Source organism: Cajanus cajan, chromosome 3 (assembly GCF_000230855.2).
Source record: "Cajanus cajan strain Asha chromosome 3, NIPB_CcT2T_4, whole genome shotgun sequence".
In the NCBI taxonomy this organism is placed as follows: domain Eukaryota; kingdom Viridiplantae; phylum Streptophyta; class Magnoliopsida; order Fabales; family Fabaceae; genus Cajanus; species Cajanus cajan.
In genome coordinates, this window is record NC_138519.1 from 27218021 (window position 1) to 27343166 (window position 125146).

Here is a 125146-nt window from a genome sequence, read left to right on the forward strand (position 1 = left end):
ACAAGCCTTGGTATATCATGTGAATATAGTAGATTGTTTTGTATCCCTTGATTATTGAGAATTATAAATGTTATTAATGATATTTGTTGTTATTTTATATTCATAATTACTGTTATGTATGTATATGGTTATCCGACCATTTCTTACACTAGTAGCTGGAGTAAGATGTTTCTCACTTTTCTTTTTTTTAGAGTTTTATTTTGTTGTATATGTGCATATGAATTTGATTATGATAATAGAGAGGTTTAAGCCTTTTGTTGGGAATGCTCCGATAAGATGTGACATCAAGACCTTAGACAAGAAACTGATTTTCATTGTTATTGCGTTAGGGATTTATATTATTTTCTTATAGATATTTCTACATTTGTTGACATTCTTTGTAATTAGTTTTAGATTTAGTTTTGTCATTCTGAACATTTGAATTTAATGCGATACCTTTATTCTAAGTTTTCTGTTTGATAAATGAAGTATTTCAAAAAAATTTCAAAATTATTTTTTTATATTTGATTTGATATCAACTATATTATAAGATAGTGATTGAATGAATATAAAGTGATATGTTGTAATGACTTGATTATTATATTTAATTAACATTTTTACAAGTCAAAAGTTAGAAAAATAAAATATAAATTGATAAGCTATATTAAAATAGGACGAAGACTTAAAATTTTCCCATGACTTCATAATTTTTTGATACTCGGATCAAGTGTGGACATATCTCTCAACGGGAGATGTATGTAGGTCTTTCGAATGAACAAAAATGGTGGTTGAGGTGTCATCAAATATGGTACTTGCTAAATTATGTCAAATAGCTTAATTTGTTCGGCTTTTATTGGTCATGAGTAATGGATTTTACTTTTTGCTCATGTCAAATGGCTTAATTTGTTAGGTATTCATTAGTTGTGTCCGGTAGATTTGGACCAAATATTTTGAGGTGTTAAAAATAGTCAAATGATATACTAAAATCCAGTAAGTGTCATGCATAAAACATTATCTATACTCATTAATTTGGTGATCCAACATAACTCTATCACCATCGTTGTTGATCATTAACTCTATAGCTAAAAGGCTTGCCATTATTGATGAGATTGAGATACAGGGAACAAATTAAGGTGTTTATTTTTTTTTTGCTTGTGTTATTGAGAATGCAAGAAGATGAAGAATTGAATGATTTATATTAATAACTAAATGTGTGTTTATTTTAACTAAAAATTTATTTTGAACAAAAATATGCCAATTTGGCACAATCTCGTCTAATTGTTTGAAAAAGTGTTGAAACATTAAAACAAACACATTATAAGTCATTTTACTTGAATCCCCTTTATAAACACTTAAAGATGAAGAAAATAAGGGGAAAAATTGAAATAAACTTTTTCAAAATTAAAATTTATCTATAAAATAATTTATAAAAATTCTCTCGTTAGTCTCTAAAAAACATAATAGAGAAGAAAATGTGGTCAACATTTGATACAACTTATAGAATGCGAACATTTCTAGAACCCATCATAACCAAAATTAGAAAAAATGACCAGTAAATAGTAATTAAGATATTACTTATTAGGTATGAAAAATATTACACAAAATTATATATGAAGCATTGACTTTGACTTCTATCACATACATAAGTTTGTTACTAAATTAAATCAAATAATTGAAACATAGAAACACTTTAAATATAGTATATACACATAAAATACTACAACAAACAGATCATAAGAGATATGCAATTTGTTACAATAGATGTAACTAACATAACAACCTCATAAGGCATTATATAAAGAACAAACTAAAAGGTATAAATTAAGAGAAGAACTTTGTCATTCTTAAGAAAAAAATTTCCATCCCTAAACAAAGAAATATATATTGAATCAAAAACCTTCATCACTTTGATTTCACCTAAATTATTTACATTGTTTACTTTGTATTTAATATCAAAGATGTTTACATGTGCTCCAAAGGCAAAAGAAGAAGATAAGCAGCTGCAGAGGTCTATAAGTATTGGAATTTTAATCAGGAGTGGATGGACATTTGTAGGATATTGTAAGAGAGGATGGTACAAGATTCGAATGAATATCTATTGTGAAAAATCTAATTATCAAGTTATTAAATAGATAGTATTTTATACGAGCTTATAAACACTTCTTACCTTATAAGTTAATAAGAATGTGTTTATAAGTCAGTAATGATGAGTTAAACCCATAATCTTCATGGTTATATTAGTAATAGTAAATTAATCAAATTCATCATACAAAATTGTAAATACCCAATGATTGTTCATTGTTGAATTTATTATTCATGTAATGTATATATTGTTACAATTAAACAAGAAATAAAAACTCATCTAATTAGTATGAAAGTTTATTATCAGGTTATATAATGATAACGAAATTCTTATCTTAGCAAGATATTATCATGTTATAGTGGTGTAAAATTGAAGTAAACAAATATTAGTTTGCAGTACAAACATTTATTTCAATGTGATAAATGTCAATCTTTTAATTCAAATTAAGGTTTGATAGTTTTTAAGTTAGAAAATCAATTTTTGCATTTCTTTTATTTTGATGCAAAATTATGATTGCAATTTTTTTTACATACATTTTAAATATACCTAGCATTTTAAAATATATTAATGATATTTAAACCAAATACTTCTATAAGTGTTTTTCCAATCAAGATTTTGGTTGAACTAATTCTTTTGGTTACAAAAGAGAGTTTGGCTAATGGATAATTTTTTTTTATAAAAATTTCCTTCAAATGTATTTTTCATTGAAAATCCTGGAAATAATTTTTAAAACTATAAAAAGTAGAGATTATGTATATTGAATGAAAGTGATTTTCATATATGTTCAAGGTAATCAAATTTGGAACATACTAATTGATTATATTCTTTTGATAAGAAAAGCTTCCTCTTTTTCATTGATAGTTTGAATATATACATATGTGATTAGTTATTGTTGCTTATAAATTTCTATTAATAAACTATTATATGGTGACAATATTCTTAATATAATATATAGTAGGTTAACTAATGAAAGGAAACATCATGATAATAATATTTCTAATATAGTTGTTTGATTAGTGAGACGAAATATTACGATAATTATATTTTTAATATAGTTGGTCAATTAATAAAATGTTTGTTTATCATAATAACGAGTAGAGTTGGCTAATTGAGTTTGACTTATTGAGCTAGTCTAAGCAACCCATAATTAGGGGCCTAATGACAATGTAAATATTTAGAATGAATTGGTGTAATTATTAAGCTTTAGAGGCTTAAAGGCGATGAAAAATCTAGAGTAGATTGGCAATGATGGTTAAGCTCTAAGGCCACTGTTGAATACTTATGGATGTAAAAAAAACTTTTGCTTAAAGTGGAGAAAACAATGTGAAAAGTACTTACACTTGAATGTGAGATTATTGGTGTACAACGTGAATGATAAGTTTCACACTAGATGAAAATGAGCATGTTGAGTGTGTATGTGTGTGTGTGTATATATATATGTATATATGTATATATATATATATATATATGTATATATACGTATATATATATATATATATGTATATATAAGTAAAAATGACCCATAAATCTAACACCTTAAAGTTTGTGTTAAGATGTGGTATCAAGTTCACCTGTGTAATTTACTTATGGCCCATAATGGGGTTCTCTCCTATGTTTAACCTCCCTCTTATTCCCAACATTGTGTATTTTTTTATGTGCTTAGAAATATTTCTAAGTCATGTATCTTGAGTTAAAAATTCATATTTCTTCCCATATGGACTTGATAAATAAATGGATATTGAAAAATTTGTATGTCAGGTCTGAATGTATATTTAAATGTATGCTTAGTAACAAGTGTCGTAATCATTTTAATCTTATGGTATAAGTTGAAACATTCAATTTAATTTCCTTTGACATAATTCCTTGATTTGAACTAATTTTATCTTAATTTGTAGAAAGTAAGCTTTAGTTTATAACTTAACTCTTTTAGGAAATGTACTAGCTCTTTTATGTTTAATTATAGATGAGAAGAAAGAGAGGATGAGAAATGTGAAGAAAAGAAAGACATTAAAAGGGGAAGGGTTAAATAGTATCACTCAAAAACTCAACACTTTTTGAAATAACAACAGTAATGTGATTGTAAGAGTGCAAACGAAGAAATAAGTAAAAAGAACATATAATATTTTTATACTAGTTCATCTCAACGATTAGGACACCATCTAATTCTTGATCAATCTGATCAAGTTTCACTATCTTTTATAAAGATACGAGTATTCCTTTAGGTTCTCTTCTGTAAGTGCTTGTAGGATTTTAAAAGGATACGTAATGAAGACCTAACCCTTATTTGTTTTTAAAAGCCTTCTAGTTAGGCCCATAATCCAACCCAAATTCTTCTTCCTTCTCTCACCCCCTTCTTATTTTATTAATTAGTAAAAAAATATTTTATATTATTATAAACTTAAAAAGAGTAGTTTTCTCTTAATCAGTTTTATGTTTCTTTCATTTTACGAACACACATTTTTTTTCACTTTAGAGCTTAGAGAACCATAAGGAAAAGGGAACCACTTTGGAGTCGCTCGTCCATTGTCTAGTACTTTTCAAGGTAGGAGGAGTGAGAAACCTCACTTTGAATGTGGAGATGTATGCTAGGTAGCGAGATTAACCCCTAATCTTGTCTTTGTTATATGTCTATGTATGAGGGATTTTCTCCAAATGCGTCTTTATCTTCTCTGTTTCTCTTTGTATGTTCTGATTGATATAATTAGTAGGCATGTATTAGTAATTTTTGAGTTTGGCTTATAATTGTATAAATTGGTGTTCCCATGGGTTCTTGTGAGAAATCATAAGGGAATGCATTAGTGGTTGTATGAGGAGATGACTTGAGTATGTAATTGTATGCATAAATTGTACTGTTTAGAATGTTTATTACATGATTTGAAACATTTGTATGGATTAGAATGTGAAATCGAGATTTATTGGTGGGTTTCTGTGAAAACTCTAAGAGAGGTAATGGTTATTGTATGAGTAGTTAATAGAAATAGAAGAGTATGTGCAATTGTTGCTTTCTGAAGTGTAATATGATAATTTTGAAGTGTCTCACCAACTGTGTAAATAGATTGGTGAGCTAAAGATTAAAATAAAAAAATCGCAGGTTGTAGAGTCTTTGATCACAAAAACGACATTGAGCATCACTATGACTAAGAGCTAGAATTATTTCTATGACCCTTAGGTTGAGTGTGAGTTTCATGTTAAGCGTGACTCAGGTTGAGAGTCAAGGTTACTCTTTAGAAGCCCTTATGTTGAATGCCTAGTCTGGCACTAAGCGTTAATTGTCCAGTTGTGTTTCTTTCCTTCTTTGCTAGTGAATATGATTCCTTGAGCTATTGATTGCTAACCTTTAATGGATATAACTGTATTATTAATTGTTATATTGAGAACAATTGATGATTATACAATATGACATAAGTTGGAATGGCTGAATTGACATGATGATATACTAAGGTGATATGATAATGCATAGAGTCTTGATTGACATGCATCATATACATAAATAATTTTAAAGGGGTACGATATGGAATACACCGTCAACGAAGATTCCATTGTGTAAAAGTTTAGGGATCAATCCTTGGGAATAAATTGGTTTGGAAGTCCTAGTTTGGCATATTGTGTGCATGAGATGTATCTTATGTGACTTAGATATCTCAACTAGACCTTGATAGTATGTGCTTCTAGTGAGAGTGCATTGAATGTGTGACTTGTCATGTAATCCAAGACTACTTTGTGAGTTGCTAGTGACAATATATCATGTGATGTTTTTATTAGTGTTACATGCATGATAATATGTAGTTTGTATCCATTGTATATGTATCTTAATGTTATATGTTATTTAATTATTATGACATGAATGAGTGAAGTGTGTTATTGATACCAATCTGCCTATACTATGTATATATGTATGCTTTGTTTGTATTTTGCTATCCAGTTGCATTCTTACACCATGAGGTAGAATGAAATGTTTCTCACTCCTTTTGCTTTTTGTTGTTTTCCTTTGTTTGTAATGCAGGTGATCATCAACATGAGGTTAAAAATATTGGTGATGAAACTTAGTACTCAATGATGAGTTGTGTTCTGATGGGATGTGACATCGAAACATAATTAAACTTAATTATGATATTTCTTCTGTTGATTTATTTTGAAGACATAAGTTTTATTTCCTTGTAATTTTAGTTTGATTATGTTAATTTGTTTAATTTAAGAATGTAATATTTTCCACCTAAACACGTTTTAGTTTTATTTATTAAGATTATGTTATTCAATTTATTATTATTATTATTATTATTATTATTATTATTATTATTATGTATACGGAGTTTCATTTAAATTTATGCATTTTTCCTTTGATGTTCATTTGCATTTAGAAATTATAGTCTCTATTTGTATTTCCTAATTTAAATTATTTTAAAATGAATTCTTATTGAGTCATAGTTTTTTATTTGTACAATTGATTTCTCATAACTTTGCAATTATGGACAAATTATCGATTATCTTTTGTCAATTTAATCAATTGACATTCAAATTTTATCTACATTAAGATTAAATTAAATCAATGATTTTTGCACAAGTATTTATACAAATTTGTTCAAAATAATAAAGTCAAATTTATAATTTACAATAATATGCATTACTCAATAATAAAATAAAATAAATTTAATTTATATTCTTGTTTGCAAATCAAGATTTTAATCAAAATATTAAATTAAGATTTTTGATTCAAATATGTATGTCATTGATCTAAAATTAAACATTGTCGACTTACCAAAACTCTAAATTTTGATTTCAAGTTTCTAATATCATTTAGAATCTAGTAGTAAAAAAGCTTTAAAACTTTACACCATGAAACATATTTCAAAATCACATTAATCCTCAAACAAATTTAATTGTATCTGTAACCTTAACAACATATGTAACCTTAACAACATACAACCACTTATTTGTGCGGTAGTATTTACCCATATTAGTACAATGGTCAAAACCAAATAGTTTCAAGCGCAACATGACCTAAAGTTACACATAAGACAGAATGACGTTAATTAATTGTTAATTAGGGGACTTTGAATTTTAATTTACTAATTAGGTAATGACACTTTAACATTACAATGATAATGGTGGAATGAGAGGCGTTTAGGTTAACACTATTTAAGGCTAACCTTCTATATATGGCATACGAAAACAAGGTCAAGAAAGAGTCATTCTAGGTTGGGACAAGATATATGCATTGTGTCACATATATAAATACACTAAAAAAAATTATATTGACACTACTAAGGCCAAAATTTGCTTGTCTTTACAAGCTGCAATTGAATTCTATTTGAGAATTCAATATGGCAGATTTTGAAGACAAAGTAAAGGTGGCAACAAAGAAAGCCAAGATTGTAGCAAAGAAAGCCCAGAAGGCCATAATCAAACATGGGAAGAAGGCTGTTGGTGCATGCAAGAAAAGTTGGGCGAGGCTAAAGAAAAACATCAAGGATCGTAAGGAGAGGAAAAAGAGAGTAGAATATTTAGGTGATCGTCATTAATCTAAACATTAACTATTCTTCAAGCTTGGCCAATGGAAATGGCATTTGCATTGTGCTTTCCTTACATAATTTATTGATTTAATGGAAAAGAAATTAATACATAATTTGAATGGTGTAGCTTTGTTAATGTCTTTTTCTTTGCCAGATTGCAGCTTTTATATTTTTCCTTACTAATTCATATTTGAACATTTCATTACAAGTTTTTTTTTGGGACCTTCGTATGTAAATATGTCGGATGGGTTTAATCTCTTTAACATCACTTTTCTTGTTTGGTAGGAAACTCTTCTTAGGAAAATCCCTTAACACTCAGGAATTAATTGAGTAATTGTAATTAGGTGAAATTGTTTGTAATTCGTATAATAATTCTCTAGATGAGTCTTTATTGATAGTCCCAAGAAGTTATTAACGTCCTATTTGGAGTGTCATCTCATTCTATAAAAAATTCTTTAAAAAAAATCATGAATATACAAACTAATTATTTGGAATGACTTCTTTCACGTAAAATTAAAATAATAAACGAATAAAAGAAATGGAAAGATGCAAATATCTATCTTATGTTTCATCTTTTTAAAATTGAGTTGGATTCGCAAAATCGTTTTGTTGGAATAAAGTATATCTTATGGTTGAATAATTATCATAATTGAATAGGGATTTAATTCGTACAATTAAATGTTTATTTATTATGTTACATAATACATTAAATAACAAATTAAAATATTACCAAAACTATTGACAAATTAAAAATCATAAGAAAAATAAGTTAATTATAATTTCAAGTTAACATAGTGTTCTACTAAACAATACTATATGAGCCTTTATTTTGAAAAAAATGTTAACAGTTATCTTTAAAAAAGAGAAAATATTTTTTAAAAAATGGTTCCGTAGTGTCCACATGCTTATTAAATTATATGTGGCCAAAAAGAATGTCCTACAAATAAGAAGAGCTGCATAATAACAACATGCATGAAGATCCATGAGCTCCAAATTTTGGTTTGCTAGAACATTGCGACTTCTCAAATTCACAACCTACAATTGATTGACATAAAATAGAAAATTAGTTAAGGCCTTTGGTTAGTTTAGCAAATAGCTACAACTAAAAATGTATTTACCTATATATCCAAGCAAATTAATTAAATTCTCACCCAATTGGTTTCAAAACCTTCATGTCAACATGGATTGGCTAGACTTGTCTAAATAAGAAGGCAAACACTGACTAATGAAATTAGTTTTGCATTAGCCAATTATATAATTTGAATTGTTCTTGCTTGATCCAGAAAGTCAATGTATTTAATCTCTACTTGGGATTTCTTTAACCAAAGTTGCCCATGACTTCCTTTCCTTTGGCTTCTCATCGATCTCCATTCGCATTTTCTGGTAAACATCAACAACCTCTTGGAACCTCATGCATTAATTTGGCATAACCCGAAATTATGATGTTCCAAGAAACATTATACCTCTTAGGGATTTCCTCAAACACCTGTTCGAACCCCTTAATTACACCCAACTAGCATACATATCCATCAAACTCAAGGCCAGTCTTAGCCATAAAAGTATGAACAATTTCCCTTTCCCTAACAAATTGATCCATGAACCTAATATCAGGAAAAGTAGGACGAGAGATTTTTGTAGAAGAGAATGCAATGTCCTTTGAAAAGGATTTGGGTGCGAGGAGATTATTTTTCCTTAAAATCGATATAAATATGTTAACGTTTCATATTTAATTATAAAAATATCATTATATTTTATTTCTATTATTGTTTTTATTCCAATCAATGTAGAAATGTCATGGTAGAACAATACATTCCTATTAATGCACTCTTATCAATGGAAAATACTTGGTACAAAATATCATAAAAATATATATTTTTAAATGAAAAACATGAATATGATATCAAACTATTCCCATAACTACGAAATTTAAATTAAATAACTACCTTTTAGCTGTATTATCTCCCTCTCCTCACCTTTTGTTCAAAGTTTGACTAATTAATATCACAATTACTTGATAAATGTGGTGTTTGTTGAGTGACTCAGATTTTATCCAAGTTGAAATTTTAATAACAAAGAGTCGAGAAGAGAAGTAATTTTTTAGTGTTATAAATTTTACTAATAATTTTCCCTGAAAACATAATTAAATAACGAGAGAAGTCATTATCCAATATATACATCACAAAGAGCATCAATCAAGTTCAAAAAATATATTTCCAATGTAATATCCCTAATTATAAGAATTCTGAAATAGTAATAAATTTTAATAGGTATTGATTAAAACTTGATACACATCAATAATGATATAAAATAATTATCTATAATGTGATCATTCATTTATGAAGATATAAATAATAATCTAATGTGATCATTCATGAATGAAGATATAAAGAATATTATGTAAAAATTTACATATTATAGAGGAACTTCTAACTCTGATGAATAATTTAAAAAATATATAAAATTATTTTACAATAGTATAGTTGCAGTGTACAAACATCCCATATCTGCAATCAGTTCATTGAAACAAAGATCTTTTGACCTAAAATTAAATGTAATTAACAAAGTCGTGCTATTATAAATCGACAATATTAATAATAATGTATTATCGGTATACAATAATTTTAGATTATTAACTAATTAAACCAAAAATTATTATTAATATATTTTTTAAGATAATTAATATAAAAGTCAATAAATTTATCTTCATTTAGATAAGATTATAAAGCTAAAATATAAAAGATTTTAGTATTATTTTTCGATTAAAATTAAATTTTATCCCATCAACTCACACAATAAATATTCACGTCAGATTAGATTACTTATCAAACTAGTCGGAAAATAAAAATAAAAATACATGAAATACCAGTCCCTAAGTTTTCTTTTATTCGATTTATGTCATTGTCAAGTTCTAAACATTTGGAGGCATTAAGATAAAGGGTTTCATAGCGTTATCTACACCATAAACTTGGCATCAAAAGTCCACACACTTCAATATGATGTCCCACTGACAAGAGAAAGAAATTGAAAAATTATGGCAGTTGATATTGACAAGAGAAAGCAAGAGGAGAAAGAAACCAAAACCCTCGTCTATAAATTTTGAATACTAGCTACAGTGTTGGTGTATTATTGATATTGAAGAAGTGAAATGGTAGGACCAGTGAGACCTCAATTTGTGTTGTTTGGTTCGTCCATAGTTGAATTCAGTTATAGTAATGAAGGTTGGGGAGCTATTCTTGCCAATTTCTATGCTCGCAAGGTACTTATATAGTTATGCTATTCATGTTTTTCATTCCATTAATTTATGGTTTCTCATATATCTTCTTTGACTTCAAGTTAATATTGTGTTTTCTTTCATTGCATGCACTTTGATTTGCACAATTTCATTTGTAGCTTCAGTTAATGAATGATTGAAAGAGGGTAAAAGCTGTTATCCTTTGATTTTACATGTTGGATAACCATGAAGAATTGTTTTGTTTTGTTTATGCATTCATGTTTCATAGATAGACGAGGGTTTTGTGGTCTATGGATGACCCTTATTCAGTTTTATATTTTTACAATTTGTTTTAGTTTTTAATCAAGAACAGGACTTCAGGCAATGGAACAGTTCCTTTTGGAAAGAAAAATTATCCCATTTACCGTTATTAATAGAAGAGTAATGATATATATTCATGTATTGCAAAATAGATTGAATTGGGTGGACAGAAGAGAGGACATTAGAAAGAAAAAGGATGAAAAAGAAAAGAAATAAAGGAGTAAAACACGTAATAGGTGATGTGATATATGAAAGGAATAAATAAATAGTCGGAAATGAGATGGAAGAGAAAATTAATAAGTTGATGATAAGCATTTTCTTAATTTTGGATCTCATTAACATTTTTTTATATATACAAAATGTAATACAATGTTAAGATACTTTCTATACTATTAACCATGGTGTTAACGATATGTTAGAACTGTGAATAAAAGTCTACAAAGTCTACTTAAAGGATTATTACAGAAATCCGAACTAAAAATGTGAACATATGCAATTCAAACTAAAAATGTGAACATAAGCAAAGTATGGCGGGTCATTTTCTTGTGGAGAAATAAAAATAAGTAAGATGTCAATTATCGAGGAAAAATGTTATTTAGAATATTTCAACATCAGTCACCATATTTTTCTATAAAAAAAAATTAAAATATCTTTTTAATTTTTATAATTTTATTTATTTTATCTTTTAGTTTCTATAATTTAAAAAGTAAATTAATTTTTATATTTATCTTTTTCAATCCTTTTTAGTTTCTATAATTTAAGAAATTTTTTTTTAGTTTAATTATATACTTATAATTTTGTAAGCCTCTTAGAATCTTAGTCTCTATCATTTTTTTATAATGTTGTCTATTTTGTGTTAACATGATAAATATCTCCAATTTTATGAGAATAAAAACAAGGTGTCTCAACAATAGGTGTCGTAAGTATAGATATAAAAGAGATACAAAATGTCGAGAAATCTAGTAATTTTAACAAAATAAATTCAATATTAGACAAATAAAGTTAAATTAATATTTTTGTCAATCAATACAAAAGAGACAAAGTTACAAAAAAAATTAATGACAGAACTAAAAAGATTAAAAAAATTTGCAAGTATATAGACTAAAAGTTCTATCTTAAACTATAAAAATGATTGAAAAAGATAAATATAGAAACTAAATAATCAATTTTAAATTATAGAGAATAAAAAGTAAAATAACTGAAATTATTAAAAAAAAATATTTAAAAAAAACCATAAGTCACCATATTGAGAACTTTTTGAGGAAGTGGTGGTCCTGTAGGACAAGTGGACCAGCAATTTTGGTAAAAAGTGGAATCATAGATAAGATTCCTCCATATCCAAATAGTTCAATATGATACAAGCTCAGAAATGAATGTCCAAAGAAATACTAAACAGAAAAAGATAAATGCTATAACAAATTGCACAAGAATTTTGTACACGCGGCATTCTCACATGTAGGCAAAAGTAATGCCAAAAAGATCTAGCCAATTTCATACCACGAAGTTTTCTTAAAAGTAATAAAAGATTATTTCGAAGGAATTTTTTTTTTTTTTTTTTTTTATATTTAGATATTGTTACAAGCTATCTTCCAATACAATGGAAGCCCTCTATTAACTTTTCAGTATCCCATTCCATACGAAGACTTTTTAGTTCCCTCATAAAATTACATCAATAAATTGTATTTTTGGTTTCTATATATAATGTTATACAATAAGCCATGTTAAAGAAAAGATATGAATTAGATGTTATATAGAATATCAAAAGTGTAATTTTGATTTTAGTCAATTGTAAATTTAAAAAAATGGACAAGGTTTTCCATATTATTGAGGTTGCCCAAATGTTTAAGAGAGACTGAATGTGAAATAAAGGAAAAATAAAAAGTTTGAAAATGCTGTTTGTAACTATATTGCATAAATTGAGCATTATTTTGAGTGATTAATAGATGTTATCAAGAACGTAACAACTCAAACTCACTATAGTTTGAGAAATCCAAGCAAGTTACATGTTGTTGGAAAGAATTCCCCTTCTCCATATGCATCTAAAGTGTGTAAGTATTTTGAAATATAAGCCTAAACAAACACATTAAATTTACAAATGTATTTGCTTTTTATGAGTGAAGCATTATGAGTGGTGTTTTTATATATGAGTGAAGCATTATGAGTGGTAAATGAGTTTAACTTTTATCACACATTGACTTTGACATAGGCAGATATAATTTTGCGAGGATATGCTGGTTGGAATTCAAGGTGTGCTCTGCAGGTTCTGGATATAATATTTCCCAAGGTATTGAGCATGTGTTAATTCAAAATCTCACATATTCTTGACAAATCATAAAATCATTAAAATGTGGTTATTTCGATGGATTTAACTTCTATGCACCTTCTTTGTAAAAAAAAATTTATATTGTCAATCAATTAAAAAGCATTATTAGTATAACTTTTAAAATAATTATTGTAAAAATTAATAAACTTATCTTATATGACAATTTGTGATTAGATAAGTATGTTAAAAGTCTTTTTAAGTGAATTAATGTATTTACAATTTAATATTTACTCATTTTATTTGTAGTACGAACTAATGGAACCTCAGTTAGCTAATTGACTGCTAAAGACTAGCTTGAACAATCTTGCATATGATGGCCTCAATTTGCCTTAGTACTGAGAATGGATATAATACGAACATTTGTTGAAATTTAAATCATCAAATGTACTATAATAAACTGCATGTCGCAATTTCAGCATGCACACAGACATATACATTAATCTTTAGGTTCATTTTTGCACATGTGATTACTCTGATTCAGGCTTAGACTGACTTAAAACCAATCACCTTTTCACTGTCATGTTCAACTCAGGATGCCACTATTCAACCATCACTGGTGATTGTGTACTTTGGTGGTAATGATTCTACTCATCCACATCCATCAAGCCATGGTCTTCATGTACCCCTCCAAGAATACATTGAAAATATGAGGAAAATTGCTACCCATCTTATGGTAAACTTTTATGCCACATTAATTCCTTACTTTTTCCACACATCACATGAAAAAAGAAAGAAAAAAAAAGGATTATCATATCTCTAAGACTCCAAGTATTATTTGGTGGTATTGATTCAACTATTCTTAACCTCTATATTTATCACAATGAAATTTGACCCAAATCTTAATGGTTGTCAGAGCCTTTCAAAGAAGACTCGCATAATATTTCTTACTTGCCCTCCCATCAATGAGACACAAATGCATGAAACGCTCAGGTTCTGACTACAACTTATTTTGGTTATTGTACATAATTTCACATTATCATTAGGCTATGATGTTGATGCATGATGCACTTCTACTTTTTGATGACACCTATACTTTATGTGTGCTATATGATTAAATAATTACACTTACCTGTAGTCTTATACTATATCCTCCCCCCTCAAACTGGCTCAAATATTTCATAAACTCTAGGGTTAGTATTTACTTATTTATAAATCAAACCAGTACCCTAGCTCATAGGTTATGTGCTATATCTATATCGGTATTCAAACTTGAGACTAAGTTTGAATACTGGCATGTCTGATATGTAAAAACTGGCATCTTTGGCTTCATACCAACAAGACCTGTATCCATTAGGCTGGCACATGATAAATTTAGAGGATCACAGGCACCTTCCTAAAACTTTGACATTCTTGTTATCTGATCCTATTAAAACCTGCATTTCAATCTTATACTCTAGTGAAATAATGTTTTAACTGAAATCAGTCATCTGGGGCAAATAAGAAGGACTAATGAATCGTGTCGAGTATACTCGGAAGCGTGTTTGGAGTTGTGCCGCGAGATGAATGTGAAGGCCATTGATATGTGGTCTGCACTGCAGCAAAGACATGACTGGTTGGATGTTTGCTTCACGTAAGTATATATAGATGCCAATTGCTCTCTATTAATATTACATGCATATACGGATCTAACACTCCTAAGACCAAAAATATGAAGAAATTTAAATAATCTTCATAAGTTAACACTAATGTATAAATTAAAAGTAAGATTTTAGAAAATTTAATTGGAAAGAGCTTCTACAAACTAGTTTATGCATAAATTAATTTTATTATTTCATTTCTCCTTTCTATTATTTTCTTCTAGAAATATTTATTGGGAAATTTACTAAAACGTGCCTACATATCTAAAGGAAAAGTGCTTTTGGTTCATTTGATGGGGTGGTGTTTGATAGGGATGGAATTCATTTATCATCTGAGGGGAGCAAGATAGTGGCTAAAGAGATATTGAAGGTCCTCAGAGAAGCAGACTGGGAACCTAGTCTGCACTGGAACTCAATGCCAAATGAGTTTGCTTAAGATTCATCATATGATCCAATTGGTGCGGATAACAAAACTCCAATAAATGTCTCCAACTTGAACTTCCAGGGAAATTCTCAACTGGAGTAGACTTTTTTGCGTTTTCAAGCTACGGAAATGCCCATATTTTGTAGAATGAATCACAAAGTAGCAGGAATTTGAAAAATTTTGTTGTGCTTAAAGAAATTTGGTGTTGTTAGTGCATATTGAGCAACTGATCGAGTTATATCTAATTTTGAGCGAGTGAATGTTGGGAAATTGTGATTGCCTCGGGTCAGACTTTTAATATATATTATGCAAAATTAAAGCCTTGACTTATTATTTATTATAATTTTTTTTTATAAGTTTGGCTGAACCTTTACCTTTTTAAAGTTTGATTTAGTTTATTAACTTATTTAAAAAATTTATTTAAATTATTAATATTAATTTAGTTAATAAACTTAATTTTTAAAAATCAACAAAATTATTTTTAAAATATAGTTTACTCAATATCATTAAAATTTAAAATTAAAAGAAATATAAGAGAAAAAATAAATATTTTCTGTTGAAGTGTAACCATGTATATTGATATAAATTCATACACAGATCATAAACTTATAAACCTATAATGAAAAAAAATAATTGTATGAAAAAATATTTTAATATTAATAATGTATTTTTATTTTATAAAATTATTTGTTTATTTATATTTTAATAATATATATATATATATTATTTTATTATTATATTATATAAATAAATAGGTGACCTATTAGATCTAATAGACTTTTCTATAAGTTTAAGTTTGATCTTTTTATATAAATATACTTTTTTTAGAAGTCTAAACTTGACTTTTTTATTAAACAGACCAGGTCATATCAGTTTTTAATGAGGTCAGGCTATAAGTCTATGTTTAAAGTTTAACATATTCTCATTCCTAATTATGTGTTACCGTTTTATGATTTTGGTTCGTCTTTTTGATAGTTATATATGTGTGGCTATTTGAAAAGATAAATCGATAACTAAGGATGTTCACCAGATTGGGTTAATATGATAAACTCAAACCAAATCAATTAAATTGATTTAGATTTTTTGTTCATTCGGGTCCGATCTGAACCAAACTAATTAAATTCGATATTGATTGATTTAGATATCTTATTTATGCATCAAAAATCCAAATTAACCTTAACCAAATCAATTGATTTATATATTATATATTATATATTTATTATTTAATTAATAATTAATATGTATGTGTCATTTTGATTATTTTAAAGATAATTTTATGTTATAATACATATATTTTTCATTCCTTTTTTCAAATACTTAAAGAAAAAAAGAACTATATTCCAAAATATTGAATATCATTTTCAGGTTGTATTGCATTTGAAATCATTAAGTAGATTAAGAAGAAAAAAAACTCAAGAGAAATTATATTACAAATTTATTAATTTAGTTAATTTTTTGACAATATATCAATTAAATTAATATTTAATTTAAGAAAAAAGAATATTGAGTGTCATTTTTACATTATAATACATTTGAAATCTTTAAGTAGATTAAAAAATTAATTTAGTTAATTTTTGACAATATTATTAATTAAGTTAATCTTAAAAAATCTATTTACTTTAAAAAAAAAATTAAAAATTTACTAAATACCTAATAATCCAAATCAAATTAATCCAATCAACATCAGATTGATTCAACTTGAATTAAGAAAAAAAATTATGAAATCCATACCAATTAAATTTAGTTGATTCGGATTAAATTTTCATTCAAATCTGAATCAACCTAATCCATTGAACACCATTAATTTTAACCTACAAGATGTGTTTGAACATCATTTTTATAGTTAAAAAATTACTTATAGATCAAACCATAATTTACACAATGCTATGATATCCTATAATCATCAACTGAAGCCATGAAAACGTCAGTTTGTAAATCTCCAGGGCTTGGAGATGTCAAAAAAGAAAACCCTCCGACATGTCTCACTCCAGAGATTTGGTACTCTCTTAGGCATCATTCTAAGCCTTGGAGATTTCAAATGTGAAAACTCTAGTAGCCACACAACTACTACGAGATGGGTAGATTGCTGTCTGTCAGATTATTACGTTTTTCGGAAGAGCCACGAGTTCCTTTTCATAAAAGCCCTGTTAATATTAGAAATATGCCGCACAAAGAAATGTAGATGTAAAAACGTCGACTGGTACAACTTGATGTTTGGGAAAGGTTACATTATACATCAAAGGGTTAGTAGAAACCGAGTAGCCTCTTGTGCACATGATATATTCAATTACATAATCGGAAGAATGTGTTGCACAGATCAAACCAAGGAATAATACATACAAGGGTGATGAAAGAATAATCAGAGACCTAAGTGGAAGCACAAGCACCCACTAATGATTACACCGCAGGGAAATGATTCTATTCGGATGCTGATCAAGCAACTCTATAGCTTTCATGTAATACAAAACTAGGCTGATACACATCCGAATAAAAGCCACTTCAAATGAGATTTTGCGAAAAGAATACCCGATGGCTCCCTTAAGAAGACACTCTTCCATGCTATAAACCATATTATACTCATGTAGACAATTCGAACCTGCCACTAGGCTTCTTTCTTCTCCATCCCTGATATTTTCAATTCAAAACCCTTCAGGATCAGCAAGAACATTAACACGTACAACAGAAAATAAAATTTTTCAGAGGTCAACTTACAAAGGCAGCATAATATACAAAAGTCAATCCAGCCAATGCCACAAATGCAATCTGAAAGACGTTGTACCTGTGATGTGACAAATGCATGGGTTAATTACATTAGTAAGGCATAAAAGATGTCAGTACCAAATAATACATGCAATACTTCCCTAATGTAGGCATGCAGATGTTAATGATACTACACAAACACACAACACAGGAAAACACACACACACACCTCTACTGGGTTTTAGATCCGAACAATGTTATGGCCTATAGATTTTATTTTATTTTTTTGCACAATTTGGGTGAGTGAAATGTAAATAGAATCATTCTGCAGAGAATCTCAACTGAAAAAGTGATTTATAAGGGTTGGAGGGGCAAGTTGGGACCATCCCATCACATAGTCAACATTTGCAATTTAACAAAAGGGATAGATTATGTTCTTCACCCCAATCAGAGGATTGGAGAAGAGTGAGGGAAAAACATCTAGAATAACTTACTTGTACAAATATTTAATTCCACGAAGAGACTCCAAGGTGTGGCCAAATATTTCCTGTGCTGCAGTTGCTTGAGCATAGTACGCAAATGCTGTGGAGCAGAACTGGATCACACTGAAAAGGTAACACAACTGAATTTTCAGCAATGTTGTCACAGTATGACATTGTCAAGGCAGCACAATTTTTCGCTCAAGTATAGAACATCACTTGGTACATGTCCATAAATAACTTCCTCAAACACTCATAACACCACTTGCACAACTAAGAAAAATTCCCTGCTCCTTTTAAAATTTTAAACAGGAAAATCAAAGCCTTGAAAGTAAGACCACTTTCAACTATGCATTATTTTTTAACTATCTCTTCCTAGTTCCTACTATATGTAATCAAAGATGACAAAAATCATTGTTATAAAATTTATCATTGTCTGAAATAAAAACATAAATGTTGAATCAATAGGGCAGCCATATTTAAAGTAAACTTTTACACATAATACCATTTGGAAATGTATCAATACAGGCTGTACTAACCTAATGGAACATAGAAGGATAAGCCCCACATTGAACAGAAAAGAGTTCATGAGAGTTGCTCCCCATCTGCCATAGAGAATTTTACATAGTGAGTGATCAATAGCAGCAGTATGTGACCAATACAAATTAAAAGCAAAGTGAAATGATGCATAGACTGCAAAGTTTAATTACTTCATGGGATGTATAGTAATGAAAATTAGTCTCAGCCCAAGCATCATGGCTCCAGCAATCACAGCAAGGAGAAGGTAGAAGCAGAAAAATGCAAATGCAGCTGTACCCAGAAGACCTGATGAAAGCAGAATACATATATCATGAAGAATAACTGAATGAAAATAAAAACATGATGTCTATACTCTATAGCTTATGATAACGGAATGATAACAAAAGGGAAGAGTATTCCAACATACCCCAGATATCATCAAGCTTGATGAAAACTTCATTCAAGAAAGGAGAAAGAGGAGGATCAATTAATAGATAAATAATGATATGAGCCACCCATGCCACAGAAACTATAAACCTGGAACAATTTTCAAAAGTAGGTTAGAAAATACATGGGACATATAATACCTGTTACAGAATAAGCAATGCTCGTAACAGTGAGATAGCGAGTGATGTCCCAGCAATAGTTACATGGCTGTATTCACTCCCTATTACAGGGATGTCTATTGCCACTCTTAAATGTCTATTACAACTCCAATTTAACTAATTTTTTTCTAATTTCTCTACAACACCATTATTTTCTCCTAGTTAAATTAATTTTTTTATTACCACACCTAAAATTTTATTTAAACTCCTTATCAGTAATTTCGAATTTGAGGGTGAGCCTCAGTGCAACGACAAAGTTGGCCTTTGTGACCAGTTGGTAACGGGTTCAAATCTGGAAAGACTCTTTGCATATGCAAGGTGAGGGCTGTGGGGCTGCGTACAATGACCCTCGCCCATACCTTCGCAATGCAAGGAGGGTTCTGGCACTGGGGTATGTTAGTTATCAGTAATTTCATCCATTAATTTTTAATTTATTTTATCAATTTAAAATAATGGAAAGAAACCATTAAATCTATCTATCTATGAGATGCATCGAGTGAGAGAACCTTTGGAAAATTATCACATGTACAGTTCAGTGTGAGAAATCAGTCCATCGGTATGACAAAATAAATTTGTTCCATGATGCAAGGAAGGGGGAATAAACAACCCATTCGATAAAAGAAAATTTGTAAAACTATGTATAAGGGGTTATACAGCACCTAGCATTCCAAGCAACTCAGATTGTTATATGTCATTGCTTACCCTAAAATTCCCAAAACAAGTTTTGCCAGATACCCTAGAACTGTTAGTGCCCATGTTGTCTCAGCCTGCATTCATAGAGGATCAGTAAATGGGAGAAACATTGCAGCATATTGTTTATGACTAGATGTCAAGTAACTACCTTTTCCCCTTGTGGATACATCTCCTCAAGAAGGTTGACATCTTCTTCTAATTGAAGCAACTCCTGGCAAATTAAGCAAGATAGATAAGATACAACCAGAACCACTCAAACTAGAAAAAGAACATTTCATTAATCATCAACTGTTGACAACTTTCAGCCACAACTAGAACAGCACATCAAATTATGATATGCAAAGTTCATGCCAACAAAGGTCAACATAAAATACTTAAAAGAAAGTTTGCATTATAAAGTCCTTATAAATCTCTGATATCTGGTTACCTTCTCTACCGATTTCACATTTTTACGAAATTTCCTACCCTTCGACCCACTTCTTTCTTCCTGCTGAAGTGACTCAGCTGCTTTCTTCAGATCTTTTGCTTTTTTACCAAGTTCAGTTGCTTCCTAAAATCATAACCAACCAACCAAACCATAAATATAATACAGTATTTACAATCAACATTTAGTATGTCTCTTTCTATAAAAGCATACACCACCTTGATATACTGTGAGCGAGTGATAACAGCCTTTGGACGCCTAATGAATGAAAATATAAGTCCCAATGGAAGACAAGCAACACCAACACCACCAAATATCTGGATTGAATGGTGAGAAAGTAATTGTTAATATATCATCACTAATATGAATAGAAATGTAACTGTGACCTGGGATGGAAAGCTTTAGTAAAGTCATTATAAAGCAACTGCTTCTGATTATGTGCAGTTTATGGGATCAGTTCATATTTTTAGGAAGTCAAAAAGATCTAACACAATATCCTAATTCGTACACACTGTAAGATATCATTTCTCTGTTTAGTTTTCATATATTTGTCTATAAATTTTACTCAACTGTAATTTCATTTGCCACTTCATTTCAGTTGTATTTCTTTCTGTTAGATTGTTGTAACTGACTGGTAGTCAGTTACAACTAAGTTCCTAGAGGTAGCTTCCTCTGTACTGAATCTAACTTTATAGTTTACAAATATACCTTTGTATAATACCTCAGTCAGCAAAATTCAATGTATCCATTCTTGAATCAATAATATCAGATTCATGTTCCTCTCTCCCTCTCTTTTCTCACAAGAAAAAATAATAATAATTAAAAGTAAGTACTTCCATTTGAATACAAACAAAAGATATCCAAGTTTGCATAAAATCATAAACTACCTAGGCAGCATATGAGATAGAATTAACTTACAGCAAAAAGCACAGATCCAACAATAGTGGCAAGAGCAACAACATATTCTGGAAAAGTAGTACGCATGGTCCATGTTTTCTCTGATGAGGGACTAGCAGTGTATGCAGAACACTGTTTTTAGGACAAAGGTAAAAAAACAGAATGAGAAACTATGAAAGAAGAAAAAAAAAACTACTGCTAAGTGAGCAAAACCAGCAAAAAAATATGGACTGTTGGTGAGAGAGAGAGAGAGAGAGAGAGAGAGAGACAGACAGACAGACCTGATGACTGGTTCCAATACATTCTTGACCACTATTGAAGTCCCATGTGCTAGGAAATGAGCTTGTAGAAGAAGAGAGATGCCTAACAGTAAAGTCCACCTTCCCAATAAGTCCTAATACATCAGTCAGACACAGGTCAATGTTCACATCCAGCAAAAGCAGATTTGAAATGTTCACTCAATCATGGGTGGTTAACATTGAACAATCAGACTTTACACTTAGTAACAAATTTTACATTTAATAACTATAGTAATGAAAAACTCTTTTACGAAAGATTAGAATCGAGTAATATTAATGATATAAAATTTCAGAGGGTGGTATTTGGAGCATTGGTGAAGTTAATACCTTGCAAGTTGCAACAGATAAATCACAAACCTTGTTACCTTGTTGAAATTTTATTTAATTATGATTTATGAATGGTGGCAGCCAGAAACGAATTCCTGCCCACATAGTACATGTTTGGTTCAACATCCATGATTCACATTTATACAGGAATCACATCAAAATTGATGTAAAAGCAACTAATTGTTGCTTCCACTGATCCACATCCAATCAAAATTGATGTGAATCCAAACATGTTCTTAATCATAGTTACTCTAAACCATGTAAAGGATCAATTCTAAAAGCTTAACCTGTTAGGGTAAGGCTTAAATTTTACATCTCTCACACAACCTGTATGACAAAGACAAAAAAAATGTTTCTGAATTTCTAATAAATAAATAAAAAAGTTTCTTCGTCTTCACTCACTTCTAACAAAATTTGGCAGCATAATGCTTCAATAAAAAAAACTGGACCAGACTATGTGAAATGGTTGCAAAACAAGCAATGCAGAAAAGAACCATGGTAACATATCATTCTGGAGTCAATCTCAAACAACTGACAAGGAATTGATAGGGTTTTTACATCTTGTATTACAAGCCATCAACTGTCTCTAAAAACTAAAATTTAGTAAATTCTGCATCTCATCTTATCTTGCTATTTACAAATTTAAGGGTGTTGACTCACGGAATTTCATTTGTCTCTAATGAGTTTATTTGACATTTAAACACATGAGTAGCTCAAGTATTGTTTTGGGGCTTATATATATATACACAACATATAAAATAATATTGTCCTAGGCTAGCATAGTAAATTTTATAAACTAGTGAAAGGTGTAACCCCATTTTTTTTGGCACTACTGCAGCCTTGAAAGTATCCAAAATAATCCAACCAACAGCCATCCAACAGGGCAGGGGTATCATGCCTCTAAGGTAACAGAACAACTATATAATCTTCAGAAGAAAGGATTTCTTTTTTTAACTTTAAATACTTCTAGAATCTTAAACCAAATTGTAATATATGCTACATCTTGAAATTCTAAAATATATTATAGTCAAAAGTACAACCATATATCGGGTCAGACCATAAAAAGCTCCTTTTTTTAATATATATATATATATGAACCTGAAAAATATATAACACATTTTAACTTGCATAAACTGAGAAATATAATGCTACAAAAGTGAAATCCAGACTATTCTTGTTAAAACCCAACCTTTATATCATTAATCCCCATCAAACCACTTCTTTTCCTAATCCAAAAATGCTTAAACAGGGGTTTACAAATCAAAGAAGCTTCAACAAGTGACCAGCAGCAAGAACCGATCCAAATCCTTTAACATCAACACAGTCCAATCCCACCAATTCCACTCACTTAACAAAACCAAGTCTAATACCACACGGACAACGACTTGTCGGTTACACCAGTCACTATAACATTACCCTCACCAAACCAAACAAATTCACCCACCCAAGTCCCAACACCAACAACCAAATCCACACGGCAAATTTACCACTTACATTCTCACCCCTACCTCACACAAAAAAAAAAAAAAAAAAAAAAAATGCATGATAGCGTCGTGCACTATCAATGCACAACCGTAAGCAGAAAATAAAACAAGAGCACGAGAACGTACCATACAAAATCCCCAGAACAAGAGCGCACACAATCGCGGTAGTCACCATCCACAACAACGCGCTCTTAACCCGCTTCCCAACACTCCTGCAAAAAAAAAAAAACGCATTGCGTTTCCCAAAACCGCAGCACATTTCTCAATTATCCCTCCAACAAAGCACATGAAAAAGCCTCATAACGAAATCAAAACACAAACACACACACACTTACTTGTCGAGGTCGCCCTCGTAGTAGAACATGGCGAAGGGGATGACGAAGAAGACGAGGAGCGCGTCGAGGATGTAGACGGCGAGCCAGAGGTCCTTCATGGGGAGCGTGAGGCTGCAGGCGCCGTTGTAGATGGCGTGGCGGCAGGCCTGGCGGTTGGCGACGTCGGCGGGGAGCATGAGGATGGAGATGGCGGCGACGGAGAGGCCCAAAACGACGACGAATTTGGGGAAGTAGGCCTGGTTCTTGTCGTCGGGGTGCTGGTAGTTAACGAGGAGGTAGACGTTGACGAGGAACACGATCACGCACACCACGATCGCCACGATCACCAGCGCCAGGTTGAAGTCCCCCATTCTCGATCGATCGGAGCGTTCGGGAATTAGGGTTAGGGCTTTGTCGGATCTGGGGTGGGGAAGGGAATAATGGGAAATGGGAACGAACGAAGAAGAGAGGGTGGATTGGGGTTGGAGGAATTTACCCTTGTGCCCCTCGGGGAGGGGAAGGGATTTGGGGGTGGAGGGGTAAAATGGGGATGTTGTTTTTGTGTGTTGGCTGTGAGAACTGAGAAGAGAAGAGAAGCAGTTTCCGAAGTTCAGACCAGGCTGTAGTGCTGTACTACTACTGGCGAGTCCAGGTTGGTCGGTTGCATACGATGCGCCGTTTGTTTTGGACTCGTTTTTTTTTTTTTTTTTTTTTGTTGGTTTGTTGAACGATGACACGATGTGATGGATAAAGGGTGGGACCCACTTTCGAAACCGCATCTAAGTTGTAAATTCCGCGGCAAAACGAAGCGTATTGGTGACTATATTTTTTTTTTTCTCTTTCTAAAATTTAGTTGTTAAAGTTTTTTTTTTTTAGACTTTTATTTTTATTAAAAAATAAAATCTGTATCGATATTTTCTATAGTTAATAACCACCATATATATTTTTCATGTATAACTTTTTTTTAAAAATCATTTTGTCCCTTTGACTTCTAAATCAATTTTATTTTTTTATTATTTAGCTTTTAAATTTTTTTTAAATTCATTTTTCAAACTTTTCACACTATAACATATTCCATAATTTTTTTATAATTTAGAGAAAAACATAATACTTATTTTCCTCTTGTTTGTGTAAAGCAGTGTTTTTAGTATGAAGTACTTTATCAAATGTCTCATTCATATACTATTAAATTGACCTGTTATTATCGGTTAAGATTGGAAGAAAAAAAATCATAAATATTTTTAATTTATAGTAAATTAAACTCTAATGTATGAATTATGACTCAAGAGGATGATTGTTCTTATAGTTCAACCCAGAAAATATCTATTAACCCAAATTCAACACTACACATTCAGCTCAATTGAAAAATCACAATAAATACAAAACCTATAAGACTCCAAACTCATAAATAATGCCTCAATCATACATAACTATGCAAACAGATAAAAATTGAGGGGGGGAAAAATAGTCGTTGAACATTCATGAAATACTACAACAACTATTTATGACCATCGTATGTTGCGCCAATGCTTCTCATCCACATTCTTTACATCCCTCACACTCAACCCTAGTAGTGGCAGAGTCGCTTGCACCACCATCTCCTCTTTTCATACATTTATCTCTTTCCCTTTCTTTTGGAAAGGTGGTGTTCCACTGTATACAATTGTTTGAGACCATTTTCTCCTTTTTTTTCTCTTTTATTCTCTTACTTTCCCTGTTCCTCATACTTTACCAACACCACTATCGCGCATTTGCTTCCATACACCCATTTTTCTCATCTCCCTTTTATTGCTCTCTATCTTTGGCTCGCTCACTATCCCCCTCTCCTTAGGCAATGAAAGCTTTACATCTCACTCATCTCATTGGAGTCAGAAGTCCCCCGCCACAAATTAGAGGGTTTCAGAGTTAGGGTTTGGAAGTAAACCAAATCCTTTCGATTAATTCTTGAAATATCAATTAATTTCATTTAATGATACATTAATTATAAATTAATTATATTACTTTAAATAAAAATATCAAATTATTTAATTAAAATCTTAGGTTGTCAGTCACAAATCTTAGTCATTCAATTTCTAAATAATATATCCAATGGTGAAAATTATTGCTTCATCCATGAGGCACCTAATTAGGTACTTCATGTTAGAATTTTCCTATGTAAAGACGGATACAAGTGGGTGAATATAACATATTTTGTTGTGTGGTTCATAAATTTCATCCTTTGTCCTTGAATTCTATACAACCTTTTTTTTGCTTAAATAATATTTTTGACCAAGAAATTTTTGTTTTAACCATTTAAAAAAAATCAACTTCATCTTTTTAGCCAAAAGGCATCGACGAGGCAACAACACCTAATGCATTCCCAACATCTATCAAGATTGTGAAAAAAACTCTAAGTAAGCCACGTTCACACGAGTGAAACTTTTGTCAATAGATATTATGCAACTTGAAATAACCAAACATAGCATAAAGGCTTTAGTCGCATAGACAATGTCTCCAACATGGACATGTGCATCATGTACCTCTTACATTTAAGAAAATGACCCTCACACTCCTCATTCAAGGTACTTTCTTCGAAGGACCACTAAAAAATAGTGTATCAGTGGACAAGTTTTTAAAGTGCTACAGTAAATAATTTGAAATACGTGACCAACTGTTTGACACTATTGGATATATTTTTTAAAAAAATAAACATTGTAGATTGAGATAGGTTGAAAAAAATAATTCTATAATAAACTTTTTTATATTATAGAAATGTCCATTTACCCATAATATTGAAGTCATGGATAGGGATGGCAAATAAACCCGTACCCGTGGGTAATACCCAAACCCGTCCCGACTTTGACGGGGAATACCCGCTTTGACCGGGTACGGGTACGGGTACGGGTAAAACCCGATAAAAGAAATCGGGTACGGGTACGGGGACGGGTATATACTTACCCGCCCCGTCCCCGTCCCCATCCCCATCCCCATCCCCGTCCCCGGTTAAATACCCGTCCCCGTATAATTATTTTAAAAAAAATAACATTTCAAATATTGTTCTAGGCCACGCTGAGCAAGCAAAAACTTAGGGTTTCAATTTCAAATCTCATTCACACTCCAAGCACTCTTCTTTCTCCCTCCGAGCTACCGCATCAGCCACGGAGCCACCGCACCGACCACTCTAGCCTCTACTTTCTCCCTCCGAGCGGCTCCCTCACCACGACTGGTACGTCTCTCTCTCGCTCAATCTTCTTTCTTCCTTCCCTCGTAGCGGAAAATCAAGAAATTCAGCCTTCTTGTGAGCTTTCTACTTACTCCTCTAACGGCTTTGCATCAGATTGGGAACAAGTGGAGAAAAGCTCGTAGGGCTGCTTTTGAAGAAACCTTTAAAAGTTTGGTTATATGGTTCAATAAATGTTTGTTTGATTATATGACTGAATAAATGTTTATGGATTAGGAAGGTTTAGGTTTAAGTGAAGAAGATGGGTCTGAATCGGGATGGGTGGCTGCTAGAACTTCCTGCGACCACCTGGGCGCATTATCCGACGATCTGAGTCACATTTCGACCCCTGAAACTCACTGCAACACGTGCCAACACCCCACCGAAAACTGGTTGTGCCTTTCCTGTAAGCAGGTTCTGTGCAGCCGTTTTGTGAACAAGCACATGCCCCACCACTTTCACCACACCAACGCGAATCATAGCGTTGCCCTCAATTTTAGGTATTCACTCTCATCACATCACACCGTTTTTAAAAAATTATTTTTTACGGGTACGGGTACGGGTATACCTGATACCCGACGGGGACGGGGATGAGACAAAATTTACATACCCAACGGGTATGGGGACGGGGACGGGTATGGATTTGAGTTGCGGGGACGGGGATGGGTATCATGAAACCCGTACCCGCCCCGCCCCGTTGCCATCCCTAGTCATGGATTGTCCCAGTGTTGCTTGCCCTCCTAAACCTCTCGATGCCACCAATGCGTTTTAGGACACATATGTGACGAAGGAGACACCATTTGTGTTGGGAGAGCGTGACATTGTCAGTTACGTTGTTTATGAAATGTGTCATTGTTAGAAGATATATGTTGGTTTAGTTTATGAAAATATAACTACTGATGTAATACACCATGACTAGGACTTGGTGTGTGGTGATCTAAAACTGTTTATTACAAATCTGCAAAACAAAGTAATGCTAATTGGTTGTTTATGGAGAAAAATGGGTGGTGGTTGGCATTGATTTGAAGGCCAGTTTTAAAGGAAGAGATATCTGTTGACGACTATTTTGGTATGGTGGAATTTAGCGCCCTGGTTACTAGCGACGAGTGGCATCTTCTCGGAGGAGATGAAGATGAAGAAGAAGACATGAAGCGAGAAGTAACTTCCAATTTCAATTTTCGAGTTTCGAATCAATTATTGTTGATTACTATGGAAGAATAATATTGAAATTGGAACTTTGGAATAATAATATTAATAATGGTGGCTAAAATTTCAACGACGATAAACCCCAAGTGAACTCAAACCCCTACCCAAGGATAATTGCAATCGAGCCAACGGCTCAAGGAAGGGATGAACCGCTGCCCTTCTTTCCTCACATATAGGAAGATAAAAAGGGGAAGGGTATAAAAGTCACCATCATTTTTTATTTTTTAAAAAACTTTAAAAAAATTTAAAAAAATATTTTTTGATGGTTCACGCATGAAACACTTGAAATAGTTCTCCATGGTAGAAAGCACCCTAATTCAATCCCAACATGTGCTTAGTGAGATTTCATCCCAAGTAACTCCATCACATAGTCAATAAGATCTTGGTTGACCACCTTAAACCCCTCGAGTTTAGTCCTGCCCGTATCCATGGCTCATGAGCTAGTACTTGGGATTAAGAGCAACAAGTAGCTCTTGTGGCATGTCGCAACCATTGTCTTTGTTGCCTCTTGTTACATGACTAAAACTATTTTTACGAGTTGGAGTAGTGGGTTGTTGATGCTTAACTTTGAATGTATCACCTCTACTTTTTTTTTATCAGCAAAACAACATTATATTAATTTGGTACAAGGGGTACCAAGGACCGTTTTACAGATAAAGAAATAAGATCCCCTGTAATATGTTCTCTAGTTAGATGTAATTTGCCTATGAGTACAAATTAAGAGTTAACCATGGATCTTCCTTACCAGTGTTAATACTCAATACACCAACAATTATTTGAAAAATTACAACACTTATAATTGACTAGAATGGGTCCCTACATGTTATGTGTTGCTAAACCATTAGACCAAGAATCCATGTGAGAGTCCAAAAATGAGCCAAATAGGATGTGAAGAGTAGGATGCGTAAAAATTCACCACTAGTGCCCCATCCATTTTGTGGCACATATTGAGCACCTTTGGTAGATCTTAGAGATGTCATACCCTATCCAACATGTTTGATAATTATTCTATCGAACATCTCTATAGATTTATATTATCCACTTCCCCTAGTCTCTTTTTCACCACTTTCTACAAGTAGTTCCCAACATATATTTGTTCATCTCTACATCAGCATTTTTACAATGATAAGGGGTTATCTAATACTAACAAACTCGAAAGTTTATATCCTAAAAGACCACTTGTGACATGTACCTTTCATTCCCGTGATCCCCTATGTTTCTGATAGCTATGCAACAATGCACTCACCTGAATTAACAGACCATTTATCAAAACTAAATTGGACTTATTGCTCCTTCCACAAATAATCAATTTCCTTCACGATTGAATTCCTTTTGACAAACTTATAGCTCCCTCCATGATGGAAGGTTATGTTCACCCTTCGACAAACATAACACTCAATTAGATAAAAGAATAAATAATTCCTTTACAAAACCAAAAATCCAACTTCATGAAAAAAAACAAAATTTGATGCATTACTATATGCTTCTCATAAGCCTTTTCTTTGATGATGCATTCATTTCGATGTTGCCATATGCATCACACTGTAACCCCGAAATGACTTATTATTTATTCGTGACCTTTCTTTTTAATACACCACTAAGTGAGCGTTGGCAAAAATGGTTAAAAATTAATTGTGGTATCACATGTAACACCTTCACCCATGTATAACATTCTTCTCAAATATATTTCACTTCTTTACGTGTGAATAGTAAATGTGACAAAGATTCATCTTGTAAATGACCTAAAAGTTAAATGACCTAAATCCCACACCTCTACTTGGATCGTATTTGTCCCTAAAGACCTAAAAGTAACCTTGTTGGTATATTTATCATCATATTGCATAAATGACATATCATACCTACACTACATAAATAAAAGTTAAACAAACAAGTAAGCATGAATTAAAAAGTCTTGATTACATAATTGAAACTAATTTTCATTGTGTAATTGGTCTTTGATACAAGCTGAAAACTAGTTTCCATTATATGTTAAGTTGATGACTTAAGACTTTATACAAGCTAACTAGCCTAACCTTTTAAATAAATCAGTACATATATAATTTTGAACTATTATAATAAAAACTTAATATAATAACTTTTTGGACAAAGAATAAATAAGATTATTTAAATATCAATTTCTATATATTAAACAAAAATGACTATCTTGTACAAAAATATTTTTAAGGGTAATTATTTAATGAGGATATTTGTATGAATTCTTTTAACTTCTTATCTAATCCAAATTTTTATTTATCCAATTCTTTTAATGGTGAAATTATCTTGCCTAAGAGTCTTTTTAGGATTTAGTTTTTGACTAAAGTGTTTAGAGATTCTTTTAACTTCTTATATAATTCATTTTTTTTATTTATGAAACAAATTTTAATATCTTTATAAAAATTATCAATAATTAAAAACAACCTTGTGTCACAGTCTAAATTATTTATCATACATCTAAAGTATAATTTATATTTTCAAAATATCTATTTATACAAAAATTTAAATATAATTTATATATTCAAATTTAGTATTTATTTTTCTATATAATTTTTTTTTATATTTTTTGTTACATATAATCAATATTTAGCTTATGAAATGCATAGACTTAAATACTAGTTTTGATTTAACAACAAAGCTCAATGTCTTTAATTAAGGATGATTAATTTATTATGAGATGAACAACAAATAGTACTATAATGTGCTTATATGAACAAACAATAGTAATAACATTATATATATATATCTTTTAGTTACATGGATTGTCACTTCAACAAGAAGTTTTTATGAAGCTCATAATGTGACTTTTCTTAGGATCTTCAAAGATAAAATACAAAAGGCAAAGTAACCAAGGTTTTCAACTACTTGATTTCTAAATCTTATACAAAAAAAAGGGAAGTTTAGTGTACATTTTGACATAAAAGCAAAATATGCTCTATGTAAGAAGATATTGAGTACAATAATGAGGAGATAAATTATTTATTTTATATGATATCAAGTGATTATTTAGAAAATAACATTAAATGTTGCATTTAATGTCTCAACGACCATTACAAGTGAAGAAAAACTTTATTAAACGCTAAATAAGTACTTTTTAAAGAGGTTAAATAAATATTAAAGAAGACTTGCATAAGGATAAAATATTTTTTGTTGAAACATAATAATCATTGTGGTTTTCATTTCTTAAGCTTTGATACTTTAAATCTTTATACATAAAGAAAACTTGAGTTTGATAGAAGACTAAAATGACTTTGTTACAAATAACACTTGAGTTAATTTCTTAAAGATACGAATGAAAGACTACTTGTGTTGAACTTTAAAGAACTTGTTAAAAATATACTTACAGCTTAAAATGTTATGATAAATGTTGATGATATGCTAAGAAATGAACTTAGTCTTGAGATAAACACGAACCACTATAAAAAAAAAACTCGTGGTTGTATATCTTTTTTATCCTTGTTTACTAATTGACATTATGTTTCAAATCTTCATCTTTATGAAAGCCTTTTGATAAAAGCTTTGACACAATTTTTTTAGTAAAAGATTTGGATTATGTGATAAAACAAAATTCATTTTTTTTAAATATTTGTGAAAAATAATTTGAAACTCAATAGAATCCTTTCTTGTATCTCTAGTATTTTACGCCAATAATATTAATTATATTTACTTGAATATGTATTTTTATTAAGTTTAAAAGATTTTTTTAAAAATGATTTCTTAAAAAAACTTGACATGACTTATTTATCTCAATAAATCAATCTAATTTGAATTAGGTTTAATGAGAGTTAGCTTATAAATTCCCACAGGCAAACTATATCTTTCTTATCTTAACAAATATAAATTAGGTGAGAGACTCTAACATGAAGTAGCATGTTAGACTATTCATGCATGTAGTAACAAAATAAAATATCTTGTTAGGGTGGTGCACCTGGGGTAAATGATTTACCCACTATATGATATTTCATATTACATGGAATGGTTGAGATTATTTGGATGTAATTTACACTTTTGCCATTATTTATAAAAATTTGAATGTTGACCCAAGATTGTCTTTTGTTGGAGGTGATGGTTTTGGGGTTAGGTAGCCATGTTGTGTCAATCCTATATCATAAGGATGATGATTGCTTCCCTGAGTTCATAGCCGTCGTTGCCAATAAAAGGTTTGAAATGTCATTATTAATTGAATTTTAAAAATAGATTCGCGTTTCCATAACTTTGGAACCGAAATCCGAACACCTCTTTAGTCTTCGAACACCATTGAGTGGAGTTTTAGTAGAACTAAAGTATCATAATTGATTGTAAGCAGATTTTTTTTATAATTATTTGTTGTTGTGACAAATCCAATATTCTTTTTTATTAATAGGTATTTTTCCTTTTAAAAAAATATGGATTCTTCATTGTAAGGGGAAGAGGATAAGACACAAACTCAAAATCACTACCACCACGGATAGAACTTCGCTTTGTCAACACTAAGAGATGAAAATGTCACGATTAACGACTAATACCTTCGTTGTGTTCTAGAAATGTTTGTAACACCGTCTCCGAGTTACCTTGCAAAAATCATTGAGTTAAGCTCGCTCTCCACTGTTCCCACTTTTTCTGCGAACTTGACAGCAACAACTCATGTTTGAATTCTAGTAATGATGTTTTTGATTTTATACGTCCTTGTAGTTGATATAATGCTAAATGACGTTGTTGATGGAGCCGTCGAAGGAGTATCGATGGAAATGCTGACACAATGTCGTGCATGATAAAAATAATTTTTGCATAAAGATATTTTTGTAATTGGAAACAGTAACATTTTTTGTAATTAGAAACACTAACATTTATGTAAAATAAATTTTGAATAGTTATTATTTTTAAAAAAATAAATAATCAAATATTATTATTATGCTTCTGATAGAAGAAGTAGAAGAAGTGAAGAATGGACTCCTCCTTAGCTCCTCCTGATCACGGATCTTCTTCAAAGGAGAAAGGTCCAAAGTGTTGCACACTTTAGAAGGATGAGAACTCTCGGATTGAAGAGGCTTAAGCCTAGAAGGAAGTATCCGAGCTTAACAATCAAAAGATTGCTCACTTCAAAGGGAAGGAAATGAAGGTTTCCTATGGTGTTTGAAGGCACTCTCTCTAGTTTTCTCTCAACTTCGGTGACTCTTGAAGAATTGCTGAATATGAAATCAGAAATTCAATATATGTTCAAAAGTGTTTGTACAAGGTGGGAGAGATACATTTATAGGTGAAAACTAGGTCAAAAATTGGCGCCAATCCGTGTAGCTTAGTTGGCGCCAAGTTTGAATTTCAAATTTGAATTTGAAATTCAAACTTAGGCTTAACCAAGAGACAAATCCGGATAGGTACCTCATTCTAATGTCATTTGGGAGTGATTTGGATTGAATTTGAAGCTCACATGGCCGGAACCTCTCCATGCATTCCATGTGACTCAAATTCAATTCAAATTACTTCTAAATGTCATATGAATGAACCCTAATGCACCTATTAATGTATACTTTATATAAACCTAATCTATTGACCGAAATACATTGGCCTAAGAAATACAATGAATAGGAAAAATTACAAGAAGAAGAATGAGCCTAATATTGGGTATCAAAAGCCCAAAGCCTAAGAAGCCCAACTATAAGCCCAAGAACATAAACCCTAAACTATGGTCAAAATACAAGACCAAAATCAACGTAATTTCCTATACTAATAAAATGCAATAAAACATGGTGTTTAATCAAGTAAGGTCCATGTGAGAAGCACCCTAGGCCCACCAAGCCCATTGGGCCCACTAAGCTCTGAAGCAGACAAGTCTTCAAGTAATCTCCTGGCCATAGCTCTAGTGGTTGGGCCTTTGGCCCATGCTCTTCCATCATTCCCTCCCTCTTGAGAAGGATTCGTCCTCGAATCTGAAGACTCTTCCTCTTCATCACTAGCACCTACAAAAGGTTTGAGATCACTAACATTAAAAGTAGTGCTGACTCCATAATCAGAGGGTAAATCAAGTCTATAAGCGTTATCAATGATACGTTGTAAGACCTGAAAGGGACCATCTTCTCTAGGACTGAGTTTGGACTTCCTTTGATTTGAAAAACGTTCTTTTCTTAAGTGAAGCCAAACCCAATCACCTTCCTCGAAGATCATAGGTTTCTTGCCTTTACTTCCTTGTTTGGCATATTTCTCATTTTGGAGTTGAATATGAGTTTTAATCCTTTCATGAAGTTTTTTAACAAACTCAGCTCTTGAAGCCCCTTCCTTATGAATGAAGTGTTCAACATTAGGAAGAGGTATCAAGTCTAAAGGAGTTAAAGGATTAAACCCATACACAGCCTCAAAAGGAGAAATATTGGTAGTTTTGTGAACTACCTATTGTAGGCAAATTCAATGTGAGGCAAAAACTCATCCCAAGATTTGTGATTGCCCTTTAGGACTGCCCTAAGCATAGTAGACAGAGATCTATTCACTACCTCAGTTTGGCCATCTGTTTGAGGATGACAAGTAGTTGAAAAGAGGAGTTTGGTTCCTAGTCTTGACCATAAGACACGCCAAAAGTGGCTTAGGAACTTAGTATCTCTATCTGAAACTATAGTCCTAGGAAACCCATGGAGTTTAACCACATCTCTAAAGAAGAGTTTTGCAATATTGCTTACATCATCTACTTTGTGGCATGGAATGAAATGAGCCATTTTACTGAAACGGTCCACTACCACAAAGATAGAATCCATTCCCCTTTGGGTTCTAGGTAAACCTAGCACAAAATCCATGCTAATATCTACCCAAGGGGAAGAAGCAACTGGCAAAGGTGTGTATGTACCATGAGGCATCACTTTAGACTTGGCTTGTAAACAAGCCAAACATCTAAAACAATGCCTTTGGACATCCTTTCGCATATGGGGCCAATAAAATTTTTCTTTTAGTAAACTAAGGGTTTTCTCAACACCAAAGTGCCCCATAAGCCCACCTTCATGACTCTCTTTAATTAATAGTTTCCTAATGGATCCTTGGGGTATACATAACCTTCCTTCTTTGTACAAATACCCCTCAGCCATATAGAAACCATCAAAAGCTTTTTGTTGTCATTTTTTATAATTATCACCAAAATCAAGATCTTCCTCATACAACTCCTTAACATTATCAAATCCAAGAATTTGAGTACCTAGAGACATAAGCAAAGTATGCCTTCTAGATAAAGCATCAGCTACAACATTTGATTTTCCTTTCTTGAATTTAATAATATATGGAAATTGTTCAAGGAACTCTAACCATTTGGCATGCCTCTTATTTAACTTACCTTGACCTCTTAAATATTTAAGTGAATCATGGTCACTATGGATGACAAACTCTTTGGACACAAGGTAGTGTTCCCAAGTTTGTAAGGCTCTAACCAATGCATACAACTCCTTGTCATAGGTAGGGTAATTGAGGGAGGCACCTTTTAGTTTTTCACTAAAATATGCAATGGGATGTCCTCCTTGCAATAACACAGCTCCTATGCCAACTCCTGATGCATCACATTCTAGCTCAAAAGTCTTTTCAAAATTTGGTAGAGCTAAAATGGGTGCATTAGTAAGTTGATCCTTAAGAAGTTGAAATGCTTGGTCATGCTTTGAAGTCCATTCAAATAACACATCTTTTTTGACAAGCTCATTCAATGGTGAAGCAATGCTAGAGAAGTTAGGCACAAATCTTCTATAAAAACTTGCTAATCCATGAAAACTCCTAACTTCACTAACATTTTTAGGCTTTGGCCACTCTTGAATGACTTTGATTTTCTCGGGGTCCACACGAACCCCTTTTTTGCTTACTATGAACCCTAGGAAAACCACATGATCCACACAAAAAGTACATTTTTCAAAATTTGCAAATAAGTAGTTTTGCCTAAGGATCATCAAAACTTCTCTAAGATGTCCTATATGATCATCTTGAGACCGACTATAGATTAAGATGTCATCAAAATAAACAACAACAAATTTACCTATACACTCTCTCAAGACATGATTCATAAGCCTCATGAATGTACTTGGTGCATTAGTTAAACCAAAAGGCATAACAAGCCACTCATACAATCCAAATTTGGTCTTAAAAGCAGTTTTCCACTCATCACCCTCTTTGATTCTTATTTGGTGATAACCACTTTTAAGATCAATTTTAGAAAATATAATAGCATCATGTAATTCATCAAGCATATCATCAAGTCTAGGGATTGGGTGCTTGTACTTGATTGTGATATTGTTAATAGCCCTACAATCACTACACATTCTCCATTTTCCATCTTTCTTGGGCACTAACAATACAGGCACAACACAGGGACTCAAACTCTTTTGCACCCACCCTTTATCCAATAATTCTTGAACTTGGTTCTCTATCTCCTTAGTTTCTTGGGGATTTGTCCTATAGGCTGGTCTATTGGGTAGACTAGCCCCAAGCACAAAATCAATTTGATGTTCTATACCCCTAAAAGGAGGAAGGCCCTCTGGACCATCACTAGGGAATATATCATCAAATTCTTTTAATAATTGAAAAACTTGAGGAGGTAAAGAACTAGGCTCAATGCTTAAATTATGACAATGAAGCATACCTCTACAAAGAAGAATGTAAGAAGGTTTTTCAACAATTAAAGTTTGTTTTAAAAATTCTTGTTGAATTCCTTCTATTGGAAGATGTTTCTCTTCCTTATTCTTCTTTGAAGACTTATGCTTTTTTTCCTTTTTTTTTTAATCAAGTTTGTTTTTTCTTCTTCTCTTTTCATTTTCATTTGTACTTGATCCTCTATCACTTGTGAAGGAGACAAAGGATGAACTACAAACTTCTTTTCTTTATGAGTGAAAGTAATTTCATTGGTAAGGCCATTGTGCATGGTTTTCTTGTCAAATTGCCATGGCCTTCCCAACAAAATATGGCAAGCCTCCATTGGAACTATGTCACAAACCACTTGATCTTCATAGTTACCAATAGAGAACTTGACTTTCACTTTTTTATCAACATTGATATCCCCATCTTCATTAATCCAATGAAGTTGATATGGTTTCGGATGGGGAATAGGAGTAAGACCAAGCTTCTCCACCAACCTTGTGCTACAACAATTGCAACAAGACCCACTATCCACAATGAGATAACAAGCATTATCAAAAATTTTACACCTTGTGTGGAAAATATTCTCTCTTTGTGAAAGGTGAGACTCATGAGGTTGGCTTCCTAGAAGCCTTCTAATCATTAGAAGTTGACCATCACAAGGATATGAACTTTCAATTGGATGGTCTTCCTCACTTGTTTCATTATCACTTGAAGTAGTGGAACTAGATTCATCAACACTACTATAAACGTCTTGCCCTTTCAAAATCATCACCTTTTTAGTGGGGCATTGAGAAGCTATATGGCCTCTCCCAAGACATTTAAAGCATTTGATGTCACTAGTCTTACCACTAGAAGTGACAACATTTTCATTTTTCTCTTTTTCATTTTCTAGACCTTTGCCAAATTTCTTAGAGGAATCATATTGACCCTCCCTCTTGTAGTCTTTCTTGATATAAAAGCTAGATTGAGTTTTGCCTTTAAAAGAGCTTTTTCTAAAATTTTGTTGTTCCACCCTTATACAAAGTTGGACCAAATCATCAAGGTCCCTATAAGAGAGTAACTAAACTCTATCTCTTAGGTCAAAATTTAGACCACTCAAAAATCTAACAGTGGTCAACCTTTCTTCTTCCCTAATCCCAGCCCTCATAAGATACAACTTCATTTTCTGTCTATACTCCTCCACACTCATGTTCTTTTGTTGGAGTCTTTGGAGCTTATCCATAAGCTCCCTACTATAATAAGAAGGAATGCGCCTTCTTCTCATAGCACTCCTTAATTCATTCCAATAAGTAACGGGAGGATCATTGTGAAGTCTTCTCTCTCTTTCCAAGGATGTCCACCAATACATAGCTTGTCCTTGGAAAGCTAAGGTGGCCAAGGGAACTTTTCTTTCCTCACCTACTTGATGACAAGTGAAGATTTGCTCCACTTTCATCTCCCAATCCAAGTAGGCGTCCACATTTTCTTTTCCATGAAAGTAAGGGAGATCAACCCTTGATTCCCTCACTTTTGGTTCCTTAATGACTCTCCTAGGTTTAGGTTGGTAGTATGCATCCATATTCAAACTACCATCATATTCTTGGCTTTGAGAGTCATTGGAACTCTTAGTGGAACTTTTAGAAGAACTTTTTTGACTTTTGTTTTTATGTAATTTTTTTAAGAGTTTTTCTTCTCGTTGCTTAATCTTTTGTATCTCTTCCTCTAAAGCAATAAGTTGTACTTCTCTTTGAACCTTTTCTTTTTGTTTTTGAAGTACCTCTTCATGCTTCCAAAGTTTTAGTGCTTCAACCTCCTTGATAATTCTTTTAAAACTTTTAGGAGTTTCAAAGTCACTACTACTTTGAGAATGATGACTCATGATTAAGCAATAAGAATTTATATGCTATGCAAAAAGTTATAAAATGTTTTTGTAATTTTCTAGGAATGAAAATAGCACTTGGAAGTCTAAGTGTACAAGTTGAACTATCAAGGGAGGTGAGCTACAAAGAGCCACTTAATAACCAAGCATTTTCAAGCGGAAATCACTAAACTCCTTTGTGGTACTTCCAATTCCCCAAAACTTTTCACAAAAATTTTGTATGCTTTTCACAATTTGTTTATTTTTTGAGACTAAACTAAACGTGAGCAAATAAAACTACACAATTCTAGACGAATTAGGGCAGCAAAGTAAACACAAATATGAACAAGAAACTTAAAAGAAGCAAGATTAAGTAGCTAGTCGTATAACCCTAAGTGGAAGCTTGAAACATATGAAATTTCCAAGCCACTTCCACTAGTACTACACGTGAGAAGGCTATCAAGGAGTTAGATATACCTGACCAGCTTCTTAATACTCCCTCCAAGCTTTACAAATTGGTTTAAAATACAAGAGATTTTGCAAAAATTTAAACTAGCCTAGAAAGCAATAAATGACGGCTTTAGTGACCAAGCTAGTGACGGATTTGTTGTCCAATTTTCTAAAACTTGTTTAAGTGTTTTACTCCGTCACCAACTCTCCAATAAAGAAGCTCCTGGACCTGCACAATAAACACAACAAAAGAGGTTAATGGAGGCTCCTCACAAGGTGAAAGGAATGGTCACTCAAGTGAAGGAAATTTAGGAAAAGTTTGGTCACTAAATTAGGTCAAATTTTGTGGTATTAGTGTCCAAAACTTTCCTACTCTTTGTTGAGTCAATGCTTGATCCTTAAGCAAGGATTTGAGGCCACTTCCAGCACAGGAATTTTAAGGAAAGAAAACAAGACAAGCAATAAAAGCACAATTTGAAAAGCTTATACCAAAAATGAAGATTAATATGTATATATGACAAGACTCAAAGAGGTTCAACAAGTAAAACTGAAAAATAAGACTCCAAATAAAGCTAGCACTCAGTTAGGAAGGTTCCTAGATAGGTACTAGAGTAGATGAACAATACAAAAAAATTTTGAAAGCAATTGGATAAGTATAGAACAAGTAGTAGTCAAAACAAGCCAAGGAATCAAGTATTTTTTTTGTCAATGTACACCTCTCGGCTTTTTCAATTTAAATTGCTTTTTCTATTTTTTTAATTCTTTCTTTTTCTATATTCAAATTAAGATTCCAGAGAAGGTATTTGCCTTTTGTTTCAATTTTTTTATGATTCCAAGCTATAAAAACCGAGACTACAAGTTAACCAAAAATTCAAGTGAAAATGATGAAACTAGTGCACTAGTTTTTAGGTTTTGTGTTTGGATTCCTTTTGTACTCTTTTCTTTTGAACTTTTGCAACTTAGGCTCTATTTTTATCTCTGTTTTCAGCCTCTTAATTCTTTTTTTTTTATTTATAAAATTTGAATCCACAAAGTTAGTGCACTAGAAGTAGGATTAAACACTTGAGATTTTAGGTAACACAAATTTTCTTAAGATTTTTCAATGGAAAGTAATTTGAAAACTTAAGTACATAATGGAAACCTAACTCTAAAGAAATTTGCTAGAACTAGTAGCAAATTATGAACACAATAAGGCAAAAGAAAAAGCACAAATAGGTAGGCACAATAGAACACAAACCGAGAGCAACAAATGATGAACAATGCACTCAAAAACAAAATTAGGTCAACATGCTATTCAAGGAATTCTTAAACATATAAGGACTAAACAAACATTCTAAGACAAAACATGGATTCAAAACCAAAATCTAATACAATGCATGGAGTCCAATCACGGACACATACTGGAATGGAGAGACTCAAAGAAATTCAAAATAAGCACAAGCTAATAGGTCCTAAACATGTTGATTGTGGAAGAAAATTCAAAAACAATCAACCAATGGATTTATGGAACAAAATGTGATTCAAAACATATAGATCCGAAAAGAAACTCAATCAAGACAATTAGAACACAAAGACACACTAGAACACAAGAAGAAACAGACTCAAAAAGTGAAACAACTTATCTCCTTGAAGACCTTGCTCTTGATACAAAAAATGATAGAAGAAGTAGAAGAAGTGAAGAATGGACTCCTCCTTAGCTCCTCCTAAGCACGGATCTTCTTTAAAGGAGAAAGGTCCAAAGTGTTGCACACTTTAGAAGGATGAGAACTCTCGGATTGAAGAGGCTTAAGCCTAGAAGGAAGTATCCGAGCTTAACAATCAAAAGATTGCTCACTTCAAAGGGAAGGAAATGAAGGTTTGCTATGGTGTTTGAATGCACTCTTTCTAGTTTTCTCTCAACTTCGGTGACTCTTGAAGAATTGCTGAATATGAAATCAGAAATTCAATATATGTTCAAAAGTGTTTGTACAAGGTGGGAGAGATACATTTATAGGTGAAAACTAGGTCAAAAATTGGCGCCAATCCGTGTAGCTTAGTTGGCGCCAAGTTTGAATTTCAAATTTGAATTTGAAATTCAAACTTAGGCTTAACCAAGAGACAAATCCAGATAGGTACCTCATTCTAATGTCATTTGGGAGTGATTTGGATTGAATTTGAAGCTCACATGGCCGGAACCTCTCCATGCATTCCATGTGACTCAAATTCAATTCAAATTACTTCTAAATGTCATATGAATGAACCCTAATGCACCTATTAATGTATACTTCATATAAACCTAATCTATTGACCGAAATACATTGGCCTAAGAAATATAATGAATAGGAAAAATTACAAGAAGAAAAATGAGCCTAATATTGGGTATCAAAAGCCCAAAGCCTAAGAAGCCCAACTATAAGCCCAAGAACATAAACCCTAAACTATGGTCAAAATACAAGACCAAAATCAACGTAATTTCCTATACTAATAAAATGCAATAAAACATGGTGTTTAATCAAGTAAGGTCCATGTGAGAAGCACCCTAGGCCCACCAAGCCCACTAAGCTCTGAAGCAGACAAATCTTCAAGTAATCTCCTGGCCATAGCTCTAGTGGTTGGGCCTTTGGCCCATGCTCTTCCATCAGCTTCACCATAGAAGCTTTCTAGTTTGTTGTTTCATTTATAATTTATGTTAGATATGAATTAATTTATATAATTACAATTATTATAGTTATATAATATATAATTACTATTAATTATTATCTATAATCTATAACAATGTATAAAAATAATAACATATGTTAACATACACAAAATTTAAATTATTGTACCTTTATATTTTCAAACTACCATCTCTTACTATCTTTCTAAACTATTAGGGTTAGTCTAGTGGTTCAGTGGGAAAGGGTTGAAGTAGTTAGAAACATGAGAACCTAGGTTCAATCTTCATTGCCACCATCTTTGTAATTTTTCTTATTTTTTTTAAAAAAAAATCTCTTACTATCCTTCTCTCTCATTTGTCTTTTTTATTTAATTTCTATTTTTTTTTTTACTTTCAATAAGTTTCTAAGTAATCATCTATTTAATTATTATTTTTATTTATTTTTATATAGTTACTTCCAATAAATTACTAGTTATAAAATAAAATAAAATAATTTTTGATATATTTTTCAAAAAAAATAATTATTCCCTGAGCAAAAGGAATCGCACACCGTGCCACCAAGTCATGGCAAAACACGCCGCACCTGTGCAATCCCACTGCCATGCCCAAAACTCCAAAACGAAATCACTAACAACAGAAAAGTGACTAAGCAGCCAAAGAGTAATCTAGTTAGCTTCACCAGCTTTTCAATTTCATGTTCCATCACTAATCGCCACCTACAAATGGATATAGCTATCTTCTCTCCATCATCCCTCTTCTCCGAAGATGAAATTGCTACTCGTAATCTCTCTCTCTCGTTATCTTCTTCTATTAGCTTCTTAATCCATTTCTACGTTGTGGGACAATTTGGGTTTTGAATGCAGGTGAGGAAAATGCAGACACTGAGGAGAGCTATGTCGAGAGGAAGCACCAGTTTCCTGGGATGGTAAAGTTTCCACCTTTAATAGATGTTTAAGCAGATTTCTTCATGTGGGTTTGTTCTGGGGACTGTCAGTTTCAGGTTCGTATTATGTTCAAAGTTTTAGTTTAGTTGGGGTATTGTTGAAGGGTTTGGATAAAGTACCGTGCACTTTAGGAAGGGGATGTTGCAATTGAGAGGGATGTTTATGTTTTGTTTTTATTGGGTTGGTTGCTATGAGAGTCTTGTTGCTAGAGCAGCTGTGAGCTTGTAATGGTGCTGGTAGAGTTGCTTCAATGGGAATGCTATTTGATGTGTTGGAAGGTTCAAAACTTGAGCTGAAGTGTTTTACCGTTTGGAAGAGGAAAATATTGAAAACTAGTGAATGATGAATAATATTGTTGAGTATATAGGAAATGGAGATGTTCTGACGATGTAGGGTCTCTTTAGTCTTAGAAAGAAACTATTTCTTTTAGGAAGATCTTAGTGTCATACTGTTTTTTTTTGGAAATCCACCCATTGTTTAAGCAAGTTTGGGATGAAAACAAGCGAAGTAAAGATTAATATTCACTTGGTTTGTTGCCTAGGAGGAGTCAGGCTTGGTGTGCAAGTTCAAATGATCTCTCTAGGGTTTAAAACAGTCTCATCTATTTTGATACGATAAGTTTAGTACTATTTTGCAGGAATTTGATATAATGTGAAGTGAAGCTCATTATTTAGTTTTTTCATTGACATACATTTTGAAGGTACATTTATTTGGTGGTTTATGTGGTGATATAGTTATGAGTTATTACATATGATGACCACGAGGGAATATTTGAATTGATGAAGTATTTGTATTTGTTTTCCACTTCCAACCAAACCAAAGACCTGGGAAAACTAAAATACTTCCTTGGTCTTGAGGTGGCTTACTCATGGAACAGCATTGTGATTATACAAAGAAAATATGCTTTGGATTTATTGGAGGAAATTGGTATCATAAGTTGTAAACCCATTGATACTCCCAATGGATCCAAACAGCAAATTATTGCCAGATCAGAGGCTTTATTCCAATCCTGGCAGGTATTGGAAGTTTGTTGGGAAGCAAAACTATATTACAGTATGTAGACCCGGAAAACTTTTTCCTGCAGTAAGTGTGGTGAGTTTGTGTTATCATCTTGTGGTGATCACAGAAATACACTGATTTTTATGATGTGTTAAAAATGCCTTGGGTCAAGGAATGTTATATTAAAGACAAAGGAAATACACTTGTGTGGTGGGGTATTCAGACACAAACCGGGCTGATTCCCTCATTGATAGGCGATCTACTAGTACAGAATATTGTCTTTGTTGGTGGAAATCTCATACCCTGGAAAAGTAAGAAGCAAAATATTGTTGCTCAATCTAGTGCAGAGGTTGAGTATTGAGTTTGAGCTATGGCAATGGCTACTTGTGAACTTAAATGGGTAATGCAGTTACTTTGTTAGTTGAAGTTTGATAGCATTGATAAAATAAAACTGTACTCTGATGATCAAGCTACGCTTCATATTCCATCTAACCTAGTCTTTCATGAAAGAATCAAGCATATAGAGATTGATTGTCAATTTTGTCACTTTGTCAGGGAGAAATTTCTCTCTATGGAAATTGTTTTTGAGTTTGTCAATTCTAGTGATCATCTTAAGATGTTCTTACAAAGTCTCATAGTCTTTGACTTCCTCAGATTCAATTCATCTATAACAAGTTTGGTGCATTTGCATATGATTTATATGCTCCAACTTGTGGAAGATTGTCAAAAAGTATCTCCCATTCAGGGAAATATCTTTTGTTTAGGGACTGTATCAGTATTATGTGTATTTTGATTTATTTGTAAATCTTGTTAACATAATATAGCTTGTTGTGGTTATTTTCCTCGAGCAATTCAGCAAAACCATTTGTAAATCTTGTCTCAGTTGCAAATGAGGGGGCATGGATGGTGACCCAACACTGTAGAATTCACCCTAGATTAGTCAAAGGATTAGTGCGCTGCCTGCCTATGATGTGCATATTTGATATGTATATCAGATATGTTACACATTTGATACAGCAATACAATTATTCTAAAAGTATAAAGGATATGATACGTATAAAACACATATCTAAATCTGCATAAAAATATGTGGGCCAGCCTGCATGAGCGCCATGGCTGTTGAGCATCATGGAATGTTAAGATTCTCTTCCAAACTAAGCTTAACTCTCAAATTGGATATTGATTATTTCCAAACTAGAACCTACATATCTTGATAGGACTTAAAACATTTCCAAACTTATTTAATTATGTCCATGTTTGAGGTTTTTTTAGCATTAACTTGTAATGTACTGGTCTGAGTTGCTCTACTCCATTATCTTTTATGCAGGAGTTGATTATCCGAGAATTTTCCTTTCATCAACTAAATGCTAATTTACTCTGGCCAGGGACATTTGCATTTGCAGAATGGTTAGTTCAGCACAGGTCATGCATTGAAGGACGGCGTGCCATTGAGCTGGGGAGGTACTTGTACATTAATTTATTGGTCTAAGATATAGTTATTTGCAAAGCATAGAAGTTTTACTCAAAATTTTCTTACTGAAGGGATCTTAACTTGATCCTATGATTGCATCCAGCTGCACATATATCAATAATCACTCTCGGTTTCTGTGACTACCAGACTTAAGTCACTTAACTGCATTTCTTATGGGAGTGTATTACCATGTCTGTAGATCTCCACATTGCAGAAAATTGATTTCTTTTTCCTTGCTCATGTGGTATCCAATTTCAGTGGCACAGGTGCTTTGGCCATATTTCTTCGGAAATCATATAATCTTGATATTACAACTTCAGACTATGATGATCAAGAAATAGAGAAGAACATAGCTCATAACTGCAGGGCAAATGAAATACCTGTCATTCCTCACATAAAACGTGAGTCTTCTTTCAATTGACCTAGTTGTCTTATGCTTCTTAGTTAGCTGTTGAGATGGGTATCAAAGTGGTGATACTCTGTTTTCTGGCTAGTTAGTTTAGTTTCCCTTATGGTTGTACTTCAAAACCTTTTATGACATAAAACAATTTTGTATTTGAGCCTTATCATTGCTTAGTTAACAAAACTTGCTGCCTTTGATTTAATCTGCTTGCTTTATGTTATTGTCTCCTACATGTGGATGATTAGTACTTTACATTTAGATACATCAACAATGCATCAGGTAAAATGGGTTACTTCATGAAAACATTGGCAATGCTCAAGTTGTTGCCTATTCTAATACTGTTTGGGCAGATTCATCATCAGATTGAAGATCATTTCAGGGTTTTGTGTGTTTGTTGGAGATAATTTCTTGGGTGATTAAGAAACTAAACATAGTTGCTAGTTTCTATGTGGACGCAAGTGTCGTGCGTTGGTGGCAGTAACTTGTGAACTTGCATGGTTAAAATATTGCTTTTGTAGCTCAAGTTGGGAGTCGTTAAAGGAAATTAAACTGATTTTTGACAACCAAGCTGCAAACATATTGCTTTTAACCCAATCTTTCTTATGAGAACCGTAAACATAGTGATTAACTGTCATTTTGTCAGAGAAAATGTTTTATCTGACAAGATTACTACTGGTGTTGTCAACTCTGATAACTACTTTGTTGATTTATTTATAATTCCATTAGAGGGCCTTGGGCTGACTTCATTTGTAGCATTTGTAGCAAGCTTGCCTCATGTGACATATATGCTCTTACTTGAGGGGGAGGTTAGAAATAAGGACATGTATGATGAGTTGTTGGAAATAAGCACATGATGGTTAGTAGTATTAGCTGTTACTGACTAGTAGGTGATTATAATTAATATTATACCTAATGTAAATATATGCATATGTAAACTTATTAATCTCACGTATTTAATTCTACATCATTTTACATGTTCTTTATATTACTTTTGATTCTGTTATTAATTTTTCTATTGCAAATACTAATTGTGCTTGTATTTTCAGACACCTGGGGAGACAAATTTCCAAATTCTGAACCTGACTGGGACCTGATTATTGCAAGTGATATCTTATTGTGTAAGATTATTATCTTTTTACTAACTTGGTTATCCAACCCCCTCCCCCTCTTTTTTATTTTTTATTTTTAAAACTGAATATTAGTTCATTGTCACTAATGAAATATATCAATTAAGGAATAGCCTGCCGTTGCTACTGGTTTGTAAACCAGTAAAATTACCAGTATATCTTTAACACTGAATATTTGTTGTACATGTAGCATTACTCCTTGTCAATTACCAGACAAGTTTCCTGATCATGCTCTGGGAAATGTTTTAATTTGTGTTTCTGATCTCCTCTTATGATTTTTTTTCTCTCTTGATTTTCTTTCATTGAGAAAGAGAGATTATTACATATTGAAGCAGTCCCTTGTATCTGTCTCAAATCTTAAACGTTTGCAGATGTAAAACAGTATGCAAATTTGATACAGACCATTTCCTTTCTTCTCAAATGTTATAAGCCCCGAGATAGGAGAGAAACATCTCCAACTGACAATGATGAGAAAGACGGTATAGTGCCAGAGACCCCTTTAACTAACACGCTTGAGCTACTCAAGGTTGCATCTTTACTGAATCTTGTGTTGACAGGAGATGTAGTGTTGCCACGGCCAGCCTTTCTAATGAGCTGGAGACGCAGAATTGGGAAGGAAGATGAATTGCTTTTCTTCAATGGTTGTGAGAAAGCTGGTCTAAATGTGAAGCATTTTGGTTCACGTGTATATTGCATCAATCTCATAGAAAATGAGATATCAGAAACAAAAACTTGATTAATGAAATTGGTATTCAAGCATGCATGGGGGAGAATGAAGTCTAAATTGGAAGTTTTGTCCATTAATAGAGTTTCTTCTAGTCATAGCTATAGCTTCTGTAGATTAATTTGCAGCTCCTAGTTGAACTTTTCATCAATTTGAGCTTTGAGACTAACTATGATACAATTTCTTTGACTTGTTTTATTTCTTGTTAGTTTTTACATCACCGGATTTCATTTCTTGGTTTTGATTGTCACCATTAAGATCATGTTTTATTTTCTTGTGAGTTGTTACATCACTGAAATTCAAATCTCTGTTTGGTTGTTAAGATATCATGATGTAACCTTACAGAGATATTTTTGGTCTAGTATAAGTTGTCACTGAAATTCAAAAAACGTAGAATCCACTTATTGCTATCCAAGTTGGTTTCTAACATCAACCCAAAATTGTAAGGCATGTGGAGCCTATAAGGGTTGGTATGATGTACCATTTTTTTTGAAGTTGTTACTAACTTGACCATTAATTTCGGTATCTTTGCGCAAATAACTATTGTGGCTTTGTTTTTGCCGAAGACGACAAAGCTGGTATGTTAGCCATATTTGTGTGATATTATTATCTTTAGAGAGTTTGACCCGCAAATTTTGCATTCATTTCGAAGTGGACGTGAGGGGTACGGATATGATGAGCCTAATGGTGTGTTTGGATAAAGTATTTTAATGAGGTAATTCATTTTTTTAAAGAAATTAAAATACTTTACTCTAATTTATGTTGTTTGGATAAGTTATTTTAAAAAGAATTTTAAATCTCTCATTTTATGAAGCATTTCAATTAACTAAAATTAATAGAATTTGAAATTCCACCAAAAAGAGAAGAATTTGAAATTCCTTGTCTCAGTCACGCACGCGTCTCTCACGTTCGCGGATGGGTCTCTCACGTTCGGGGTTGGCTCTCTCACTCTCACACTTGCGATTTGGCTTTTCGCTCTCACACTCGTGATCATCTCTAGCGGTTCTTTCTCTTTTCCGATTCACGTTCTCTTGCTCGCTCGATTTCTCCATTTCTGATCTTGATCTCGATTTCTTGCTCGCTCGTACTCGTCATTCTTTTGCGATTTTCGTTCTCCCGCATGCTCATAATCTAGATTTTCCTCTTGCTCATGATTGTTTAACTTACAATCCTTGATTTCTCCATTTGCTCAGGTTAGTTTTTCTTCTCTTTCAATTTTAGGGTTATATTTTAGTTCTTATTGAATTTGTATTAATCTAGGGTTTTATTTGCAGTTCCATGTTTGATTTCAATAAATTCATACATTGATTCATTTGTCACCAATTATTATTTCTCTGTTTTGTTATGATATTTGTCTGCAAATGTCACTGCATTATCAAAGCAAGCAGGTTGAGGAGGTTACCAGTAGAACTTCCATTAATTGTTCCTTCAGTCTCTCTAGAGGTACAATGCAAAACTTGGTTTGTTATGTGTTTTTCCAGTAGTTTTATCCTGATAGAAAATATGCATGACATAAACATAAAAAAAAAAAAAAAGATTCACTATGTAAAATATACGCATATTATCACCAAGAAGATATTTGGTTTGGGTAATGTGTGTTAACCTTTCTTGAAGAAATTTACTTTGTGGCTCAGTATCTGACTTTCTGAAAATGTTCTTATGTCCTGAAAAAGTATTGATTTCATTCCCCTCCAATTCCAAGTCCTGATAATAATTTTTTGTAAGTTATAAGTACACTGAGATGAAAGTATCACTTCTAAACTAGTTTCTACTGATTATTTTTAGTTGTGAAAAGGGGATGGATTACTGGGAACAAAGTATATTATACAATAAATTATATACGACCTTGACACCTTCTAGCTTTGATGGACATATTGCTTGCTCATTAGCTAGGCCAGCTGAGTTTGTTAGTGATATTTCCAGCATATTATCTGACTGTTTAGAAAGTTGATCTGAGCAAGACATGACATTCTGAGAAATTGAAGCGCTTGAGGATTTTACATCAGGAAAGTTATCAAAATTTAAGGATTCAACAAAACATAAATTTAAACTTGGTGGACCAAACTCCGCAGTGGTGGTGGTATCATTCAAAAATGTCCAACCACTCCAGTCAAGGGGTGAAACATCATCCTGCATTGACAAGAAGAAATTACAGAATTTAAATCCCAAACAAGAAAATTCATTTAAATCTTATAATTTTTTTAATAAAAGAAGAAATTTTGTAATGAAGAGAAGAAACTATAAAAACAAAGAAAAAACTAATAGAACAGAACTTCCTATCACTCAACATACTTGCGAGTGAAACCCCATCAAAAGGGTCACATGTTGTTTTAGGCCAAACACCTAATCTTTTTCACAATTCACAAATCCAAGCTAACCTTTGTTCACATTAGAGGTAGCAACATCAAATCATACTTGAACATTTTCAAATACATGAATAGAATCACATGTAACTCCTCTCCCTTCCCTCTTAGTAGGGATCAAACCACATTCCTCCTCCTGATTTTTCTTCTCTACCTTCCACAATGAAAAAAACGGATGTATTTTCAGTCCTGCATACACCCTAGAATCTTCCTGATACAAAAAATACATAAAAAGAATCACATTACAATCATGCAGCAAGTAAAGGACACATTAGAAAACTTACATGAAATATAAACACAACACACAGATAAGTTATCTACGATTGTCCTTGTCCTGATCCACTTTTGTCCATATTTAGAAACACAATAAGCATCTGTGGTTCCTCTACCATCTCTTGTTTTCATTGGCATTAGCCCTTGTGCGCTTATTATCCCAACTTCCAGAACAACTACAATAGATACACGCATTTCATCATTGTAATACTTAACAGAACAACTGGATATTACAATCCACTTAGTAATAAGAGTTACGCTGTACAGGGTCTCAACTCTCAAGAATAATAATGGGTGGACTTTGTAACTGGATAGTTTTTCTATTCAACGGAATTTTTTTATTTAAGAATGACTTTAAACAAACATACCGGGACTCGTTGAGTACTTATATATTTATATGTGCACTTTGTTTATTTGTAAAATCAATGAAAAATATTATTTAAAAATTTGGTTGCACATAAATAATTAGGAGCAAGTATCTTTTAATATCCCTGACAGCTTAAAGTAGTCAACTAGCGTATTAATTTGTTTTCAGTTAATATGATATCATTTATTAATTACCTATCATTGCTAATATTTGTATATTGAACTATTATGAATTTATATGTAATTTGATTGGTTTTGCAAGTTAACTTTCTAATTTTTTCATGTACTTTGTATGTTTCAGGTTTGGAGCTTTTATGTATTCCATGAATACTTAGATGTTACAGGTCAGTTGCTTTATAAATTTTATAATTAGCTTGCATAATTGTTGTTCATGGATAATATATAATTTGATTATATATGCTAAAAATGATCCATATATATATGAAAAGATTTTGTTGTTTTATACTTCTTGCAATGAGAGTTATTCTAGTATATGTTATATCTTTCGATTCTTACTCTCTTAACTATATTATTTGTTTAATTTTTTTTGGTTATCCTTTGTCCCTAGAAGCTGTCTCAATCTGGTTACAAAGACAAAATGATTTTGAATATTTGAAGAATGAAGATGAACATTTAGTCCTGTTTTTCTTGGATTTTACCTTCCTTTTTCCCTCTCTTCATCTTGGTTGTTTTGAAGTTGTGATCTTGATATAGCATGGTAACAAGATTGTATCTTGGTTTTTTTGTAGGCTTTGCTTCTATGAGGAGTTGAAAATCTTTGGTCATGAAGTTGTAACCTTGATATCTTTAACAAACTATCTTTTATTTTTGTTTTTTTTAATATGAATATAAAGTACATTTGGAATTTCATTACTGTTTAGTTTAAATTCGTATGGGATATTGTGGTTTTGAACCACCTATACTCAAAGTTTAAGATTCTTATTATTTTTTTCTTAGTTCAAAATGGAATCATTTCATATCAAGAATTAACGTGCATTAATTATTTTACGGATGTTAATGGTATTTTGAAGCTTTTAAATATATTGTGAATTTAATTTTTTTTTTAAAATTATAAAGAAAAAATTGATCAAATATAACGTCTAGTACTATTTTTGAATTAATTAAAATTTTCTAATATTAAAATTTTCAATTATTAAATATATTTTAATAAAATTTATTATTAAAACTTTAATTTTTTAATAAATATTTAAAAATGAAATTTTGCTAAGTAGAAATTGAAATACTCTATCCAAACAAGAGAATTGAAATACAAGATATTGAAAAATGCTATATCCAAACAAAATATTTGAAAAAGGAAAGAAATTCAATTGAGAGTAATTCAAATACTTAGTAATTGAAATTCCTTGAATTTTAGAAATGACTTATCCAAACACAACATAAAGAAATTTTGGTACGGAAGTAAAAGACTACCTTTGTGTTGAAGAAAATAAAAACAAGTACCTGTCCATTTTGCTTTCCAAAACCAGGATCTTCCTGATTTATTGGTCTAAGGTTTTTTAATTTTTTTTCAGAGGCTAAAATATTGCAATTAGTTTTTAGTAAATTTTTTTCACCAAGTTAATATTTTAAAATGCAAATTGTAATTGAATTTTCATCTTAAATTACCATTTTAGTTTTTCAAATGAAGGAACTTAATAATTATCTATTTTAAATGACTAATTTAATAAAAATAACTCTCAGAAAACTAATAAATGATTTTAAAAGGATTAATTTGACAGCACTTATTTACTTATTTATAAAATCATTGTTTTCATATCCTAATATCAACTAAATGTGGATGCATTATTAACGAGTTTTTGAAAAAAAATTCAATAATATTGTTCAATCTTTTTTTAAATTAAAATGCATCAGCATAGTGTCATTCAATCACAATATGTCATGTATAATAATTACTTTTAAATTTATTTATATTAATGTTATTGGTTAATAATATATAATTTTGGCAAATGATGTGTAAAAATTAAATTCTTTATTTTCATTTTTTCTGAATTTTCTCTACCTAAGCATATACCAATCTTTAACGGTTAAAAAAATGCGGTTATTCTACTTGAGAATTAATTTTGCATACATTTTATATGAATTTCATCTTAAATTTATTATCTTCATTGTTAAGGAAATATAATTAAATCACTGTAGATATAGATATGACAAAGATGGTCAGCAATCTTCTCTGATTCAATCAAATGAGAGAAATATTTTATTGGGTAAAGTAGATTACATCTATATTGGGAAGTGCTATACGTGCACAAAATAGACGAAACAACTATATATTTTTTTGAACTATGTATTACTTATCTCTAACTTTATGTAGAATTATTTATAATTTTACATTTGTGTACAATTTAATACTCTGCATAAACACTCTGGTCATTCTATTTATTTATTTTTAAATAATTGTCCTTAATTCTATATATATTCCTCCATCTGCACCCTGATGAAGGACTTGATCTATATGAATATATATACTCTGACCGACCAATGTTCTTTTGAATTTGGCGAATGTTTTAGAGCCTTTTGCCATACACTGAATCACTCCGAAGTGCACAACAAGGGCCTCTAATTAAAATTTAAAATGATATAATTATTTATAAAGTCGAAAACTCTTGGATCACTACTAATTGAACTCAACGTCATCGAGTGTCTCATAGTTAAAATTTACAAGTAATGTAAACCTATTAGAACGGCTGCCACCAGTGTTTATTGAAAGCTCTCCACAAAGATTTTTTGGTTAAATCTATTTTCAAACAATTTTACATAAAAATTATTTTATATTCACTGACAAATATATGAAATTATCTACCTCTAATCCATTCCTGCTCGAGGAAATCACTTGCTTCACTTGAGACGTTTCTCTTTGAAGTTTGAACACTCTTGACTAGTCCATATCTTAAGATCAACCCTCAAGGGACAACACTCCCTTAAATACAAAAGAAAACTCAAACTTTGATTCACTTTCAGTAATGAGGATAATAACACAAATCTAACACTCTTTTTCTCAACCAATAATTCTTAACAACGATCCAATTCTAATTCTTTTCTCTTGGCTCTCTCTCTCTTAATTTTCTTTCTCTTGATTTTGTTTAGTGAAAATCTCTCTTTAAATAGAGAAATCTATATTTAAAAATGTTGGGATGCAAACAAAGTCTCACATCATTCAAACAAGAGGATGAACATGAGTTTATATACATACAATTGTCTTTATTGGTTGAAAGACCTTTTGAGTAGTATCCAAAAGCAAAATCGTGAGACTAGGCTCAAAACGGAGTAACAGACAATATCTTACCAACATGAAAACATGTGTATGTATGTGGTAACCCCTATGCAAGAAAAGTTTTATATATAAAGAGATGTTCAAAACTTCAAATAAAATTATTTAATTTTTAAATTCCTAATGACGTGACAAGTATTACAAAAGATATAGAATTGATTTGAGCAAAAGATTTTTACAGTAGCATGATTATCTGTTGATGAGATTTTATAGTCTCTCTTCCATAAATTTTAAATAAGTCCACAGGTCTTTAAACAAAAACAAAAGCAAAAAAATATTTAAGTTCTTCATCCATGTATTTTATTTATCGGTCCATAAGGTTTTAAAAGCATACTAATTCTTATTTTCTGATGGTTTTAAGTTGTCAAAAACTAATTTTGGGATTTTATTTAATTTAGATCCAATTAAAAAAGAGCCGTTTAAGAATATACTTAAAAATTCTCAAATAATTTAGGGACTAATAGCTTAATAACTTTTATAATTATTACTTTTTAAATCAAATTAAAGAGAATTTTTTATTCATGAATGATATAAAATCTCTTAGACATCACATCATAATTAAGTTGAAATATAATACAAATTGAATTTCACAAAATTGGCTATCAAACAAAATTGAGCATTTCAACGATCAATTCCAATTACGTAAGCATTCCTTTCTAAAGCGACCGAACGATACACGAATTATTTAGAATACGCCATAACTCATAAGATAGAAGAAAAAAAAAGAAAAAGAAAAGTTATATATAGTGATTGAGTTATCTAGTGAGACAATTATAGATCAAGATATATAGCTTCGAATGGAAAAGAGGAAGCTTCGCAGAAGCTGCGAAGGCATTGAGAAACACACGTATGTGGGGGCATGCTATCTCTTGTAGGTGAAAACTTAATTAATGTGACTGTTGGGTCGATTGTTGAGTGGTTTAGGGTTTCTATGTAGCAGATTGGGATATATACGAGTGCAACTGTTTCCAGATGATGTGTTTTTGGAGGGAAGTGGTAATGTGATGAATATGTGAAGTTGAAATGAGGAGTTTGAGAAGATAGGGAATTCTGAAACGTTGATAAGGACAGCAACAAAAGGACACTGATGTTATTTGTCTCTGATTAGCATGTGACTATGTGAGGGGTCTTGAGACTTTGCCTTCATGATAGAGATATGTGTGCAAACGACATAAAATGTTTATGAAGATGTGGCTAGAATGGAACCATGATTTTCCACCATATAAAATTTGTTGGACATTGTGTTTGTGCTCTCACCTGATGATATGATATGATATTTATGGGCTTCGTTTCATGGGGGTGAAATTGATTTTTGGTGGGATATTTTCAAATGTATATTCTACTAATTAAGTCACTTCATAATCACTCTAAAGAAGGAAAAATTCTATAAGATGTTATATTATGTATGAAAAAAATGTGATTAACATAAGAGAATTTACTAAAAAATGATCGGTGAAATTTTCTAATTATCTAAAAAATTAACGTGAAAGAAGAACTTTTATTTCTTCTTCTCCCGTAGGTGTGTATGAAAAATTTTATCCGAATAAACTTTACGTAACCTTGTATATATGGATTCGATAAGAACTAATAAGCATACGACACCGGAGCTCAATGATGGTCCCAACAAGAAAATCATTAATATTAGAATGACACTAGTACTGATGAGGACCTTAGACCATAGTTTTAAAAACCGGACCGGTCATCGAACCGGTTAAGGTATTGAGTCAGTGGGTCAAAGGTTGAACCGGTAGGTCACTGGTTGAACCGCATGACTCGATTTTTATTTATTTTTATTAAAAAATATTCATATTAAATATATTTATACTTATAAATTTTAATAAATTCATATCTTATTTTAAATTTAAATTTTTCTATCTTATTTAAAATTATTTTTATTTTTATTTTGTAAAAAAAATACATAAAAAAGTTACATGTTAAACAATATATTAATACAAATTAAAATATAAATAATATGTACATATATAAAATGCTTGCAATTAATATCACAAAATAATATATGTAATATTTACATAGATATTAAATTATTAAATATATAATTTAAAATTAATAATATACTATAAAAGTTATTTAAGTTGTATATATTGCAAACAAATATATTAGAACAAGTAGTCATTGTTATATTTAATAAGACTCCTTGTTTTTTCATTAAGAGATTCAATTTTTATTATTATTTTTGTGATTTATGGTCCCTTAAAAAATTAAAAAAAAAAAAAAGTGGTTGAACCGGTTTGACCCACCGGTTCACCGGTTGAACCGGAAAATTGACCGATTCAATCCGGTTTGAAACGGGTCGACTGCATAACCGATCCAACTTCAGATTCGGACCGACTAGACCACCGGTTCCCGGTCTAACCGGTCCGACCGGCCGGATCGATCCGGGTTTTAAAATACTGCCTTAGACCATATCGATCACATGTCCCTTGAATTGCCCTAGATCATGACATTCAAGTAATTAGAGTTTATTAGGGGACTTGGATTATCCCCAGAAGTTGCATGGTACATTGAAGAGAGAGAAAGGCACAAAGTTGAACTGGGACTTAGTGCAAATAAGATGGCCCTGTATCTTTTTCTCTACTCATTACAGTTAGTCACCGGAGACAGATCATGAGATGAAGATTAAATCATGGTGAGCATTTTATTTACTAAATAGCATTTTCCATATCTAAGTCTCTGCATGTATTGAGACTGTAAAAAAAAAACAATTAAAATATGAGAAATTCTACAGTATTCACTATAATTGTGGGGTACCGGAACGGTTATTTTATTTTTATTTTTTTTATAATTACTTGTTTTATTTTTATTTTAATATAATATTTTTAATAATTTTTCTGTATCTTTATATTATTTTTATTTTTTTAATTTATATATTAATATAACATCTATTATAATTAAAAAGTTTAATATTAATATTTTTTTAATATGTTTTAATTTTTTTTGGTGATAACTTTTTTAAATTTATAGTATAAATTAGTTTTTCTGTTATATTTTTTTTTAATGTTTTTATAATATTATTATAATTTTTTGTTTTTAATTTTTTAATTTGGTCAAATATAAATAAAATTTATTATAAAAATTGACTTTTTGATTATTTTGTTTTGAATTAGTCTTTTTAATTGATTTATTTTATATAAAATTTTAATTTAAAATTTATGTTATTTTAAATTTATTTTTTAAAATTTATTTGTTTACATAATGTGATGTACTAAAACCCTTCAGTATTCATGGGTACGGTAGTAGTTCCCTTAAAATATATATTGTAAATGAAGATTATATATATATATATATATATATATATATATATATATATATATATATATATATATATATATATATATATATATGAGGAATGTTAATATATTCCCGCCTATTTTTAGTAGAAGTATGTTAGCAACCTACACAAATTTTAGGACAAAAAAATCACTCATTTCTTTTGATTTTGTTAATTTGTATAAAAGATTATAGTAATTTAATTTAATTTTAAATGAAAATAAAATATTTTCTCTCTCTTATTAACTTCATTTTCTCCAATTCATTTCTCTCTCTTATTAAATTTCTTCTCTAACTCATTTCTCTTTCCTATTAAATTCTTTCTTTAACTTATTTATCTTTCTTCTATTAAATTCTTTCTTTAACTCATTTCTCTCTCATCTCTCATGATGTCTCCCCCTTCTCTCTGAAAAATAAATAAATTGGAGAATAAAATTAATAAGAGAGAAAAAGTATTTTATTTTTATTTAAAATTAAATTAAATTACTATAATATTCTTTGTACGAATTAACCAAATAAAAAAAATGAGTAATTTTTTTGTCCTAAAATTTTGGTGTAAGTTGCTAACATACTCCCACTAAAAAATAGGTGAGAATATATTAACATTCCCCTATATATATATATATATTATATATATATATATATATATATATATATATATATATATATATATATAATATTTTGTATGGATGTTACTAAAAGTTTTTATATGGAAATAGAGCCAATCTTTCCGATAAAACATTGTGATAATAAATAATCATAAAAGTCAATACATTATTTTTTTTAAGTTAAAATTAGAAACATCAATATTTAAATATAAGACTGTTCATATAATCATTATATAAGTTCTCACGTATAATCACTAATTAATTTTGACAATTGATCTATGATTGTAATATATATATATATATATATATATATATATATAATATTAAATATGAACTTTTATTTTGTGAAAGAGTATTTTTAGAATTTTTTTTCAACGAGAGTTTGTAGAATTTTTTTAATTTTATATTTAATTTAATTTTTATTTAGTATAATTATTTATAAATTAAATAATAATATTTTAAAATAAGTTATCAATACAAATTTTATTATTATATAAATTATTTATCATAAATTTAAAATATAATTTATATATTTAAAAATATTTATGTATATATTTTAAATATAATTTATATATATTTAAATATAATATTTATTTATATATAACCACCATACATATATATTGATCTTTTAGACGAATAAAATAACAAATTAAATCCCACACCTCTCAAAACTACAAATGGTAATATTGATAAGGTAACTCACAATTTAAAGCCTTAATTAAAATATACTTCACTCGACCTTATCTATATGATTAACTAACATCCTAAAAACAATACAATTCCAAAGAAATAATCTTCTCCTAACACAACATATATGCCAAAAAACGATTTTTTGTTTTTAAAAATACATGCATATGGTACTTCTTATACCTACTTGTATAAACTCAAACAGAACTTTAACTAGAACACGTAAAAGGAATACAAAGGCATTACCTCCTTAAGTAAAGAGTAGTGAAGCAAACGATTGCTCATCTTGCTTTCTCTGCCAAAACTCATCAACAAATTCTTGTGCAACTGGGATATCTATATATGCAATACATATATATAGGTAGATAAAGAGCAAAGGAAATTTCTTACTACTTTCCCACCTTCTGTACTTCGATATGATATTTAGCACCATTGTACAAAAAAGATGGTGATTTTTATGCAAAGGGACACTTGCAAGAGTACAAAAGCGCACCGAATTGGTGGAAACGCCTTTATTGGCTTAACAAAATAGCAAATGACCCTCTCATCTTAAACTAATTTAAGTTAACCATTCAAAGTTGACTTGAGGGTTTATAATTGCTCATCTTCTCTTGTATTATATTATTAGTTGATGTATAATTTTTAATATATCTTTCACATAAATAAATAAACATCTAGATCAAACGTGATATTTTTATATAGAACTAAATAACAATCTAATAATGATAGTGTGTTTGGTAATTATTATGGACGTGATTTTCCACGTTAAATCCAACACTCCGAGTTATAACTTTTGCATCATGGACGTGAATTTATTTGTTGAATCCACGTATTGAACGTGTGTACTCAATAAAATGATAAGTTCAACAATAATCATCGAGAACATTAACAAGCGTGAAACTTCTAATGCAGCTTTTTTACTTTAGAATTGAACATGAAAATTTTAAAATTAAATATAAGTTGTTTAATAATAATAAATGACTCGATAGATTCAATAATGATTATTATGAGATTTTACAAAATCAGTTTATAAAATAAAAAAGTACTTTTATCTATATACAATATTTTAATCATATTCATTACGGATGTAATTGACGTGGAATCCCAACATTGGTTTCAATTTGAGTGAAACAAAACATAAACGAGGACCAGTCGTGCACAATACTAACATAAAAGCAAACTGTTGTGCGACTAAGAATGATGAATCTCCTTTAGATGTTTTTGGTCAGACGCAAATTCGAACCAATTATTATGTCTGGCATTCTCTTGATGCTGCTGGTTTACTTATGTTGTCTAGAACTACCTAATTTCAACGAAAAGTATAATGACTCGCTTGGCCGTTACACTGCAGAACAATATCATGCAAGAATAGAATATATATACATATATCCAGTTTTAGGCTCAACAAGTCAAGTATCTAATATTATCAAAATGTTATACCAAGGTAGCCTACACAAAAGATCAGCTCCAGTCACCACCTGTGATACTATCACTACTCTCTAGCCTATCCCTGCTTTGCTCCCATACATAATATGATTATCACAGTCCAAATTATATGGAAACATGCAAGGGTAAGCTAGTAAAAATAATCAACATATAGATATAAACAACTTATAACTTCAACAATAGAAACAACATTTTCAACAGTTCAACGTTCAACACATAACAACACCCAACTTAATCATAGCTTCACAACATCACAACAGATATGCAACTAAATCAACACAAAATCAACACATCAACAACTTATGCGTCGTCACGCATTTCAACTCGAAGATCTCCTAAAACGTGGTGAGTAGTCTACGTGGCTAGGTCCTACCGAACCGACACAGAACCTTTTTGGGCTTGCTAGATAAACAACAAATTTGGATAGAAATTCACAACACGATAACGATTTCTTAGGCTTTGCCACTTAAACAAAGAAGTATAGTACTCTATCAGGATAGAACAGTTGGGTTTAGACCTACTACGACATTAACTAGCTTAACTAAGTCACCTATGGGATTAGTCTACCGACTATTCTCCAAATACTACAACCCTCCGATACTCGGTTAGGAACTAAGTTCCCAACTTCGTACTTTACTCATATTGGCCCTTATAATCGGTATAACTCGGCTTGGCCCCTATACCGTGGTCGCTTCATACACGTGTGCCTCGACCTTGTCCACACACGGGACCAACTAAGTCCTAGAGGAGAACAACACATCATCCACTCCAAGGGACAACTTTTCAATGAGGGTTTCTCAACAAACTAGGCTCTCAGAGCACCACAATTATCTCAATCCACACAATGGGATGAACAACTTTGAAAACATCTCCGCTAGTCCTAGTGATCAACAACTTATCATCACAGCACGATCAACACAGTTTTCAACTCATCATCTCAGTCAACTTTTAACTTGAACAACATAGTTTATCAGCACAACAACTCATCAACACTGTTTAACAACACATTTTAACAACACAACATCTCATTTCAACTTTAAACAACACAATTATCATCTCATCAGCTCAACTATCAACTCAACATCTCAATTCATAATTTATAACTCAACCATGACAAATTAATCTCTTTTCAACACAAAGTACAACATACAACTCTCATCTAACAACTTAGCAACACAATCTACTAATAACTTTTGTATCGTCTCAACACCTCTACAAACTTCACACAACTCACAACTTTATCATCATGTACTTCACAACTCTTCACTAGATCATCTCATCATATTTCACAAAATATAGACAGTCAACACATAACATAAAACAATTTTATCAACTTAATTTCAACATGGTTCAACAATATCATAGATCAACACACAATTTATAAACAACTTCACAACTTAACTACAACCTGCATCTCATTTTACATCCCATCTTCATCACAAAAGCATCACCAACAACATCATTGATAAATATTTAATCATATGTTAGTAACACATAACATTTTCACCACATAACACAACTCATACTACATGTTTACAACCCATCTATCATGCCAATGTAAGTTCTATTATTTTCTAATACATCAATTATAGAAAATTAAAGGATCTTTGAAATTCATGATACTCACATAATAATAAGAAAGTGTGTACCTTTCTCCATAGTAGAAAACTCCTTTGAACTTTAGAGTGCTTTGATCTTCTTGAAGAGAATCAAGATTTCACTCCCTTTGACTTTTCTTTCTACTCTCTCTGTCTTTCGTGATGGCTAGGGTTTGAGAGAATACTTTCTGTCAGGGGTGTGGACCTTGTCTCACATTAGTGGATATTTATAATCCCTAAAGATTGTTATTTCCATCAAATAACAATTATTATCATAAATGCTCCATTAAACCCATTTATGATTTAGTCTTTAATTATTTAATTATTTATTTATTAGCCCTTTTATATATCACATATTTCCCACATGAGACATAATATCTTACATTCTCCCACTTGACTCATGTGACATTTCTCACAACGGACAAATAAATAAATAAATTAAATTAACATAATGCGCATTAAAATGGCTAAATCATTTTATACATTGGGTTCATCATAATTTCATATTTAAAAATATGAACTAATTTGAGTCATGGCGGTTGTACATCAGTTTAATCGACATAGTCCCTTCCATGTACTACAAACAAGTCTTCTTCTTAATATGATCATTAATAAGGAGCACATACTTGGTCCAACTTTATATCTTTATTCAAGATGACACCTGTTTACATTACTCTAACACAAATATGCATAAAACCATATAAAACAGGTACTCAGAAACATATCATTGATGAGCTCAAAATGTCAATCATTTAATATAAAATAAACATGATACGCAACAATCATTAGTAACAATAATGCCCATATTTTTAACATGCTCAATAAATGTTTTGGGCGGTAATCCCTTTGTTAAAGGATCAGCTATCATAAGATTTGTGCTAATATGTTCTATTGACACTCTTTGTTTCTGAACTTCCTCCTTCACGACAAAGTACTTTAATTCCATATGCTTAGCACCCTTAGAGTACTTTTCGTTCTTAGAAAAAAATACTGCTGCAGAATTATCACAATACATTTTCAACGCTTAGCAATACTGTCGACAATTCCAAGCCTTGAAATAAAGTTCCGCAACCAATTAGCCTGAATTGTAGCATCAAAACATGCTACAAATTCAGCTTCCATAGTCGATGAAGCAACAACTGTTTGTTTTGCACTTTTCCATGATATTGCTCCTCCAGCTAAAATAAATACATAGCCAAGAATGGATTTTCTTGAATCCACACATCCAACAAAATCAGAGTCTGAATATCCAATCACCTTAAGGTGATTAGACCTCCTATATGTAAGCATGTGACACTTTGTTCCCTGTAAGTATCTCAGAACTTTCTTTGCAGCTTTCCAATGTTCCATTCCCGGATTACTTTGATATCTTCCTAACATTCCAGCTGCAAAGCTTGTATCTGGTCGAGTACAGATCTGAGCATACATGATACTCCCAACAACTGATGCATACGGAATTGCTTCCATTTGTTTTCATTCCAAGTCATTTTTAGGACATTGAGTGAGACTAAACTTATCTCCTTTCTGAATTGGAACGGGCGATGCTAAGCACTTTTCCATCCTAAATCTCTCTAGTACTTTATTGATATATGCTTTCTAAGACAAGCCTAACAGTCCTTGTAATCTATCTCGGAATATTTCTATTCCTATCACATAGCTTGCCTCGCCCATATCTTTCATTTCAAAGTTACTAGAGAGAAACTTCTTAGTCTCATGAAAAAGACCAAGATCATTAGTTGCAAGCAAGATGTCATCAACATACAGAATTAAAAATACAAATTTACTCCCACTGACCTTCAAATATATGCATCGATCAACAATGTTTTCTTTAAATCCAAAGGAAACAATGGTATCATTAAACTTTAAATACCATTGGCGGGAAGCTTACTTAAGTCCATATATTGATTTCTTTAATTTGCACACCATGTATTCCTTTCCTTCAACTGAGAACCCCATTAGTTGGTCCATGTAAACATTCTCCTCCAAATTTCCATTTAGAAAGGCGGTTTTCACATCCATTTGATGTAGCTCCAAGTCATAATGGGCTACTAATGCCATGATAATTCTAAAGGAATCCTTTCGTGAGACGGGTGAAAAAGTCTCTTTGTAATCAATGCCATTTTTTTGAGTAAAACCATTAGCAACAAGTCTAGCCTTGTACCTTTCAAGGTTGCTATCAAAGTCACGTTTAGTCTTAAAGACCCACTTAAAACCAACTCTCTTGCAACCTTTTGGCAATTCTACAAGGTCCCAAACATCATTTTGTTCCATGGATTTTAATTCTTCTTTCATGGCATTTAACCACTTTTCAGAATTATCACAACTTACAGCTTGTGAAAACGAAACTGGATCATTCTCATTAATACTTGAGTCAGTTTCTAACTCATGTAGATATACCATATAGTCATTTGAAATAGCTGGTCTTCTTTCTCTTTGTGACCTTCTTAATGTTATTTCTTGTGGCTGTTCTACAATAGGTTCATCATGAATTATGGGTTCATTATTGTGTTGTTCTTCTTCATTGTTGTTTGACACAACAGTTAGAGGAACACTTACTTTATTGCCATAGGCATAAGTCAAAGGAACTTGCATTCTAACTTCTTTGACTTCCACTTTCTGTGAAATTGTACTCCCACTAACTTCACCATTTTCAATGAACCTTGCATTTCCAGTTTCAACAATTCTCATATTATGATTAGGACAATAAAACATATACCCCTTTGATTTTTCTGGATAACCAATGAAATATCCACTGATTGTTCTTGCATCCAATTTCTTTTCTTGTGGATTATAAATCATTATTTCTGCCTGACAACCCCAAACATGTAGGTGCCTTAAACTAGGTGTCCTACCAGTCCACAGTTCAAAAGGTGTCTTTGAAACTGCCTTACTAGGAAGCCTGTTTAACAAATACATGACAGTTTTCAAGGCATACATCCACAAATATATGGGTAAAGTTGAATTACTTAACATACTCCTAACCATATCGATTAATGTTCTATTACGCCTTTTTGATACACCATTTTGTTGTGGTGTACCTGGCATTGTATATTAAGCACAAATGCCACGTTTCTGAAGAAGTTTAGCAAATGGACCTGGGTGTTGCCCAGTTTCATTATATCTTCCATAATACTCACCACCTCTATCAGATCTTACAACTTTTACCTTTTTGTCTAATTGCCTTTCTACTTCATTCAAGTAAATTTCTAAGGCATTGACTGCTTGAGATTTCTCATGCAATAGATAGACATAACCATAACGTGAATAGTCATCTATAAAGGTAATGAAGTATTTTTCCTTTTCGAAAGAATTGACATCAAAAGGACCACATATATCGGTATGCACAATTTCAAGAAACTGGGTGCTTCTTGTAGCTTCTTTCTTTGTATGTTTTGTTTGTTTTCCTTTAATACAGTCCACACAAATATTTAGATCCGTAAAATCTAGATTTGGAAGAATTTCATTTTTTATTAATCTTTCCATTCTTTCTCTAGAAACGTGACCTAAACGTCTATGCCACAAGAAAGCAGAACGTTCATTTACTAAACTACGTTTAGTACCAATGTTATGATGCAGAGTCAAGAGGGTTTCATCATACAAACCATCTAAATTCAATTTATATAAACCATCACAAAGAATACCAGTACCAATGAGATGATTATGCTTAAATAAACTGAAACATCCATTACCAAAAGTAAAAGAGTATCCAATAGCATCAAGTTTAGATAATGAAACTAAATTTCTAGATAAACTAGGTACATAAAGAGTTTCCAATAAATCTAAATGATGTCCAGTGTTAAGGATTAAACAATAAGTCCCAACTGCTTCCACTAGAACTTTCACTCTATTCCCCATTGTAGACCCCTAAAATTGTCCGGGTCGGAAATAAAGCTAGAAGGCTCTCAAAGACTGAAGGAAGATCAGCCAGAAGGACTCCTGGAAGGCCCTAGGAGGGTTCTCTGTAGGTCTAGAGGTCTTAGGATAGCAAAAATAAGAAAAGTGGGAGGAATGAAGCTCAATACGGCCTCCCAGAGGATCACTACGGCCGTATTGAGTATTTTGAACTGCAATACGGCCGCGGCGAACTCAGTACGCCCGTATTGAAGTCTTTGAACTTCAATACGGCCGTACTGAATTCAATACGGCCGTATTGAAGTTCAAAAACTTCAATACGCCCGTATTGACCCCAGGGGCCGTACTGCGCCTCATTCCTATAAATATGACGTCAATTTGACGTCATTTGACACTTTTCCACTGAGTTTTGACTCCCTCCTTGAGTATTCTGGGGTTTTTGAGCAGTGTTCTGCCCTAGAAATCTCTTTGGGAGTCGATCCGACGAAGTTCTGGAATTCCGAGCATTTAGCTTGGAGATTCGAACTTAGTCGAAGGGAAATCCTCCGGATTTCCATAGTCAAAAATTATTTTTAGGAAGGAGTGAGCGGGCTTGTAGAGCGAGGGAACGCCAAAGAGCTTCCCAGTTTTACTTGATATATAAAAAGCACGCTTCAAGAGGTTTCTTTTCTAAAAATCCCTTCTTTTACTGCTTTCTGTGTGCATATTAAACTGTCATCATGTAGATAGTTAATTTATAATTGCTTAGAATAAATAGGGGTAATTTAGTAATTTTGCACTATTATTTTTAGAAATAATCTGTCATAGGGAACCCGAAAGGGGCGCTGTGGGGTGCTAACACCTTCCCCACGCGTAACCGACTCCCTTACCCAACTCTGGTTGTAATGGCCGAAGTTGATTTATAAAATCAATTGCCTTATCCCTTTTTCCAATGTTTTGAGTAAAACATTGGTGGCGACTCCACGAACCCTTCCTTTTTATGAAAACCGCTAATCCATGGAGGGTCCCGCTTGGGATTAACATGGATTGGTGAGCCTTTTAATAAAATTGCTCGTTTGACGAGGTCTCAGTTTGAGAATAAGTCATTCTAGCAATCCATACTTTTCAAAACAATAAAAGAGTCCAACCATCCTTCGCGAGTGCCGAAAGCCCGTTTCGGGCCGGTGGCGACAGATGGCGACTCCGCTGGGGAAGCCTCGAGAGTCAGTCCCATTTAGTGACAGATTATTTTTAACAAATAATAGTTAAAATTACTTCATTACCCCTTGCTTGTATAATAACACGTTTTACCTATTTGGCTTTAAATAACTGTTGTATGTTTAAATTTTTGCAATTGTTTGAAATAAAAACTGCACACAAACCTTTGCACACAACAGTTCCCTCTATACCCGGGGGCATGAGTGGTAAGCCATAGGGAGTGGATGTTAGTACGGCCGGTTGTCGAATGGGTCTATAGGTGCCCGTAGACCGTTGTCGGAAAGCATCACTCAAGGTGATAACCATGAACTCGAGTCCGACAGTGCGTTGGAGCTTTCCATCGACTTACGACGAGAGGAATTGGGTCCCTATAATGGGGGCACCTTGGGGGCCTCAGACCGGTGAGAACAGTTAGAACCACCTTGAATATGCACCTTTCTGCAGGAAACCCCTACCTCGTGATTCGCTCGTGACTGTTCGTGGATGAGTGAATTGTTTGTGTAAATGCTTATGTGCAATTGTTTGTGCATTAATAAATAACCTCGTGATAAGGTCTAAAGAATAATCCCCATGCATGAAAAAACCATGACATGAGAGGAAAGACCATGTGCGAAAATATAATAAAAGTGAGGAGCATGTGCATCATTACCAATAAGTTATCATGCATCCTCATAAACCATGCATTCTAGGTTCACCAATACCTCTTGACATGAGTAAAAGAGACCCATAATTATCGAGATTCTCCGTTGGGGAGGGATCATAAGTCAAGGAGGGTGGTAACATTCCGTTTTAAAAAGGCAGTGCCTTAAAAATGGAGGGTTATCAAGCTCATGTCAAGAGCGTATTCATCCCATAAATAAATTAATTAAACATTCATTTTAGAAAGTGGCTGGTCATCTCTCTGTCCTCACGCGCGCGCAGAAAATCAAGAAGATGGACGCGTTGGAGGAACAAAATAAGAAGCTTACAGCCGAGCTCTCACAGCTCAAGGAGCAAATGGCGCAAATGATGGAACTCATGCGTCACCACAATATACAAGGGGCTGAGCACAGTGACCATGAGTCCCATCATGTTGGAGGAAGAGTGGAACAAGAGCTGAAAAGTGGGAAGCTAGCTAAACATTCCCCAATCATTTGAAGCCAAGAAGACCTTCGGGAAGAAGAAAGAAGGAGGAGTCAACGCTGTAACCATTTCTCCATCTTCTTCCACTTCGAAGTCGGGAAAGTCGCAATACAAGCCTGTGAGGAAGTTTGATAAACTTCCGACCACATATAGCGACCTCCTGCCGAAGCTAGTGGAGGCGCATCTTCTAGCTTATGTTCCACCAAGGAAATTTGATCCACCATACCCCGATTGGTACAAACCACAAGACAAATGTCTATACCATTCGGGGGCATCGGGGCATTCAACGGAGGACTGTAAAGTTCTCAAATATAAGGTCCAAGACCTTATTGATGTTGGGTGGGTCACCTTCGATTCGACAGCGCCCGACGTGAGCAAGAATCCTCTACCAAAGCAGGAGTAGAGAATGGCAAGCCACGATAGGGCCCCTTCATATTTTTCTTCTTTTAGGGACTCATGATCAGTACCCGAGATCATGAGAACCTTTTCATGTAAATAAGGGTTTTACAGTTTTTTTTTAAATATCAATAAAGAGGCATTTTTCACGTATCATTCTTTTGTTCTTTTCTCTCTTTCCCCATTAACATTAATAATTCTAAACCTAAACAGAACCAATAAAATAATTGTGTCTGTAATTGTTCGCTCTGACCGGGATCCAAAAGTTGAGGATAAATGGGTTGAGTTGGACAGTAATGAGGAGACCATTTCTCCGGATCTGCAAAGATTGCTCGTCAAGAGAAATTAGAGACTGTGAATTTGGGGCATGGCCAAAAGATATAAGAGGTCAACATTGGGACCCATATCAGTGATGAAATAAGGACACATGTTTCCGCTATGATTATAATAAAATCATTCTTCATTGCTTCTTTTCTTGCTTATAATAAAATTCTAAACCGCATCATTTTTAACCCTGCTTGAATAAACATGAATGAGGTTAAAATCATCTTAATAATAATAAACCCACATCATTTTCATGTGGAGGTGAGTGTGACAACTTGGAGCACCTTCCCTTGGCCTTGACAAGTGCCATCATGGATAAAAATAAATCCTTCAAAATAAAAGAAGCTCGGCAGGAAACCCAAAAAGGGGACTGCGCAAAAATAAGAGCAAAGAACCCGCTAGGAATCCCACGAAGGGGTGACCTAGGCAAAAATTAGGGTTACAAAATAATGAACAAAAACAAAAGTCCGCTAAAATACCACGAAAGGGTGTTTTAGGCAAAAATAAGGACAATCAAAAAACAAAATAAATCCATGATGGTACCATGAACCGAATTCAAAAAGAAAGGTTCAAGGGAAGCTATCCAAGTTGTCAAATCACAACACGACTTTTTAACTTCATAAGTGTTTAATCAAACAAGCCTAAACACATAAGCCTACCTTGGCCATCCATTCTTACAAAAATCATTTTTGAAAAATAAATCCCCTCTAAAACACAAACTTTAGAACAAAAATATCTTTCCTTTCTCTTCTCTCTTGTCCCAAAAGATTTTAGAATAATCTAGTGGAAGCATGGAGAAATAAATCATCACTGAAAATGGATCTAATCTGAATAATAAAATGGTGGAAGAACTGTGCCAAGAATTCAAGATCCAACACCGCAACTCTTCCCCATATCGGCCAAAGATGAATAGGGCAATCGAGGCAACCAATAAGGACATCAAGAAAATAGGGTAAATGATGGTTGCCTCATTTAAAGACTGGCACGAGATGTTACCCTTCGCTCTTCATGGTTATAAGACTTCAGTACGCACATCTACAGGAGCTACTCCATTCTCCCTCGTCTATGGGATGGAGGCAGTTCTACCCGTCGAAGTCAAGATACCTTCTCTAAGGGTAATCATGGAAACAAAACTTTCCGAGGTAAAATGGGTTCAAAGCCGATACGACCAGTTGAACCTTATCAAAAAGAAACGGCTGAACGCCATATGCCATGGTCAAGCCTATCAGAGGAAGATCAAAAAAGGCTTTTGACAAGAAAGTCCACCCTCGAGTCTACCATGAGGGAGAGTTGGTAATGAAGAAATTGCTACCAACTCAAAAGGACAAAATCGGAAAGTATGCCCCAAATCACGGAGGACCATACGTGGAAAAACGAGCCTTCTCAGGAGGAGCATTGATCCTCACAGACATGGATGGAAAAGAACTTCGATACCCAGTCAACGCTGACGAGGTAAAGAAGTACTATGCTTGAAGACGTTGCTTGCATAGGCCCGCTAGGATGAAAACCCAAAAAGGGCGTCCTAGGCAAAAGTTAGGGCAAAATAAAAAGCCCGCCAGTACAAGGGTACTAGGCAAAACAAAGGCGAAATTATCCCCGCTAGGATACGTCCTAGGCAAAAGTTAGGGGCAAAAGAATAAGATGTAAAAGCAAAGCAAGCAACGATCGCTTGAATCGAAAACCGAAAGGTGGTTCAAGTGATTATCTTCTAGAAGCAAGCGTCTTGCAGCATCTGCGCTCCTGGCTCAGGCATCTCACCCGAAGCAACTAGGGAATGTAAAGAGCAACAATTACAGATATAATTGTTAAGCCCAATGTATATAGCCTACCCTGGCCAGCCATTCTTCAGAAATTCCTTCTGTATATCTTTCTGTAAAAACACTTGTGAATATTAATAAAATATCTATTCATTTCTTTTCTCTCTTGACCATGTGATTATGCCTCTAAATTGGTATTTCTAAAAAATTGTATGAAATTCCTTAATAATCGGTCAATAAAGAAAATTGGAGGGGTTCCTATAAAATCCATAATCTCCTGCATAAAAGGCTTACAAAAATATTCCCTCACGTCGATGACAGAAATTCCTCCAAGAAAAGGAGGATAGGGAGAGCCATTCATTTTTCTAAAAACATTAAATAATAAAACTTGCATTTGTGCATCACACACATTAGTTGCACATTCAAAGACCTTATCATGAGGCAATTGCATAAAATAGAAAAAATAGAAAATTGCTTGTGTATGACAGCAGTCAACAAAAGCCGAAAACGAAAAAGGCAAGGATACAAACAATACTCCTCAGTTTGTACAGAATAATTGAGCCTGGAGAGGCTTGCTGAAAAAATACTTCCTCAGAATAATTGAGCCTGGAGAGGCTTGCTGAAATAATACTCTCGCAGAATAACTGAGCCTGGAGAGGCTCGCCGAAATAATACTCTCTCAGAATAATTGAGCCTGGAGAGGCTCGCCGAAATAATACTCTTACAGAATAATTGAGCCTGGAGAGGCTCGCAGAAATAATACTCTCCAGAGATATCTCAGCTTCCACTCACGGGCCAAATTCCCCAGTGAAAGCTATCAAACCAAGATCAGCAAAATTCCCCAAGGGAGGCTTGATCATCTAAACAGAATATCCAAGTCGAAAGGACTTAAACTTCCTCAGTGGAAGGTAGCTTTCCAGCTCAAACGAAGAGTGAAGCTAAGCCTGAAGAGGCTTTCTAAATAATACTCTGGGATACATAAGAACTTCAAATCCCCAGTCGCCTACACAAGAGGCACTCCTTCAAAAAAGGAAAATCAAAAATCCAAAAGATCAATAATCATTCCCCAAGTGGAATCCGGCTCTCAGCCAATCATTGAACGTCAAGCTGATACGCCTAACAGAAGAGGCCAATTACAACCAATGACAAAATCCCCTAGCGGATAACAGCCTACACAGAGGCAACAAAATCCAAAAATCAAAAAGAGTTACCCGAATAAGGATAACCGGGATACTCCACCAACGTCAAAGGACGTCAGCCAAACATAAGGCATCGCTCAATTCAAGAAGAGCATCTGTGTCTACACCCCAAGGAAACAGAAATTCCCCATGGGTACCAACTAAGCAATGCAAGTTGGGGCACAAAAACCTATGAATGACTGCACATCCCCTAGACGGATCCCTGCGTTATCCAGCCCTCAGTGGCACCAAAATCAAAATCAAACCGTCGAAGCAGCATCGTGGACTGTGGAGACAAAATCATCTCAAAGCCTAAGAGGCAATACTTAGCTACCCAGTTGTCGAGAGCACCGAGGTATGCAAAGCCTGGAGAGGCAATACTCAGCTACCCAGTTGTCGAGAGCACCGAGGTATGCACAAGCCTGGAGAGGCAGTACTCAGCTACCCAGTTGTCGAGAGCACCGAGGTATGCAAAGCCTGGAGAGGCAATACTCAGCTACCCAGTTGTCGAGAGCACCGAGGTATGCACAAGCCTGGAGAGGCAGTACTCAGCTACCCAGTTGTCGAGAGCACCGAGGTATGCACAAGCCTGGAGAGGCAATACTCAGCTACCCAGTTGTCGAGAGCACCGAGGTATGCACAAGCCTGGAGAGGCAATACTCAGCTACCCAGTTGTCGAGAGCACCGAGGTATGCACAAGCCTGGAGAGGCGGTACTCAGCTACCCAGTTGTCGAGAGCACCGAGGTATGCATGAGCCTGGAGAGGCGACGACTAATACTCAACCTGGAGAGGCTACTCAACAATTTTCCACCGGAAGACATTACAAGTCAGAAGGTCGGTACATCACCCGGACAATTGGGTCAACTCCTTTACTTGTCAGCCGGTACACCAAAAGGTCGTCCGACTAAGTAAAGGGGGGGCAGCTGTAGACCCCTAAAATTGTCCGGGTCGGAAATAAAGCTAGAAGGCTCTCAAAGACTGAAGGAAGATCAGCCAGAAGGACTCCTGGAAGGCCCTAGGAGGGTTCTCTGTAGGTCTAGAGGTCTTAGGATAGCAAAAATAAGAAAAGTGGGAGGAATGAAGCTCAATACGGCCTCCCAGAGGATCACTACGGCCGTATTGAGTATTTTGAACTGCAATACGGCCGCGGCGAACTCAGTACGCCCGTATTGAAGTCTTTGAACTTCAATACGGCCGTACTGAATTCAATACGGCCGTATTGAAGTTCAAAAACTTCAATACGCTCGTATTGACCCCAGGGGCCGTACTGCGCCTCATTCCTATAAATATGACGTCAATTTGACGTCATTTGACACTTTTCCACTGAGTTTTGACTCCCTCCTTGAGTATTCTGGGGTTTTTGAGCAGTGTTCTGCCCTAGAAATCTCTCTGGGAGTCGATCCGACGAAGTTCTGGAATTCCGAGCATTTAGCTTGGAGATTCGAACTTAGTCGAAGGGAAATCCTCCGGATTTCCATAGTCAAAAATTATTTTTAGGAAGGAGTGAGCGGGCTTGTAGAGCGAGGGAACGCCAAAAAGCTTCCCAGTTTTACTTGATATATAAAAAGCACGCTTCAAGAGGTTTCTTTTCTAAAAATCCCTTCTTTTACTGCTTTCTGTGTGCATATTAAACTGTCATCATGTAGATAGTTAATTTATAATTGCTTAGAATAAATAGGGGTAATTTAGTAATTTTGCACTATTATTTTTAGAAATAATCTGTCATAGGGAACCCGAAAGGGGCGCTGTGGGGTGCTAACACCTTCCCCACGCGTAACCGACTCCCTTACCCAACTCTGGTTGTAATGGCCGAAGTTGATTTATAAAATCAATTGCCTTATCCCTTTTTCCAATGTTTTGAGTAAAACATTGGTGGCGACTCCACGAACCCTTCCTTTTTATGAAAACCGCTAATCCATGGAGGGTCCCGCTTGGGATTAACATGGATTGGTGAGCCTTTTAATAAAATTGCTCGTTTGACGAGGTCTCAGTTTGAGAATAAGTCATTCTAGCAATCCATACTTTTCAAAACAATAAAAGAGTCCAACCATCCTTCGCGAGTGCCGAAAGCCCGTTTCGGGCCGGTGGCGACACCCATGAAGACGAACTTTTCATTTGGGCTTATGGTTTGGATTGTAGTGAATCCCTGCATCGTATTAGAAACATGAGTCGTACATCCAGAATCAATCCACCATGTATTATGGGGAACTTCAGTTAAATTTGACTCAAAACATACATAAGCATTAAGCTTACCTTTCTTTTCGAACCAAGCCTTACGTTTTGGGCAATCCTTCTGGAAGTGTCCAGATTTCCCACAGAAATGGCAATTATTACCCTTTGATGCTTTCTTCTGGATTGGTACAGATGCCTCATTAATCTTTAATGGCTTTTTGCCCTTATCATGTTTATTAACAAACTTCTTTCCAGCTCCTTGATTCCCTTGGTGGCTTACATAATGAATTAAGTGACTTCCTTGATTCTTAAGTCTCGTTTCCTCCTGAACCAACATACTATGCAATTCATGCACATTCCATTTGTCTTTCATGGTATTATAGCTCATTTGAAACGGGCCATAATCAGTCGATAATGAGTTGAGAATAAATTGTACAAGGAAATTCTCATTCACAGCCATTCCCAAGGACTTAAGTCTTGCTGCAATATTTGTCATCTCAATGACATGCTCATGCATAGTACGTGACCCATCAAACTTTATGGTGGTCAGTGTACTCATTAGTGTCCCAGCAAGAGACTTATCAGCTGTTTGAGAGCTCTCTCCCACAAAATCCATAAATTCTTTAGCACTTTCAGTTTTGGGTAGAGCTGTCTTAATACTGTTAGCAACAGTCATTCTTATGAACATTAGGCTGAGTCTGTTAGACTTTTCCCAAGCTTTATAATAGGCTTTTTCTTCATTACTACTAGAATCAGTAATAGTAGCAGGCTTCTCTTCCAATATAGCAAGGTCTAGATCCAAAACACCGAGGTGAAATTGGACTTGCTCATTCCAGTCAGAGAAATTAAGCCCATTAAAAATTGGAGCAGACGCTACAAGAGAATTTAGTGAATTGGGAACAGATACTGCATAATAAAAATTTTCATATGAGTGTTTTGAGACATAAAATACATGCTACACATATAATATATTCAAACATCAATTAATAGTATATTGATGTTCTCCTTTGGGTGATACATCAACATACAACATACAAACATAATGATGCTAATAAATTTAATCATTATTTTGCAACTAAACATGCACCAATTAGAATTATCTAATACCTTTGGATATATAAATAATCTAAAAGCACACATAAGTCACACACAATTATATTCATTGATTATGAGAACAACTAATCAACCTTTGGGCGATACATAAATGTCTTATAATAATGAACAAAAATTATTATTTAGCATATGTTATTCTATGGGTAATTGAATTAAATCATCATTAATGTGGAATTAAATAAATATAAAATTTGGCCACTTTGGTGACTAACAAATTCATCGTACACTTAATTCCAAAAAATTTTTTTTAAAAAAAATCAATTCTTTCCAATTTGATATACAAATTTAGGTATTTCAGAAAAATGAAACTTTCAAGAAAATAATTCTTACGCGATTACCACTAGGATTTCGGTAATGTGGAATTTAATACATTGATCATAATTTAAAATTAAGAATTACATTCATGATCCAAAACAAACAACATGCAACGGAAAATTAAACATAATATTGCAACAATGACCTTGATAGAATTATTCCACTTCTGGTACTCAAAGGATCAAACATAACACTTATATAATGTTCGTTTATTTATCTATCCTTTTTCTTTTCACTTTTCATAATATTTTCCCACTTCAGGTGAAGAAAATATTTTTTTATTTTCATTGTCTTACAATTATCTCACTTCGGGTGAGAAAATATCCTTTTATTTTCATTGTTGCACAATTATCTCACTTCTGGTGAGAAAAATATTCTTTTATTTTTCATTGTTGTACAATTTTCTCACTTCCGGTGAGAAAAAATTACTTGAAATTTCTTAATTTGATAATGTCTTCTGGATCATTGCAAAATCGTTATATATGTATATATATATATAACATTCATGGAGAATTATACAATTTTACAACACATATCATTCACGGAGAATCATTCAATTTCAAAACCATGCTCTGATACCACATGTAAGTTCTATTATTTTCTTATACATCAATTATAGAAAATTAAAGGATCTTTGAAATTCATGATACTCACATAATAATAAGAAAGTGTGTACCTTTCTCCATAGTAGAAAACTCCTTTGAACCTTAGAGTGCTTTGATCTTCTTGAAGAGAATCAAGATTTCACTCCCTTTAACTTTTCTTTCTACTCTCTCTGTCTTTCGTGATGGCTAGGGTTTGAGAGAATACTTTCTGTCAGGGGTGTGGACCTTGTCTCACATTAGTGGATATTTATAATCCCTAAAGATTGTTATTTCCATCAAATAACAATTATTATCATAAATGCTCCATTAAACCCATTTATGATTTAGTCTTTAATTATTTAATTATTTTTTTATTAGCCCTTTTATATATCACATATTTCCCACATGAGACATAATATCTTACAGCCAACTTACACACCCAAACAATACCAATCAACCTACGCACCCAAATGAGTTCTCAACTCACATACAACCAACAAATCTACAATCTAGCTTCCCTTACCTGAATATTGGCTCTGAACAGCCAAGAATTTGGGAATAAGAAAAACTTTCCTCCGAGCTCGACTCCCGAACTTCAGTCTTTCAAAATCAAGCTTCCTAGCTTAGAGTCCGTCTCTCTTAAACTTCTCTCTAAAACCTCTCTCGAAGTTCTCCTTCTTTCTCTTCAACTACATGCATGATGCCTATTTATAGAATTTTAGAGTGTCCAGAATAGTCCGTTTCAAATCCAGAATGGTCGTTCTACTCTCTTTCATCATGTGTACAACTCACATGCAGAAGGCTCGTTCTGGAGTTGGAACGACCCGTTCTCAACTAGGATTTACAGGCCTATTTAGTAGTCTGGAATGGTCCGTTCCAGTTTGGAAACGGCCCATTCTGAACTACTAAATCACCCTTATTTTAATAGTTTAGAAAGACCCATTCCAAATTTAGAACGTCCCGTTCCAGTCTATTAACTGCGTTACAAGAATTCCTCCCATAATTTTTTGTGTACGTATTGAATCATTACATACGACATGACACACCCTAAAGAAAAGGAAGTCCCAAAGTGATCGAATAGTACATTATTCAGTCTTTAGTAGAAGAAAACCACTTGGATCTTTGGATCATAAATTGAGAAATTTTGTTTTCGGTGAAATTGAGTCTAAATAATAAAATCCAAGGTGAAAGTAAAATGTAAGAATCTGTTAAGAAAATACAAGGTAAACTTATTGACTAGGCTACGAATTACGATACAAATACATTTTTTATATACCAAAATTTGAAAATTGGACCAGATCAGTCGATCTGACTGGAAAATCGGTGAACGGATAATCTGAATAGTTCAAGTGAATCACAAGGGCAGTGCTACAGAAACGTATTCCGATTCATCGTCCGAATTATTAAAATATTATTATTATTTAATAAATTTATTATAAAATAATTATTTAATTTAATATTTTATTATTTAAATTAATTTTTTAATAATTCGAAAGAAATTTCGGCATCATCTTTTGGAGGATGCAGCATTTTCCGAATCACAAACTCGGTTTGACAAAAAAAAAAAATAGTCAAAGAATCAGAAAGTTGGTCATAAAAAATTGAAAAAGTGATTACAAATATTACAATAATAACAATGGACATAAAATTGCACAAGAAAAGTATACCTCAAAATAGTTATCTACATAGTTATCAATTGTAATTATGAAAATAAAAAAGCATTACTTAATTATTAAAGAAATTTAATTAGCTTAATTACTCGAGTAATGTGTTATAAACCATTTTATACCAAATTTGATTCCTATTTATATTAAAAAATAATACATGACTCAATTATGAACTGATGAGTTGATCCTTCTAAGTTTTATATATACAATTAATTCTTTCAGAGAATAGTTTCAGTTTATTATTCTCTAATGATATAATCTATAACATATATAAATCTATTATCTATAATTTATAATATATATATATATATATGTTAATATAGATAAGTTTATACTACAAGAAAAATGCTGATTTTCGACAGAAATTTCTGACGGAAATAGATAAATTTCCGACGGATTTTGCTTTTTCCGACGAATTTCCGATGGATTTCAATCCGTCCGAAAAAGTGGCGTCGGAAAAAAAAATCCGTCGAAAATAGTTCTGATGAGTAAGCTACCGAAATGTCTATGTATGTTGTCAGTATAACTTGTACAAATTAATTCATTTGAGTCATCCTCAAATATACAATCTCATATTTGTACTATAATAATAATATATAATAATTTTATATTACGAATAATAATAATAATAATAATAATATATTTAATTATTCTTTATTTATATGTACTTACTTTTATAATTAACATCTACTTATTTTTATTTAAAATTATAATTTAAATTATTTAATTTTATAATTTATAATGATAATATAATTTATAAAATTATAAATATTTATTTATTACATACTTATAAATTAAATTTTAATATTTTAAATAAATTATTAATTAATTTAATATATTTATTTACCTTAAATCAAACATATAAAATTCAAAAAATGTATTTATCCTTATTTTTTTTCTTCTAATTATCAACTATTAATAAAATACTAACTTAAAATCTTATCTAATTATATATAATATTTTCATATCAAATTTAAAACTAGATATTAGTTATACAAAAATATTAAGATCATATAGTAAATTGTCAGTAAGATTTTAGTTAAATAATTTAAAATAATTAATATTTCAATTATATTGTTAATTAGCAAATAATTTATTCCAAAACTAATTAATTTTTTATATATTAATTATTAGTAAAATTTAATAACTTTTAATTTAACAATTAATTAGATCGATGAAATTCAACACACCATGATTTATTGAGCGGAATAACTTTACCAAGAGTTATTTTGTAAGTTATCTTAAATCAAACATATAAAATTCAAAAAATGTATTTATCCATGTTTTATTTTTTAATTATCAACCATTAATAAAATACTAACTTAAAATCTTATCTAATTATATCATAATAATTTCATATCAAATTTAAAACCAGTTCTTACATTTTCGACAAATATAAATTTGTCTGAAATATTCTATCAATAATATAGCTTTTCCTACAAAAATTTTCTCATAAAAAATATAAATTTTTCGACAGATTTAATTTTGTTGTATAAGAAATCATCTTCGATTAATATAACATTTTGTATATATGATTTAAGAGTAAAAGATTTTTAATTTAATGGTTGAATTTACAAAATTCACATTTAATATAAAGTTATTGAGCGGTGTAACACTTGGTAAAATTTATACCATTGTAATTATAACCCCCCTCATATATATATATATATATGTGTGTGTGTGTGTCTATATATATATATGATTTAAGAGTAAAAAATTTTCAATTTAACGGTTGAATTTACAAAATTCACATTTAATATAAAGTTATTGAGCGGTGTAACACTTAGTAAAATTTATACAATTGTAATTATAACCCCCCTCATATATATATATATATATATATATATATATATATATATATATATATATTAAATGCGACTTTTACAATGTATTACACCGCTCAATAACTTTATATTAAATGTGAATTTGGTAAATCCAACTGTTAGATTGAAAGTTCATATCTCTTATAGATTATATATACAAAACTTTATATTAATCCAAGATAATTTGATACTTCATTTTTATAAAACAAAATTGATGTAATATATTCATTTCAAAATACACTAAAATATGAACACTTGGATTATCTTCCAGTTGTTGTTCAATTTTAACAAAATTTGATATACACGTATAAAGTGATATGAACTTTCAATTTAACGGTTGGATTTACAAAATTCACATTTAATATAAAGTTATAGAGCGGCAAATACTTAGTAAAAGTTACACCGGTATAATTATAACCCCCTATATTATATATATATATATATATATATATATATATATATATATATATATATATATAGAGGAGGGTTCAAACGACACCGGTGTAACTTTTACTAAGTATTACACCGCTCAATAACTTTATATTAAATGTGAATTTTAAAAATTCAACCGTTAGATTGAAAGTTCATATCTCTTAGATCATATATATCAAATTTTATATTAATCTAAGATGATTTGATACTTCATTCTCATAACACAAAATTGACGTAATATATATATTTCAAAATATACTAAAATATGAACACTTTGATTACCTTTAAGTTGTTGTTCGATTTTAACAAAATTTGATATATATGATCTAAGAGATATAAACTTTCAATCTAACGGTTGGATTTTTAAAATTCACATTTAATATAAAGTTATTAAGCGGTGTAACACTTAGTAAAAGTTACACCGGTGTCGTTTGAACCCTCCTCATATATATATATATATATACACATACATATATATACAGCGACAGCTGCACGTTTGGAATAGTGAGACATTTGCCCTCACTACTATTTGACATATACATAATTTTTTATCTAAAAAATAATATATTTTAAAAAATAAAAATTATATTCTAATAAAATAAATATATAGATTCAGAAAAAATGTTTATTTATTTGATATCTGTCAAATTTTTGAAGGAAATTAATTCTCATGTGATAAATTTTTTTTTCTTAATAATGAATTAATTTTTAAAAAAAGTTTAATTATAATATATATATATATATATATGTCTTAATATTCACATATATAATGTAATATATTAAAACAAATAATTTTTTGATAAAATAAAATTTGTAGCATGCATGTTTATCTTTTGTATTTTTTATTTATTGTATACGTTGATTGAAAAAATCAAAATAGTAAAATTGTATACATTGATTAAAAAAATCAAAATAAGAAAAATCATAAGATTTATATTCCATTTAGATTTGTTATTATAAGATATATTTTAAAATAAATTATCATCTAAAAATATATATTAGATATTAAAAACATATTTATACAGTGACGGATCTAGAAAATTTAAGTAGTGGGGGCAATATTTAAATATATAAATTTGTCAAAATATAAAATAAAATTTCTATAAAGACAAATACATATTATAATTGTTCTTTACGAGTTTTCATAGTTTAAAAATATTGAATGATTTGTTCATTTTCAATACTATCAAAAATATATCTCTCTATATAAGTAACTAAACAATCATTTAATCATTCATCTCTCATACGATTTCGCATCCGATTCTTGATGATATTCATAGCAGAAAAAGCTCTTTCAACTAATGCAGTTGTCACTAGTAGTATCAAGGCTAGTTTTAAAAGCAAATACACCAATGGATATACAACATATTTTCTTGTCTTCACAAGCTTTATAGAAAGATCACCAATCCCTTCTAACTTCATCTCTATTACTTGGATGATAATTTGAAATTTTTGACCTTAGACAAGGATCATCAAGAAGTCTTTCCAAATCACATTCTATAAATCTCTTTTTGGTTGATAGACCCAATTTGACTTCTTTTTCAACATGTATAGTTGTTCTGAATGATTTTCTTTTAAAATACCTTTTCATTACTATAACTAAAAGTAATATAATTTTAATTAATATAATGTTCATAACATACAATGTTTTTTCTAAACATAAAAATAGAATGAGTAAATAAAAATTAAAATACTGAATTTCTCATTAAAAATAAAAAATAAATAAAATAAAGATATAAAAATAATAACTTTAAATACACTAATCTCAAAGATCATTTTAAATATATAGTTTATCTATTGAAACATGAAAGAGTAGAAATGGATGAAGAAGTTTGTTTGTTTTTATTTACCGGATGTACTTTATCAGAATTTAAATGTATACTAATTATCGTGCGTGTGTTCTGTCCCTTTATTAAATACAAAGTACAAACTGTCATACTTTAATGTTACTATAAAATATATTGCACCACCGTACAGTGCTTCGTACTTGTACATTCTTCTGTTATCGAATCTTCTTCTTCTGTAGCTAGCATTAGTCACATTTTCTGTTTTCTTTATCAACTCCTGTAATGATAATTAGAGGTAAAAAACGAATTTATTTATTTATCATCATCTCATTTATTTATAAATAAATTTATTTGATTTATTTATTATAATAAAAATTTTATTTATTTATTTATTTATTTTTATGATTAGTTAATGATTTATTTATTATTTTTTAAAAAAATTATTAAATTACAATATAAAATATTATTGGATTAAAATTTTAAAAGATTATTTTTACATAAAAAAGTATTGTAAATTTTAAAAAGTTATGTAAAGATATAATTACTCATAAAGAAAAGAGAGAAAATAAAATATTTTAAAAATAAAATTTATTTAATTTTAAAAATATTATTTTATGAATGAATTGAATATTTATATTCATTAAAAAATTAATTGATAAATTGGATGAACTTTTTTACTTTAAATGAATTAGATAGATTGAAATTTTATATAAAATTTTAATAAATTTAAATAAAATAATAAATTATTTTTAGTTGAATCATTATAATTCGCTAAAAAAAATTATCTAGTATATCTATTTGTTACCCTTAATAATAACTTATCAATAGGCCATAGTGGTCCTATACATAAATTTGGCTTGAGTGGGGATGAGAATTTTTTAGGTACATGCATATATTCGCGGTTAAAATTAATATGAATTTTCAAGAAATAATTAAATAAGCATTTAGTAATGAGATAGAAATAGATGGTAATATATCGTAGTTATCTAATATTTTAAAAATACTAAAAATACTCTTAATTATATAAATTTAAATATATTATTGGTCATGCAAAATATCACAAAATTCACAATTATGTATTTTAGTTAAAAAAAATTTCAAGTGTTTTTATTGAGAACATGTTTAATTACTTTTTTTTGGGAAAAATAGCATTTTTTTTGGATTAGAATTATTTCTTAAATGAAAAATTAGGTATATAAATCATTACTAAAAACTTACTGTAAGTTGAATTTCATGCTTAAAACAGTTTCTAATTATAGTAAAATTGGCATATTAGTTATAATAATGCGAACAACTTTGACATAAATTCTTCAAATAATAATACTTTTTTTTTATTTTATAATATCTGCATACAATAATTTTTTTATAATATTATTTTCTCGGGAGTCCCCTAAAAAAATTAATTATAGCGATTTGAATCTGACATAATAAAATATTAATTATTAATTATAAACAATTTTAAAATATGCTAAAATTTATTTCATAAAATTCAAAATATTTCACTATAGAAAATTATAACGCTTATAATAAAGCAAATAATTTTGTCATAAATTTTTCATGCAATAATTTCTTTTACTTTTCTTCTATAACATATGTATGTGAGTTTTATTTCCACAAGATTTTCTAAAACAAATATTAAGTATAGCAAATTAAAACTATAATGATATAATAAAATATTAATTATTAATTATAAATAATTTTAAAATAAATATAAATAATAAAATTACGTTAAAATGTTTTCACGAAATTTCCTTAAAGAATATAGATCAAATACAGTAAATTGTGACAAAAATTCACATATTTTTTAGTTATGTAATATAAATAAGAAATATTAAGATAATTCTTATTTCATAAAATTCAAATAAAAATATTTCACGTATAGAAAATTATAATGAAAATTTACGTAAAATAATTAAATTATAAAAAATTGAAAATGTAATAACATAGTAAAAAATTAATCTTATAAGTTATGGCGGAAAATTTTGATATAGATATAAATAATAAAAAAATGTACAACTTTTGAACTAAACTATTTTTTTTTCTAACAGTTTCAGAAGCATTATTTCTCTCCGATATTTCTAAAAAAAAAGCATTAATTATAGGAAATTGATATTGTAATAACTTTATAAAATAAAACATCAATTATATTAATTATTAATTATGAGAAATTTTAAAATAAATAAAAATAAATAAACAAACAAAATTAAAAGGTAACAACTTCAGTTTGTTCCAAGCAAACTTCTTAATCACTACTAGAATTTCTTTTATTACATGCGACTTTTCCTGCGAATTTTTCACAAAATTTTGCAGGAAATGTTCCTACAAATTTTATCTACAGGTAATACCTTCGTGAATAATATATTTTTGCGAATTTTAAAATCATGAAGTCAAACACCATATACTTCATCATAGCAACAATCATGAAATTTAGCAACACATGAAAGATATCAATGCATATCTATCATCTAATATATTGTCACGCATTCACCTTGAAGATTCCCTTAACAACAAAGTAATATAAGTGACATTTCATCCTACCAAAATCACCCTGATTGCTTTTATGCCCGAAGCACCTTACTAGGTCAACAATAAACTAAGATATCAAATCCCTTAGGTGTTTACTCGAATAGTGTCACTTACACACTTGGAAGTCCGATTCCATTGTCTGAAATAATATAACTAGGTATAGACTTACCACAATCTTGTCATGGATTACCAAATCACTTATGAATTCCGCCCACGACCTATCCATTAGGAACCACGCAACCTTCCATAGTACTTGGTTAAGGGAATAACCTTCGACCTCATACTCTGCTCCAACACTAGCTAAGGACTTAGATGAGACTCACCCAAAATAGTAGCATATCCAAGGATCACTCTCAAGAGACTCTGTTTGAGCTCTTCTAGTTCAAAAATATTTTTTCCTCTATTCAAGTCCTAGGCTAGACACATACCATAAGGCATCACATGCAAATAATGCATCATACATCATACATGGTCAATCCACCATTACGATTAATATCATCTTCATATACACGTGCATACATATCAAATCATGTTGAAACATTCATATATACCATTCACAAGAATACATATGAATCAATCAACATTTTGAATCATATATCATATATACGAACTAATTATTAAACATCAAAACATGCAAAAACATCACAACTCAACCACAACAACAAAATACAATTCATGTCTGACAAAGCTTAGCTCGCGCTCAACTTAAGCTCAACCTGAGAGCTCAAAGGCTCTCTCACACCCAATGTTAGGGTACCACACCCGACGTTAGTCTGGTAGAGACTCCCTTAAGAAATCACGTCCTACGCAACCTACCTTGCGTCTGATGTCACGAAATCAGAGACTTCCTAGGGAATTCACGCTTGTGCAACTAGCCTTGTATCCAACGCCATATCAATAAAGACTTACCTATACCACTATTTTATATTATGCCCGACATAATCTTCTTCATGCCCAATGTCATTCATGCAGAGGTCCCAATTTTAATTCATACCCAATGTAAACGTGAAATGGCTACCCTTGATGAATGCCTGGCCGTCATCATGAAAGTGCGCCTGGCATAAATTCATATAGTGGAACTCCAACTTCAAAAATTTTCACAAAACCTACAATTTCAACAACACCAACCACGTGCTATCCAATATACCTTAACAAATAAACCTCATACAATCCAAAAATACCTTCAAAATCAACATGCATTCATCAAATGCATCAAAATCACCAAAACCCCATTTTAGCCTAAAATGCCAAAACCCTCAATCCAATAGAAAATCCCCAAATCATGCATCAATTGAGTTTTTAAACTCACATGCAACCAATCAATAACATCCTAGCTTCCCTCACCTAAAGATTGATGCATAATCAACCAAGAAAAGAAAGAAGGAGAATAACTCCCGAAGCTCGACCTGCAGACTTTAATCAACCAAAATCAAACTTCCTAACATGAATTCAAAGAAAAGACAGAAGAGATTAGTGGTCTAGAGAAGAAGAGAAATCAAACAGAGAAATTTGGGTGAGAAAGGAGCTCAAAGACCCATAGCCTTTCTCTCTAAAATTTCTCTATAAGTTTTCCTAAAAATGAGCTTATGAGACTTTATTCTCAAAGGAAACCTTATATATCCTTCTCTCTAACTTCCACTAAACCCTAAACAATTAACTTACAACGTACAATGTTACATTTTTGAATGTTATATAAGTTGTTTTAATTAAAGTTTTTAATTAAATGTTTTATTTAATTAAATAAGAGGGAAAAAATTTGTAACTATGGTTAATATATTTTAACTGAAAAGTTATAGAGGAATTAATATTTTAAAAGAGTAGTTCTGAACAATTTTCTTTTTATGCTCCTTCATTTTACATTTTTTACATACACGCTTCATTTTATACTTAGAATAGGAACAATACGAAAATCACCTTGGGATCATGCATTTGTCTTCTTCTACTTACCAAGGTAAGATAGAGTGAGAAACCTCACTTTGAGGTGTAAGTTTGTATACTAGATAATGAGATTATTCCCCAATCTTGTCTTTTTTAATTGTTTGTTCATGATGGATTTTCCCCAATTGTGCTCTTTAACTTTTATTCTTCTTTGAGTACATAACTAATGACATAAATTGTTTGATTGTAGGATTAATTTCATGTTTTGGTTGATAAGTCCATGATTTGAGAATTGAGACCCCTATAGGTTCCTATGGGAAACCATAAAGAAACTTGTTGCGATAGTTGTGTGAAGATATTGGTTTATGTATGTAAATTGAGTAATATGGAGTGTTAATGGTATGATTTAGAGCATTTTTATTGATTGAGTTGTGTGTTTTGGTGAATTGGTTTGTGACTCGTATTTATATGTTTTTATTTTATGCGTGTTATTTTTCATATGGCATCAAGCATCACTTGAGGCACGTTGGGCACCTTTGAGGTTGAGAGCAAGATTGTTCTCAGGGTTGCTCATGTTGGGTGTGGGATGACCATTATTGAACGTGGAAGCTATAGGGGCTTGCAACGCTTCCATCAGGTGTGAGAGAACTCATGTCAGGCATGAACACTCAAGAGACCTCTTGATGGTATTCTCATCGGGCATGGTCTAGGTAAATACCACTATAGATCTCTAGATGACTCGCATCGAGCGTAAGGCATGTGATGTAGGGCGTAGTCCTGTCTGTGAACCTTTTGCGGTTCTTTTATTAATTTACATGTTGTAACTCTTGTATTGTGATGTAGATGTGAGTGTGAATTGATATTTATATATGAATATATGAACATGACTAATGTGATATGAGGAACATGTGAAATTTGAAACTATGATGCGATGTGAATGTAATGCATTGAGTCTGTTTGAACAAAGCGTTATATCCCTGTTAACATGTAGTCTATGTCCATTGCATAATGCATTATAATGTTAGTTGTTATTATTGTTTATCATCCTATGAATGAACCAAGCGTGATGATGATATTATCTGTGTATGTTGCATCTTATTGTATACTTGTTTGGGTTTGACTATTTGGTGACATTCTTGCACTATGAAATAGAGTGAGATATTTCTTACTCTCTCGCTTTTGTTGTTGTTTTCATGATTTATGCAAGTGATCATTAACATAATGCTAAAGATATTGTAGATGAGGCTTAGGTGTCAACGTGGGATATGCTTTGATAGAATATATGACATCAAAACTTAGTTAAAAAGGGTTATGGTTTGTTTCATGATATTTAATTTGTGTTATGGTATAAAGTATAAAGAGTATATAAAAAAATCTCATGTATAAGAGGGCAACATCACGAAAATTCACATAAAAAAATTGTTACGTAAATAATCCACATAAATTTCTCACCGAACATACTATTTATATAAAATTTAAAATTATATTAATTTCAAATAGTGTTACAACGAGAATTAATATATATATAAAGAACGGGTATCTTAATATTAATATAGAAAATTGTTAAGACATAATAAAATATTAATTATATTAATTATTAGTTTTAGATGGTTTTAAAGTAAATATAGATAAACAAAATTAAGTATATATTTTTATTTATCATGTATGTTATATTTTATTCACTCTATTAATATGATAACCGTTTCTCACATAATTATATATTTAATTATTAGTTTATTGCATTTATTGGTTTGAAATTATTTGTTTGGTAATAATAATAATAATATATAACATTATATAAAAGGGATACAAATAAAGATAACTGTCATTTGGTCTCCACTTTTATTTATGATCTTTTTATCCTTAATAATACAATCAATTATTTTCTCTCTATATATAATTTTGAAATCCTTTATTCTTCACCAAACACCCTTTTAACCACATATTATTTAAGTAACCGCCACTTTTACTTATTTTAACCGCATACATCTAAGCAACTTTATTTATTAGTTTCATCCTCACAATCCCGTCTTTCTTACTTTCTCTCTTTTTTGTTAAACAAACTTCATATCACTACAAAATCTATTCTTCATTTTACGGTACATTTCTTTTATATTTTGTTTCCTTTGATTTTCATTGTTGCTAATTGTAAAGTAGCATTCCATTTTTTCAACATCGAGTGTTTATTTCCTTTATATTTTGTTTCCTTTGATTTTCAATGTTGCTTATTGTAAAGTAGCATTCCATTTTTTAACACTGAGTATTTATCATATATGTAGATTATTCTGCCTCAATTTATTTTTTTAATGAATCAAATTAGTTTTGATGACATTCAGATTTAAAACTGTGTAATAAATTTAAAAGACAACATCCGATACTGTTTTTTTCCCTTCCTTTTCTTCTTTTTTTAAATAACATGTGATTGTGCGACTTATAAAAGTTTTGCACCATGGAGACATGTCCAAAACAACAAAAAGGTTCAATTGTGGTTTCAAAGTTTTTTGTTTTGTGATATTATTTCGAAGCTTTTTGTTTTGTGATATTATTTGTTTCCTGATTTTTTTTTTATTTGTAGTTAGATTTGCGATTTCAACAGATTTTGTTTTATTATTTCTTTTCAGATTTTTTCAACAACATTTTTTTAAATAAATTCTACATTAAATTATTAACTATAGTCTTTTTTAACTAAGTTATTTAATTTTAGTTTTTACAATGATTTTTTATATTTTTACAATGAATTTAAATTTATTCAACTTATTAAACATATAAATTTAAGATATCCCTATTTTTCAAATTCATTTCTTTTATATAAAATAACATAAATATAAATTGTCGTTTCAATAATTTTCAAATTCATTTTTAAACATTTAAATATATAATCATATTTTATTATAAATTAAATTTTAAAATTTTAGCCTAATTTTGAATTTTGAAATTTATATAATTTTTATGGGTTTTTTAATTACAAAAATTCAAATAACTAAATTTATATAATTTTTATTTGGAAATTTGATTTTTTTTGAGTTTTTTTCTAAAAAACATTTATTAAAAAATATACAATAAATTATTATGTTTAGTCATTTTTTAATCTAAATCATGTTTACTCATTTTAAAAAAATCAATTTAAACTTATTTATGACTTAACTAAAGATAAAAGAAATACAAAGGTTTTTTTCTCCACTTTAAAAAACAACCTCCATGTAACTGTTATTGATGGTTATCCAATTTAACACTTTTGTTGGTTTTTACAACAAAAATAAGACATAATTTAAAACAGAAAAATTATTGACAGTTGAAGGAGGATGGAGCAAAGCAACCCTTGTTGTTAATGGCAAATCGAATATGCATTCCAATTCATCACAGTAGTAGTACTTTACATTTTCATTTGAATTAAATCTTAGATATAAAGTTCCCAACCTCTCCATTTACTCTTAAATAATATATATATATATATATATATATATATATATATATATATATATATATATATATATATATATATAAAAGTTTCGGAGGACTTGAGACACGTGTCTCTACTAATTAGACACGCAAAAGATATTAGAAGATTATGGATAGTTATTTAGACATCTATACTAATATATAAAGGGGATACCACTTCAATAACTACTTTTGGTTTCTATTTTTACATCGACTATTTTATTCTTTGTTTATTTTTCAATAACTACCTTTTTTATGAGTAATTTTCATTCTTTTCCTTATTTATTTATTTTTTTCTTTTAATACAATACAGGCACGGAGTGTCTTTTTCCTGCTAATAATAATAATAATAATAATAATAATAATAATAATAATAATAATAATAATAATAATCTATAACATTATATAAAGAGGATACAAACGTTTATAACTACCATTTGGTCTCCACTTTTACTATGACCTCTTTACTCTTAATAATATTGCATATTAAATAATTAATACAAGTAATTATGTCATTTTATTTAAGTAACTACTCACTCTTATTTCTTTTAACCGCATATTATCTAAGTAATTGCACTCATTGTTCGCACTTTCACATTCTTCTCTTTCTTACATCCTCTTTTTTTTGTTAAAGTGACTTCATATCCCTGCATAATATATCATCCATTTCATGGTACATTCTTTCTCATGGCAGTTGAGATTCGAGAGAAAAGGAATTTTTTCTCCCCCACCAGCCACTTTATTTCATTATTTTCTTCTCGCAACAAATCCCTCACACCTTTCTTCTTCTTCTTATTCTCTCTATCATATCCTGTTATCGTCTTTGTCTCTTTGTTTTCCCTTCAATCCCCTTAGGCCCATTTCCTTCAAACCTTTCTACTTTTTTTTTTTTTTTTCATTTTTCAATCCACTTAAATTGCCCACAATAAACATTTCACCAATTGTATACATTACGACCATCATTGTTCATTGGTTTTGACGTAGAATGAGAACGAATAGATGGACTAACAGCATGGGAAGGACTTCAAGGATTGGCAGTTTCACAATTGCGTCTAAGGATTGAGAGTTTCTCACTTCTGCTCAGATTCTTCAGACACGTTTTTTCAGGTTGATTTTCTTTTCTCAATTCTATTTTCTCACTCTCATTAAAAATAATTCTACATTAAATTATGTAAATTTAGTCATTTTTTACCATGATTTTTTTGCATTATTTTTACAGTAAATTTAAATTTATTCAACTTTTTAAAAATTCAAATTTAAGATATCTCTATTTTCCAAATTCATTTTTTTCCTTTTAAATTATAAAAATTCATTTTTAAACTTATTATCTTAATAGATTTAAAATTTTAAATATATAATCATATTTTAATAAAAATTTAAATTTAAAAAATGCCTAATTTTGCATTTTGAATTTTATTTAATTTTTAATAGTTTTAAAATTACAAAAAAAAAAATATTTTAAAACTTATAAATATTTGGTCTCCACTTTCTTTTATCCAATTTTACCCCTTATTATTATTGATATTGATGGTTACTTTCTTTCAAAATAATAACCGTAAGGTGATTACTTTCTTTCAAAATAATAACCATACGGTGGTTACTTTCTTTCAAAATAACAATCACATAAATAGTCGTGGTTAAGTATGTTATTTTCAAAAAAATTATAAACCAAATCCATTCTCACTCTATTATGAGTTCCAATCCAAAATAGTGTTTTTTTTAAGATAGTATTTTTTTTCTCTCACCAAAATTTTCATTCAACGCTATCACCAAATCACACAATTATCGTATCTAACTGGGCTGCAACACAATTCAAACACATACAAAGAACAATAAGGGAGTGAGAAACATCTCATTCAGGTTCAGGTGCAGAAATAAATGTTAGACAGCACACACACAACAAACATAATACAAGTCACAAGTACCAATCACATATAAACAACACACATACACAATTAGTATCACATGCACACTCATTTATCATGCAATAGTGTCATTCTCATTCAGGTTCAGGTGCATAAATAAATGTTAGACAGTACACACACAACAAACATAATACAAGTCACAAGTACCAATCACATATAAACAACACACATACACAATTAGTATCACATGCACACTCATTTATCATGCAATAATGTCATTCTCATTCAGGTTCAGGTGCAGAAATAAATGTTAGACAGTACACACACAACAAACATAATACAAGTCACAAGTACCAATCACATATAAACAACACACATACACAATTAGTATCACATGCACACTCATTTATCATGCAATAATGTCATGGACTTGACTCATAAATGCATGCATGTGGCGCTAGTCACGTGTCTCATAATCACATATCACGTGGTATGTTGTCGAAGCAACATACCTGGAGTAGTCTAGAAGTACATGCCGACTCAACCGTGCACTCTCAACTAGAAGGATGTACTACTAAGGTCTCGTCGGGATAGTGAAGCTGCGCAAGGTACGTCCCATGCACACAAATAGGGATGGCAATGGGGCCCCATGGAGGTGGGTAATAGTAAACCTACCCCCACCTTGCTAGATGAAAATTGGCCCCATACCTACCACATATCCGCGCGGGTATCCATTAAGCGGGTATCCATGAATTTCTTAAATACCCACACATATCCATGGATATTTATAAATTTTTTAAGAAATTAAAAAAAAATAATTACAAATAATTTTAAGTTTATATTTAATGTAATTGAAATATTAAAAATAAAAATTCAATGTTAATTTTGAACTTGTATTTAACGTTAATTTTGTTGAAATAATAATAAAAATGCAAGATAATCAATAACTTAAAACACATCAATCTCACAAGTAAGTTAAAGTCTCATCATAAAGCTACAATAATTCAATCTCATAATTAATTCCAAACAAAAGTAAACAACTTAAAATACATAAATTTTATTGGTCCAATCAAAGATAAAAAATTAATCAAATTACATCCAACATAATTCTATAACATGCTTAACACATGTTGGTAACTTCATCAACCTCACTTTTGTAAGAAAACAAGATGAGAGAGTGTAGTTTTAGGGTTATGTGGTACAAGGATAATTAGGATATTTAAGAAATATTATTAAATGGGTACCCGTGGGTATGAATATCATCATACCCACCCTTGCCCCGTTTATAAACGGGTAAAAAATTATCCGTTCCCATTATTCGCGGGTACTCAATTAGCCTATCCATTTATTATCCGTAGCGAATTTTACCCGCAAATACCCGCAGGTACGAGTATTTTTGCCATCCCTACACACAAACAGACAAAACTGGACCTTCCAAACCGCAATATCCCCTAGGACTCCTCCAAGATGTTTCACACCTAGAGGGCCTTCCCTAACAATGTACTACATATTGTACCTCGTCACATAAATGCATATGATGCATGTCATACATTCACACACTCATAGACTCAACATTTTACTTCTTAAGGAATTTCATATCTCATGTCACTTGTTCACATTTCACATTTCTCATAATCATACTCATAAGATCATCATTTGGATATTCATGTCCTAATCATGCTCATAAAACACATCATTTACGTTAACATAATAATAAGGCAATTCCTACACAACTTGCACCTTCAAACAAGAGATAAAACATGTAAAGCATCATAGGGGTCACGCCCGGCGCGCCCTAACTCGCGCCCGACGCATTAAATGGTGCACCTAAAGTGGAGCATCACGCCCGACATGCCTTGAGTGCGCCCGGTGAATTTAATTCTAAGCCTAAAGTGGAGAATTCTACCCAGCGTAGCTTCGCACGTGCTCGGTGTGACTATCGTGCGCCCAACGCAACTTTCTTGCGCCTGGTGCAACTTTCCTGAGCCCGACTCAATTTTCCTAGGACACTATTAATTTACGCTCGGGGCCCTTAGTGTGAACCTACACTTCGCAATCAGACGATTTTCACAACAAATATGAAATCATATAAATCAATCAGTAAAAATCCTCCAAATAATACCTAGAGCATAAATCCATACTCAATTTTACATAAAATACCTCAAATCTTATCCAACGATCATACCCCTAATTGTTTCTCATAGGGTTTCCCACGGGAACCTATAAAGAACTCTAATTCATATCAAAACTTATCTAATTTTGAAATCAAACACATATTCACGTATGGCATCCAACCAGAAACCCAACAGAAAACTCAGATATTAAAACAGAAAACTTTCATAATTTTCCTGTTCCTTGAGCATGCATCAAGCAAGGGATTGTGGGCCAATCCTGCTACCCAACAATTATTCCCACACTCCCAAGTGAGGTTTCTCACTCCCTCCTTACCTTGATGAACAAAAGATGAAACACGAGAAAAATCAGGTCGGTTCTCTTCTTTAGGTTCTCCTTGGTCTTTAGGAGCGTAGAAAGAAAATGAGTCGGAAGAAGTGAATATGTTAAATGGCTTGGTAACCTCTAATAACCTCTCTTAACCCCATTTTTCTCAATTAATAAAATAAATATTAATAATAAATATCAAAAGACCTCCACATCCCTCCTTCCTTTCTCATAAATAATAATAATAATAATAATAATAATATTATTATTATTATTAAACATACCTTCTCCCTTTTATAAGATAACTTAACATAATTATTAATAATAAAATACATTTCATAAAAATAACTCCTGCTCTACTAATTAAACAAAATATAATTACAAATCGTGTCACATAATTACAATAGAGCTCATATAACTAATTAAATAATATCAAAAATACTAAACTAAATACATTAAACGTGAAAATAATTTCTAAAATACTATTTATTATAAGATATGAAATTCACAGTGTTACAACTCTCCCCCCTTTTTGAAATTTCGTCCTTGAAATTTACCTGCTGAGAATAATATCGGTTACTCTTGCATCTGGCTCTCAAATTCCCAGGTCGCACTCTCCTCGATCCCTTATCAAAATTATACTAGTAATAAACCCATGTAAGCTCACTACCTCACTAATGTACAACTCTATCAATCTCTCTATACAATATCTAATATCAATAAGGATAAGGTGAGCAACCTTTGTGAGTTTATTCACTATAATCCAAATAAAATCATATTTCTTAAGCATCTTAGGCAAACCTACAACCAAGTTCATCAACACACCATCTCACTTCCAAACTAAGACGTATAAAGGCTGCAAAAGTCTTAAAGACTTCTGACATACTAAACACATTTACACAAATTCCTCTACTTCTCTCTTCACCTTAGGTCACCAGAATATCTCTATAAGATCCTAATACATCCTAGTTACTTTCGGGTGAATACTAAGAGTACTTTTATGTCCTTCCTCTAAGATCATTTTCCTTAATTCGAGATTACTAGGCACAGATTCTATCCTCGAACCTTAAAACACCATCAACTCCCACTCAAAAAGGGTTATCCATACCCCTTCAATCCTCTCCACTTGGTTCATTAAGACAGTATCTAACTCTCGAGCTTCTCTAACCTTATCTATCATTTTACTAGTCACCTCTAACATACACAATCTATTGCTCCTAAGAGTAAGCTCACACACCAAACTTAAGTCTATGAACTCCTCTATCAAATCCAACCCTTAAATCATCAAAAAGGATAGATGAATGATCATCCTACTCAAGGCATTTGCCACAATATTAGCTTTACCTTTATGACCCTCTCCAAAGATCAAGTGTCTAAGCATAAGTTCACTAGGTATACATGCTCGGTCTCAAAGTTTTACCATTCCATCTATACCCAAGGCAAACTCCTATCCATCACCTTATCCTATAGCCTCATATCTTGTCACCAAAATGAATCAACTAATTATGCTTCTCCAATTTCCTTCAACAACCCACTCGTTACTCGAGTCATACCTAGTTTCACACTACTAGGAGTAATCTCACAAGTCAAACTTAAATCCCTAATTTGAGCCAAAAGATCCATCTTTGTAATCATAAGGGAAGATAAATGTAGAGGTTTCCTACTCAAAGCATCGACCACCACATTGGCTTTACCCATGTAATAACTAAGATTAAAATCCTAGTCCTTAAGAAATTCCAACTCTCTTTTGTCTCATATTCAACTCCTTCAAGTCAAATAGATATTTAAGGCTCTTATGATCACTAAATACCTCAAGCTTAGAATCATATAAATAATGTCTCCAAATCTTAGTGTAAATATCATAACCGTTAACTCAAGGTCATGGGTAAAATAATTCCTCTCATGAATTTTCAATTGCCTAGAAACATAAGCTACTACCTTTCCTTCTTGCATCAACACTCCACCCAAACCCATCTTAGAAACATCACTATATACCACAAAAGACTTACAAAAATATGATAATATTAACACTAGTCAATCTTTTCTCAAGAGTTTGGAACCTACTCTCACACTTACTATCCCACACAAAGACAACACTCTTCCTAATCAATCTAGTCAAAGGTAATTATATCTTAGAAACTTCCTCAATAAATCTCCTAGAATAATAAACTATGTAACACCTCGATTTTCATACCTTAATATATTAATAATATTTTAGAAACTATTTCAGTATGTTAATGTATTTATTTTGGAATTTTTGGTACTATTTAAGTATTCATATGAACACAATTTTATTATAAAGCATGATTTGTAATTATTATTTTGATATTTAATGTAATTATTTAGAGTTTTGATATTATTTAAATGATTCTGAGCACTATTTTATTTATCAGACGTGATTTATAATTATTATTTTGATTAGTGATATATAGGTAACTTTTATGATATGTATTATATTAATAATTACGCTTATGTTATTTTGTTAAAAGGAAGGTTATGTTTTAATTATATTAATTATTTTATGGAAGGAAAGGAAGAGCGTGTTAGTCTTTTGTTTATTATTATTATTGTTATTATTATTATTGTTATTATTATTATTATTATTATTATATTTTTATTATTTTAAGATGGGAGTTATCAGAAGTTACCTTACGCTTCATTCTCCTTACTTCTCCTTATTCATTTTCTTTTCTATACTCTTTAAAGAGCAAGGGAAACCAAGCGAAGGAGAAAAACCAGATTCCACTCGGGCCTCATCTTCTGATCATCAAGGTAAGGGAGAGTGAAAAACCTCACTCGAGGGTATGAAAGTAATTGTTGGGTAGTAGGATTGGCCACCAATCCTTTGTCTGATGCATGCTTTAGGAACAGGCAGATTATGAAAGTTTTTTGTTTTAATATCTGAGTTTTCTGTTAGGTTCTTGGTTGGATATGATGCGTGAATATGTGTTTGATTTAGAAATTGGATAAGTTTTGATGAGTTAGAGTGCTTTGTGGGTTCCTGTGGAAAACCCTATAAGAAACAATTAGGGGTATGATCTTTTGACAAGATTTGAGGTAGTTCACATAAAATTGAGTATGGATTCGTGATCGGGGTGATATTTTAAGTTTTTTTTACAGATTGAATGCTATAATTACATGTTTGGATTATGAAATATGCAAGATTTCACGAAGTTAAGTAATGCAGGTTCGCGTTGGGGCACTGGGTGCAGTTATAGTTTTTTTATGTCGGGCTTAACAATTAAGCCGGGCGTAGGAAAGTTTTGTGGAGCGAATTTCTCCACTTTAGGCGCGACATTTAATTCACCGGGCATGTCGTGCGTGATGCTCCACTTTTTGGTGCGGCATTTAATGCATCGGGCGTGAGTTGGGGCACACCGGGCGTAATCCCTATGATGTTTTACATGTTTTATATCTTGTTAGAAGGTGCAAATTGTGTGTGAATTGCCTTATTACTTTGTTAACGTAAGTGATGTGTTTTATGAGCATGATAATGAAAATAATCTCCAAAGGATGATCTTATGAGTATGATTATGAGAAATGTGAAATGTGAACAAGTGTCATGAGACATGATGTGAATTACGTGCTATTGTGAACACTATAACTATGAGAATGTGAAACATGATGAAATGAGATAAGACATGAAATTCCATGACAAGTAAAGTGATGAGTCCATGAAGTGTGAATGTGTGTGACATGCATCATGTGCATCAATGTGACGGGTATGATATGGAGTACATCGTTAGGGAAGACCCTCTTTGTGTAACAGCATGGGTGAGTCCTAGGGGATACTGCATTTTGGATGTCTCGATTCCGCCAGTTTGTGAGCACGAGATGTAACTTGCACAACTTCGCTATCCCGACCAAACCCTAGCAGTACATCCTTCTAGTTGAGAGTGTATGGGTAGCTCCCTACATGTACTCCTAGGCTACTGTAGGTGTGTTGTTTAGGCAACACACTAGTGATATGTGATATGTGACTAGCATCACATGCATGCATTTATGAGTCGAGTCCATGACATCATTGCATGATAAATGGATGTGCATGTGATACTAATTATGTATATGTATTTTTTATATGTGATTTATGCTTGTGATTTGTATTATGTTTGTCGTGTGTGTGTGTGTGCCGTCTTTTATTTCTGCAGCTGAACTTGAGTGAGTGTTTCTTACTCACTTGTTACTCTTTGTATGTGTTTAAATTATGTTGCAGGTGATCATCACCATGAGAATGTTCGTGATGAGGCTTAGGCTTCAGTTGGACGTGCTCTGATAAGATATGTGACATTGGGGCATAATTAGGACTAGTTAGGAGTTTAGTTTCTTTCTTTTGTTTAGGAAAACCTTCAACTTTATTTTTTCTATAATTTCTGCAAGTGAATTATGATTATGTATGAGAATGTGAATCCTTTACCTCTTTGTGAATTGAGACTTATCTACTTGAGAAAGTTTTTATTCATTCAAATTTTATCTTACAATTATTATATATTATGTTGGAGTAGAGGGTGTCACAAACTAACCCAAGAAAAATCCTAACCTCACTAACTGACTTTCGTATCTCCCACTTAAGCACAACTTCTACCTTAGATAGATCTATGTTATACCTCTGTTAGAAATTATAGGACCTAGATAACTCACCTTTTACAATCAAAATCATACTTAGATAACTTAGCATAAAACTATCTTGGATATATCTTCACCCCCAACTCCAATATGATGATATCACACCATAAGGTCAATCTTACTAAACACACAAACATCCACTAATTGATTCCTAAGGTCATCTATCCTCATATCATAATACATGCATCTCAAATCATATTAGAATACCTATTTAAACATTCATATATACCATTCCTTGAGCATATATGAATCAATCACCATTTACACCATATAACATGTACATGAACCAATTTTACCTCACAGCATCATACAACCTTAAACAACCTTTTAATCCACATGAAAATAGCTCAAAACATCATAAAAGAAAAATCAGTTTTCATCCTTGCATTTCTTAATAACTCAAAAATATCATGACAGCATACATATCCCTTCAACATCTATAAAAGAAAATGATACATACAGAGTTATACTCATCCAAATGATCTCAAACCTATCTCAAAAGAAATATAAAAGAATAAGCTAAAACTCTTATGAAGGTATGAAATTCTAAAAAGATCATCTACTTTGCTAAAAATTTCAAAAACCGTAATCGATATAATCAACGCTAATAGATAGACCTTTGTTGACTTAAACAGTCATAAATGAAGTTCTAGACCTCTGTTTTACCTAATTCCAGTGCCATTGAAAAGATAACATCCAAGGATACAATTTTCATGATGAAGACCACAAAATCTATTTCTGTCAATACAGTACCCATACTGGCACAACAAAATTGCAGCGAAAACATCTCCTATATCAGACAGCAAGAGTGTACCAAAATCTACAGCCACGAAAATACCTTAAAACACTCCCAAACCCCTATCTAAGCTTCCTTCTACAATCCTAAACCAAAACAACTCACATATTCAGCACAAAAGACTCAGAAATTGAAATAAAATCCTCATGTAACCTAACCCATAAAAAGGTTAACATGCAAGCATCAAAACTCAAAGAAATCACCAACATTTCAGCCTTTCATCAAGAACACTCAAAACTCTAATTCTCAACATATAACCTCTTTGGATTCAATCTCTATAACATAGATTTTGACAATTCCATTGAAAATAAACTTTTAATACATTGAACAGATCAATATGTTTCAACCACATCCAATACTCCAATAATTCTAGTTGGTTAGCAACATGAGCGATACCACCCAACCACTACTTCTTACGTAAGCAAGAAGTATCAAAACAAATAAGCAATCATGAGAATGAAGAAAGTAATCATAAAAGGATCAACTTAGCTATATCATGTCTACTAGCCCTATTCTAAAAAGAGAAACACCTAATTAAACACAATAGCAACAACACAAAGAGAACATCATCATCATCATCACAAAGAAAAGAATCATCAAAACACACAACAAGCAAAAAAAACTGTCAGAGTACACAACAAAATCATGATAAGCACATAAGACACACGTTCGGTTTGAATCAACCTGGCTCTAATACCACTAAATGTGACACCCTCTACCCCAACATAATATACAATACTTGTAAGATAAATTAGAATGAATAAACACTTTCTCAATTAGGTAAGTCTCAATTAACGAATAGGTAAAGGATTCATATTCGCATACATAATCATAATTTACTTACGAAAATTATAAAAGAAATAAAGTTAAAGGTTTTCAAAAACAAGAAAGAAACTAAAGTCCTAAACTAGTCCTAACTATGCCCTAATATCACATAGTCTATCAGAGCACACCCAACTGGAGCTTATAAGCCTCATCACCAACATCCTCATGCTGATGATAACTTGCAACACAATTTAAACACATACAAAGAATAACAAGGGAGTGAGAAACATCTCTCAAGTTCAGCTACAGAAATAAAGGTTGAGTAACACACACAACAAACATAATATAAGTCACGAGTACAAATCACATATGGATAATAAACATACACAACCAGTATCAAATGCATACTCATTTATCATGCAATGATGTCAGGGACTTGACTCATAAATGCATGCATGTGGCATTAATCACATATCACATATCATTGGTGTGCTGCCTAAACAACACACCTAAGGTAGTCTAGGAGTACATGTAGGGAGCTACCCATTCACTCTCAACTAGAAGGATGTACTGCTAGGATCTGGTCGGGATAAGGAAGTTGCGCAAGTTACGTTTAGTGCTCACAAACGGGCAAAATCAAGACATCCAAACCGCACTATCCCCTAGGACTCTCCCAAGCTGTTACACAAGGGGGGTCTTCCCTAACAATGTACTCTATATCATACCCATCACATAGATGCACATGATACATGTCACACACATTCACACTTCACGGACTCAGTACTTTACTTGTCATGGAATTTTATGTCTTATCTCATTTTATCACGTTTCACATTCTCATAGTCATAGTATTCACAATAGCACGTAATTCACGTCATGCCTCATGTCACTTGTTCACATTTCATGTTTCTCATAGTCATACTCATAAAATCATCATTTGGAGATTCTTGTCCTAATCATGTTCATAAAACACATCACTTACGTTAACACAATAATAAGGCAATTCCCACACAACTTTCACTTTCAAACAAGACATAAAACATGTAAAACATCATAGAGGTCATGCCCGGCACGCCCCAGCTTGTGCCCGACGCATTAAATGGCACACCTAAAATGGAGCATCACTCCCGGAGTGCTCGACAAATTTAATGTCGTGCCTAAAGTGAAGAATTCTGCCCGGCGTAGCTTTACACGTGCTCGAAATGACTATCATGCGCCCAACGCAACTTTCTTGCGCCCGGTGTAACTTTCCTGAACCCGACTCAATATTCATGAGTTCGGCTCAATTTTCTTAGGTAATTATTAATTTGCGCCCGGTGCAAAGAACTGTGCCCTTAGTACGAACATACACTTCGCAATTAGATGATTTTTCACAACAAATATGTAATCATATATATCAATTGGTAAAAATCCTCCAAATAATACCTATAACATAAATCCATACTCAATTTTACATAAAATACCTCAAATCTTGTCCAAAGACCATACCCCTAATTGTTTCTCATAGGGTTTCCCACGGGAACCCACGAAGCACTCTAATTCATATCAAAACTTATCTAATTTCAAAATTAAACACATATTCACGCATCACATCCAACCAGAAACCCAACAGAAAACTCATGTATTAAAACAAAAAACTTTCATAATCTTCCTGTTCCTAGAGCATACATCAAGCAAGGGATTGGGAGCCAATCCTACTACCCAACAATTATTCTCACACCCCCGAGTAAGGTTTCTCACTCTCCCCTTACCTTGATGAAAAGAAGATGAAGCACAAGTAGAATCAGGTCGGTTCTTTTCTTCAGGTTCTCCTTGGTCTTCAGGAGCATAGAAAGAAAATGAGTCAAAAAGAAGTGAATACGTGAAATGGCTTGGTAACCTCTGATAACCTCTCTTAACCCCATTTTTCTCAATTAATAAAATAAATATTTATAATAAATATCAAAATACCTCCACGTCCCTCATTCCTTTCTCAAAAATGATAATAATAATAGTAATAATAATAATAATATTAAACATACCTTATACCTTTTATAAGATAACTTAAACATAATTATTAATAATAAAATATATTTCATAAAAATAACTCTAGCTTCACTAATTAAACAAAATATAATTACAAATCGTGTCACATAATTAAAATAGAGCTCATATAACTAAATAATATCAAAGACACTAAAAGAAACACATTAAATGTGAAAATAATTACTAAAATACTATTTATTATAAGATATGAAATTCAAGGTGTTACAGGATGGCCTAAACTCAACACCACAATTGTGGTTGGGAATTGTAGTGATGGAAAAAGTTGTGTTGGCTGAGAGTTGGTGTTGGAGTGTTGAATAAGCACTGTAACGATGTGAGTAAATGATCAAATTCGGTCTTGAGTTTTTCATGAAAATTGTAGAAAATCTTCTTGTCTTTCATATGAGATAAGGATGAGTATTATAGGAGTAGTATAACTCCCTATGGGTTGTTTTATGCAAAGGTTGTCAGTTAGGATAAGTGATTTTGATAAGTTGCATGTTGATACATGTTGATGATGGGTGAATTTGGTGAACATGAATAGAATACTTGTGTCTATTACATGTATGATATGGGATGATGATAATAAGCATTGGAATGCTATCTTTGTGTAGTTGAATTAATGTTGATGAACATTGATATGCTATGTATGATTGGTGTGCTATTATTGAATGAATAATGGAGCATTGATATGCTATTATTGTATGAATTGTCAAACATTGGTATGTTATTTTTGGTTGAGGTGTTAAGCATTGGTATATTATATATGATTGATATTATTGATCTCTATATGCATTCATTGGATGTGATGTATATAGTAAATGTATTGTGAGGTGTGGATGTTGAGAATGCGATTTGACATTAAAGTATGATGGCTAACTTAGGACTTGAGGAGAGGAAATTATTTTGAAAACTGAAGATTCCACATAAGGTATCTTGGAGTGGTGCTCGGGTTGGCCACATTGTTTGGAAAACCCTCCTTGAATAGGTGTGTATCTTGGAGTAGGTTTTAAGGTGTTTGAGTCTCCTCCAAGTCCTTAGTTAGTGATTGAGTAAGATAGGAGGTTGAGGGTTACAACCCTTAACCAAGTACTTGCAAATGTTTCATGATTCCTTAAGGATAATTAGTGAGCAAATTCGATTTGTGACTTGGTAATACATGCCTAGGTCATGGTAAGCCTATACCTGACTATACTACTCCTGACGATGGAACCGAACTTTCCTAGTGTAAATGATGAGACCCGAGAAACTAGAGGAGGAATTGGTATCTCATTATGCTATGACCAAGCCAGCACTTCGGGCATGAAAACAATTGAATTGGTTCAGAAGGGTGAAAATCACTTAGATTGCTTATCCGTAAGTGAATGCGTGATGACGCATTGGTTTATGTGTTTGCATATAATGTATGTTGAGGTGTGTTCATATGCATTGTTGATGTTTTGTGGGACATGATTGAATGAGGTACATGTTTACTTTGGATGTGTTAGCTTTCATGTATGATATATGACGTGTTGTTGTATATTATAGACTTAATTTTCTATATGTACATGTTTTCAAACTCTAACTTACCTTTTTTGCTTCCATGGAAATTTGGACTGCTATGATCAAATGTTGTATAGGAGTAGACCAGGGTTAGGCTTGAGGAGCTGATACGGGCAGATAATGTGACCCTTTTGACGACGGTACTATTGATGTACCTTGTATAGGTGTGCTTGATCGACATTAGGATGTAACATTATTTGGGATTACTAGTAGTAGTGGTTCCACAATGTATGACTACCATGATGAATCGTTACATAAGTTATATTTTAAATTTTAGATAAATAATTTATATTACAATATAAATTATTTTTAATTATTGATAACTTATTTTATAATATTAAATTTAATTTATCAATAAATATGACAAGTAAAAAAATTAAATTAGATAAAAAATTATCAAAAATTTTAAAAGTACTTTCATAAAAAAAAAATTTCTAAACAAGTCTTTTTTTTATTATTTATAAAATAAACGTTCACAGGAATTAATTTTCAATTAAATATTAAAAAATATTTTTAAACAAAAACCTACTGAGATAGCATATAATCTTGTGTCAAACAATTCATAAAATACTAAACAAAATCACAAAATTAATTATTCAATACATAATTAGTTATTTATATAGTTATAAACTTTTTTTTCTCATAAAAATATAAATAGAAAATGATTTAATTGTTCACTTTTCTAACTTATCTAAAATTTATAAAAGATTTCCAATAAGTTATAGAAAGATATTTTATGAACAAAAATCCACATAGATATTCAGCATAGAAATGATTTTATGTATTATATATGGATAAGAATAAATTAGTTCAAATTTTAAATATATGAACTGAATTTATTCTATAAAATTAAATTTTATACTTGACTTATTATATAATATGTTTTTTTTATTATAAATTTGACATGTATACATGATCTTTTTAAAAGTCTAACATGAAACTTGTGATCTTGTTAAGAACTCATTTGATCTTTATAGATTTCTTGAGATTTTTTCTTACGAAATTTTGTTATAACATCTATGATGATTTATTAATTTATTTAAAAATTATTTTATATTCACAACACAAAATAAATTAATAAAGTTAATTTTAAATTAATTAATAAAGTTAAAACATACATCTTAGAACATAAAGTGCATTTAAAATCGTTGATTGTAGAATCAATAATTGAAATTTGTGATAAAATTAATTTTTTTATAAAATAAAATTTAAAATTAATTATAATATTAATAGTTAATTTTTTAATTAATATTTATTATTTACTTTATTTTTTTAAAGTACTTTTTTTTTTACTTTAGAGGAGCTAGATCCTAATTTTAAATGTCTGAGTTTTTTTTTTTTAAATTACATGATATAAAACTCCATTAGTATTAAAATTTAAATTAAAAACAATAAAAAACTAACATAAAAATAATAATTTATATATACTTGTGTGTATTAACATACACTCATACATGGATTGTGATGAAATAAGATAACTTTATATAGAAAAATTTCTATATATTTTCTATATCTCATTTGCAACATTATAAATAATCAATCATGAACATTGAGAAAAAAGGCAGGTGAAGATATATTGCTAAAATTTTTATTTTTGATTTTTTAATTTCATACAAATAAAAAATATAAAATGTATTGATAATTTAATTTTTTATTAAAAAATTATTTATTTAATTATATTCTTAATAATGTAATATATATATATATATATTATTTTTATTATTATATTATATAAATTAATAGATGATACATTTTATAAATTTAAGTCTAATCCTTTTAAAAAAGTAAATTTTTCTAAAGCCTAATTATTTAATAAGCCAGATTAGATTATAAATAATTAAAACATAAATTCCTATTTAAGATATATTCCATATTCATCTTATTTCCGTCTTATATGTTAACTAATCAAAATTTCTATTAAACAAAATCACAAAACTAATTATTTAATACACATTAACACAACTCAGCTATTTAGCCAGTCATCAAGTTTTATTTTATTTTATTAAAAATACAAATAAGAAAATACGAACCTTCGTGGAAGTTGCACCGTTTGAAGAGTGCTGACACACCTCGTTTCCCATCCATTATTTATAATACTTGCGGCTAGTCACACAAATACAGTGTGCTACATTGTGATATTTTACTTCGGCTTTGTCATTTCTTTCAACAATTTGTTAGGTATTGAAAAATGGGTTCTCGAAACCAAGAGGTATCATGGGTGGAGAATGGTGGAAACGTGAAGGGATTGAGCAGGGAGAATAGACATGGAAGAACCGCACATAACATGTCTTCTTCTTCATTGCGCAAGAAATCTGACCTCACTCTTGTGTCTAAGGTTCGCTATGATCTTCTTAGGAACTTGTTGGCTAACTTGCAAGAGGTTATTCTTGGAACCAAGCTTGCTATTCTTTTCCCTGCTATTCCCCTTGCAATAGTTGCTCAATGGTTTGACTTTGGAAGAGTGAGTTTTCTCCTGTTAATTCTCTTCTTCATAGTTGTACTTGGTTTGAAAAATTTAATGTATGACCTAGAATTATGATTGTGTCTATGGTTTGATTTGTTAATGTTTAATGAGTTTGTATTAATATTTCAAATTGAAACTAATTCAACTATATATCATTAATAATTCTATATTTTTAAATTATGTAAGAAAAATAAGAAAGTGAAGGGTTTAAAATTAATTCTATCAAGAAATAGAGTTAAAGATTTTTTTAAAAGTATTTTTTTTTTATTTCAATCAAATACATCCTTATTTGTATTTTTTCTTCTTTATTTTCTGTTTTTGCGATCTTGAATGCCAAGAAATCTTACACTAATATTTTGTAAGATACAGTGAATAATGTTGTATAAATTATTGATCATCTTTATTCCCTTTTTAATGAATAATTTTGTAAGAAATCTGTGTCATTGTCTTTTCTTACATTTATTTATTTATTTCTATTTTTTTTAGTGTCTCACACAACCTTGAAATGGATTTCTTTCAAAGAAGAATGTATGGAGAAAAAAAAATTAACTTTTTACTTAAATTTTGTGCAAAAATAATTGATGTATGGATTCTTTTTTTAGTCAACTATTTTTTTTTTTTTTAATTCTAGAGTGGAACCTAGGAAAGGATGAAAGTGACGGCTCTCCTTACACTTTTAAAATACTGATATATAATATTATTAGCAGAGTTAAAAAAAAAAAACACTAATGCTTTACCTACTCATTCAGAAGTGAGGATACGCATGTACTTGATTATTGCATGTACTTGATTATTGGTTCGACCTATGCATAGTAGTCTTTAATTCTCAAGTTCGAGTTTCAAATATGATAAAAAAAATGATTTTGGAAGAGTCAACCTCAATGCAGTTAAAAAATGTTCTGAAAGAGACTATTTTTTATGAAGTAAATAGATAATCTTACTACTATCATGATAAAAAAAATTAGAGTTGCATATATTTTATTTATTAAAATTTATTTCATTACAATCATAATCAGTCCCGTAATCATAGATGGTGACTGGTGTGGTGTACGTGAGATATTTTTGGTTACAGAAAAAAAAAGGAAATTCATATTGTGATAATAAATATTAAAAAGTGCATAAATATTTTTCTAGAAAACTGTAATATTTATTGGTTGAATTTTCTTGTTAATGTTGTATTATTATGGGATTATGTAACCAGTCTCAATCTTTTGTTGCTTACAGCCATGGGTTTTTGCCTTCAGTTTACTTGGTCTTACCCCACTTGCCGAACGTGTCAGTTTCTTGACAGAGTGAGCAAATCATAACATGCTTGCATTTTTGTTCATATTAGATCGTACATTAGCCATTATTAATCATCGTACAACTTTTTTCTTTTCTCTTTAATTACCCTTTTATATTTGTATACTGATTCTCGTTTTATTTGCTCCCTTGATATTTGGTACTTCAAAATTGGAAGACAACTTACTTATTACACTGGTCCCACAGGTGTGTATCAATTCACAAATGTACTTCAGCAATTGTTTTTGAAAGAGTTATGATACATGCATATAGCATAGTACATATATACTCGATTGGTATTTATTTTTCGTATTATCTCAATTACATTTATGATTGTATATTTTCTATATGTGTCTAACAGTATATAATTATAAGTTGCACATCAGTTTCCTTTTGGAATTCTTCACAATGTCAGTGTACTTTACGGTGAATTTTCTTTAATTTGGACTAAATTTTTGCATATAGTAATGATAACTGAATGCACACTTATTGCATACATTTTCAATTGATTCTCTTCATTTTTGTTTAGCAACATTGGTTTTGGTCTTAACACAAAGTATTCAATTAAAGGAAGAATGATGTAATATTAATTGGTCAATCATAGTGTTAGAAATAGAAAAAGTTTTTAGAAATTGTAGCAGTACAATACTACAACTGATTTTCATGATACTAAAGCCTTTTATTTTGTTGAATCAAAGTGGGAGGAATTTTGAATGCAACATGTGGAAATGTGACAGAGCTCATCATAGCAATTTTTGCCCTTAGCAATAACAAAATTGTTTTGGTCAAGTATTCCCTCTTGGGTTCCATAATTTCCAATCTTCTTCTTGTTCTTGGAACATCTCTATTATGTGGCGGCCTTGCAAACCTTAGACAGGAACAAAAATATGACAGAGTAAGGCCCTTCAATTCATTCAAAACTTTTACCTATGAACTGCTTAGTTTTGGTTTTTTTCTCGTGTTATAGTAGAAATAGTGGCTAGTGTTAAGGGTTTGACTCTTGAATGTTTTGCAGAGACAAGCAGATATGAACTTGCTGATGCTCTTTCTGGCATTGCTGTGCTACTTGCTGACACTGTTGTTCCATTATAGTGGTGCCTCAGCAAGTGACAGTACTGACTCATCTCTGCAGTTGTCAAGAGCTGCTAGCATTGTTATGGTGATTGCATATTGTGCTTACCTTGTCTTCCAACTCTGGACTCACCGGCAGCTATTTGAAGCCGAAGAAGTATGTTTTTATTTTATTTTATTTTTTATTTATAAACTATATTGTTAGTATGAAGTATGACTTCTTTAATTATAAGATGATGAATCTAATTGTGATTCTGATTTGTGTCAATATTTGATTGATAATCACCATCATGCATTTGCAGGAAGATGATGAAGAGGGTGGCAATGATTCAGAAGAAGCAGTGATAGGATTCTGGAGTGGGTTTGTTTGGCTGGCTGGAATGACTGTGATCATTGCTGTACTGTCTGAATATGTGGTGCAAACAATTGAGGTAATTTACTTCATTTTGTTTTTGGAGAGATGAAAATATTGTGTAAACATTTTCATACCATCAATTAATCATAAATCATTTTAAGTACAACTTTCAAAGTAGTAGTTATAAAAATCAACAAACTTGTCATTGATTGGATGAGTGTAAAAATATTTATACTTTGGGCACATTTTAATGAAATTCTCAATATGTAATAATAATGCTGATAGTAATGAGAAAAAAAATGTTATCTGAACAGGATGCATCTGATTCATGGGGCTTGTCTGTTAGCTTCCTCAGCATAATCTTGCTACCAATAGTTGGAAATGCAGCTGAACATGCAGGAGCAGTCATTTTTGCTTTCAAGAACAAACTGGTACTTCTTTTTTGTTTAACAAAAGTTGCTTGAAACTATTGTTGAAATCGCTTGCACGAGTTCTTGTGTTCTTTGCTGAGGTGTTATTTTTAAATTGGAGAAACAAAGAAGAGGACATGTGATTTAATTCCTTGAGACTAAGCTAATGTTGTTATTGCAGGACATTTCGTTGGGTGTTTCCTTGGGTTCTTCAACTCAAATTAGCATGTTTGTGGTAAGCAAACATTCACCTTAAAAACAAAAATGCTTCCATTTATCTTTGTTATTGGATTAATAAAATTATTCATTTATCAAATTTGATTACAATATAGGTTCCACTATGTGTGATTGTTGCTTGGATTATGGGTATCAAAATGGATCTCAACTTCAACCTCCTAGAGACAGGTTCTCTTGCTTTGGCAATAATAACCACAGCCTTCACATTACAGGTATAATTATATACCATCATTTCAGTTGGATGAAAACATCACACTTATATATTTGGTATATATCTTGATTCATTGTTCCTTCCATGTATCTTTTTGTAGGATGGAACTTCTCACTACATGAAAGGCCTTGTTCTCTTACTCTGCTACATTATAATTGGTGCATGCTTTTTCGTCCAAAGAACACCCTCCAGTAAGCATAATAATATGTAACACTGTCTTGGTGTCACAAAAATATTCATACATCCTGAAGTTATACTTCATATTCTAAAATTTGGTCACTCCTTTTTCCAGACCAACTTAATGTTCCTAATATAGTGCTTAATTCAGCAACTGAAGCAGTTTTTGGAGCTTGATCAAGTAAGTTCATGTTCTCCATACACATGCAGACATTAATTCAAGAACTTTATGGAATTAACTACGGGAACTTGATTGCAGGCATATTGACCGATTTTGGTCTCTGAGATGAAAGAGTGCAGCATCCAAACTGAGAAAAAGATTCAATGGATTTGTTATTTGTTGATTTTAATTATTGTCATCCCCTGAGAAAGCTGAAGAAGTTTGCATGCAGTAGCTTGCAATCGATTTGGTTGTCTGTGTATATAGTTCTCTTCACAGGATTTTGTCTCAAGATTTTCATTTCATAATGTAATATAGATGAGAGTTCTGGCATGGCTTTAAAATAAAATGAGAACAGTTCCTTTTGAGGTCACATGAGCAAGAGTTTCTACCTTGTATTACCCTTCTCTCTCTTTTTTATTTTTCTTTCTTTGTTATAAGCAAAAGATTAATATTCATTCTTTTGTTTGCCTAGAGTTTGTTTGCATTTAAATTAGAAATATTCTTTTTGGAGTTTTTCTATTAAAATTATAGAGTATTTTTTGGTAGAAAAATTTTGAAAACAATTTTTATTTGTGAAGTGAGTTTTATTGGTGATAACAATTACGTGAATGCTTATACAATACGGAACTTATCATATGAACGTAACAATAACTATAATGCCGAGGCATTACACATTATAGGACTGAAAAACAAAAATAGGAAAAGCTAATGAAATCTTGAACCGTCAAAGTTAGCTGTGTTTTGAAACTGTTTCAAAAGCGCTTTAACATATTCCATGAATGAATAAGAAAATCCCATATTGTCCATTTTAAACTTATAATTTTATTTTTGATTGTTACACATTTTTTTTATTTTTATCAATGAAGGTATTTGTGTGTTTATAAGTTTTTCTTTTTATGATTTAACGATGTGAAATTGTTTATACTACATTAATCATGTAACATCCTAGAATTTTTTTTAAAAAATTAGTAATTGTTAAATAGGAGATGATGATGATTTTATTTTATTTTATTTTGTGATTAATAGTTTGTATTTTATTCATTTTAATAAGATTTAATTATTCAAGGGGTATTAGAAATAATGAAAATAAGAGAAGATCGGATAAATAAGAGATATATATTAGGAGAGAAGGAAGAAAAGAGATTTTATTATTATTCATTTCTTCATTTCGTGTTCTCTAACGTCATGTGCACTAAAGAGAATGCATAACAAGGAGGAGGAATCATCGGAGAGGAACTAGAACTGTAGATATGATATTTTGCATCTCTCTAGGTAAAGGGGAGTGAGAACACTCATTTCTGAGGATTGGATATATGCATGAAGGGTAGAGAGATTGACCCCCAATCTCATAAGTTTTATGTTTGATGATATGATGTGTGCGTTTGATGTGTTTGGGTGAGTAGATTTTGAATATGTAATTTATTTGATGATTAGATGTCTTTAGGATAATTAATTGAGTGCTCTGTATAAAAGGGTTAGAACCCTAAGGAGGGAAGTTTGATGAATTAAGGGATAAAAGTTGTAGATGCTAAATTCGTGAATTTCCTAGATGTAAAATGAATTTTTGGTTGAGTATAAATTGGATTAATGATTTGGGTGAAGTTCGCTTCAAAATCTTGTTTTGCATTGATGTGTTTAGGTGTTGGAACACATGTGGTGTCGAGCTCAAATGCTTGACGTCAAGCCTGTCTTCATGTGTATGAAGGCATTGCCCAGGCGTTCTGGTGTCTGGTGTGGAAATGTCCACGTCGAGCATGAGACATTGTTGTCCGTTGTGGCTGAACGTTGAGTGTGAGGTGTGATGCTGGGCGCGAAAAGATTATGGTGCTCTCTATTGTGGCTTAACAATGGGTGTGAGGTGTGACATCGGACACGAGAGGTTTTGATTGCTCTCTATGGTGGCTTAAAGCCGAGCGCAACCTAGGGAAGCTAAGCTTGAGAGAGAGTAGGTGCTCTCTATTGTAACTTAAAGTCGGACGTGGATTGTCAGGAGGTTTATTATGATGTTTTAAATGATGTTTTTATGATTGTTTATAGGTTAAAACCCTTATTTGGTCCCTTGTAATATTTTTTTGTTTTAATTTAGTCCCACTTTAATTTTTAGTTTCAATTTGGTCCTCAATAATTTAAATTATTGCAATTTGGGACTTCCGTCCAAATGATTTAAACGGAGTTAAATATTGGCCATGTGGATGCCAGGTGGATGCCACATAGATGCATAGGTGGAATCCAAATTTCATGAATACACCTGGAATCAGAACGGTCCGTTCTAGTTGCACATGTTATGTGTTAATTTTACAACTGGAATGGGCCATTCCAAATGCAAATTTAACACACCATGAGTGCATCAGAACGGGCCGTTCTGTATTCAGAACGACCCGTTCCAGAACGCCAACTTCATGCATACGTTGACCAATGTCGCAATGTGATTCAAAAATTAAAAATAAAAATTCATAATATATCATAAATTCAAAGACAGAAACATGGTTCAGAAACTGAAAACAAAAATTCAGAACATAACATATACTAAAAAAGTTCAAAGAAATTACTAAGAAAGGACATCATCTGGGTAACGCTAAAGGAAAACCCTAAACCACAAAAATTCAGGTTGTACCTCCTCAAGAACAGGTTGTTATTGTTGGGGTACATCGTCAACGACTTTAAGGGAAAACATCGTTTCGTTTCATCCTTGACTGTATAGTGTCAATTTGGTAGTAAGTGATTCACTCCAATTTGACTAACAATGAAATAAAACCTGCTACCATTGTCCTTAGTGATACACTGCATCGTCCTTAATGATACATTGTATAGCCCAAATGTTTAGCAATTGAAGTTATCAATCCTCATTGACAATATTACCAAATCTAGTGTTTGAAATGCTTTGTAGCTTGGGTATTTTTCCTTGCACGATTCACAAACGTGTACTGTAGTCATCGACAATTCTGGAACCAGAACGGCCCGTTCTAAAACCAGAACGGCCCGTTCTAGATACACTATTGGTGAGTTAATTTTGCATCTAGAATGGCTCGTTCCAGATACAAAATTAACACACCAAGAGTGCAACCAGAACGAGCCGCTCTGGTTCTAGGTGTATTAATGAAATTTGGCATCCACCTACGCATCTACGTGACATCCACGTGGCCAACAGTTAACTCCGTTTAAATTATTTGGACGGAAGTCCCAAATTGCAATAATTTAAATTATTGGGGACCAAATTGAAACCAAAAATTAAAGTGGGACTAAATTAAAACAAAAAAATATTATAAGGGACCAAATAAGGGTTTTAACCTTGTTTATATGATGATGAATGTGTGTGTGTGTGTGTGTATATATATATATATATATATATATATATATATATATATATATATATATATATATATATATATATATATATATATATATATATATATATGTACTGGCCAATCGAGTTGCCGACTTGTCCCTCACCAATCTGCTGACTCGGTCAAAGGTTTACCAGCCTAACCAAGCAGTAAACTCATTATTGTCGAGCTCCTCAGCTCGGCCATGACACATAGCATCATGACAGGCAGGCATACGCGAAAGGTCACTGTTCCCTGACGAGCTCGGTCTTAACTCCTCGACCTACGGTCTTCGGAGCTCGGGGGGCTAGTGTACTATCCGTACTGCGAAGCCGAGCTCCCAGCTCGGTATCACAGCGCAAGACGACCTCGGACAAACGCTAGGCCACGTCAGCCCTACATCCAATTAGGTCATAAACTGATCTCAGGCCCAAGGCCCAACAAAACCCTAATTTACACAAAGGTACGTGCATTACATATACGAGACTGATACTCCCACAAACACTAACTTTAGCATCAGAGTCTCTTTTGCAGGTACCACCCCCATCTTGGAGCACCAGCGTACCAGTGAAGGAGGCTCACCGATCTTACCTGCCAGATCAGCTCTACAGCAGATTTCCGGTTAGAACATTTGGCGCCCACCGTGGGGCCGATCAAGACAGCTCTTATTGGCCACGCTTATGGTTTGCACCAGAAGCCATAGCAGACGCGCAACAGACGACACAGATCATACAACTACCATGGATAGTGAAGCGGCATTAAGGAGGCTGACCGATCAGGTCGAACAGATGCGGCAACAACACGACGCCGATCTGCAAAACATGCGTGCCAAGCACGAAACCGACCTAGCAGCGATGCGGACCGCTAATGAAGCTGACCTAGCGGCACTACGCGCCGAAAACGAGCGGATTCGCGCCCAGCTCCCTCGACGCCCTTCTGATCATCCTCCTCAGGCGAGAAACCTCTACGAGGAAGAATGGAATTCGGTCTCTCAACCCCGGACAGCGACTAGGACACCGACTCCGCGACCTGCCACGCATCGGTCTCACGCACCGACGAACAAGTCGACCCATGAAGTCAGCAAGGCCCCTACTCATGTCACGGGGGGTCAAACAACCTTCCGTCGTCATCCTTTTGTGGATGGCATCATGGAGACGCCACTCCCTCACGAATGGAAGCCTTTCCACATCGACCGCTACGACGGCACGACAGATCCAGACGAGCACGTCGATCTGTACATTACACAGGTAAACCTATACACTAATGAAGATGCTATTCTGTGTAGGGTTTTTTCGACCTCGCTCAAGGGGGCAGCGCTCAACTGGTACACTCAATTGCCGGTAGAGTCAATAGACAACTTCGACACTCTGGTAAGGCGATTCACGGTGCAGTATGCCACGAGTCGACCTCACCATGTCACATCAGCTGCCTTGGCCAGTCTCAGACAGGGCGACGACGAATCACTGAGGGCGTTCATGGAACGATTTTCCAGTATCTCGGTCAAGATTCGAAACTTGAACCCCGAGGTCGCCCTACACGCCATGCTCATGGCGCTCAAGCCTGGACCTTTCGTGGACAGCCTGTGTCGACGATCTCCTCTTGATATGGACGAACTCCGTGCCCGAGCTGCAGGGTACATTCAGATGGAAGAGCAGTCTGCTTTTCGTAACCAGGTTCGCGAAAAACCACAAGGAATGCAAGACCAAGGTCAGGCCACAAACATTTAAAGTTGGCGACCTTGTTTGGTGGGATGAGAGAGGCAAGAATAGACCCCTCCGAAGGGAAATTCAGAACTTGGAATGTCACCCACCTCAAATTTTATTAACTTGTAAATTCAGGTGATGTACTCTTTTTCCTCCTCAGGCTTTTTTCCCGCTAAAGAAAAGGGTTTTTGGCCAAGGAAGGTTTTAACGAGGCACACCTCAGAAATAAATAAACAAAGCAACTCCATTCCCATACATTTTCAGTATTGGAACATTAACAATGAGAACTTGCCAAGGCCGAACTCGAACCTTGATGTTAAGGTCGAGTCCGAACCTTGAGATCACATTTTCTTAATCGAGGTCGAGTTCGAACCTTCATATGCCAAGGTCGAGTCCGAACCTTGAGATCACATTTTCTTAACCGAGGTCAAGTTCGAACCTTGATATGCCAAGGTCGAGTCCGAACCTTGAGATCACATTTTCTTAACCGAGGTCGAGTTCGAACCTTCATATGCCAAGGTCGAGTCCGAACCTTGAGATCACATTTTCTTAACCGAGGTCGAGTTCGAACCTTCATATGCCAAGGTCGAGTCCGGACCTTGAGATCACATTTTCTTAACTGAGGTCGAGTTCGAACCTTGATATACCAAGGTCGAGTCTGAACCTTGAGATCACATTTTCTTAACCGAGGTTGAGTTCGAACCTTCATATGCCAAGGTCGAGTTCGAACCTTGAGATCACATTTTCTTAACCGAGGTCAAGTTCGAACCTTGATACGCCAAGGTCGAGTCCGAACCTTGAGATCACATTTTCTTAACCGAGGTCAAGTTCAAACCTTGATATGCCAAGGTCGAGTCCGAACCTTGAGATCACATTTTCTTAACCGAGGTCGAGTTCGAACCTTGATATGCCAAGGTCGAGTTCGAACCCTGATATGCCAAGGTCGAGTCCGAACCTTGAGATCACATTTTCTTAACCAATGTCGAGGTCGAACCTTGAAGATCACAAGGTCAAATTTGAACCTTCAAACAAAAATTTTGGGAGCTCCTCCAAAGCCCCTTCGCTCTTACATCACTCGGTGCTTGGGGGGCAAGTGTACTGGCCAACCGAGTTGCCGACTTGTCCCTCACCAATCTGCTGACTCGGTCAAAGGTTTACCAGCCTAACCAAGCAGTAAACTCATTATTGTCGAGCTCCTCAGCTCGGTCATGACACATAGCATCATGACAGGCAGGCATACACGAAAGGTCACTGTTCCTTGACGAGCTCGGTCTTAACTCCTCGACCTACGGTCTTCGGAGCTCGGGGGGCTAGTGTACTATCCGTACTGCAAAGCCGAGCTCCCAGCTCGGTATCACAGCGCAAGACGACCTCGGACAAGCGCTAGGCCACGTCAGCCCTACATCCAATTAGGTCATAAACTGATCTCAGGCCCAAGGCCGAACAAAACCCTAATTTACACAAAGGTACGTGCATTACATATACGAGACTAATACTCCCACAAACACTAACTTTAGCATCGAAGTCTCTTTTGCAGGTACCACCCCCATCTTGGAGCACCAGCGTACCAGTGAAGGAGGCTCACCGATCTTACCTGGCGGATCAGCTCTACAGCAGATTTCTGGTAAGAACAATATATATATATATATACTTTGTGAATGATGATTATTATCGTGATGGATGACTTTGATGTGGATGGATATCGATGTCGCTGAATGATGAATTAGATGATGATCATTATATATTAATATAGAAGCATTTGCATGATTATGACATGTATATTTGCATAATTTTGCGGTTATGGTGGGAACCTATTTTTGTGGTTTTGGTGGGAACCTATTTTTGTGGTTCTGGTGGGAACCTATTAGTGTTCTTGTGGGAAAACTTTAGTGTTGGTAGCCTAAGGTTAACTTGGGACTTAGGTATCAACTGTATATTCTTGATGATGATGGTTGGGTACCCCATTCATTTAGATGTAGGTACACATTGCATTGCATTTTTGAGTGTGTTTGTGGATGATTAATGTTGCTATTATAGTTTGAAATATAAATGGTGATTACTATGGTTTGAAGTAGGAATTGAGTTGTTGTTATTATATTTTGAATTATTAATTGTTGTTTCTATTCACCTAAACATAGCATTGCCAAGACTTGATCTTAGACCCTCAATGTGTTAAGAAAAGATATGTATATTTCTAATTAATATACTTATATTTTTGTAAAAGTATATTAATATATAATAAATTAAATTTATTAAATTATTAGTTTATCTATAAATATACTAATAATATTATTGATAATAATTTATCAGTAATATTATGAAAATAATAATATATAATTTTTTTATTTGTTAAAAATAAATATATATCACTTGATACATTGAAAAAAATTATAATATGCGTCAACTTGAATAAACAAATAATTGTATAATTTTAAAACATTATATATATATATATTTAATATTAAATTTTTAATAGGAGAGACTAAAATCTCACAGTTATGATATTTGAGGGACTAAAATTGTTTAATTAAAAATTGAAGGACCAAAATCACACAATTGCAATCTTTTAGGAACTAAAATTACCCAATTAAAATTTTAGGGATCAAAATTGCACAATTACAATACTTGAGGGATCAAAAACACAATTAAACCAATAATTTTTTTTTTTTGTCTTTTTATTACTTAGAGTCAGCTTTTGACCGATTCTAAAATGAAACATTCGTATAGTGTACATACACACATGTACACAGTCGAACTAAACAAGTAAATATATATAACTATTTAATAATCCAAAATTATAAGTGTAATTCTAGGTTGTCAATCAAACAACCTCTATACAAATGTGGTTACATTGGAGTAACCAAATCAAAATCACTCCAAAACTAGCCATCAACATGACCTCACAACACTATATTCTGTCTCTAGCTAACCCTTACCTTGCTCTCATGAAAAATATGATCATCGCAGTCCATTTACTAAAAACCATGCAAGGATAAGCTAAATCAACATATAAAAGTTTAAATAAAATACAAATATACTACCAACAACAACATTTATACCATCCAATATGCACCTCATGGCTTACATATTGCAACAATCAACATAGTATCAACAAGTTTTAGTGACAAATAACTCAAGCAAATCAAACTTACACTACCACCATGACATACAACCATGTAAAAATCAAAGACAACATCAACTCACATCACATTATATGTATATACATCAATTAATGTGTCATCATTCAGTCACCTACATATAAATTTTACACTAGAACGAATAGTCTTAGTAATTTGATCACTAGTACACAATACACATTTTACGTCGGTTATTTTAGGGGTTTTTACGTCAGAAAAACGTCCGACGTAGAAGCGGGAGACGTAAATTTACGTCGGGGCACGAAAACCGACGTAAATTTACGTCGGACATGCCAAGGTTCGACGTAAAAAGTCATCAAAAATTTAAAAAAAAAAAAGAAAAAAAAGAAAACAAGTGCAGCAGAACGGCCCGTTCTCCAAGCAGAACGGCCCGTTCTGCTTGATATACCCAGGAACGCAGTCTCCGAACCCAGACTTCACTTCCTTCTCCTTCTCCATCTTCAAAAACTCGAAACAAACCGAAGAAAAAACATCATTTACGTCATAGAACCTCATAGAAAAGTCCAGAAATAAAAAAACACAAACTTGATGGAAGATGCTACCTCATAGAACCTAGATCCCAGAAAAGCCCATGACCACGCGAAGAAGAAACAGAAGAAGATGCAGATGAACGCCATGAAGGAGGAGGCGCAGGAGAAGGAAGAAAAACAGAAGAAGGAGGAGGAGGCGCGGGAGAAGGAAAAATAGAAGAAGGAGGCGTGGGATGAAGGTCACATTTTGAAATTTAGCTGGTGCACGGTCATGTTTTAACATGTTATTTACGTCGGCCCTAATTGGGTCCGACGTAAATTTTAACATCTACGTCGGCAACAATGCTTAACCGACGTAAATGTTAAAATTTACGTCAGACTCAATTAGGGCCGACGTAAATAATTAAACAAAATTACGTTACATGCCACCGCATTTTTATTACGTCGGGTGTTTCTATATCCGACGTAAAAGGAGTGACGTAGTATCCTATTTTTCCACTAGTGGATCATATCAAATCAACATAATCTTTTTCATGCCATTATCATCTACTAGATCAAAAGTTAATTTTTGGATACCAATTCGTAATTACATAATTTCTCGGATATCACCACTTAGTATCGCTTTTGGGTCTTTAACTTCTCTTGAACTGCCAAGTGGCGAAATTAGGAAAAGAAGAAATTTTTCAACCGTCTAGAAAAAAAATGAAATAGAAATTAACGAAAGAGAGGGAGAAAACCTTGTTCTAGTTCTTGAAGTGCTGGTTTGAGAATCTCGTGCACGGAGAGAAACTGCGGTTGAGGGTTGAAGAATATGCGTTGGAGAGAGCATGAACTCATGGTGATGGAAGTTACGTTAACAAAGTTAAATTTTGTGAACATTGATGTATAGTTTTAATTGACGGGACTTATTCTCATTGGTAGAATAGGAATGGAGATAGAGTTTCAGAAATAGGTGATTTTTTTCACTCAGCGCAACACACATACAAGAAATGGAAAGAAATGAGAGGCTTGATTTTTATTTCAATAAACCCTAACATTTTTCTTTACCTTTACTCAGTGAACTTCTATACTAGTAGTATTTTTGATAAAACTAGCTGTAAACTTACACTAGTAAAAGCTATCTTCAAATTTCTATACTAGACTATTAGTAGTATTCTTTTTGTTGCTTTATGGTTTAGGGTTGATCAGGTGTGTTATGATGAGCTAAGGGTTATAAATTATAAGTTAGGAATTAAAAAGTTAAAAGCTTATAAAATAGTAAATTAAATTAAAAATATTTAATAAAAATAGGTGATAAACTAACTCATAAATGTAAAATGACTTTTATTATGAAAGTGAGACAAGAAAGGATATGCAGAATAGTTTTTTTAATAAAAGAGGGGTAAATAAATTCCATATAAATTAATGAAAATAAAAAATAATAATAAAAAATAAGTTATTAGTTACATACTACAATTAACTTATGAAAATTTGTTATAAGTTGTTAAATTAAAATAAACTCACATAAGCTATTAATTAAATTAAAAAAAAATTAATGATTTAGTTAAAAGAGCTTATAACTCTTCAAATACCTTGCTAAACACACTCTTTATATTTAAATCATTATAATATCACTATAGTGATTAGAGAATTAGAATAAATGTATGAAAATTTAAGTTTAGTTTGATGGATGATTAGTGCAATACATGGATTATTTTATTTTTTTTACTTATTAAAATTTTAATATATAATTGAGTTAATCACCTATACACCGTTAGTGTAAAGTTTTCTTTATACTGGCTACTAATTATATCTTTTAGTTGTGTCATATCACTGTTAAAAATAAATGTATTTATTGTGACATGGTACAATTACAAGATATAATTGGTTACTAGCGTAAAAATTTTTTACATTGATAGGGTGTAGATGGTTATTTCTATATAATTGTGTTAAAAAAAATTTATAACTTTAAATAACCTATAAATTTAGTAAATACAAATAACGTGAATAAAAATTATAATAAGGTGACGTTTCGAAATTCCTAATTATACATAAATAGCATTTACGAGTGACTTTTTCCTATAATCATTCAATTGCAAATTTACCTCATTAAACTGATCGAAACGTGTGGAACATTAGTCCGATAGTCACTGTATTGCATATTTACCTCATTTAGGCGTGGAAAACAATCAATCTAATGCTTTTAAAAAATATATACTGAGAAAGACTCATTGGTTCAATTGGGAACTCAAAACATGTATATTATATTTATACATTTCTTTATAATTTGACAATCTATCAGTTTCTTCGCATAAAATATATATTTCATGACATTTTATGATTTATTAATTTCGATCGTTGATAATGATTACATTAATATCTTTTAAAAAAGAAAATTGGAAAAAGTAAAGGTAATGTAAAAATATCATTGATTCTGACCAATGAGCAAAATGAAATATAAATGATAAAACTTGAGTGGCATATTATAATTGTAAATCTCAGAAGCCACGTTACAATAAATTAATTAAATAATATTATTTATCTCAATGCTAAACCATTTTAAACTAATACATATAGTTTATCTTTTACAAAAATTACATGATATGAAAGTAATGACAATACACCTTATTCTCCATTTTTCTAAATTGAATATTAGTTTCTTTTTTTATATCGTTGTGTTAGGATCACTCGAAAGCTATATTACTCGAAAGTTATATCGTTGAACCTACTCGAAAGAAAGACAAACAAATTGGTACCTACCAAGAAAGTATTAGAGGCCCTGAATATACGAACTCGAGAATTGGTCGAAAAATGTAAGAGATGGAAGATTCTCTGAGCAATTAAGCAATTATATTGAGGCAGTTACCAAAACTTAGTCGAAGAAACAAGGAACGTGGGACGAACGGTTACGAGAAGTTACATCCTAAACTCACGTAACAAACATAGTGGATAGCGGTTATTCCCCATAACAACACATACATTAAATTAACCGCTCTCAACTGACTCTATAAATATGAGAAGTGTAGTCATTTACAGGAGTCGGAAAACACCATACTTGAAACTCTCAAGCACTCTCCGCCTGCGCATATGGCTTTCGTGCAAAGAATTGTTTTTGGGTATGACCATTTCTCGACCACATTTATTTTCTCTTTTTAGGAGTAGGATTAGTGTAATTTTCTTCTTTTAATCACGTAGTTGTAATTTGTTCAACTTCAATATTTTAAATTGTAACTTGATCATTGTGCAAGTTGGACGATGATTTGCATTGCCAATGTATGTATTATTTACTCTGTTTGCTTAAGTATTTACATGCATGCAAATTATTGTTTAATCATAATTCATGAAGATCTGGAAACTAACTTTTGTTAATTTGTCTCGTCTACTTCCATTCTTAATAACACAAACAATTTGAAATACCTAAATTGAAACAATTTTTGTGCTAGTTCGAGTAAAAAGGACTCATAAACGAATTCCAATGTAAACAAATTGGCATGCGCGGTGGGACCCTTTTAATTGCAAACATAATTGAACTAGTTTTAGGTATGCATGTTGTATGAGACTCAAGAGTGGAAGAACCATATCTACGTCTAATAATAGGAGAGAAATGAACAATGATAATCAAGTGGATGTAGAACAAGGAAACCCCAACCCCGATAATGTGACTAATGTGACAAGGGGGGCAACATCTTCCCCTGTCGTACTCGAAAATGTGGCTAGGAAAACTAATGTTTCCCAAAAACTCGCGAATGTCACTAGAGAATATCCATGGGGCATGCCACAGAATTGGCGAAATACTCAACCCGTGCATGTCGAGATGCCAATACCTTATTTAGGACCAAATCCCCAAATGCATGTATCCCCAAAAGGATATAAGCCTGGTCCAAATGGTTTGGGTTTTGTTATGCAAGATCCATATCAACACGTAGGGACAAGTCACGAAGGGTCTTTGGTTCGACAGAGTAGTTATGTCCCACAGGTATTAGTAATCAAGCCATGATGGCCCTTCGACAACAAATGGACCATAGTAATCATGACATGGTTAATTTATTGTCAACCCAAATGCATAACATAATAACCCCTTTGTATGAATTAATAAACAAAATAGGAGATAAATTAGGAGATGTTCCACCTTCGAGAGCTATGAGTGCGAATCTTAACGACATGGAGAATCTTGGGGGAAATGTAGTTTTTCCCCAGAATTTAGGACGTCCTTATAGGAACCCTGTTGATAATATAGATCAAGTTATGGAAAGGGTTCTAAATCGGCATGGTTTCGAGGTAGGTCGAAATGAGCATCCTTATTTTGTGTCTGCTTTTCCAGAATACATAACTCAGGTAGAACTGCCTGGGGGGCAAAAGCCCCAAAATTTTCAAAATTTGCGGGAGAGTTGAATGTGTAACAGCCCAGCAACCCGCATGTGGATATTGTCCGCTTTGGCCGCAGCCCTCACGGTTTTGCTTCTGGCAATGGCACGCATGCCACCCCAAAACGCGTCCACACAAGGAAGGTATCCACACCCATATATATGGCATGCTTCGTTCTCCTTCGTAACCGATGTGGGACTTCACAGAATGAGTCCACTGTCGAACATATAGCTAGATATTTAGTCGAATGTGGAAATTTGGCGAATAATGAATATTTGAAAATGAAGTATTTTTCGAGTTCTCTAACTAAACATGCTTTCACATGGTTCACAACATTGCCTCCTAATTCGGTAAATACTTGGGCTCAATTAGAAGGTAACTTTCATGAACATTTCTTTCGAGGAGAAACAAAAGTTAGTATAGTTGATTTAATGAATGTTAAGAGACAAAATCATGAAACATTAGACAACTATTTGAATAGGTTCAGGCAATTAAAATCTCGATGTTATACTAATATACCTGAACATGAATTAGTTAAGATTGCTGCAATAGGGTTAGATTTCTCGATTCGTAAAAAACTAGTCAATGAACAATTAAGGGATATGGCCCAGTTAGCAGAGAAAGTAAGGAGGATTGAACAAATTAAATTAGAAAAGGAAAGATTGAGAAAATTTGATAGATTTGTTCGAAAAGAAAAAGTGGCTTATTTAGAGAACACAGAAATAGGTGAGGATGCTAATTGTGAGGGTTCGAGTGAGGATTTTGAGGTTAATATTGCTGAATTACGTCCTGGCCCTACTTATCAATGTCAAATGTTAAAAACAGGAGATAATATGGAAGGGAGTTCAACTAAGAGATATAGTTTCGATGTGACTAAGGCAGATAAGATATTTGATATTTTATTAAAAGATAAGCAGATTGCACTCCCCGAAAACCATAAAATTCCTCCGTTCGAACAAAGAAAAGGGAAGAAATTTTGTAAATATCATAATATGTATAGTCATTGGACTAATAATTGTGTGCGTTTCAGGGACATGATCGAGAAAGCGATCACTGATGGTCGTTTAACTTTCGAGGAAAAGGATATGAAAGTGGACACTGATCCATTTGCAGCTCATACTGGATATGTAGAGCCGGTCTCGATGAGGATTAATATGGTTGAGGTTAGCATCGAAGATGACGAGAATATTGAGCCCATTTCTGACGAAAAACTCGAGGAATTGATGGACGACTTTGCTAAAGAAGAAGAGCCTATCTATCCAAAAGAGGGAGATAGTCTGGTCGAGTTCTTATCTAAGAAAAAGGAGGTTGATAGAGAAGTCATGTTATGTCCTCGATGCAGTGCGGTATTCGACCAAGCTGCTGCTAAGGCTTTCGAAGAGTCAGAGGTTATGAAAGCTACAAAGCTGAGAAACTTCGAGAGAAGACTAAGCCTAACATTGGGTCGAATGCTGGATTGACAATGAGGCAGGTACATATGCCTCAATATAATGCCCCTATGGGTAAGATGGAGATGCACAACTCATTAAAATTCGGCAATACATTTGTGCCGAATGGTAACGTCCTAGTGGGAAAATGGAATGTCCCACCAAGACAAACGGATGGAATGGGTCAAGGAAAGAAAGTTATGAATTATGTTGGGCCTACATTCCAAGGAATTCCCGGAAAGTTCTCAAATGTATCTACAGCCCCTGGCAAATTCTCGAGCATGACTGGAAGTTATGGGCGTGGTTTTCGACAACCCTTTAACAACCTGACCAAGACCCAGTGGAGAAGGCAACAAAGAATGAGGAAAGCTACCTTTGAAGGTTTCAGAGGGGACCGCTTTTCGATCCTAGTACCATAAAAGGGCGAGTCGTCTCAGAAATTCATGGAGGATGATGAGGATCTGATAACTGACTGTTTCGAGAGTGGCTTCGATGACTCTCTGGAGGATATATGTGGGATAGTATCAATACTGCCTTCTGAGTATGTTGGGGCCATGGAATCTATTAATGAGCAGGAAGATATCCATCGAGAAGATTTTTTCGATGATCCCAACTATGAGTCTAAGATTGTATGGGTCAACCAAATTTCGAGGGTTATTCCCAAGTTTAACTCAGCTGTGTTTGATTCTCCTAAAGAAGAGATGAAGGCTCATCTTAAGCCTTTGCTGTTAACCTTGATGATCGAAGGGCATGAGGTAAACAAGGTTCTGGTTAATGGAGGAGCAGCCATAAACATACTTTCGAAGACTATGCTGAAAAGGTTTGGAAAGACCACCGCTGATTTAAGGCCCCACAACATACTTATCTTAGATTATGCAGGGAAGTCATCACAACCCGAGGGCATGATTTTGCTTGATGTACAGATAGGTAGTGTGAAAAGAACTACAATGTTCATAGTCACTCCATCGAAGGCGAATTTCAATGTCTTGCTGGGACGTGAGTGGATTCATGGAGTAGGAGTTGTTCCTTCGACTGTTCATCAAAAGATTTTCTTTTGGAATGAAGATGAAGGATTGGAAGTGCTC

At 32.3% G+C, this 125146-nt stretch overlaps 6 protein-coding genes and 1 pseudogene across 8 annotated transcripts; 3 read left to right on the forward strand and 4 right to left on the reverse strand.

The window, feature by feature from the left end:
* The first annotated feature begins 10540 nt into the window (after positions 1-10540).
* On the forward strand, positions 10541-15784 carry LOC109816673 (GDSL esterase/lipase WDL1). 2 transcript variants are annotated; one of them, XM_020381753.3, is made up of 6 exons: positions 10541-10828; positions 13311-13388; positions 13960-14100; positions 14281-14357; positions 14851-14997; positions 15275-15784. In XM_020381753.3, exons 1-6 carry the CDS (start codon positions 10718-10720, stop codon positions 15438-15440), a joined length of 720 nt encoding a protein of 239 aa, XP_020237342.1. In that variant the 5' UTR covers positions 10541-10717; the 3' UTR covers positions 15441-15784. The 2 variants fall into 2 exon arrangements, with proteins under 2 accessions (XP_020237342.1, XP_020237343.1); XM_020381754.3 differs by having other exon boundaries at positions 10549-10828; positions 15317-15784.
* Positions 15785-17607: 1823 nt separating this feature from the next.
* Positions 17608-24844, reverse strand: LOC109816668 (LIMR family protein At5g01460). Its single transcript, XM_020381748.3, has 14 exons — positions 24191-24844; positions 23982-24067; positions 22027-22139; positions 21767-21877; positions 21067-21165; positions 20852-20974; positions 20573-20635; positions 20434-20498; positions 19554-19663; positions 19318-19432; positions 19147-19212; positions 18623-18733; positions 18141-18207; positions 17608-18053 (listed from the first exon to the last, which is right to left on the reverse strand). The coding sequence occupies exons 1-14, from the start codon at positions 24538-24540 to the stop codon at positions 18006-18008; spliced, it is 1527 nt and encodes a 508-aa protein (XP_020237337.1). The 5' UTR covers positions 24541-24844; the 3' UTR covers positions 17608-18005.
* Positions 24845-42590: 17746 nt separating this feature from the next.
* Positions 42591-47976, forward strand: LOC109816676 (S-adenosyl-L-methionine-dependent methyltransferases superfamily protein). Its single transcript, XM_020381757.3, has 7 exons — positions 42591-42844; positions 42928-42989; positions 45335-45468; positions 45737-45879; positions 46928-46999; positions 47380-47487; positions 47566-47976. The coding sequence occupies exons 1-7, from the start codon at positions 42787-42789 to the stop codon at positions 47742-47744; spliced, it is 756 nt and encodes a 251-aa protein (XP_020237346.1). The 5' UTR covers positions 42591-42786; the 3' UTR covers positions 47745-47976.
* A 139-nt stretch (positions 47977-48115) lies between these two features.
* LOC109796452 (uncharacterized) lies at positions 48116-60426 on the reverse strand. The gene is made up of 5 exons (XM_083070752.1): positions 58853-60426; positions 50380-53672; positions 49578-50306; positions 49336-49436; positions 48116-49223 (listed from the first exon to the last, which is right to left on the reverse strand). Exons 3-5 carry the CDS (start codon positions 49866-49868, stop codon positions 49097-49099), a joined length of 519 nt encoding a protein of 172 aa, XP_082926878.1. The 5' UTR covers positions 49869-50306; positions 50380-53672; positions 58853-60426; the 3' UTR covers positions 48116-49096.
* A 2241-nt stretch (positions 60427-62667) lies between these two features.
* Positions 62668-63117, reverse strand: LOC145956184 (secreted RxLR effector protein 161 pseudogene; annotated as a pseudogene).
* A 10471-nt stretch (positions 63118-73588) lies between these two features.
* Positions 73589-81005, reverse strand: LOC145956185 (uncharacterized). Its single transcript, XM_083071749.1, has 3 exons — positions 80831-81005; positions 73731-74555; positions 73589-73623 (listed from the first exon to the last, which is right to left on the reverse strand). Exons 1-3 carry the CDS (start codon positions 81003-81005, stop codon positions 73589-73591), a joined length of 1035 nt encoding a protein of 344 aa, XP_082927875.1.
* A 24368-nt stretch (positions 81006-105373) lies between these two features.
* LOC109792288 (vacuolar cation/proton exchanger 3) lies at positions 105374-110006 on the forward strand. 2 transcript variants are annotated; one of them, XM_020351682.2, is made up of 12 exons: positions 105374-105728; positions 106956-107023; positions 107191-107219; positions 107711-107907; positions 108028-108240; positions 108386-108514; positions 108753-108869; positions 109030-109083; positions 109181-109297; positions 109397-109487; positions 109589-109654; positions 109733-110006. In XM_020351682.2, the coding sequence occupies exons 1-11, from the start codon at positions 105456-105458 to the stop codon at positions 109648-109650; spliced, it is 1350 nt and encodes a 449-aa protein (XP_020207271.1). In that variant the 5' UTR covers positions 105374-105455; the 3' UTR covers positions 109651-109654; positions 109733-110006. The 2 variants fall into 2 exon arrangements, with proteins under 2 accessions (XP_020207271.1, XP_082926879.1); XM_083070753.1 differs by having other exon boundaries at positions 105374-105602.
* The last annotated feature ends 15140 nt before the right edge of the window (positions 110007-125146 follow it).

Bases quoted from the DNA above. Each gene is read 5' to 3' on its own strand.
- LOC109816668 (XM_020381748.3), bottom strand. From the start codon at position 24,540: ATGGGGGACTTCAACCTGGCGCTGGTGATCGTGGCGATCGTGGTGTGC. The intron at 20,636-20,851 runs GTAACCAGATAT...TTAATTTGCCAG, and splicing joins ATGTGAAATCGGTAGAGAAG to GAGTTGCTTCAATTAGAAGA. The intron at 19,433-19,553 runs GTATGTTGGAAT...TGCTTTCATCAG, and splicing joins CAAGCTTGATGATATCTGGG to GTCTTCTGGGTACAGCTGCA.
- LOC109792288 (XM_020351682.2), top strand. From the start codon at position 105,456: ATGGGTTCTCGAAACCAAGAGGTATCATGGGTGGAGAATGGTGGAAAC. The intron at 107,908-108,027 runs GTAAGGCCCTTC...AATGTTTTGCAG, and splicing joins AGGAACAAAAATATGACAGA to AGACAAGCAGATATGAACTT. The intron at 109,298-109,396 runs GTATAATTATAT...ATCTTTTTGTAG, and splicing joins CCACAGCCTTCACATTACAG to GATGGAACTTCTCACTACAT.
- LOC109816673 (XM_020381753.3), top strand. From the start codon at position 10,718: ATGGTAGGACCAGTGAGACCTCAATTTGTGTTGTTTGGTTCGTCCATA. The intron at 10,829-13,310 runs GTACTTATATAG...ACTTTGACATAG, and splicing joins CCAATTTCTATGCTCGCAAG to GCAGATATAATTTTGCGAGG. The intron at 14,998-15,274 runs GTAAGTATATAT...ACATATCTAAAG, and splicing joins TGGTTGGATGTTTGCTTCAC to GAAAAGTGCTTTTGGTTCAT.
- LOC109796452 (XM_083070752.1), bottom strand. From the start codon at position 49,868: ATGCAGGATGATGTTTCACCCCTTGACTGGAGTGGTTGGACATTTTTG. The intron at 49,437-49,577 runs GTCGTATATAAT...AATTATTATCAG, and splicing joins CAAAGCTAGAAGGTGTCAAG to GACTTGGAATTGGAGGGGAA. The intron at 49,224-49,335 runs GTTAACACACAT...ATTTTCTATCAG, and splicing joins AGTAAATTTCTTCAAGAAAG to GATAAAACTACTGGAAAAAC.
- LOC109816676 (XM_020381757.3), top strand. From the start codon at position 42,787: ATGGATATAGCTATCTTCTCTCCATCATCCCTCTTCTCCGAAGATGAA. The intron at 42,845-42,927 runs GTAATCTCTCTC...TTTTGAATGCAG, and splicing joins CGAAGATGAAATTGCTACTC to GTGAGGAAAATGCAGACACT. The intron at 47,000-47,379 runs GTAAGATTATTA...AAACGTTTGCAG, and splicing joins TGCAAGTGATATCTTATTGT to ATGTAAAACAGTATGCAAAT.
- LOC145956185 (XM_083071749.1), bottom strand. From the start codon at position 81,005: ATGAAGTTAGAAGGGATTGGTGATCTTTCTATAAAGCTTGTGAAGACA. The intron at 74,556-80,830 runs GTATGAGAGATG...TTTATTATGCAG, and splicing joins CAAGAATCGGATGCGAAATC to TATCTGTTCCCAATTCACTA. The intron at 73,624-73,730 runs GTAAGCTTAATG...AATACGATGCAG, and splicing joins GGCTTGGTTCGAAAAGAAAG to GGATTCACTACAATCCAAAC.